The sequence below is a fragment of the Vigna unguiculata genome, chromosome 9, assembly GCF_037176805.1.
Source record: "Vigna unguiculata cultivar grain cowpea cultivar isolate G323 ecotype 2 chromosome 9, ASM3717680v1, whole genome shotgun sequence".
Lineage (NCBI taxonomy): Eukaryota > Viridiplantae > Streptophyta > Magnoliopsida > Fabales > Fabaceae > Vigna > Vigna unguiculata.
The window spans coordinates 5,480,095-5,622,807 of NC_140800.1; the positions used below are offsets into that span (position 1 = coordinate 5,480,095).

A 142,713-nucleotide genomic window follows, 5' to 3' on the forward strand; every position below is an offset into this window, starting at 1 on the left:
TTGTGCTGAAATTATTATGAAACTGTTCTGAAAATTTGTTGATTTTCAAATGTGGGAATGTTGTAAAAACAACCAAATTTAAAAAAAAAAAAGAGCATTTTGACGTCTGGTGGTGCTCTGACAGATGTTATTTAACGTCTGAGCTTACCATGACCGACGTTATTTAACGTCTATCAAAGCCCAACAGAAGTCAAATTGCTATGTTTTTTGGCTCCATTTAGTGCGAAAATTGATGTCTGCTGCTTTTAGTCCCGACGTTGGATAACATCGGACCCCTATTGCCCCGATGTTAAGTGACGTTGTTCTTTTTTCTGACATTATTTTGACGTCACCCTGTACGACGTCGGTGTTTGAACAGACGTTAAAAATCAAAAATATCGGACGTTAAAAGACTTTTTTGTGTTAATGGAATGACTTGGTAATGTCTTGTTTGCAAAAAGAATTGCCATGAATTAAGTGCAAAGGGTAGAAATTTCTCAATTATTTGCATTGGTTTTGACTTAAAATACACTTATTTATTAGTTGAGCAGGAAATGAAGACATTTTGACTATAAGAAATCAAATACGCAACAAGTTGGATAAAACTTGAACGTTTGTATAATTCTCTCCCTACTTCACTTTAAATGTTAATTTATTATGTGTGTAGGGAAATATTATAAGGAAAAAGTTAGTTTGACATTACTCTTCACAAATAACTCCTGCTTAGACACCGGTTTTTCTTAATAAAATATTATTATCTAAATAAAATATTAATTTATTTGACTCTAGGCTTAAATTAACACCCTTCTTAGATAATTTAAGATTTTACTAATTCATCTTATTCATTAATCTTTTTATCAGTTGTATTAACTTCTTTTGTGAATATAGTACAATTAAAATGTGCCCGACTGTTATGGCCTATATGTTTGTGCCAACATGATATTGTCATGATACTGTTCTGGGTTGATGACAACATTTGAATCATATGGCACATAATTATAATTAAACAACAATTACTTTTTTATTAATAATATTATTTTTAATATAGGATAATCGGTAAAGCTGTCAAAATGGATTAAAATTCGCGAGTCAACTTGGCTCATCACGGGTTTGAACTGGGTTGGGTTGAAATTCTTTTACCAATTTTAATACGGGTTGATTTTGACACGATCTAGAACCTGGTTCACCCGAGTTGAACCCATGGTGAGTCAAGGCTCACAAACTCGCAGATAAAAGGGTCACACAAGTGTTTTTTATTAAGTTGAGTTTTACATTTGAGTCATGTTAGGTTGTTTTTTTTAGCCAAAACATAAATAATTTGTATTTTTTATTTATTTTAGTTTGTATTTAGATTGTATTAAAGTTTATTTAGATTTTAATTAGAATTATAATTTAGTTTTAACTGAAAAAATATAAAAAAAAATTGTATTTTTTTAATTAAGTGAATTTGTGAGCCAACTTGTTTAACCTGTCAAGCCGTGAGTTCGATTTTTTTTTTTCACTAAAAAGTGAGCTGACTTTGATTGATTCACTAAATTATCAATTCGTAGTAGATCGAGTCGAGTCGAGCTGGATTATCTGTTTTGACAACTAAAAAAAATGGAATAGAACTGATAATGAATGATTTAACTCATTTCATAAAAAAAATAGTGCTTCATCATTATTTCTTAGATTTCACTTATTTTTTATTTTATTTTTTCGAATAAGATTTCTATGGTAAAAAGTCAACGTGGTTTTAATAGCAAATGAAAGCATTATCATTATTATACTTCAGTCCCATTATTTTCTTTCTTTAATTTTTTTCAACAAGATATTCCGGAATATGATTCTATCAGTATCACAGTGACACACATATGTGGAAAAAACCCAACTCTGAAATATTGCACCAAAGTGTGATATTATTAAAGTGTTATGAAACTGCAACAACAACCCCACAAAGAGAAATCAAAGATACTGAAATCGAGTTTCAGAAAACAATGGTTACGTGCACATTCAACCCACAATACAAATTAGTATAAACTTATAAAATGTTTACACACTTTCAGATCACTCAAACAATGTTACACACTATCATAAAATCGTCCTTTTCTTATAATAAGATTCTTTTATACATTACAAATACATTTTTTAAATACTTTTATTAAAATATATAATCTATTTCCATAAATAAATTAATTTATCGAAGACCAAATAATTATTTCAAATAAAGAAATGTTTGGTTTAAAAGTAAGAATATACTTTAAATTGAGGGAGTGTATTCATAAAATAAATACAACGTTACACTTTAAACACGTAAATAATAAATGAGTTTTTAAGACAATTTATTTAAAGGAGTCTTATTCTTTTTTCAAATCTATTAACTGAATTAAACATTAATTAATTTAAAGATTAATTTTAAAAGTTAATATTTCATTAAAAACCATAATCAATTTACAGTTTCAATAACTATTTTGTAATATATTATCTAAGTTTTCAAAGGATAAAAAGACCTTGATCAAACCAGGCAATCAAGGAATTAATCACTAATTAAGTTTATTATTATTATTTTAAGGATTCTGTTAAGGATACCGTTTAAGGATAACATGTGTTGAATTTTACGAAAATTATAATTAACTGTAATATTAAATAAATCTTGACCTAATCATTATTAATCTAATTTTCTTTATTTAAAAGATAAAAATACTCATAAATAATATATAACTCTAATTAATAATTTATTTAATCACATTTATAAAATTGTAAAAAATAATTAAATAATAAAATAACTATATTTTAATATTGTTAAGAATTAAAATATAACCAAACGTAAAAAAATTATTTAAAGTAATGACAAAATATATTATTAAGAAATGACAAAATTATAAATTTTAAATATTTATTTTTCTAAAAAATGAAAGATTGTATCTTTCAACTATTTCGAACTTTCATCGAAAAACTCTTGAAGTGTAAGAAATATATATTTTTTGTTGTATTTGAATAGAGATTTTAAAAATTCCAAAATAGTTATTTTGTCAAATAAATATTGTTTAGAAATTTTAAAAAACATTTTTATCTTTACAAAATTTTATACATAAATTTATATTATTTTAATTAATAAAATTAATTATTTCAGTTTTTAATATAAAAAAAATGATAAAATTAAACATTATGACAGTAGTTAAAGTTCTCCTTATTTTAAATGATTTAAAATGGTTGACAAATAAGAAAGGCAGGTCGGGAAAGCAAAGACCAAGTCTTCCATTTATACAAACGTAACTATTCCATTAATATTTACCAAATAACTATAACACATTTGGAAAAATCTCGGGACCAAACCCAATGTTAGTTACATCATTATTCATATACCGGTAGAAATGTAATAAGGAGAATCACACTTCTCAATGTTTGGGTTGAGATACTAAATGAAAATAAGAACTTCATCCATTATGATTGATCGAGTCATTACAGATAAAGAATGGTTTAACAAATAATTCATATTAAGAAGTAAATTTTAAAATTAATTCATATTAAATAATTTAATTCCATAATAAGATAATGTTATTTATGTATTATGAAATTTATATCTCTCCAACAAATTTAATGTAGTTTCAATCACATGTCTAACAGAATGGTTTTCTACTTGGTTGAACAAATGGGTTGGTAGGACTTGTATAAATTCTTAGCTGTACGAGAATGACAAAGGAATCAGTCCTTTGAGGTTGTTGTGGTTTGAGAAAGGAGAATTGAGGAGATGGCAGGTGGGTCTTTCACAACTGGTGCTGTGACCAAGGAGAGAGCAGAACAGTATAAGGGAAGAGTCACCCCTTATGTCATCGTCGCTTGCATTGTTGCTGCCACTGGGGGTTCTCTCTTTGGCTATGATATTGGGATTTCAGGTTCTTCCATAATCCATACTTTCATGCTTTCTTATTTTCTGTGTTCAGGTTCTTTCACAATCCCTACTCTGAATGAAATTCAGATGAGTTTTGGTTATTGTTTATGCCTAATAGTGCTGTTACAACTTGTTCTGAAGAAAACTCTTACAACATAGGTGTTGAACTGTGAATTGTGAATTGCATGTCTGACAAGAGATTCTGCTCTATAAAATTCATGGTGTGAAAATTTTGGTGTGTTCTGTGTACAATCTTGACCCTCTTTCTGTGTTTCCAGAAGATTTGATTCCCAATCAGAAAAGGTTCCTGGTACTGCATGTGGTTTTCTGTCTTTCCAAAACCTCAAATACAGATTCCTTAGCTCTAGTGATAAAGACATTAAGTTATACCCAAATTCCCTTCTTATTGGCCAATTCTTGTTGAGATAACATGTTCTGTGAATAAAGTTCTATCTACTGTTTTAACAGAGTAGTTGTGGCTCCTCAGTTCCAAATTCAGATTCTTATTATGTCCATCATTGAAAAGAAAAAAAAAACCCACTTAATTTTAAACTTTCTTTGAACATATCATTCTCATTACATCTCTTACGCTTGTTAACAGAGATAGTTATCCTCATATGTGCTAATGAAGTTAATTATTTACACTTCATGGACAAAGGGCTATTTTTTTAAGGTTTTGAATCCGACTTAAGTAAATTCCCTCTAATCAACTTGGATTAGTCATGGTTGAACATGTCATTTGCAAAATTGCAATACCAAAGTCCCCAAAAAAAAGATGAAAATCTGAACTGTCTTGAATGCACTGTACCAAACACTGGATCTCGATAAACTACTTTCTTCATGTATAGGTTGTGTGGATGCCTTAGTGCCTTGGAATCATTTCCAACCTCGTTAACGTTTATATTTACAAAATGTGAACAACTCCATTTTGTTTGGGGAAAAGTTTTCTTTCTTATATTCTGTCATCACTTTTAGATTATAAAAAGTGTCACTTTGTTCTTTACTTTGTCTGCTATTTTCAAAAGTTTAATTAAGAAACAGTGGAAAAAGAAAAAACAAACCATAAAATATGTATTCTTTTACTATTGAAATGAAAAGTAAAAAGAAAATATTTTTATCAAATGAAATGATCACCAAAACAAACTAATCCAAAACCTTAAGCATCGTTTTTATGGGTCATTTTCTTTATATGTCTTTTAACTTTTTTCATTTCTACAGTGTAAGACTTACCTTATGAAACCCATATTTTAAAATATGCTCAAGAACACAGATTGGATTATTCTTGTGCTTGAGAACTCATGTTGTGAGGAATAGAAAATGGGGGAACTTAAAATTGCTACCGTGTTGTTAGATAATAATAAACAGTACCTAGATTATCTTAGAGGATCTTTCTTGATCTGTATCCTTAACTTTATGTTTTAGTCTAATCATTAGTGTAATTGAGCATGTAGTAGTAATACTAGTAAACTGCGTGATTGCTCATAAATAAGAGCATTAAGTTAAGGTAATGCAGAACATATATTGTAGTTTATTACTGTTACCCATCTCTCTCAGTTTCTTTTGCCTCAGAACCTTTGAAGTTGAGAAATTTTCTGATGCATGTTTTATGGTTAATAGGTGGTGTTACATCCATGGATGACTTCCTTAAAGAGTTCTTCCCTGCAGTGTACAGACAGAAATTGCATGCACATGAAAATAACTACTGCAAGTACGACAATCAGGGTCTTGCTGCATTTACCTCTTCTCTGTACATTGCTGGTTTAATTGCATCCTTGATGGCATCTCCTGTGACAAGAAAGTATGGTCGTCGAGCAAGTATCATAGGTGGTGGTATCAGTTTTCTGATTGGATCAGCCCTCAATGCTTCAGCTGTGAACCTCATAATGCTGATATTAGGCCGGGTCATGCTTGGTTTTGGCATTGGATTTGGAAATCAGGTAGTACCGTATTTCTTAAATCTATGACCAATCCTTATTCAGGAACAGACTTTTGTTTTCTTAGGTGAAATAAGTTAGGATCTTTATGCGAAAGGAGAAACCAACTTTTTTCCCTGGTTTAAAAAGCCAAGCTTTTGATTACCCCCAACAAGTATCCAATGCTTTGAAAGGTGTGAGTGTTAAGAACATTAAGTTAAATGTTGGAATGTGTTCATAAAATTCACATGGTAAAAGTTAGTAATGTGATTGAAAGAGTCTATGAAAGAATCTGTGTAGAGAAGATGATCCAGTTATAATTTGAAAGTTGAAAACTTGTCTTCGTGGTTATTGTTTTGAAGGCTATTCCGCTTTATTTGTCAGAGATGGCACCAACACACCTTCGAGGTGGTCTGAACATGTTGTTTCAAGTTGCAACCACTCTGGGGATTTTCACAGCTAACATGGTGAATTATGGAACACAAAAGATCAAGCCTTGGGGTTGGAGGCTGTCTCTGGGCTTGGCCGCAGTACCAGCTCTTTTGATGACAGTGGGAGGGATATTTCTTCCCGACACTCCAAACAGCTTAATCGAACGAGGATTGATGGAGAAAGGAAGGAAGCTGCTAGAAAGAATCAGAGGAACCAACGAGGTTGATGCTGAGTTCCAAGACATGGTTGATGCAAGCGAGTTGGCAAACTCAATAAAGCATCCATTTCGTAACATCCTTGAAAGAAGGTACAGACCAGAGTTGGTGATGGCAATATTCATGCCCACCTTTCAGATTCTCACTGGCATAAACTCCATTCTCTTCTATGCTCCGGTGTTGTTTCAAAGCATGGGATTTGGAGGAGATGCTTCACTCATCTCTTCAGCCTTGACCGGTGGAGTTCTTGCTGGTTCAACATTCATTTCCATAGCAACAGTGGATAAATTGGGCAGGAGAGTTCTTCTTGTCAGTGGCGGAGCACAAATGATCACATGCCAGGTTAGAAAAACTGTCTCGTAAAAATTCTAATCATGTTTAGTATATCCATGTTACAAATATTTCAGATTTTAAGACAAAAGTGTAAAAAGTGTGTAAAGTGATATTTATCATGCAAATGCTATCCAATTACACTTTAGAACTACAAAGTGGTTGTTTATCATGAAATGTTTAGTATCTTACTTCCACTCTTGTTATGAGCAGGTTATAGTGGCCATTATTTTAGGGGTGAAGTTTGGAGCAGACCAAGAACTGTCAAAAGGGTTTTCAATTTTGGTGGTTGTGGTGATTTGTCTGTTTGTTGTTGCTTTTGGGTGGTCATGGGGTCCACTTGGGTGGACAGTGCCTAGTGAGATATTTCCATTGGAAATCAGGTCAGCAGGGCAAGGGATCACAGTTGCAGTAAATCTTCTGTTCACTTTCATAATTGCACAGGCCTTTCTTGCTCTTCTCTGCTCATTCAAGTTTGGGATCTTCCTCTTCTTTGCTGGGTGGATTACCATCATGACCATTTTTGTTTATCTGTTCCTACCTGAAACCAAGGGGATTCCCATTGAAGAGATGTCTTTTATGTGGAGGAAGCACTGGTTTTGGAAAAGGATATGCGTCGACTGATTCATGTTAAACGTTGAACAGGATTCATGTTAGAATGTTTATCAATAAAAATTATGATTTACTAAGGAGGTCTCTTGTCTGTTCAAAATGAAAATAGTGGATAAACAATTAAGTAGATATTATTACACCACAGAAGAATCTCTGATACAAAAAGTTTAAAGGTCCTGCACACAAATCTGAAATAGTTTTACACTACCCTTTAATCAGGATGTTAGAGTAGATCGTAATATGGGTAACTCTTAACCATTTCCACTCTATTTAAAATAAGATGAAGTTAAAAAAAATAAAAAGATAAATAAGGTATTTATATAATATATAGGCTAAAATTCCTAATTTTCGTTTCGATGGTTTCCTTGTTTTTCTTTTTCCTTTAATTAAGTCTTCTTTTTTAAACAATTTAATTATGTCATTTTCATAAAAAATGATCATTATTTTTTACATGTCACATGTAGTATTTTTTATTTTTTTTAGTTTTTCTTGCAACATGTCAAATAATGATTATGCAACGTGGTAATGTTAATGTCACATATTTACTCTTATGTGTCAATGTCACGTATCACGTACTATGTGACTGTGTCTTATATTGAATTGAGTTTTTATATTTGTAATTTTGACTTAAAGTAAATTCTAATTATTTTTTAAGATGAAACAATGTTGTCCATTTTAATAATAAAACTATATTAGTAATTAAGATTAATTACAATTTATATATACATAACAAAAGAATTTATATATAAAATCATTCACTTAAATGTTCAAATTAATTTTATTTTTTAATTTACATTTTAATAAATACCTATTTTAAAGATATAAAGTTCTTAAAATACTAAAACATGTAGAGTGACACTTGCAATTTTATTTTTTAATATTTGAAATAATTTAAAAAACTTTATTTCCCTTTGTTTAAAAATTGTATTTGAAATAATTTAAAAAATTGTACATTCCTCTAACTAAAGAATTGTACTTTGAAATAATCTAAAAAAAATTATTTTCTTTCGTTTAAAAAACTGTATTTCAAATATTAAAATTTTAATATTACAAGTGTAGATTTACATTTACATTTTTAATATTTAAAAAATTTATATATTTTAAATAAGAATTTTTTTATTAAAATAAAAAATATAAAAAAAAATAGTTTCAATATTTAGGTGGAGTTATTTGATATATAAATTCTAAAAAAATATTTTAGTGTATATATATATATATATATATATATATAATATATATACATTGTAATAGGATTAATTATTAATTTGCTCACATCTTGGAGGAATAACATTGTTTCATCTAAACAAAAATTGAGATTCAATTGAATCAAAATTTTAAACACAAAAATTAAATTAAATACAAAATACTGCCATATAATACTGAAATTGACACGTGGCATCGACATTACCACATGACATAAGAATGCCTTAAAACTTGTTCAACAAACTTTAAAAAATAAAAAAAATAATAAAAATATTACAAAATAACATATGACATGTACAAAACACCAATTTCTACACATTTGTATATTTAAGGGGTTTACTCTATATATTTTTTATACCACTTTTATATATGTTTAGAAAGTTGATTCTATATTTTTGCACATACTTATCTTTCGTACTTTTACAAAGTTAATTATTTATATTTATACATTTGGTTTTCTAAACCTATAAATCATTTTTCACATTAATTATATTTAAAACTTAATTTATAAACTTAAAAATATTTAATATTTCTTTTCTCAACCTCTAATCTCTCTTAATAAACACACAAATAAACACAAACATATATTTAGATCCAATTTTATAACTAGTTAAGAAACAAAAATAATAAATTATTTATTTAATTGAAATGTTTTCTCTTTATTTCAAAAGTACTAAATATATTTCTTTTTAAAATAATTATCAATTAATTTTTTCAAAACAACCCTCCCATTTTTTTAAAGAGTCAACGCCGATATAATTTAGAAATATCATATATCACGTGATAAATCTTTTAAAAATAAAAATTAATTAAAAAAAATATAGAAAGAAAATTATTGGTTAAATTCAATTTTTTAATCACTATTCCTACAGAATTATATATATATATATATATATATATATATATAATTATATTATTTTACTATTTTAAATATTATTCTTCCATAATTATGCATATTTTGATAATTAAATTATTAAAAATACACATGTATTTTAGTTTATTTTAATTATCTAATTTATTGCTGAAACAATAAATTGAGTTGGAGTGAATTAAAAAAATATATAGAAAAGTTAACTTATTCTGGAAATGTTTTTATTCCATTGATAGAGTTATTGAAACTGGAATAAGGCCGGTAAATCAACCCTAGTGATTTGGTATATATACATGACATTAGCACCATTAGACTCAGTTTTTTCTTTTCTTGAAGAAACGGTTTGGTTTCTTGATTTTGCAAATATGGGAACTTCTCTTCTTCTGCGCTCCCACGATTGTCTTCGAGGCCGCGATGCTTTGTCCCTTAATTCATCTTCCATTAGATCACAAGAAAACCCTAATCCCAACCCCATGCCGTACGAGACTCGCCGCCGGAGGCTCTACGTCGGTGATCACTCCGGGATGGTGGTGAAGGCCCACGATACAAACCTCGTCATGGGCCAAGTCAAGATCCTCAAGAGAGGCGAGAAGCTGAGCCCCGTGAACACTCGTTCCAGCGATGATGGTTTTGATCTGGATTTGGGATCCACGAACCGGTTGGGTCCGGATCCGAGTTCTGTTCCGGTTCCGGGGTTCCTCGCTCTGAGACGGTGATGATGGATTGATTGATCGTATTGTTAGATTTCGGCGTCGATTGAGTGCACGTGAGACCTCACTTGGATGGTTTGATCGTTTGATCTGATTGCATGGTCTCGACCAGCGAATGATCTGATTTATCTTTTTCAAGAGCATGATGATCCTTGGGTGCAAGCGAATGAAGATAACATCGAAGGCGAAAGGGGAATACTTCCGGTCCGCGAGGCTTTATTAGGTCACCGTTGGAGACAAGAAAATAGGTTATCCTATTGTAAATTCCCTTAAGTGTTATTGAAGTATACCACATTAATCTAGTAAGGTGTCCGCGTGTGTTTTAGTGTTGTGTTGTGTTTTGTGTCTTGGATTTGTCTAGTTCTGAAACTTGATAGAATAAAAATTCTGGTATTGGTGACTTCATGATTGAATTGAACTTGCAATGTTGATTGGATGCAAATTGGTGATTTCTTTGGGTTGTTTAATAGTTACTTTAATGAAAATAAAAACTGGTAATAAAATAGACAATAAGTGAAATAAGTTAGTCTTAGGAGCACCTGGTGAGGTGTCAAGTATAGATGTAACAAGAAAAGCCTTTCATGTGTTCCATTCCATCACAAGTTCATCATATCTGACTCAAAGGTGTGTCGCCAATAAATCAATCATTGTCTGAATCAAACGCCAGTCGCAGGTAACATCTGAATATGCAAACAAGCGTGATGAGCCTCCAGAACCCGACCGTAGCATTCACAACGCCGCCGAACTACGCGGCGAGACTCTCCAACCTACTGAGCCTGAGCGGCTACACTCCCCTGTGGTGCCCCACGCTCCTGATCCAACCCCTTCCCTCCACCCTCGCCCCCTTCCTATCCCCTCACTCCCTCCGCACCGTCTCTGCCATCGCCTTCACTTCCCGAACCGCAATCCAAGCCCTCCTCCAAGCTGCCACCTCTCTCTCTCATCCTCCGCTCCCTCCAGAGGGCCCCACCTTCACCCTCGCCGCTCTCGGCAAAGACGCCGACCTCATCGACGCCCAATTCCTCTCCGCATTCTGCACCAACTCCAACCGACTCTGCGTCCTGGTGCCGCCCACCGCCACGCCCACCGCCCTGGCGGCGGCCCTCGGGGACGGACGCAGCCGGAGGGTGTTGTGTCCGGTCCCACGGGTCATCGGCGTGAATGAACCGCCGGTGGTGCCGGGTTTCCTCGAAGAGCTTCGGCGCGGCCGGTGGGTCCCTGTTCGAGTGGAGGCTTACGAGACGAGGTGGGCCGGTCCCCGGTGCGCGGAGGGCATTGTGACGGCGAGCGAGGAGGGAGGATTGGATGCGCTGGTGTTCACCAGTACTGCTGAGGTTGAGGGCCTGCTCCAGAGCTTGAAGGAGTTTGGGCTGGGCTTTGCGGACTTGAGGCGGAGGTGCCCAAGATTGGTTGTTGCAGCCCATGGGCCTGTTACTGCCGCTGGGGCCCAGAGGCTTGGAGTGGAGGTTGATGTGGTGAGTTCCAGGTTTGGTAGCTTTGAGGGAGTTATTGAAGTTCTTAATGTCACATTCTCAAGGTTTAGAGTTTAGATGTAAGAAATTCAAATTTGATTTTATTTAGCGTCATAATTAAAACACCATTTATTGGTATTAATCTGTTTTTATATTCCTTATTAAATTACTTGTAATCCTAAAAATGTTAACAAGTATATTCGCGTGGCATTCAGACGTCTCTATTGCATGGTGTAATGTGGTTTCACCTTTTTTTCTATCAAATAAAGGGTAGTATTTTTGCATCATGTACGAACGAAGAGATGCTTCACCGTTCAAATGTTTATTGGTGAAATTATGTATTCATTAAATCAATGTAAGAATAAATTTGGAATTAAACTATAATTTGTTATCATGAATTACAGATTACAAACTTAACTTTTTATAACGGTCAAATTCTTTTTTAGAAACTTAACGGTATAAAATGTGTTATTTTCTATTATGATACATAATGTTACACCTGTCATAAGAAGTAATTCTCTAATTTAACTTCAACCGGTCATAGAAAGTATTTTTAAAAATTCTGTATATTAAAATCAATTTTTAACGAGAGAATTCCAAATAAAATCATAATAATTTAATACATAAACAATTGTAAACTTTACTAAAAATTAATATATTCTACTATATACAAAATTATTAACTTTGCAAAGTTACCATTTCCTATATACAAAGTACCACCACAATCGACAATAACATGCAACTTCACCTATTTGATTACCAAAGTTATTCGGCAAATATTATTCATTAACCGAAGCACGAAGATATTTTGTTTAAACAATATAGTAGTGACTAGTAGCAAAATATAATGACAATAGATAAGAAGTAAGAGATTTAATAAAATAACATGGCGATAGAAGATGATGACACTCAACATTATGAATTCCATGTCAAATAAAAAATGTTTAATGAAGCAGAATGGGTGAGAGTGGGACAGAAATGTGTAGCACACTGAAACAATGAAAATATGTATTATACAAGCTGCAAACTCCTTTAATTACATACGTGCAAACTTGTTATCTAAAAGCAATTACTATGTTTTTCGAATGGTTTTGAACATGAAATTTTATTGCCCTTCTTTCCAACTTCTGCCATCATCTATATGCTTTAGCCCTGACAGATGCTTCACAACATCTTCCATTGATGGCTGTTCAGATGACCTGCTTCTGGTGCAAAACAAAGCAACCTCAAGAACCAGTTTAATCTCTTGCAATGAACTTCCGGAGTTTGCTTCATTCTCATTATAAATTTCTCTCAAGAGATCCTCCCATGGTTTGCTCTGTATACTGGTTCCTGCATTTCTCAACCTTCCGCCGCTTAAAATTTCCAGAATCATCTCCCCAAAATTGTAGATATCCATTCGCAGTTCTTCTTTTGTGGCAGCATCGTATTCTGTCACCAAGGGAAGGAACATAACTTAGTTTAATTTTCTTGCAATCACAACTAATTATCCTAAGTTGTATTGTACTACAGTTTAAGAAAATGTTATAAACAACAACAGTCTTGTTTATCATACCTGCTTCCCACTTGGTTATGGTGGGTGATGAGCCTTTGCTCAACCTCAAAACCTGTTTGAACCCAAATTCTGCCAAATGGGGTTCCATGTTTTCGTCAAATACAACGTTGCTGGGCTTCAAGTCTCCGTGGGGTATTGCTGGGTAACATTCATGGTGAAGAAAGCAGAGACCCCTTGCAATTCCAACAACTGTTCTGAATTTTGCTGCCCAATCCCATTTGATTTCCATTTTCTCAGCCAAATTCCCATTGGGCAAGTAATCATACAAAAGATAGACTAAATGCTGGTTGTGGCAAAACCCCAATAGTCTGATTAAATTCTTGTGCCTTGAATTTCCCAGTCTCGTTATGAATTCTGACACAACCTTGATGCTCCTAGTTTCCCATTCCATCTTCTTCACCAAAACTGTTATTCCTGTCGGAAGAACAACCTTTGTAACTGCTAGTGATGGTGATGTAACTTCTGTTGGTTTTGTTGCAGTGAGGCTCGTCAAGACATCATTTGCTGTGAATTGAGGGAGACCCACGAATGATACCATCTTCCATTGACTTTTTATCCCCCTTCTCAAATAAAGTACTCCAAAAGTTAGTCCCAGAAGAACTATTAGCAACCCTACAGAGAGTAGCACAATATGTGTAATCTTCCATGTGCCTTTTCTGCCCAATATTCCATCTGAATCAGAACATGATCTCAGGGGTGCTCCACATAGCTCTGAATTTCCGATAAATGCACTTTTTCCCATCAATTTGAATGTCTTTCCCGTGGGTATTGAACCGGAGATATTGTTAAAAGACACATTCAGAAGTTGCAAACTTGAAGAACTACCAAACTGGGCAGGTATGAGGCCATTGAAGTTGTTGTTTGATAGGTCCACCACAACAAGAACAGGAACACTTGCAAGCTCATCAGGTATATGACCTGTTAAGCTATTGTGGGATAGGTTGATTTTCTCAAGAGCTCGACATTTGGAAGCACTGTTTGGGATGACCCCAGATAAGTTATTGTTATCTAGATCAATAACTGAAATCGATTTGCAGGACTCAAATAGTGGAAGATCACCAGAAATACCACAAGAAGATGCTGAAAAGTTTTGAAGTTGGGGCAAAGACCACGTTTTTGCAGGGATGGTACCTCCTAATTGGAGATTATAAGAGACATTAAAATACTCCAGTTGAGTGGCTTGAGAAATATCCGAGGGAATGCCACCAACAAAGTTGTTCCTGGAGAGATCGACGTATAAGATATGAGGAAGATGGGTGAATTTCAAAGCGATTTCTCCTGAAAAAGAATTATCTTCTAGGCGAAGGCGAACGAGTGAAGAACAATTGGAGATTGATGAGAGATGACCTGTGAATTTGTTTGAAAACAGAATTAGCTTAAATAGTACTCCACTCACACAGATATCAGGTGGTATGCTTCCAACTAAACTGTTTGTGGAAGCATCCACCCACTTGAGTTTGGACTTCCTCCCTAAGCTCTGAGGAAGTGACCCAGAGAAGCGATTGTTCCAGATGAGAAGAGTTTCCAAGGATTGGAGTTGAGCAATTCCTTCAGGAACAATGCCACTCATGTCATTGTACATGAGACTGAGTAATCTTAGGTTCTTTAGCGCTGAGAAGCTTTCGGGAATGGAGCCTGAGAGGAAGTTATCAGAGAGATCTAAATCTGCGAGGGATTCAATGTTACTGAGCTCACTCGGCACTGTTCCTGTGAGCTGGTTTCTGAACAGGAAAAGTGATTGCAAACTGGTGAGGTTGGAGAGTTGCTTTGGTATATGACCTGATAGATTTGCTCCTGCTATGTCAAGATACTGAAGCTGACTCATGTTACCTAGTTCAGGTGGAATGAAACTCTGGTATAGGTTGTACCCAATCTCCATATGGGTCACTGTTTTGAGGTTACCCAGTTCTGGAGGTATACTTCCTGAAAGAGAATTTCCAGCAAGATGAAGAAACTGAAGGCTTTTGAAAGAACCATATTCAGAAGGAATTGAGTTTCTGAAGTAGCTCCCGGCAAGATTGAGAACTTTAAGGTTTGCCAACTCTGAAAATTCAGCAGGCAATGACCCTGAAAAACTGTTGCTAAAGGCATCAAGCACAACCAAATTTTGGAGCCTGGTAATTCCACCAGGGAAGGAACCAGAGAAGTTGTTTCTGCTGATATCCAAGCTTGTGAGGCTTGTGAGGTTGAAAATCTCCGGCGGAAGGTTCCCTGAGAAGAAATTGTAGCTGAGGTTGAGATTAGTGAGGTTTGTGAAGATGCTGAATTGCTTCCCTGAGAATACACCTCCGAGTTTCTTCATGGAAAGGTCTATAGAAGTTACAGTGGTTGAGTCATTGTCACACTTGACACCTGACCAAGAACACACATAGTATTTCCCAGTTAATTTTCCTGGTGAGGGTACCACCCAGTTGCTCAAGCTGTTATCATGATCTACAAGTTCATTTTTTAGGCTGAGGAGTGCTTCTGAGTAAGGGTCGATTGCTAGAACTGCTGATACCATGAAGGTAGCAAGAAGATTGATGTAGAAGCACTTGAAAATCTCCATTGGAACTTGCATAGCACAAGGGAGAGGGACAACTGTATGTACCCTAAGCAAAGGCAAAAGCAATGGTGTCAGAATAAAATAAAATAAGAGTGTTTTGTTTTGTTGCATTAGGAATGCATGGGGAATAGAGAAAGGAAACGACACTGTAGAAATGAGAGAGGAAAATTGATTAGTTGGTTCAAGAAAAATTATTATTGGGTTACTTTGGAGGAGCCAAAGGGACCCTTATGTGTTTATTTATGCGGATGGTGTTTGCCATTAGGGAATAAAGCCTTCAAATCTGAAATTATCTTTTTCTGACTTTTTCATTTTGGGGAATCCCATAGGTAAGAGACGTCATGGCTAATTCAAATGCTTTTATCTTTACTCTGTTCGGTGTGGGACATGGACTTGCATGCTCTTTTTCTGCTCCAAACAAACCCAAATTTCTTAATTCAGTAGTAGCATGGCCATATCTTGCATCACCAAGATGTGAAAAGAAAATTGTCATATTCTGTAGTACATGCTTAATCAATGGTTCCATTTTCTTTTTTATCTTGCTAAATTATTACTACCAGGTATGATGCATGGGTGTAAAAAGTTTAGTTAAAGTTTAGTTTAGATATGATTATGGTTTTCGTCATTAACTTGGACCATAGTGTCATGTAAATCACTTTAATTATAAACATCCATTTTTTTTTCACAATCTACAACCTTCAACAGGATAAAGAATAAAATTCTGTGTTCCGGGCAATTCAACATGATTGTTCTATTTTTTTTTTCTTGTTGGTTATATAACTTTTGTTTATAAATAAAATTAATTTTAGAGATTGTTATACACCTTTTAATAAAATATGTATAGTATAGTTTAAATTTAAGTAATAACAGATTTTATTTATAGTAAATTGTTTTTGCTAAAATAAATTTTAACAAAATAATAACAAACATGCACCGATGAAATGATGAATTGAAAACAAACACACATCCCACGAGAGTGTGTTGTGGTGTCAACAAATGCTCTGGAAAAGTACGGTTAATAAAAACCTTAATAATTAGTTGTATTATCATTTTATGGCAATAGAAATAAGAAATAAAAATAAAAGGTATATTTAGATAATTTTCTTAATGAAATAAAAAAATAAATTATTTTGTTTAAATACATTAGAATAAGTAAAAAAGTTTAATATTTTGAGAAATTATCCAGAAAATAGTCACTGCTGAAATGTTGCTTGGTGAAGAACTTTCTTAATGACATGACTGTAGCAGGTTTGTGATATAAACGAGTATCCTTTATTCCTTAGATTACGACACAAAACCATGGTTTGTGTCGAAGATTATCTTTTAGTTGAAATTCTTTTTTCATTGAGAAATCTTTTAGTTGAAGCTAAAGAATGATACATCGGAGTATTGAGACCTATTCTAAAATCTATTTTTCATATTCTGGAGCACCAGGGTCAAACCTTTAATTAAGATTACGTTATCATTAAATTTAAGAGTCAATAGTCAATAAATATTAACAGGAATTTAAGTGTGAGTTTAAGTCCTATATTGAGTAAAAATAAAAAAGTTGAACATCATATAAGAATAAAAACTCATAAATCCATTATTTTAAGATTTTGAATAAAAATTAGTGTCAATAACTTATATAGTTAAACTTAGATCTCATTAGTGTTGTATCTCTCCTGTAATCATCTATCATTTACAATTTAGTGATATGTCAATATCTTCTATCATTTACAATTTAGTGATATGTCAATATCTTGTGGAATTTAGACTTGTTTGTTATTGGTATTATATTTTCTCACCGAATCTTTGCCTGAAGAGCGCTTTATATTTTCTTTCAATGGTTTTTGTCATTTACTACAAAAAGAACAGCATATATAGACAACCTAAAATTATTGAATTGTGCATGAGAATTTCTGAAAAAATGACAGTGCCAACGGATGCAAACATACTTCATTGGTGCCTTTTCACGAGAGTCAGGACCCATCAGTATCTACTCTCACGTAGTTCTCGTGACTCACAGAAATATATAATGAATAATACATTTGCATGCTATTGTACTCTAATCATTTTCTGAATGCTAATTCTTAGATATTCATAGTAGAAACAGGAGATACCTACAATGGAGGACATGATTGTAATTTCATCTAATTTATTTCGCATTCAGAATAATTTGAATAGGCATCTGATAAAGACATTGTTAACATATAAAAAAAAATATTTTTTTATAATGAATAATGATGCTAAAATGCGGTGGGAAATTCTAACAAAATAATTTATTTGTAAGGAGAATTTGAAATACTTTACTTTAAATTGTGTTATTTGGATAAAAGATTTTAAAAGAAATTAAAATTTAAGAATTTATGAAATTAATTGAATTATTTTAAAAATATATAAACTTTTATATTTCATTTAAAAAGCAAGAATTTGGATTCTTCGTACCTATGTATATTTTTTTCACATTCTCCACAATTTGAATTTGGTGTGAGAATGTCAACATGACTAAGAATGAAATATTATTGAAATGACTAGTTGATTAATCTTTCTTTGTTGATACATAATTTATTTAAATTGTTATAATTATTTTTTTAAACTGCTGTTATTTCATATTTGATATTAACCAGGATTTTTCTGTATATCAAGATGTAACTTTCTTGAGGTGAACTAGATAATTTTTTTGTTAATATCTGGCATGATTGTTTTTTCTATTCTTATTGGTCATGATTTTTCTTCAAATGTCTGATTACATTTTTTTATAATTGACAAGAAAATTACTATTTTTTAATAATTTATTTTTAATATTTGTAAATGTTGAATAAAAAAGTTTTCAACTAACGTTACTTAATGGTAATTAATGTGTCTTATGAAAATTAAAAAATTAAAATTCAATACATTTAAATTGACTTATAAAAAAATATTTAAAATCAAAAAATTTTAAAATAATATTAATTTAAATTTAATATATTTAAAAGTCTTATAAATTTGAAAAGTTCTTGACCAAAAGCAAATTAAGTTGATTGAGTTACATCTACTACTTTGTGCACCTAAATTTTAGATTATGCCTAATTAAATCTTGTAATTAAATTCCTTAATCTATTCTATTTCTAATACTAGATTTAAAAACATTTTTGCACCTTAATGCACCATATATGTAGTCTACAAGGACAGGAACCTTTGAGTATAAATTTCATTTTTAATTTTATTGAACATTATGTTTATTGAAACATATATTTTATTAAATAAAATCAACCAATTCTTTTACTAAAAATTATTATTACATAACCCACTACATATCTATTTATGAAGGAATATATATATATATATATATATATATATATATATATATATATATATATATATATATATATATATATATATATATATATATATATATTCTCAATTTTAGATGTATAAGAAACTCTATCATAAAGTTCATACATATTTTATCAAAGAGTTATTCTACCTTAACTAACAAAGGGGGACATTCACTTTTAGGAATGTATTTATGTTAAACTTTTATTTAAAAAAGTTTTTTCAAATGTATAATCTGATGTTATCTTCTATTTATAAGTTTCAAGTATTTTCTTAAGAGTAACAAAATTAAAGTATTTTATAGTTTATTTTTCTTATTAATTTGATATTAGTAAGTATATAAATGTCTTTTCTTATTATATCCTTACTAATATCAAATCATTATTCTTCCTTTCTCAAATTCTCAACTTTTTCTCATCATATTTTAGACAAACTTTAAGAGTAAAGCATTCTCTTATGATGGTAACAAATAAAATAGTCATTAAAACAAATCCATGAGAAAGGATGACACTTATCCATGGAGTATTGATATATTGTTTTTGAAGATAAATAGATGAATCGGTATTCTTTTCACATATTAATATTTTTATGAATGCACTAGTTTTATGTTTTGTTGATCAACCTAACATTTATCATTAAACTTTTAATGTCATTATCATGAATAATATAGTCTTGTTAATATTGTGATTAATGATGAACAAAACTTGGATCATCTTACAAGGAAGAAGTCGAACGATTATTCTTTATATATGTAAGTAGAAATTTCATGAATAAATAAGAATTTGAAGCAATTTCTAGAATTTTACAATACACATTTTCAATTTATTTAACTAAATTGTCTCAACTTTCTCACCAAAACATCTTGGTTAGGGTGATTCAAATAATCCTTACATTGGTTATGTGACAATGCCAATTTTACCTATTGTGGCCCATAATAATTATGGTTGTAATCGTTTCTACAACAAAAGTCAATGTAAATTATAGTAGTTATTTTCATAAAATGTGGTAGTTTTAACTACCACAATTTACATTTATGACAGTTTCAAAAATTGTCACAATTCGTGTCGTCACAAAATATAATATGGCAGTTTCAAGTGAAGCGTCAACACAACCACCACATCTTAAATAAATTTCTTCATATTTCCTTCTACTACAAAAAGTAAATTTGCTAAAGATAATATTTATTTTGTATTTCATGACATATATTGTACTATCAAATCTTAAGTCACCAATGAAGACTTGATGCAAGCATTCATAAGTCACTAGTGCAAAAAGGAGTTTTCATGATGCCAAATAATGACGACGAGAAACAATGTCATCAAATGAAACTCGGTGGTGTATAGTAATTCTAACGAACTTTTTAACATCAGTTTGTTTACAACCGTCATTAAAAGTGGCAGAGAAATGACAACAGTTATTTTATCGTCGTTAACAATGGTACGGTGGAGAAACAACAACGATTCCCTACTTCAATTTTCGTTAAAAAGTTTGCGCAACTTTTCATATTCCATTTTTTCTTCTTGCAGCTAAATGCGTTATTTCTCTCTCTTAATTTTAACTTCTCTCTCGTTTGTAGCGTTATCCACCCTCCTCAGTGTTCACATTATTGTTGTCGCTCATTCAAATGTTGTTGCTCGTGTCATCGCCGCTATTGCCTCCAATTATGTTGTTGTTTGGATTCACATTCCCCACTACTACACGTTTTAGTCATGTCACCATTACTATGTGTTCTACTGTGTCACCGTCACCCCACTTTTGTCGTAAATAGTTCACGTCCCGCGCCATGCGAACGTGTACCTCCGCACCATGCGAAGCTTTGTTGCACCATATCGCACACTCTGCAACCTATGAGGCTTCGCCCCACACACTTCTCGTAACTCCCTCTCACCACATCGCACAATTGTACCTTTACCAGTGACCTTTTGCAGCATTAAACCTCTACGAGTGGTCCACATGAAACTCAATACATTCTTTGCAAATAATCCATGAAAAAATAAAGCAACCTCCGCACCTTAAACCTTCAATTTCTAACGACAGGTAGTATCTATAATTGTCTTCATTTCCAAAAATTTTAACAACGGTTCAGAATCATCATGAATTCTTGAATCTTTTAATAACGTCTAATATAATGATAGTTTAAATATTGTCCTTAAAAGCCTTATTTAACCATTGTTTAGCTTTCTTACTTTCTTAATTTAATATTTATCTCTACTTAGCATCCATTTGGTTGAAACTATAACTAGATAGACTACATTGTCTTCTAGATCTTGAAATGTCATTTTCATCGTAGATTTATGCTTTTTCTTTAAGTTATCATTTTACTTATGATTTTGTTTCTGTTCATTCGCATAATATAGATATAAGAAAAAATAAAATAAACAAGAATAATAAGGAGGAGGCTTAGATCGTTTAACAAAGAAATCATTAACTAACTATCTCATCTTGAAAAAAATTTCACATGTCACTTTCTATATATACATATATATATTAAAATGTAATAATGAAAGATTGAATTGTTCTTTTAGAGAATATTGACACTTATCATATCAGTCAAAAACCTTCAAAGGACTTAATTTTAAAAATCTCCTATTTGAAAATTTTCTGAATACTCTTATATTAATTGATCTAATAGCACATTACATTTAGATCTCAATAACATAGTACATGTACCGGGAGCACAGATTTTTTTTTTTAATAAATACTCAACACCATTAAATTATACTAAAAAAAACTATACAAATAGATTTATGATAAGTACATATATTTTGAAAAGATTTTCAAAGGATGAGCTTTTATGATTAAAATCCTACAACAACATTTCAAGGGATGTAGCAGATGGAGAATTGTTCTACTAGTCTACTTTCTACCTAAACTTCAAGTCTTACCTACCTTTCTATGAGCAAAAATAGAATTACTTTTCATTTCCTGTTAAATTCCCCTTAATATTTTCCCCTGATTGGATGAAAAGTGAACATGCCATGACTTGGTGATTTGAATAAAAGAAAAAGTGTAAGAATAATAACACACATGAGAGAAGAAAAGAAGAGAATTTGATGAAAATTCCCATAAGAGAAACTGTGTAAAAGAGAGGCATAATAGTAAGTGATCGTGTGGCCTAGGGTTGCACAATTACACACCTTTTAAGAAAGAAGAAAAGTAGGATTCAGTTGGACTAGATTCCCACTAGGGTCAAAAGTGTTGCATCTGATTTGGTGCCCCTTTCGTTTATCAAATCTCGTAAGTTTTCAGAAAAAGTTTAGATAATTGCGAGATTTTTAGCCTTTTTTTTTTCTTCATAATAAAGTGATGATGAATAATAATCTTATACAACAAGCCAATACAAAGCATCTACTGTAACAACGTTAACTGCAATTAGGTGGCTTTAGGATCATCAATTATTAGCAACGTTAACCTCAATTAGGTCACTTTTAGGATGTTCAATTTCTCATAAAGTCCTGATAATGCCACTTTCTGTAGAAAAAAAAACAACAATAAACAGTAACAAGTTTTAAACATTATGAACGTTGTCTAATTCCTTTTTAAGAACTCTAAAAAGAACTCTGCTAAGAAAAAGCTTATACCTTGTAGAGAATAGTTACAATTATATCATAGATTTAAGCATTTTATACAAAATTTCACTTAAACGCAAAGGTTGCTAAAAGTACTGTTAAACTAATTTCTAAATTTTACAATTAATTACATATTATTACTTAAACATTATTTCATTTAATTTCACTTATTAAAAGCATATATTTTTTTTCTTAAACAACGTTGCTCAGGTTTAAACAACCTTTTATAATCAAACGCATTGGAGATATTTGCTTTAATGACCAACCTTACCAAACGTGTCTTGCTTTTCTTAAAATTTTGTTTTTCTTAATAAGGAAGACTGGACTAATGTTAAGTGTTTGAACCTTGGAGTGAATCTCATTGAAAAAGAGTGGTAAATCTGATAACAGGTGAACCAAAAAATTAGAAAATAGTAAAGAAGAAGCAGAATGGAAACAACGGGGCAGTAAATTATGAAGGGGAGCAAGCTTGGATAACAGGGAGACACCCGGGAGAAAAGAAAAGGAAAAACCAAAATATGTATGCTGGTACAGAAAATTCATCACACTCATTTTTCATTTGAGTCTCGAGTGTAACTATAAACATTTGAACCATGTAAAAGAGACATGCTTAGAACATTTAATACTTTTAGCTCAACACCTCAAGCCCCCAAAGGCATAGCAGATTCAGGTTTCAAGCGGTTTAATCGGACAGTTCCAAGTAAGTACTCTGGCAGCTCTGATTCTTCTTTTGCCTGCCAACACCACATCACTAAGTATAAGAATTATGTTACAAGGTAGATGAATCATAGACCAAACAAATTGATGGGTTGTTTTTCTTAGAGATGTTCATTATGGAGACATTAAAAGTCTAACTTACATGAAATATTGACATCACTTTTAATCAAACTTTGAAATAATTGGTTTATGGATCTTTATTCTTATATAGTATCTAGGACATAGACTTACACTTGGATTATTTCCGACGTAAATCACATAATTGTACATTTTTTTTAACATCATGAGTCTAATTGAAAGGAGCATGGAAAAAAATTGATAGTTTGTCCATAATATTATGATCAAAAGGAACAAACCTCTATCAAAATTGCAAGGTCAACGACCAGGCTTGTGACATATCCCAGAACAAGGCCAATGACACTTCTAGCTACAGAAGATGATCCAATATCTACATCTATCTGCATAACACGGAAAACACTATCAAAGCATAATCTACCAAACAGATTATGACAATGCCAGAGAAGTTACAAATTATTGCACACAATTTCAACAGTACAGAATTGGGTTGAAATTTACAAAAGTACTACGAAGGTTGTTAAACACTAAACTTGTAATATAAACTCTGGGTCTATCGAGGGAAAAATTCATTGGAGAAACACACCACCAATAAAACCTGAGTCCAATTTAGGTCAGGTATCGATACCATCTTCAACCCAAAACTTTAAGATAATAGATTTATAGATCTTTATTTTTATAGTATTCAACTTTTTTATTTTTATCCAATATAAAACTTAGACTCACTTGCATTCCCAATGATAAAGGACAAAAACTTCAAAATATGTTGCATCATATTTGAGAACCAACAGAAACTAGACTTTTAACTTTTTACTTGCTACTTCAGCTTTACCTCAAAAAAATTATCTTGTTTAAAGTATTTACAAGTGACAGCTTTCCCCAGCAGGCAAGCTTTTGTTCCGACAGCTCGCTTGACCATCCAATATCCCTGTATTCAATCGAAAACCATTGGGTGGCTGATGCCATCAAGCATAAAATAAGAACATATCAAACATCATTGAGAATCACAAACCTCAACTATGCTTGGAATCAGTTTGAATCTTGTGTCACGAAACGCGTCATCTCCATCCAAAAACTTAGCCAATAGAGAATCTTTATTTACAGGTCTGTCAGATGCATAATATAAAACCAAGCTGTAGTTTGGTTTAGCTGGAACCTGAGATTGATGGCCAAAATAAAAATCTACCTTGATAAAGATCCATCACTATGAGCATAGAATAAATTTCCGGTCATGGTCCAACAGAAATTTATCAATTCTTTTATCAATAAATGTTAGTTGTTAGTAATATGTTAGTTATCAGCAAGCATGCAAATAATGATAATGATGACCAAAATAATAGTACAGTTTTCTGCTTCTTGATTGCTATACTGGTGTTTCTTATCATTTTCCCTGCATTTTCTTTTTCAGTACAGTTTCTCGTACTTGTTTTTTACTATATGAATTCTCTTAAAGACAGAATGTGCTACATACAAAGGTTGACCAACCAATTGGCTTTGCATGTTTATTAAACTTCACTTTTGATGTAAGATAGAGAATATCAATAATATCCTTACCTGTAGATTGAATACAAGGATAAATGGAAGACTTTTCCCAGCTTCTGTCTGCAATTTAGAAACTAAGGATTATGCAGTATATCGACTTTTATATAAAACAATTAAGAATGAGTTGATTCATGGTTTTGGAGAAAATCATCTCCGTAAATCAACATGTCTAATCCAAATTGATCATATTTTCTCCAACCTTAATTCCTAAGAATCAACAAGAATTTTAAAGTGAAAATCTTATAATATAAACTTTACCTGAACCAAATTTCTATGATGCAGTGCAATTCTGTCTGCAGCTTTGTCAACTTTTAACCAATCTACTGCTATGAGCTTCAGTAGAGGATCTCCTCCAGTTACCTGCATGAAAAATTTCATATCTGCGATGTTCAGCCAGAACACAAGGATATAATAGTATACAAAGCTCTTTCCCAGCATGTTACTTGTTCCATAGCCTAAAAGCCTAATAACTCACCTTAGAATTATCTTTGAGATAGTTCTTTCCTCTAATCATAAACCCTTCACCACTAGGACAAGTCCAACAGTCTGTATCCTTGTCATTCTCACCTCTGCGCAACGAGCCGTTCATACCACTCACATCAATTGTGATAGAACTTGCATCGAGATCTAATTCTTTGCTTGCATTTGGAGCTGCAACCAGAATCACAACATTTTAAACTAAAATTTTGAATGGTAAAAGAAAAGATTAAATATGTTTTCTGTCGCTTAAATTGTAGTGAAAATTGGAATTAGTCTATCTTGAAACTTTAAACTAATTTAGCCTTTCATCTTTAGAATTGTATGGATTTTATTTTTTTTAACTAAATTTTGCTAAGTTTATAAGTTTATTTGACTTGTGTTTCTCAGCTAACACGGGAAGTGAAGATGTGACGGTGTAAACAACTCAAATGTTATCGTGAACAAAATTAAGTTAAAAGAATTAAGTACACATATTTTAAAGTTAGGAACTAAATTGAGTCAAAATTTAAAAAAAAAATACTAATTTTAATTTTGACTTGAAGGTAAAGATAATGGAGCAAAATGATATTTAACCGATATTTAAATCGAGTGGCTAAGGTGACTTTAAGCCCTTTATCCCCCGCAAATAACAAGATACAATGCTAACCTGCACCTATCTTCAAAGCCATGTTTGACATGGCCCAAGAAACATTCTTTAACTTGACTTTGTGATCCTGAGAAATTGGGTAAGGATTAAATTATATAACATAACAGTCTGAAACTTTTCTTGTAATTGATACGCAGATTGAAGAAGGAAACCTGATCAGACCCTTTATCGTCATCAGTATCATCATCTGACGATATTGACTCGGCAGCGATTGCATCATAAAACTCATCTTGTATTTCTTGGTCTGCAAAGTCAGAACTGGTCAGAGAGGGATGGGAGCTATGTGAACGAACACCATGATGGAGCATTATTGGATTGGCTCCAATATATTCCTTTAGACCTGTCATTATTTAACATCACACCATTCAATACAACATGATGCAAGCAAGTAACTTTCTTAATTTCTTATCTGTTTCTACATTTGGTTGAAACTACAGAAGATGAAAAGAAAAAGTTGAATTTACTTGACCTGCGACTTGGCACAACAACGCATACGGGACGCTCTTCTCAAATTTTGTGCACTGTTGGCTGTTCTTCCACCGATACCAGGATGCTGAGTTTATTTCTAAAGTGTGGGACACTAAACATCTTGGTCTGTCAGATCCCATTGGTGTGTTTAAATTTCTGATTTCCCAGGTAGATGCTGCGCCCACAACAAAATACATTCAAAACCTTCATTGAATTCTCTCCAGGATTTTTTTTTTTCTTTCTCTGCATTGCCTCCAACATAACTTCATGGCCATTAAACTTAGAAATTAACTTCCTTTTATTATTGAATTTCTTGTTTTTGAAAAAATTTGAAAAAAGAAAATTATGGTAATAAACCATCTTACGATTAATTTTTGTACGTCGATATCCTGATCTTGGAGGCTTTTTTTTATGAATAGATGGAAATTGCAAGATAGCTGCATCAACAAAACATAAATTTGTGAGCACTAAAGTTTTGATAAGATGTGAGCATAAAAAACAAAGTAAAATGGATGTTATGCTTCTAGTAGAGAAACTTAAGCTTTAGGGAGTTATTCAGTAGAGAAATTTTCAACAGAAAAATTAAAGTGAAATAAAAATATTCTCACTGTATGTTCCATCTTGTGCCCGAAACCATTGCCTGGAGAAGATAAAATCCCGCTTTGAATGCCACCTGGAGAAGGCACAGCAGAGGAATTTAAAATTTGCTACGAATTCACAAATGCAAATACAATGGAACATGTTTAAAGTTTAATTAGTTAGTCACATTGATAGAGCATGTAAATCTTAGATAAAATATGCGTTTTAATACAATAAATATTGGAACATTTCTTTTTTAGTATAATAAGTAAAAAAAGAACATTCTTAATATAATAAGTTTAATTTTATTAGTTTCTTTTCCTTCAACTCCGTTAAGAATTCAGAAAATTGAATACATGGAAGTACTTTACCAAAATTCACATGTCTTTCTTACGTAAAAACTATTATTTATAATTATTATACATTTATTTTGTAAATTTAAAATATTATTTAGCGTTTGTGGAAGAAGAAAAAACATTGTGATCAAGGACGGAATAAAAAAAAGTTGATAGTACTTTAGGACATGATAAGACTATCATGTTAGTTTACCCAACCTTGTTTATTATTTCTAAATTTATGCTCTTTTGTTTTCAATCTCATATCACAGAATATGCTCCTATTCCAGTGGCCAGGACTTCCTTCACTTATCAAATTTCTTGGTGCATCCCATAAAAACTCCGGATTTGTTTTAATGTGCTCCGGAAAAGGAATTCCGGAATGATAAGATGTAGGGATATGGTGCAGGAAGTAATAGCCATTTCTGGTGCTTACATTGTACCGTTACCGCTTTTACTCATTAGGGCTTTCTTGTATACAACATTAAAATGGGGTGTTTCTTCCAGTATCCCATCACAGCTTCTGGAAATTTTTATCTAGAAAAAAGGTGGGATGAGTATCTTTTAAAAAAATTTCGGAATTGGTCCACTGTGTTCCGGAAGGCAAAATCTGGTTTTAAGGGATGCATGAAGAAATTTGACAGGAAGAAACACCCCATTAGGTCTGATCCATATTTGTTTATCTACTCACTGCGATGTTGTGGTTTGTAGTATTGTTGTGTATGTAATTATATCATTGTCAATTGAAACCATTCTCCGTCAATTTAGTCTCTTATTTCAAAACTTCACCTAGCATTTTCTTTTGAAGATCTTCGTGATCTTGATTAGATTTTGGGTATTGAAGTTAAAAATCAATTAGACTTATCTCACTCAAAGCATATACATTTGAAATCTTCCATCTTAGCCTAGTATTGATGTAGCCAAACCTATCTCTTCTCCCATGATTGGTGGCTACAAATTATCCAAAGATGGCTGAGATTCCCTTGATGCCACTCAAAAAAGGTCTGTGGCTGGTGCTTTTCAAAATGCATAAATCACTGGGTCTCGAATTAGCTACTCTGTAAATGATGTTTATTACTTAATGTGCTATCTTATGGTGCATCATCGCGAAGGTATCAAACCCATTTTATAGTGACTATTTTTACCTCCATGTCCTTCATGATTTTCACAACCTTCTCTTCCACAATAGAACACCATTGTAAAGGACTTAGCAATCTCAATTTCCACCCTTTGACAAGGTAGAAAAAGATGAGTCAACTTTTAAGGTTTTTTTTTCTTAGGAAGGACCTTTTGACTAGTCAAAAATTTACCACAAATGCATTCAAAGATTAAATTCAAACAAAAAAACAAAATAACACCATATGCAACTAGTCAAACTTCCCTCAAATAAATCAATTACTTCATGTAATAAAATTGAATTATGATGAACCGAATTATAATTGAATTATTATGCTTGAATTACTACAATCCTATGTAAAAAGAGTTACTTTTTGACTATTAACTATAATTTTTTTTATCTAGTGGTCAACGATGAATCCGAAGCTTTTTCAATTTTGTTTTAATGGATTAAGCTTGAGTGACATGAATAAATATGATTGAAATTGTGATAGTTCTCACAATGCATTGCAATTGAAATCATGGTTACGAAATATTTTTAAGACTTTAGCCACACCGGCAACATGTGATGATGGATAAGTGAGGCTTATGCACATGTGAAACTAAGGTTGAATGAGGCGTTGTAACTGTGGAAAAGGAATTAGGTTGAACATAGTCAAACCCAAAACTATAGACACCAAAGCAGGTTAGGTAATTGTGTTGTGTGTATAACACACACCATTGTATTTGTTTTTACAAAAGTGAGGCACGATAATATAACATAATAAATACTAATCAAGTCCAAATGACATCATGTACATGTAATTGAACTAACTTAAGCATTTTTCTTCATGTGTTAAATGTTCTACATCTAGTAAATTGTACATGGTGAAACATTATTGTGTCGCCAATTCAATTATGTGATTCACCTAGCTAACATCGTATAATGGGATGACACTATTGTTGTTGTTATGTTATTATTTACTGAGTTACTAAGTATGCACTAATTATTGGATGAAATAAGAACTTAATATGATCATATCCTTTTCTATTTTTTGTCTATTGGCTTATCCTATACATTCTTATCTTGACCAACAAATGATCCTTCAAAGTTCTGAAAATGTTAAGATCCATTGATTACCGAGTTAGATACTTAGGATCATATGTTCCATAAACAACATCATAATGTCCATCATAAGTCTCTACCAACTCCAAGTCACCCATCAACATATCCCACCTGAAAAAGAGTAATTATAGGAAAGAATAAGTTACCCAATATGTTATCAAGACTCTAAACATTTTTTATATGTAACTTACTCATATCTTTTCTGTCGCTCAGTGTTTAAAAACACTTCAAACACACTGTCTGCAGGCGCATCAATAACACCAACAGACTTAACCAGAGCGCCCTTACCACTCTACACAACATATAAAAAGAATGTCAAAGAAATTTCAAAGACAGAAGAAATATATTTGGCACAAAAATAAGCATGCATTCAATTTTTACGTAATATAGGTATTGTGCTTTTATAACTTTTTCTTTTAGAGCAACATACATGAATTCAAAGCTAATTTAGCTTTGAAGATATACGGTGAGAATCAATTTACCCTTAAGTCCAAAAATCTTATATGCATATATATACATACCTTGTGATCGGAAACATCCTCAAAGATTCTAATGCCTGAAACCACAAAGAAAAACATCTAGAATGATAAGGATAGATCCAACTATAAGTTTTTCAATTATGACCAATGAAAGCAGGAATTGCAAGTAAAAAACATATATGAGCAAGAACATTATTTATGTTTAATAATCTGAAAGGCAGATGAAACCCAAAGGAAATGCCCTGTAGAGCACTTCTTAGAGAAAAGATAAATTTCAAATAGAGAGATATCTATTTTATTCTACTTGTTCCATTCAAAACAAAATACATAAATGGGTCAATCAGTTCATGCATGATCCAAGAGAACATTTGTAGACAAGTCTAAGAAGAGGATTATTGTTCAAGAAAAATGGAAAGTTAAATATGGAAGTGTATAATGATGAGAAGGTTTATTTAGGATTTGTTACTGATAGGAGGTTTTTTTCTTTAAGGATTTTATCCTCAACTATTTCTACTTCTCTAGTTTCCTTTTCTCTACAATAAGTATCTTCTTATATCAAAAAGCAAATACAACCTTTACATATATATGATAGAAATGAGCATTTGTTAAGTTTAATAAGAATTAGGAAAAAGGTACTGAAGGAACAAATATTGATGTGCATTGACTGCAAAATTGTGTATGGTAGAAGAAACGTACCAGACATAGTACGAACACATTTCCATTGATGTATATCAAATACATCTCCAGTTTCCCCTTCAAAGCCATCTGAATTACCAAAAAACTTTGACGATAGACGTAAGAGTGTCTCTGGGCCTTTAAAATGAAAGAGCAAAAGTAATATTAATTAATATACAAAGAGATATATATATATATATATATATATATATATATATATATATATATATATAACTAGCTCAACAAACATATAATTCAGAAACAAATGAGATTCCTGAAAAAGGTAAAAATGATAATTCAGATTCACATTTTCACAATTATCTCCCTGCACATTTTTTGTTCATATCAATAATGTAAGCTTATCTCTACTTTCATAATAGGAAACAAACCATCAAACTACCAAAATACAAAAACAATAGATTAGGTAACCCAATCTATAACATATGATTGCATAGTATAATGATTTGTCTAAGTTAAAAATCTATTAGCATGTTAAGACCAAAAAGCCCCCTAATGAATTTATAGATTAAACATTTTGAATAATTTTACCTTGGCCAATTTTTTTAAGCTTCTTCAACCCAGAGGCATATCGTTTCATTTTATGTCGATTTCCTTGTAGATCGATCCTTACATACGAATAAGAGAAGTGATATGTTAGTTTACGGTAAGTTATCCAACAAATGGATGGATCAATTTTTTTGGTAATAGATATATGGATTTAGATCGTTTTCAACTTAAGGAAAGAATGTGCTCAAATATTCCATGTCAATTTTTTTATTGTTTTTTAGACTCGATATTGTAAATTGTTGACCTTCACTAGTTGTTTTAAGATAATGTTCAAATATAAAAAGGTTTTAATTGTTAATTTAGATATTTAGTAATGATGTTCATGTATAATTCTGCATAACACATATATTTGTGTTGTAATATCTATTATAGAGATTATAGGTGTTACTGTGTCTAGTGTCAGTGTTAAAGTCAGAGTACTTGCTTCACAAATTATAGAGATTGTTCAACCAATGCTAATCTATCATAAATTTGCTACAGTGAGTTCCGAGCGAAGTGAAAAAAAAACATACACATACTCCATTTCGTGCATTAGTTTATCTTTGCTATCACTTTCTGTTAATAGATCATGCTCTGCCTGCAAAAGAGGTTATGTTAAAAAAATTCAAATAACCATATCATGCTAAATATAGGGATAGTTTTGCGACATCCCAATTCTTCTAGCTAGGCAAAACAAATATTCCTATATTCTTTATATATAATGAAAGCCTAAGTTGTTCAAAATTTCTATTAGATAACCCATAGTTGTTCAAGTATAATTAGGAAGAGAAATGTTTGCATATAAATAAGAAAAGTGTTGCAAATAGAATTAAATATCCTAGCATATTTAGAGTATATTTGTATTAATGTGGATAAATTTTTTTTTTCCTACTTTCCCTTTATGTTTAAGCACTCAAATGCTAACTATTAAGGACGAAGAATCAAGCAGTTAAGTTATTCATTGAGCATCTCATGCTACTCCATGTAGAACTTAGACACCCTATAATACCCAAGTTCGTGTCTCTTTCTTTTATTTCAATAAAATACTCATTGTTTCTTAGTATTATTATATCGAAAAAAAAGTTCATATTTCGCATTGTTACGCTGCAAGGTCCATAAATTTCATATCATAAGCTTTGATCGAAATCACTTGCCCCATAAGCAAACGTTCTATAAAAAGCAGGCCTAGTTGTGTAACAATTTAACACTAGTAATATACTAAACAAATAATTTACATTCACTACAGGAAAACTTACTGTTATTTTCACATACCTGTTGCCTGGCATGAAGAAACGCTTCCATCCATCTCTGGGCTTCCTCAGCTGTGGCACAAGCAATCTTGACAAAAATTTATGTAAAAAACTCACTTCTATACTGAATAAAAAAAAAAGAAAAAAAGAAACACAGAGCACCCATGATAGAAAAGGGTTCATTCAATTTCAAACAAATAAGTTATTTAGTACAGACACTCGGGTATTTGTTAGATTAAGAGACTATCACTGAAACTAATCAAAAACTTAAACAATTTTTTATTGTAGAAATCTAGTTTGAAGCATTTTGGTGCCACCTTATTACGGATGGTAACAAATAAGGAAAATACTAGATGAGCATAACTTTTGTAATTATGTACTCTCTATCATTTAAAAATACTATCTTATAAACAACATAAACCAATGAGAGAAAAGAAACTAAAAGTAATTTTTTTTTTTATAGAAAGTATTACTTCTAAAAATCACCACTATAATGAAGCAATACAAAAGCATAAAGTATATAATATATTTATTGATGTTAGAAAAAAAAAAGTTTTGTATGGGATGCACAAATATAAAATCAATAATAAATTATTTTCAAACAAGAAATCCCAAATTATTGAAAACACAAATTAACTTCCAAAAGAAAGAATAACAACAAGAGGCTTTAGTTAGATTCTTAATCAACTAAACAAAATCCATTAGTTAATTTACTCTTAAAAAATGTTAATTTATAAGCCAAGAGCATTTCACATCAAAAACTAAGCAAATACTGAGATTGAGAAAAGAGAAGGGAACTTGTATAAACTGAAAGTAATATTGCATATCTTACATGAAGTACATGTGTTGATATTTATACAGATGTAATAACTTGCTTTGCAAGCTTTGTTGACTAGGCTATAAATGACTAGTTGAAAACTCAGCATAATTGAGTTCGGTTAGTTAGTTACAAATGTTAGACTACACTACAACAGTAACATAACACTAGCATGTACATCATTCCACCTTGTTACGTATAAAATTTTCTTTTTAAACTTAGTACTGCGAGTAGGAACAAACATTAAGAAGATACCATAAATTCTTTATGAAGTGTTACACCAACTAAAAACATGTATATGACACAGCTTTCTATCAACAATCATTTAAAAAAAACAGCTCAGAATAATTATAACTTACTTCTCCTTTTCTACCCTCCTCTTGTCGACTGTAGAATCGTACTACATAAAGATCCTGGAGAAGGAAATAAAACATATTTAGTTAGGTGCCATCAACTGTACAAGGAGATGACACGCATATAAAAAGCTAGTTGTAACTTTCATCTTGTACTAGAAGAGTATATACCATCTACTAAATGCAAAATCAGCAAATTTGGTAAATACAAGAAATTAAAACATTAGCTTTTTACCCCATTGTTGACCTTCCGACATCCTAGATCCTCCACCACTAGCGTGGCACCTATGACTCCCTGTCGGATGGGTTTCTGCACAAAGGATAAAGTTTTAATGTGGTATACCTAAGCAATACAAAAGCTACAAATGAAATATTACTGAACAAAAGAAAAACAGTATGCTCACTAGTGATTACAACTCACATTAAATAAGGGAAACCCTAAAAGTATTCAAACATTGCGACTGAAAATTTACACTTAGGAACTGAAAGATGTCACTTGTATCATCCACAAAATTTCGTCTACATGAATTGTTCTCCAAAGAGACAAACTAGTTAATTAGCAAGCTGACAACTTCAATAAGGTTAATCAATCACTCGATAGAGTAGAGACTTTCGGTATGATAAATATCTGTTCAGAAAACATTTCTAGATAACACAACTATCATATTTCACATACCAAACTCCACATTTTCACAACAATTATTCAACAAACTGAAGAGAAATAGAATGAATACATTTTCTAACACACTCTTTATATTATTAAATGTTTTTAAAAAAACAGAAATAGTTATATATGTAGAAAATCATCAAACAAGATTAAAATCCCACTAAAATTGATCAAGTCAGTACATTTTAACTAGTAAAAAAGTATTTTCCAAATCAAAACTTATATTGGCATTGCTTATATTTAAAATTAGTAAGCTCCACACAAATGCATATAAACACATATATATGTATGAGAATTTGAGCCTAAAATATATAAATCAAATTAAATGCACTAATATACATATTTATCGTAACCCTGTTTTCAATTAGTGCAGGTAAACAAACTATTAACCTGACATGGATTGAGCGTTCAAAATCCTTTTTTATTAAACTACACATAGAAAGTGATGATATTGTTATATGGGTTGGGATTAAGAAATGGTGGAAATTAAGATGAGATAAAAATGATAATTGGGAAATGAAGTGAAATGAAATGGGGGAAAAGGAGAAAAAGAAAGAGGGAAGGAGAAGAGAGATACAATGTCAGGGTTCTGGTGAGGGTCACGCTTGTACATGGCAACGCACTTGCCTCTGACCAAGAGGAATCGGAGGTGGCAGTACTCGCGGCCAACGGAATTGACGCCAATGTGATAAACCCAACCAAAGTATTGGAATATTCCTTTGTCTTCGCCGCGCTCAGAGCCTTCTCCGCTCGACGACGCCGCCTCCATCTTCTTCTTCTTCGTTGTTGCGCTGCGTTACGCGAGAGTCAATTGAACGAGATCACATTGCAATGGAACCAAATGCACCCTCTTCGCCTTATTTTTTTCTCCCAAACGCTTGGTTCTTGTCCAGCCTTCTCTAATATACGTTCCCTGTTTGCACACGTAGATCTATCACCTGGGTCCCACTTCTTTTCTCTTCTCTTTCTTTCTTTTTCATCAACTTTTTATTTTTATTTTTATTTTTTCTTCTCGCTATTTTTGTGTTTTCTTTTCCCTTCTCAACCAAATTTAGACCCTTTTCATCAACCACAGAGCGCGAAATTTCGGAACTACCCTTGTCACCCTCTATCAAATTATCTACCAATATTATGAAAAACAAAACAAAACAACGAAAAAGAAAATTGTTTTTCTCTATTTTAATGGAATAGGGAACTAATAAAGAAATAATTTGTTCACAACTCACTTTTCCTTTTTATGTAGTAATATGAAATTGAAAGATTGATAAAATATTATTCTTAAAATCAATATGATAATCGAGTAAAAACGAGTTTTACTATCTCATCTTATGTTTTTAAGTAAAAATTCATCAAATTCTCATTCTTATATTAATAAGTATAAGACTTTGTCTCATCTTTATTTCTATCGTACAGTATAACGAGTATAATAACTATTTTTTTAAGGTTTTAATATTAATTATTAATTTTAATAAAAAGAATAAAAATCACTACTAAAAAATATAATATTATAAAAATTGTAGTTTTTTTACTGTCAAAGATTTTTAAAAAAATTACAATTACATAAATTTCAAATTAAAGAACTAAACAGTATAAAAAAAAGTGAAATAATTATATAAAATATTATACATAATTATAAATAAATTTTCATTACAATACAAATATTTATTATTTTAACAAACTATAATAATGTTTACAAAGTTTAAAAATAGTTTTTAAAACATCATAAATAATTAAAAATTGAAGTTTAAAAATATTTTAAATATTTTTTTAAATTTTAGTTAAATATATTTTTTATATAATAATAAATAATATAATATTTCACTTAAACAAAATCGTATAGAGAAAAAATATTAAATTAACAATAATTTAAATTTAGACGTGTATATATTTTATCTTTTGAATTTCAATATTAATTTATATTGAATAGTGATAAAAAAATTTAAGACCAGATAAAAATTTAATAATTTCTTTCAAATATTAAATTAGGTAAACCGTAAAAGGACAATGAAATTTATTTTAACAAAACAAATATTTTTCAAATTAGATAAAAATCAAAGATAATAGAGAATAAAAAAATACTACTTAGTTAAGAAAGAATTTACGCGATTGGACATTTTAATTTTAGAATCAAACATTTTTATGTAAAAAAATATTTATATATATATATATATATATATAGATTAGAAAAGAAAAAAATAATGGACGAGACCTAAAAATGTAAAATGTGCAAAATCGACTATATTATATTCGTTGTTCCTAAATGTGGGTAGATGTTACACTGATCATGCGATTAACCCATGTCAAATGTGCAGATAGAACGTATTATTACATCAGCTTACTATGCAAACCGATGTAATTGCTTTTTAATTGACTTTTAGATAAGTTGTTTTACAAGACACCTTGAAATCACTCTTCTTTTTATTATTATTTGACATTATCTTTTAATATTATTTATTTTCTATTTCTTTTAAAAATATAAAAATTAATTTTTGTCAATATTATTTTATTCTTATACAAATGGTTAAATAATTGCCAAATAGTTTACCAACAATTTTTTTCCTTTTTATAACAATAAATGTAATATCCTTTCAAAATTCATCCACAAATTTTTTGTCTTTTCAAAAACCTTCACTTTTTGTGTTTTAATTTGGATTAAATATGTTTTTGGTTCCTCAAGTTTCAGTGAAAACTGGAATTAGTCGTTTTTCAAAACTTTTGATCAATTTAGTCCTTCATTTTTCGAAATATGTGGATTTAGTCTTTTTAACCAGATTTTGTTAAATTTATCTGATGTTCCAAACATATTTTATGATACAATTTGAATTGTTTATATCGTTCGACCTATTCTCGCTTTAATGCTAAGTCAAATATTATCATAAAATGCGTTTGAAACTTTAAATAAGTTTAACAAAATTTGATTAAAAGGACTAAATCTACGTATTTCTAAAGATGAAAGACTAAATTGGTCAAAAGTTTCAAAAAAAAACTAATTCCAAAATTCACTGAAACTTAAAGAACCAAACATATATTTAACCCTTTTAACTTTATAGGCACCTTCATTTTCGTTCTGTCTGAAACTTCTCTCTTCTGCCAAGCCACTACTATGTCGCAAGAACCAAGTGAATTTTCACGAGTTCTCCTCTCTTCAGTTGTGTTGCATGTCTACAGTGGCGACACCACATTTCACATCCAAAGACATTGTAGCACCACCACCACACATGCGAATGTCAGTTCCTTAAGTCATCTATATTTTATATCGTTATAGTCCATAGTGTGTTCACGAACCGTCATCGTATTGTTTACAATAAAATCATTGTTGTAGCATATACTTATATTTAGATATTTATATATTTATATATTTTAATTTTGTATACATATTGGAAAATACTATCTATATTTGAAATGTTGTATTATTTTGAGAAGATATTTTTTTATCGAATTAGTTTAATTTTTCTTATTAATTATGGTTAATTTACATAGCTCTATGACAAATTTAATGTACTTACGTAAACACCGCTGTTTAAAAATAATTTTAGTATTTATTAAACTAGACCAAAAGTGAATTTTAATTTTTCCCAATTTGGTATAAATGGTTGTTATATAATTGAAATTGCACATTGACATACACATAATCACATTCTTCTATATAAAAAATATTGACACGTTGCTTTAATCACTCGGATAGTACCCATTTTAGTATAAGTATGTGAATCTGGTATCCGCTTTTAAAAAAATGTCAATTGTATCTCAATTTTTGAAAAAGTGTTTCAATTAGGTCTCTTTCATATGGAGTTGACTAACGTCGTTAGTCAACGTGCCACGTGTCAGTATGTGGTTTATTTTAATTTTTTTATTTTTTTTTTAATTTTTTTAAATTTTTCGAAAATAAAATAAAAATGTCATGTGTCAGGTCCCTGTATGTGACACATGGCATTGCAAGTATTATGTGACATTGTAATGCCACGTGTCAGTGTCACTATCAGATGTCATTGTGTTGATTTCGATTTAGTCCCCACATATGTCTTTTTGTTTCAATTTAGTATCTACTTATGTGTATCTGATTCAATCTTGACATAATTTTTTTTAATAATTAAAATACATTTTTTATAAAATTAAAAGTAATTAAGTATAAAATTTTTACAAAAATTAAGTATTTGATATTTATATTAAAATTTAGTGGTAAAAGTCATTTTATTAAGTCATTTTTAGTAAAAAAAAATTAGTATAACATTCAGATAAATAGAAATTTTGGTTTAAAATTAGTAAGAGATAATATTGTTCTATTTTGGAAAAAAAAATAATTAACAAAACACGAGTACTTAATAAAAAAGTAATTAATAAAGTAATGTGTTAAAAAGTCATTTTTAATAAAAAATAGATATAATTACTGATTTGATACCCCAACATTTTTGTTAAGTTCAATTTGGTACATAAACTTTTGGTTTGTTCAATTTAGTACTCTAATTTTCTAAAGAGATTCAATTTGGTCATTTTCGTTAAGTTGGAGTTAACACCGTGTCCGTACAGGACACGTGTCAAGCCATCAAATTTCTTAATTTTTTTTTCAAACAGAATTATTTTTTTTATAAAAAATTTAAAAACTGCCACATGTCACTTTATCATCGTGCCACGCGGTAGCTTACAATCATGACACGTGGCAATGTAATAGTTGTTTTCAATTTAGTATCCCAATTTAAATTTTTGGTTCAATTTAGTACCCAATTTTTTAAAACGATCCAATTTCGTCATCTCCCATTTGAGACCAAATTAGTAAATAAGCTTAATTACAACCTATATATACATGTTACAATAATTTTTTCTAATATATACATCAAATCATTTAACCTAAATACTTAAATTATTTTATTTTTTACATTTTAACCTTTGTAATTTTTTACACTTGTAAGAAATAAAATAATTTGAATATTTAGGTATAATGATTTGATGTATAAATTCAAAACAATTATTTTAACATGTATATATAAGTTATAATTAAACTTAGTTACTAATTTGGTTTCAAATTAGAAAGGACGAAATTGGATCATTTTAAAAAGTTGGGGTACTAAATTGAACCAAAAAATTAAATTGGGGTACTAAATTGAAAACAACTATTACCACTGTCACGTGTCATGATTGTAAGCTGCCACGTGGCACGATGATAAATTGACACGTGGCAGTTTTAATTTTTTTTGAAAAAAAAAATTAAAAAAATTAAAAAAATTAAAAATTTAATGGCTTGACACTTGTCCTGTAAGGACACGGTGTTAACTCCAACTTAACAGAGAGGACCAAATTGAATCTCTTTAGAAAATTGGGTACTAAATTGAACAAACCAAAAGCTTGGGTACCAAATTGAACTTAACGAAAAAATTTGGGTACCAAATCAGTAATTATACCTAAAAAATATTAGTAAAACATTTATACAAATGATAAATTTGGTCTAAAAAATTGAGAGAAACAATATAAATATTAGTACTTAATTTTGTAAAAATATTTATACTTAATTAGTTTTAATCTTATAAAAAATGGATTATAAAAATATTTTACTTATTAAAAAAAATTGGATAAAATTGAATCAGATAGACATAAGTAGGCACTAAATTGAAACAAAAAGGGACTAACTCGAAATCAACACAATGACATCTGATAGTGACATTGACAGTGCCACGTGTCACACACAGGGACTTGACACGTAACATTTTATTTTTATTTTTTTTCAAAAATTTTTTAAAAATTAAAAAATTAAAAAAAAAATCAAAAAAATCACAGGTTGACATGTGGTACGTTGACTAACGGCGTTAGTCAATCCCATCTGAAAGGGACCTAATTGAAGCATTTTTTTCAAAAATTAACATGCACTTGACATTTTTTTAAAAGCAGATATTCATATCAAAGTAGATATCATCCGAGTAATTAAACCTTACATGTTACACATATTCTTAGGAACAATTAAATAATATATACATATTACATCTATTGTCCTAGTTGATTTGCATATACACATATTATATCAACTTTTATTATAAGTAATGTAATATTTATCAATATTAAATTGATGTAAAAACTATCAAACTTAATATATATGTGGTATCCACATCGATTTAAAAACAAATGTAAATAATCATAAATAATCGATGTAAAATATTATTTTTTTAATAGTTAAAAATTGTGATAAGAGAAAAAATTATGAATGATAATTTTAACTTTAGTTTTCTATAATTCGAAATGTTTTGTAAAAAATAAAATGTTTTAATGATTGTTAGTTGCCAGTTTCATTCAAATATAAAAAATTAAACAGAAAACAACATAGCTCAAATCATTTTGAACTGTTGAAAATACAAGTTAAAACGTAAAATACTAAGAACTGTTATTTAATAAAAAAAAATCATAAAATTGACTAAACAGGAAAATAAGATTGTACATTATGTTGTGATTTGTGTCTATTATTGTAGAGGAAGAACATTTTGCTTTTGACGGTGAATCTAAACCTGTACCAAGAAATTGAAAAAGAAATATATATTAGAACTTACAAGTTACATAATACATAAATTAAGCAAAAAAAATTATCAAAACAGCACAAAATTAAATGCATATATAAAATTATTATATAGTTGAGAAAAATACAGAAAAAAAATATCAATTTCAGGTTTGAGCAAAACGTTCAGTCACAATTAGCCCCTTATAATAACAATAAAGATGCTTATTTTACATTAAAATCAAAATAAAATAAGTTTATAGAAATAATAATAAGTATATTTTAAGATAATAATAAATTAGTTACTTTACTTTAACAATTTATATTAATTAATTAATTACTAAATTTTATTAAACATGACTTTTCCTATTGTAAAACAATTCACTCTTGTTTTTAATACATGATAATATATATATATATATATATATATATATATATATATATATATATATATATATATATATATATATATATATATATATATATATATATACATGTGTGTGTATTCGATGATTTTTCAGTATAACCACCATTATATATATTTATGAACCACCATTATAACTTAAACTTTAATATAATGTGAGATTTTTCGGTATTTTATTTTCAATAGTTATAAGTAAAATTGATTTGTACGAACAAAGTTTTGACAAACTTTTACCATAAACATACCTACTTTTATTTTCTCGTCCAAACAACGAGTTAATTGATTCCAAGTATGACGAAATATAATATTGAAATCGGCAACGAAATCATCGTTCCAAATATAACCCTGCGAATTTTGAGAATTCTCATAAGAATATGTTAATTTGTTGTATTCACAAGACAGAAAAATAGTTTTCTAACCAATTATAAATTTAAAACATATATAAACGCACTTACGCAGTGCTTGTAATGTCTGTGTGGAGATTGTACTCTCGGGAAAACACAAAGGTGATAATAGATGGGGAAAGAGCAGCCTGCAAAATTGAAAATGATGAAATAAATAATTATATGGAAAATTGAAATCTGGAAAAATAGAGTTTGTCATTTTCTCTTTAATAATTTGATAATTGAATGGTTAAAAGTATCACATCAATTACTAATTACTGATAACATTAATTGACAATATATAAAAGAAAAAAATTATTTGACAAACCAATATTAATAAATTTAATTAGACTCAAAATTCATTTATTACCGGAATATTATAGTTATAAGTTACAATCTATACTAAAAAAATTGTTGGATTTAATTTTTTACTCGTTATCAAATTATTTATTAATATTTAGTTTTACTTTTAAGATAATATGTCTCACCTTAAAGTATATACATAAATCGACATTTTACGATGAAATTATAATTCACTTTTTAATATAAGTTCTTAATATAAATGATAAAGTTGGATGAGTTGGTAAAAGAGATAATTATTTTTAAAATATAAAGTTATTATTGGATTTCACTTACTTGAATAATGGTAATACGTAAAAGAAGTCCTCGGATACCAATGGCTATGGCTGTTACAGCAATTACTGCTGGGCCAACAACGAATCGGGCCACCATAGATACTGTTGCCCAAGTGTTTCCACAAGCCACCAGTTTGGGTTGTAATGCCATGTATAAACCTATATATATATATATATATATATATATATATATATATATATATATATATATATATATATATATATATATATATATATATATATATATATATATATATACCATTAGTCACAGAAAATCGCAAATGTTAACAACTAATCTTAAGATATTTGTTAAGAATTTATAAATATAACTTTTACGTAGGGATACATAAAATATTTTTTTTAATATGTTACTGATAATTTCTTTACTCTAACCTGATTATAAGATAATAAAAGCTATGCATACAGAGAGATAATAAATGAATATAACAATGTTGAAGACTATACCTATACTGAACATGGCCATTCCTGTCCCAGTTTTGGACAATATTAAAATGGAACCATCTATTATCAAAGGAATCTTTATATTCCACCTGGAAATGAACACAACAACATTTACATAAACAAAAAAAATATTAATAATAATAATAATAATAATAAATTTGTTGAAAATACCTAAATGATATGAGAGACCATAGGAGTCCACTAACACAAGAGTAGGAATTAGGGTTTCTGATTAGATTCCTCCAAACCATGGTGAGAATGAGCCTTGTCATGACACTAGTGCGTAGCATTTGCTGCTTTTTATTGTATGCACCTCCTTCTTCAATTTTCACCACTTTCGGATCCTCGCTTAAAGTGTGTTCAACCTTTTTGTTTTCGATTGGTTTAATATGACTCATCATCACAATTGACTCATCTTTCACTGTATATAAAATGAGATAGTTAACAAGATAGAAAGTAATAAAAAAAATTACTACATCTTTACTCCAAATTCTTTTGGACTTTTGTCATTGATATTTTAAAATTCTAGATTTACTATTTATCATTTGTCTTCATTACAAAAGTATAATTGATGCGAGTAACATAATGATCATTTTTTGTTAATATAATTGAGGATTAAAAGTAATAGAAAAGTAATTTGTTCGCAACTCATTTTTCTTTTTTAAGAAGTCGTATGAAATGGAAAAAGAGATGAAAAATCATTTTTTGAAATTAAAAGTAATTAAAGATGACAATTGAGGAGAGGAGTTTTATTATCCCATCATCTTTTAAGTAAATATTCATTCATTCATATATAAGGTATATATTTCTTTTTCATCTCCCTCGGATAATTTTATAAAAAAATTAAAAACATAACAAAAAATTATAATACAATCAAATATTCGATATATTCTCATTTTTTAAATATTAGATATTTAGAAATAAATTATAATGTTGTAAGTTTTAACTTAAAATATCAAATAACAATTAGATAAAAATAAAAAATTAAATAAAATATTACAAAATTACACAAATTTCATGAGCATCGCAACTTATTATTTTACAAACACTAATGAAATAAAGTTGACAGATTAAAAAATATTTTAAATGTTTTTTAATTTCTTTTATTTATACTATAATAAAATATATTTTTTATATACTAATAAAAATTATAATATATTACTTAAACTATTTATATAGAAAAAATATATTAAATTAACAAATCGTACTTAAATATAAATCTTTCATATTTTAATTTTCAATTTATTTTAGATGATGATGAAAAAAAATTAACATTAAATTATTATATTACAGTAAATTAAACGTTTTTACACAATTGTTTCGGTAAAATTTAACTTGAGATAATAAATTAGAAAATAAAAATAATATATACAAAATTATAAGAATAATATTTTGTATGATAAAAAAAAGATAAATATTAAAAAAAAATATGTTCAAATGTATATCATAAAAATTATTTGATATGCCACTTTACGAATCACACAGAAACAAAATAGTTGGTTGATTTGGACGGACACATAAAGATGTTAATAATAAGATTATTTAACAAATTTTTCTTAACATTGACAAACTACCAAATTCAGATAAAAAAGGTATTATTCTATTACTTTATTTTAATTAAAAAAAATAAAAAATTAATCTATTTTAATTCTATTTATAGAAAATTTGTCAAATGTCAAAAATTTTCCAAATGTTAGTATGTAAAAGACAAAAGCATTTTTTTTTATAGAAAAAAGTTATGTCGAATTAATTACTAATAAACATCAATAAATATTTTAAGAAAAAAGAAATAAATGAACTTGTTTTCATAAATCAAGTATTAATTAATTTATAAAAACTATTGTATAATTTTATTTTTTTAATATCAAGCTATAACACACAGAGAAGAAAATAAACCTTGGTTAGGAATAGTGTGGTTCCACGTTTTCTCGTCGTTGATCTTGGACATTCCTCTTCCAAAACCCTGGTCTCGAAGATCACGTGTGGTGTTAAAACTCAAAGATCTTTGCATGGACAAAACCTGTGTTCCACGGCCACCATTTGACGTTGAACACTTACAACACGTGTAGAAGGAAGGGCTCTTCACCACCACATGAACCTCTCCGTTTTCTCCCATTTCCGCTTCAGTTTGCAGCGCCTCGTTGTCGCCGAGCGAGAGAACATCGGAGTCAACGGTGAAGGAGACGACGGAGCCAGCGTTCTGAGGGAACTGCATCGAAAAAATAAGGCTTCTGGCACCTCTGTATTCGTACAAGAACAGCATGAGAGTGAACCAGACCACACCCTGCATGATGAAAATGTGACTCATGAGGCTGGCCGACGAGTCTCCGTACATGGCCGTCAGAAGCGGCGCACCCACGACCACCGTGTTGGGCAGCGTAGAGAGTGAGAAGAGGGTGATGGTCCAGTCGATGCTGCCAAATTTGGTGAAGAGAGACCATAGAGAAAGAGCACCCAGAATCACCAATTTCTGAAGCGTGTCTGCGGCTATGAATCTGAAGTTCATGGTGTAAGGGTTGTTGGTAGCTAGGAAATAGAAGTTAAGGAAAGGAACGGCGAAAAATGCGACGAAGCGGTTTATGCCGGAGCTCTGTTCCGGCGTGATGATCTTCCACCACTGGACGGAGCCATAGGCTAGAATTATGGGCACGCATAGCGGCACAATAGCTGACAAAGTGTTGTATATATCTTGGCCGTTTATCATCGTTGCAGTAGTTAAGAAGAGATGAAGAATGACAGTGAAAAGAAATTGCAGAATGATGGTATTTATCAGGAGCTAACATATTGCGTGAAGGAGGAAGAAATGGTATTTGGTGACAGTGACACGAAATTTCAATGTGACTGCAATATTTATTACCATTAAATAGCATATTGCTTCCCAGAAGTGATCAAAAGCAGCGCTTCATTATTATTTTTTTCAACTTGTGGTTTGTATAAAAAAATTCATATCAAATTCATTCATACATACTTTACTTATAAAATACATAAAGTATTTTTTAGGTGAATTATATTGATACCGAGTGGATTAAAAGATCCTATACATACATTTTCTTTTTGTTTTTTATATATATATTTTTCTTTTCCTCCATCATCGCTCCCTTCAACCCAATCACCACTGGTCTTTCTCCATCCAAAACGACGATGGCACCGCATATCCAGAATCCTTACTAGCTGAAGCGTAGTTGACGTCGACGCCACCATGTTTCCTCTGTAAGTAACCAGTGAGGTTTCTCCCCAAATCTCCTCCAACGCTTTATAGACATGTTCACTTTTTTTTATGATAATAAAAAGTAATAAAACTGTTGTTATTTATAAGGTTTAATAAAATTTGTTATTTACAAATTTTAATTGAATCTTAACTTCTAAATTATCTTAATTAAGTCTTATCTTTACATGTCACCTTTCAACTTGTGATTTTTTAATTTTTTAATTTTTTTAACTTTTTTTTAATTTTCAATTATTTTTTACTTTTTTTTCTTAAAAAAAATAGGTTACACATGTTAAAATAGAATTTTGTCATGTCTGAGTTTGTAATTTTTTTTTTAATTTAAAAAAAAATGTCACGTGTCAAATTATAATTCTGCCCTATGTCAATTGTTTATGTAAAGAATTTCGATTTGGTCCATATATTTGTTATTTTGTCTCAATTTAGTCTTAATTCTTTTTTAAACTGGGTTAATTTGAACTTTTCCAAATTGAGATTAAATTTAACTTTTATATAAATATTATAATTATTTTTTTTATTATAATAGATATTTTTTATTAAAACAAAATTTTAAATAAAGTTCAATGCAAAATTTAAATTCAAATAAATTTAATTTAGTTAAAAATATCTATTATAACAAAAAAATAATTATAATATTTATATAAAAGTTAAACTTTGTCTCAATTTGGAAGAGATGAAATTACTCCGGTTTAAAAATAAATTAGGACTAAATTGAGACAAAATAACAAATACAAGGACTAAATCGAAATTTTTCACATAAACAATTGACACATGGCAAAATTATAATTTGACACGCTGCAGTTTTTTTTAAATTTAAAAAAAAAATACAAGCTGACATGTGGAAAACTCCTATTTTGACACGTGTCAACTATTTTTCTGAAGAAAAAAAATTTAAAAAAAATTTAAAAATCAAAAAAACAATGAATTGACACGTGGCACAAAGTTAACTTCATCAATGATGCCCTAACGGAAATGAGGAAATTAGAACAAATTTTCAAGGATCCAATTTAGATAATTTAGAAGTTGAGGACCCAATTGAGATTTTGTAACGAAAACGGAAAATTATATGTGATTAAACCTATTTATAATTATAAAACTAAATTTAAATGATTTTAGGTAATTTTTAATTTGTTTGTAAATAATGTTTTTATTATAAGATAGTGAAAACACATGTACGTATTTTTTTATAATAAAAATAATAATAAAATAGTTAGATTTAAAAAATTGACGAATAGACAAAAAAACGATTAAATTTAAAAGACATATAAAATTGATAAAATAGTTATTTTAATTTAAAAAAAAATACTAACTATTATGTTTTGTGTATCGTAAATATTTGCTTAAGTTTTTGCTCATTTAAGTCCGCATCTCACCTAAATTCGCTTTGAAAAGGAAAAATCCTCGGATCAATAATTTTGTGACTTTATTTTTTGAAAAAATCACATAATTATCTATATATACTAATGTGTATATATAAATATATAAATAAATATATATATATATAGAGAGAGAAAGTATATGAATAAAATAAAATAATATATATATAGAGAGAGAGAAAAAAAAAAGTAAATGAATAAAATAAAATAACAAGTTAGAGAAAAAGTATATGAATAAAATAAAATTATATATATATATATATATATATATATATATATATATATATATACTAGTGTAAACACAGGCGCTATCGCGCCTGTGTGTACGCATTTTTTGAATTATATTAATAATTGATGATATTGTAATGTTATTAATTTAATAAACAAAATAAAAGTATATTTATAAAAAATAAAATAAAATGTACGGAGAAAATAAGAGAAAAATAACTGTTGATGAATAGTAAGAGAAAAAAAGAAAAAAGAGATAAGTAAATAATTTTATAAAAACTTGTAAAAATAACCGTTAATTTTTAAAAATTTAATAAATAATTAAATTATAAAGGGTAAAGTTGGAATTATGAAATGTGGACACAGGGAATCCCCTTTATATATAGTTATAGATATATATATAGAGAGAGAGAAAAAAAGTAAATGAATAAAATAAAATAACAAGTTCTTCCAATAACGTATCTTTTATATTTATCATATATCTTATATCTCTCATACTATCAAAATCACTAAAAATTCTCAACACTCATAATATTCCATACTCTAATTATATGATCTTAATATTTCATATTATAATATGACTCTTAAAATTTTATAAGTTCACATTTTAGTTAAATCCATATTAAACTCTCAAAATCAAAATGCAAACTTAAACGAATATTTACTGTATGTCTTTGGTGGATTGGTGATATAACAAAGAAAACTAATTATTTTGTTTTGTCACTCTTACTTCTAAGTAGTTTTATTAAAGTGTATATAAATTTATTAAACAAAGGAAATGTTTTTTTTTATCGAATAATAGTATGAAAAATTACATTACTTTTACGTAGAGATTTTTTCTTGTAATATTTTATATTAATAATTATAATAGTATTATCAGCCATTAAATCTTGAAATGGTATTTTATCAGTTTACTGGTGTGTCAAAATTTAAAAATATTGTTTCAGAAGTTTAAATTAGTTGACTTTTATTTTTTATATACCTAAATTTTAAGTTTTGTCTTCTACTTTCCATTGTCATTTATATTCGATGTATATTTTTGTTTAACATTTTATTTGATCTCTAATCTAACCGTGTTTTTGTTCTAAAATTAATAATATCATAATTTATTTTAATCTTATTAACCATAACTGGAGACCGCTGCACAATGTATTAATGATATTAATTACAATTGTTTGGGAAGAACTTAGTAGAAATATATGCATTTATTGAACAATTTCTTACCTTATTACAATTTATGTTGCCTAACTCATTTCATTCAAAGCACTGTTAAGAAGAAAAACCTACCATACATACATTTCCACCAATTAGTTTTATGTGATCAGATACCTTCAGACCGAACTACTTCGACAATTTTACCATCAATTGTAAGAATTGTTAGTAAAACAATTATGGTGTGTTTGGATGAAACAATGGTGATTAATTTATTTGGAGAATTTGAAATTCTTTGTCATGAAATGTTTTGTTTTGTTTGGATAGAGAAATTAAAAAGCATTTAAAATGCATGCATTTTTTTGAAGTATTTCAATTAGTTAAATTAGAAAAAAATCAAATATCTTTAAAGAAGGTGGAATTTGAAATTCTTCTCACTCAACCCCACAACCATGACAGGTTGGGCTGGCCATACGATCCAGACAGATTGGACTGACTTGACGACACAAACGGGTCGAGCAGGCCCAACAACCAAGACGGGTTGGACGGGCCCAATGACCTAGACGGACTGGGTGACCTGATGACACATACGGGTCGTTGTCGAGCTGGCCCAACGACCCAAACGGACCAAGTTGGCCCGGCGACATAAACGGGTCGACATGTCCGATGACCCAAATGGGACTAACGACCTAGACGAGTCGGGTGGACTCAAAGATAGAGACGGGACAAACTGACCTGATAGCCAATACGACGAGTCAGTGGGTCCGATGACCCACACGAGTTTGGCGGGCCATTTGACCTAGAGGTGTCATGCGTGCCTGATGACCTAGATGTGTCGAGCAGGCCCAATGACTTGACCGACCCGTTGACCCGACAAGCCTAACCAACCCGATGACCTAGTCAAGCCCAACTGGCCCGACCTAATCATAAGAAATTCAATTATATTTTTCAAATAAGAAATTGAAATATAAAGTATTTTAATTTCTTGATCCAAACAAGTTATTTAGAAAATGAAGAGAATTTAATTGCAAGCAATTCAAATACAAACTTATGAGCATTGTTGAAATGCTCCATCTAAACACAAGGTTAAGGTAAATAAAAATAGTTCATAACGTAATGTTTGTTTATAGTTATAAAGTTCTTTAATATATGTTGTGCAAATTTTTATTTTCAATTTTCAAATAAATACTCATATACTTTGACAATTTTTATTTTTATATTAGACATCGATACGAATTTTAACATCGCAGATATAGTGACAGTTAAAAATTCAATAATTATTTATCATCATTTGCAAATTTATTAAAAAAACAAAAAATAAAATAGTATAAAATATGATTCAAATTCATGATAAAATTTATACTTTATGAGACATGATTTAATATAAATTAATTTTGTGTATAAAGGAAATTTATTTATGATTCAAAGTTTTATCTTTTTTATCTTAAAATTCCTAGAGAAAAAATTGCTAACAAGACATGATACTTTTGCATTATTAGTGCAGAAATTAGTGATAAGTAAGAGTGAAAGGAATTAAAAGAACTTGTGAGATGTTGGCATTTGATCTCAAATTAACTTAAATGAGGGAGAGAGTAACACTAACCATATTTAGAAATTTTAGGGTCAATTTTCATATACCACTTTTAATTCCAATGTTGTAAAATTTATCTTGTATACATAAATATGTTTTTCATGTTTAATTGCAGCCATAGGTTTCCTTCTGTATGTGCCGTATAGAAGACGTATGGTATTTCATAAATATAAAAGAAGAAAATTATTTTTTGACAAATTTTTGTTAACAAATTTTTGACAATTATATATGTGACAGCATCTTAATAGATCAAAGAAATGTTTAATGTAAAAAAAGTTTGGATAATAATACTTTAACCCATTTTTTTATCCACTTTTAACTCATCATTCTCATCACCTTTAGATCATCACATCATATTACTACAAAAAATTAAAATAGATGATCTAAGGGTGAATAGAGTGGTGGACCACAAATAGATCAAATGTGGGTTAAAATATTATTTTTCAAAAAGTTTAGTGTTAAAAAACTAACTTTCGTCAAAAAAAAAATTTTGTCATAGTATCGTAATATAAAGTATCATAATATAAAATGATCTCAAGACCAATAATTTAACACTAACTTTCGTCAAAAAAAAAAATTTGTCACAGTATCGTAATATAAAGTATCATAATATAAAATGATCTCAAGACCAATAATTTACTACGTAGGTTTTAGGGGTTAAATTTTTATTATTCAACCTACGTGTTATTAATTAATGTTTCAATGTTAATTTTGTGACCTTTAAACATTTTATATATAATTTTTGTTTTAATATTAAAGTTGTTAACATAAATATTTAATTTTTTTATAAGCATATAATTGATTTATTTTAATATTTTGAAAATAACTACATAAGATCACCTTATTGTTGATTACTATTTTTTTAAGTCTAGTTAGTCATTTTTATATTAAACCTGAAAAAAGTTAGAAAATATTATAAATGTTTATATATATATATATATATATATATATATATATATATATATATATATATATATATTATTTTAAAATACTCTTACTTGTGTAAATCTTTTGATAGATAGTAACATATTATATGAATGGAGGCTTTCTTTTATATACAAGGTTAAAAAAATATGGCCAAAACAAACGAATTAACATGGTTTTAAAACGATAATTTAAAGTTTTTCGCACTTTTATGAAAAATTAATTCTAGAACATCACATTTGTCGTTACTAAAATGATTTTTATTCGAAATAATTTAGAATTCATCACATATTAACCATCTCACAAACATTACTTATACATTTCATACTATTGCTTGGGAAAATGACTCTTAAAAAGTTATTTCTTCTTTTATCCACATAATTTCCTTGAGAAATTTCATATAGCGTGACTAACAAAAAAAAAAATTTGATGTCATATACTTTCAACCTTTGATGTGTATCCAAAGTTGGATGTTATATGGAGTGACGTCAAAGTTAACTTTTGAAAAAATGCATGACATCACTTAACGTTAATGGGATAGAGGTCTAGTGTCCCTCAATGTTGAAGGATGAGGGACAAGACGTCCAATTTCATGCGACGTCTTTTGACATCTAGCAGTGCAATACCAAACATCAAAATCATAGATTTTTTGTTTTAATTTTAGTTATATTTACAATTTTTCCACACCTAAAAACTAGAAAAATTCTATAAACAGATCATACATATATCTAGCACAGTTGTGGATGTACAGTTATATCTAATAACACTAAAGTTGTCTAAACTATTACAATTAAAACCAAACTAAAAGTTGCATCATCAAAGTGTTGTCCAACAAAGTTGAAAACAAAAAAATTCTTAATGTTGGTCGTGACGTATTTAATTAAGACAACGAACACAAAAACAAAAATATGTCTCGTTAACAAAGATTGCGTGTCCTTGAGCATAATGCAAAAACTCCATCAATCTCAAACTTTTTACTCTCACAAAGTAAGACCCTACCCTTTTGGAAAAAAATATTTTTCATAATTTGCTAACACGTATAAAAAGAAGTCAAACATAATAAATTTGACAAAATTTCGACCACATTTCACATTGATCTCTGAAGTACACGAAATAAAAGTGATCACGCATAATCACAATCAAGTATGCATCCAGAAAACAACATAAAATTGCCTCAATCGAAATTTTATCAAATTTATGCATAAAACTCAATATACACGTTATAGTCAATTATGAAAAATAATTTTTTCAAACTGTCCGATCAAACAATTCAATATTTAATACAAATGATTAAAAATTTAATCATTTATACTAAATCTCAAACGAGAACTAAGATTCGGTCAGTGTTATGCACTAAAATTATAATAATCTTCATATATAAAATAACAATGCAACAATAATATTAAACAATCAAATAAAAATATAATTATTTCAACATGCAAGATCTAATAATAAATATAAATTTCATTTCAAATTTTTCAAAATTTTCAAAATTTTCAAATATCATGAAATTTCAAACAAAAAGAAAAATGCCAAAAAAAAAAACAATACACTCATACATGAACAAGAGCCAAAGTGCAAACAGAATGAAATGAAAAACTAACCTTGTAGCAAAAACAAGGATGTAGTTGGAGGAGGGTGGCCTTATACGGTCGTCGGCACCGGTAAACGGAAACTTGGTGGAATGGGTATGAAAACGTTGCATTTACATGAAATGAAGACGAAAACGAAAATCAATCGGTTCAAAATGCTTAAATCAATGTACAAACGAAAACCCAACAAGTTTAATGGTGGAAAACGAAGTCAAACTCACTTGCGAAGGTCGTCGTCACCGGTGAGGATGAAGGAGAAGCTCATGGGAATGAACAATGGACACTTTCTAGTTTGCGGGGACGACTTAAAATGCATTATGACGTCAGAGCTCCCTTGGACCGAAGTTAAGTGACGTCAGGGCTTCTCTAACTCGATGTCCTTTGCAAAATAAAGTCTAGGCTTTTATGGGCCGAATTTAAGTAACGTCAGGACTTCTCTGAATCGATGCAAAATTTGTCAATTTATTTACGAAAATGTTATCGGTCATTTTTTATGTTAGACTTCTTTTGAATAGATGATAAATGGATGACATTATAAGCCAATTTTTGTGTCGGTGTTGAAAAAGTTTAAAATGTCTATTTTACATTTTTAATTATCAAGATTGAAAATAAATTTTTAATTATTCTAAATAAATTATTAATTCTGAAAATGTATTTTAAATTGTATAATCTGTAGTGTACATTTTGTAATCTAAAGATACATTACAGATTTTTAAATTGCAAAATTAAAAAAAATGTAAAAATGATATAATTCAAAATATATTTTCAAATTACACAATAAAAATCTATAACCCATAACTAATTTAGATTTTCTCTACATGAAAATAGGTGAATAAAGTGTGTTTTTTTAGGAGTATGAGATGTGGAGATTGTGAAAATTACATCTTATTTTCTTCCCCTTCATTATCCTCATCTCTTTAAAGGATCGTTATTAATGGTGTGTTTATTTTCACTTCTTTACTATTCATAGGGATGGATTTCTGAGTAATTTCGTGTTCTTGATTTGCTGAATGTGGCAGTAAAGGAATCTACAATGAAAAGTTGAAAGAATAATTATTGCTGAATGCAGCAGGTAGTCATTTTTATATTAAACCTAAAAAGAATAATTATTGCTCTTGATTTATATAGGATGTTTTTAGTGAACTACCCTATAATTTTCTCTTAAAAATTTGTTTGCAAGACATGAATGTTCTTTTGGTGGTGGTGGCTGGTCTTTTTAATGGTTTAATTTGGACTCGATTAGGTGCTGATAAAGTGTGAGGTGTGGAGTAAATAATAATAATAATAATAATAATAATAATAATAATAATTAATAATAATCATAATAATAATTATTAATAATCAATAACATTAATAATAAGGAAAAAAATTGATTTTATTTACTTATTAATTTTTTTAACCTTCAAATTTTTTGAAAGAAACTATCTGAATTTTACCTCCAAATTTCTTAAAAAAATAACACAAATTAAGTTTTAAATTTACTAAAACACACTCTAACAAACGATCGGTGTAATTATACACTATCCTAACCTTGTGTTTGGATGGAGCATTTCAACAATGTTTAGAAATTAAAATGCTTTGTATTTAAATTGTTTGTAATTAAATTCCATTCATTTTTGAAATAATTTGTTTGAATAAGGAAATTAAAATACCTTACATTTGAATTTCTTGTTTGGAAAAAAAATTTGAATTTCTTATGAGATAAAATTTAACTTTAACAATATTTATTTTACACTTAATTATGTTTTGAGTTCATGATAAATTTGGAAACATGCTCGACAACCCAGATGGGTCGGGCAGACCCAACTACGCAACCAGATTGGTTAGACCCGACGACCCACCCGAGCTAGACCGACTGGAAAGCCCAGATAGGTTGGGTGGCCCGATGATCTAGAGGCCTAATGGCCCATACTACACGATTGTGCCGTCAAATTCGTCAATATGGCCCGATCCAACCCGTCTAAGTCATTGACCCAATGCTCCAGACAGGTCTGATGACCCGAACGGGTCCGACAACCTGGACGGGCTCGAAGACATGGACGAGCCTAACGAGCCCGACAATCCGGACGGGGCCGAATACCAAGACTGGTTCGACGACCCAGACAGGCCCATACACCCAGATGGGCCCGAAGACCTGGGGGGTCCGACGACTAGAATGGGCCCGAGGACCCGGACGGACCTGACAACCTGGATGAGCCCAACGACTTGGACATGCCCGACGACTCGAGCAGGCCCGACGACCTAGACGGGCTCGAGACTCGAACGACCCGACAACTCGTACGGGCTCATTCAAACCGTTAGGTCCATCCGGGTTGTTAGGACCCTTTGGATAGTCTAGCTCGTACAAGTCGTCGGGCCCGTTTGGATCGTCGAGACTGTTGGGGTCATCGGGCCCGTCCGGGTCATCGTTCCCGTCCGAGTCGTCGAGCCTGTCTGGGTCGTCGGGCATGTCCGCGTTGTCCCCCACTTTCGGGTCGTCGGGCACATCTGAGTCGTCGGGTCCAATGATTTGGAAGGGCCAGTTTGGGTCGTCGGGCTCGTTTGGGTCGTTGGGTCCGTCTGGGTCGTCGGGCTCGTTCGAGTTGCCTTGTTCGTCTAGGTCAGGCCCGTTCGGGTCATCGGGCTCGTCTGGTTCGTCGGGCCCGTTTGGGTCGTCGGGTCCACTCGGGTCATCGGGTCTGTCCGGGTCGTCGGGTCTGTCCGGGTCGTCGGGTCTGTCCGGGTCGTCGGGCATGTTTGGGTCGTCGAGCCCGTTCTGAGAATAAATTGTCTGGGTCATCGGGCTCGTCTGTTTCATCAGGCCCGTCTTGGTCGTCGGGCATGTCCGGGTCATCGGGCCCATTCGTGTCGTCAGGCCTGTCCGGGTCGTCAGGCAGTCCGGGTTGTCGGGCCTGTCCGGGTCGTCAGGCCTGTCCGGGTCGTCGGGCCTGTCCGGGTCGTCGGGCCCGTCCGGGTCGTTGGGCATGTCCGGGTCGTCGGGCATGTCTGGGTCGTTGGGCCCGTCCGGGTTGTTGGGCACGTCTGGGTCATCGGGTCCGTTCGGGTCGTCGGGCACGTTCGGGTCGTTGAGTACGTCCGAGTTGTCGTGTCCGTTCGGATCGTCTAGGATGTGAGGTTGAGTGAGAAGAATTTCAAATTCCACCTATTTTGAGAATATTTGAATTTCTACTAATTTAGCTATTTGAAATCCTTCAAAAAAATTCTTGCATTTGAAATGCTTTTTAATTTCTCTATCCAAACAAAGTATTTCATTATAAAGAAATCCAAATTCTTCAAAAAAATGAATTACTTCATTAAAATACTCTATCCAAACACACTCTAAATCTGTTGGAACATAAAAGTTAAATAATTTGAAAACATTTTTTTTTTCATTTATTTATTGATAAACCGGTTCTTCTTATAATCTTATCTTTTTTATTTCAAAAATGGAAGTGAAATGTTGAGTGCAGTTCATGCATATTGTTTAACCAATAGAATGGAAGTAGTTCCCATTGATGAGATATAATTTGTCATCATAATAAAAGGTTTGAAATCATCGCATTCATTAAAAGTAAATGAATATTACGTAGTACTAATTAAATTTAATAAAATTCAATTAAACAATATATACGTTTTAAGGAGAAGTTAACTGAAATTATAACAAGGCAAGACCTAAGGAACTATTATACAAGGATAACAAGCGAAGAAAAAAAAAACTATGATCAAGCTCAAATATATATATCTTTATCTTTTGCATTTTATTTCGATTTTTTTTATTTTAACATCCGATACAACACTTTTTGTTAAGAAATGCCATAACTTTTATTTAAATGAAATAGTAGCCATAACATTTTATTTTCTATAAGGATAAGTGAAACATATATTATAAAGAGGTCTAGAAATCTATAAGTGAAAGAAGGCCCAAAGAGGACTTATATATATGCAAAGGACAATTGGCGGCGGGTCTTCAATGGAGTTGACCCAAAAATTTGAGTCATTACATTACATCGTGGTGAAAAAATTACCTTCATTTAAAATAATTAAAATTTAGGTTTGATATAAAAGAATTAAATCACCGGTTGTATAAAAATTCAACCAAAATCCAATCCAGTATCATTAACCAAATAATTTTATGAGCTAATTGTATTTTTAGTCTTACACTTTCGGTTGGAAGTCCCACATTGATTAGAAATAAAACCATTTCATAGTACATAAGTGAGGTGCAAATCTTACTTTATAAGCTAGTTTTATGGAGTTGAATTAGACTTAAAGCTTATTTTTAGCATGGACCATCCACCCATTTCTTGTGGCATGAGAGAGTGTGTTGGAAATCTCACATCAACTAAAGATAAGATCAATTCGTAGTATATAATTTTTTTTAGATGTCGAACATGTAAACAAATTTCATAGTATATATTTATTCATTGTTTAAGTTTAAGGATTAAAATGTATCGAAGTTTCAAATAGAAACAAATTTCAATTTTTAATCAAAGTTCAAGGACTAAAAACATACTTAATCCTAATTTTATTGTCAATTTTGTGCATCATTCAAAACATTTACTTTTTTTCTAACTATATTCTCCATGTTACAATTTTAACACCCATTCCTTATATTAAGATTTCTTGAACAATCATGTATACTTTTATCACATAATAGAAGCATAGTTATACCAAATTATTTAACTTATCTTTTCTTTCATTTGTTGTTAATAAACTCAACCGAAGAAAGTTTATGGAGCATCAGAAAGATCGGACAATATTGAAGAGGCACAAAAGTTCTTAAAAACCCAACGTTCGAAGCCCCACAAAATAGAACAATCCCCCACCTTCATGAAAGATAAACTTGTTATACAAATATTTCCATTGTCAAAGATTAACTTTTTCATAGTTAAATTCTCTTTTATCGATATTCCACATGTTCCGGTAGAAGTTGGGAGTCTTAACGTTTGTTGACTTAAAGTTTATGATTACTTTTAGTTCAAAATCAATTATGTTCATTTGTGTTAATATTTTATTTATAAGTAAATTAATTACAAATTATTTTCATTTTCTAAAATTGGAGACTATTTTAATTATAAAATTCAAAATCAAAATATTACAAAAATATTAACCAAAAGATTAGAAATATAATAACAAAAAAATTTCAAAGATAATAATCAAAAGATTACAAAGAATCTCGATTCCAAATTTTGGCTTCTCCTTTTTAATCTGCCTTCAAACATGTCTTATGTTGGTAATTGTCAACTTGACTCATAGATGGCGTAGTTAATACTATAAAATTGTTAATTGGTCCTCAAAATTCATACCTTTTATCTTGTTTGACCCAAATCTTAACTTATTTTGCTTGGTTTGTCTTAAAACCTTCCAAGCTTGATAACGGTTAAATTAATCCATGGATGACCTCCTATGAAGCCCATAATATTGTTTAGTTGACCCAATTGATGTGTATTGGTGTGTCCTTCTGTTATTTGTTATTGCATACTTTATTGTCAAATCTTTAATAAGTTAGATTTAAGAGAAATTCGATCATAATTTGAAATGATCATCGACGACGTTACACCACCTATTGATCTCGATGAGATTCTAGTTGGTTGTCGTAAAAAAAAATTCTTCATCAAATTCAATAAATTAAGTTCTATTTAATTATATTTAGTGTTGATTCATGAAGTTTATAAAATAATTATTCTTCTATTTCAACATAACTTAAATATAAAAATAAAAGAATCACTAATTAGGAACTATAAGGTTGACTTAATAGTTAGAAAAGAGAATAAGAGAAGTTTAATTCAATTTTTCCACTAATATTTAGGAGTTAGAAAGTTGGTACAAGGATGTTTAAAGTGAAGATGAGAGAGATTTTGAATTTAACTTCGCCAATGATAACTTAAGGTTACAAACATGAATATATTTGACCCTGAACACCGTATCTCTAACTAGAATAAGAAAAAACTAAATATAAAAAAGTATATAACATATTTTCATCTTAACTATTTTAAATTATCTGTTTGTCTAATATTTATAATAATAATTTAATAATTTATTTATTTGTTTTTCACTTAACGGATATATATATATATATATATATATATATTAAATATTCAATGTATTAGATCAATCTTAATATCTTTTAAAATATGATGAATTGATATATTGATACATGTGAATACATCACTCACTTTGTTTTTCAATTTTATATTCCAAACACAGGAACAAAAGTATTAAATAAAAAATAAATATAAGAACATCATTGAATAAAAAAGGAATAAATGAAAAATAAAAGTTTTATTAAACTTAAATTAAAATAAAAAATATTTTTTCACATAAATTTTACTTACACTTTTGAGTTTATGAAAAAAAAGTCTACAAATTAAAATATACAAATTTATAATTATTTCATAATAGTTAATTTTACCAAACTCTTTTATACCAGACTATTTAATTATGAGCTAGTTTTTTAACACTTTTAAACTACTTTTTAAGATAATTTTAAGAAAGATGCTTAAGATATATGCAGTTTGGCCTTGCATTCGAATTGCGGAGACAACATGAAGAACCTCAACGTGTGGCCGAACCCTAGTGGCAGGTTTTCCCCGTTCCGTTCGACATCTCCAACACTCAGCGTTATCCGTTTCGTTCCTCCTTCTCCTTCTTCCGTTCGGTGTCATAGTTCTCTAACTCACCACACTTTCAGGTACATTTTCTTGCTTCAGTTATCTCTTTCATCAATAACCACACACATCCATTTCCCTTTGTGAACATATTGGGTTAAAATATTGACTTGTAATTAGAATTTCCTCAGGTGTGCAGTGCTCGGTGCAGGATTCGCTGGCCTCTCTGTTGTTTGGCATCTGTTGAAGGTAGCCACTACAGACTGCTTAAATTTAAAACTTGATAAGCTTATGTGATTGAGGTCTTGAAATTAAGAACTTTATCTTATACATATTCTATTTCTTGACTATGTAATATTTCAATAACTTCTCAGTTGTAAAAAAAAAAAATTAAAGTGAAAAAAGTTATAAAATGTGGGTCTTACCATTAGAATAAAACTATTAAATATAGTGTGAGTTGGTTAAAAATGGTATAACATGATGATAATGAGACTCATTTAGAATAAATTAAGACACCATATAATTTTCTTATAAGACACTTGCATTGTAGACGCATTAACATAACTTGGGACTTGTTTAAATAAAATTTTGATAATCACTTATGTGGTGAAAACGAAAAAAAGAAATTTTAAGTTTCTTTCTGATATTAGTTTTTCTAAAAGATAAATAGTTTTGTGAAACTTATTTTATTTTTCTTTCCTATATTCTTATGGGAGAGGAGCTCATGGAGTCATAATTGTCCGTCAGTGGCTGATTTTTATTTCATTTTTTTTTTGTTGAAATATAATTTGCAGCAAAGTCCTAAAGAGTTGAATCTGAGAGTTGATATATACGATGAAGTGGGCATTGGGGGTGGTGCTTCTGGAATTTCCGGAGGTCTTCTTCACCCTTATTCCCCAAAAGGTTTCTCATTTTATTCTCGAACTGTCTTACTGTGGAGTGTAGATACAGTGGATTGTTGTTTTCCATGGTTCTGCTGTGTTGTGATGTGGTGTCTGTGGAATCTTCTGATGGATGAATGGTAATGTAGTTAAGCTTCTCTGGGAGGGTGCAAATTGTTGGAAAGAGAGCATGGAGCTTTTGAGAGTTGCTGAAGAAGCTAGTGTCTCCAAAGATTACAGAACTGGAGAATCTGCTGAAGATATGGAAGCTTTTGTAGCTCATAAAAGGTTCTTTAGTTTTTTTTTTCCTTTCAGCAACTGAATATTGTACCACACCACTTCCCCAACTCTTTCAAAGTACTGTATTCTTCTTTTGAATATTTCATTCTGTTGTGTTGTTTTTATACATTTTGCTCTCTCCATTGGAATCTTAAGTTGATTTACACTGCTGATGATCAGCTGACTTCAGGGGCATCTTAAGACCGGCAACAGATATGAAGAACATGATCAAATTGAATGATGTAACCTCTCTGATTCAATACATTTCAGAAATATTGGTTTTTAGATCTGGGTTTCAGATATGAATGATGTAACCTTTATGTGATTAGAACGTCAAGACTTGTCTTCCTAGCTGCAGAGTACAAACACTTAACAATGTAGAGGCTCAAAGCCTTTTACCTGGTGTATGTTTACCATTCAACACGGCTTTCTATATGCCTGAAGCTTTAAATATCAATTCTCGCCACTATCTTCAGGTTTCGATCACTAGTGCAAAAATTTTCGTTATTTAATGTGTATGTCTTGCTTTTTTTTTTTTTTTTTTTTTTTTCCGTTTTACAAGTTTACTTTCATCCATTTTGATAATTCTATCAGGCACTTTTCCGAGGATGTGAAATTTTGGTGAAAGAATCATCAACTCTTGATTCTTCACAGAAACAGCTTAGTTTGCACAAAAGATCTGTTGATAGGCTTTCTGAGTTTGAAGGTAATAGTGCTTTGCTATTCTTATGGACTGTCGTAGTTTCATTCAGTGTGCTGCTCTTTGCTTGTTAACTTGACAGTTTTGCAATTCCTCTGTCTCCTTTTTGCTTTAGGTGAATGGTACATTTATATTTAGCATTTTTGTACAAGATGTAGCTTAATAAATAATGAGTCGTTTTAAATGATATTGGATTCAGGACATTCCAAAGATATTTACTTCAACTAAGTCAAACTATATGAATTGGTAGTTATGGACTCATTAGCTTTGACTATAATGTGTAAACTAGTCAGTACATAAGAAAAAAGGCTTAAAGGATAATTTTGTCTTAAATCTTTGTAAATGCTGAATCTCAAGTGCCTATAGCACGATAAAAGTCATGAAAGTTTAGGTAATCATTGGAATTTTTTTTTTTTTTTTTTTAATTTGGTAATCCATCATTCCTCAGCCAGGAGATTGTGGCATCTAAACTTACCCTTGTCCTTTCACTTGTGATTCTTTTATAATTTCAATGATTTTCTTACCAGTGGCTTTGAATCACTTTTGTTTGCTTATTTTTTGATAGCTTTATCTTGTAAGTCACGACTGATATCAATAAAAAAAAGGATGAAAATACATGGAAAAGAAGTGGAATAGAGTCTATGATATTAGTCATAGTGGAGAGTCTGAGGATACAAGGCACAACAAAGATATAAATATAAAAATATCACAATAGCATAAAGACTAAACTCATCTAAATTTATACATATAAACACATATACATACACACATACATACATAAATATAAAGTCCAACATATAAAGTCTCCCACTGTCTATGGCCTGTCTCAATAAACCTTCCGGATTAAGGATCCTGCACATAATCATTAGTGGAAGAAAACAAACCTGTGTAACCAAAGTCACATAGTTGACCAATAAAGACAATTCAAAGTGAGATTAGGAGCATAGTAAACATCTGAAAAGGATAAAGTAGATGTGGAGACAAATCCAATACCTACTAATGATATTGAGAGTCATCCGCATTCATAACAAATATAGGTGAGACAAAATTTAAGAACACAAAAGTCATAGGTTCAAAATGAGGCACCGAAATCAATGATCTATTAGGAAGGACAAATACGTGACGAATAAGAGGAAGACAAAAAAGACCTTTTAAGGATAAGAGAGACATAACGTATGACTGAATAGCAAGAAACTTTTGAAATTGTTCTACAAGATCAGCTAATGGAATGTAGAGACTCTTCCTTTTCACCAGCCATATTTAAATGTAAAATATGGCAATAGCATAAAAACTAAATTATCCAATAATAATGACCATAATTTTGGCAGAGCTTTTGATGGTTCAAAACTATGCTATAATATCTTTTATGTCTTAGGGGAATATGATGCAGTCATCGTATGCCTTGGCGCCAAGGTGAACATGCTCCCTGAGCTTTCTGGGAGGCTTCCTTTGAGGACATGTAGGGGTGTAATTGCACAACTGGAATTGCATGATGATATGAAGTAAGGTTTTAAAGTTCTATGTTGCAATGTTTTTGAGATTATTTGAATGTCATATCCCTTTTATTTGAGAATTTTCTGGCATTTTCTTTCAGAGGTTATCCCGAGAGGGCCCCCTCAATTTTATCAGATGCATGGATTGCCGTTCAGGGGCCTCATAGTCTGAATTTGGGCTCAACTTGGGAATGGAAATCGGTAAATTCATCACCAAATGTTTCGAGCGATGAAGCTTCAAAAGCACTTCAAGAGCTTTTGCCAAAGGCATCTACCATTTATCCGGGAATAAAGGATTGGGTTTTCACTGGAGCAAGAGCTGGTCTGAGGGCAATGCCTCCACTCACCACCCTTGGATCACTTCCACTTTTGGGTTGTATTAATGATATAATAGGCAGAAATCACACTTGTAAGTATTGGTTATTTGGAGGGCTAGGTTCAAGAGGATTGCTATACCATGCTTGGCTAGGTAATTTGATGGCACAAGCTGTGCTTTCCTTTAATGAGGAAGTAATTCCATCTGAGTTGAGATCTTGGAAATCCATTGAACCAAAATGTAGCGTTCTGCTCTAACAATGTTCAATTTAAAGGAGAAATTTTGCAGAGATTTGAATCTTGTTATATCAGTATGTGATTCACAAGAGTTCATGTTATATTCCGGAAGATTTGCTGGATAAATTTTTAAGACAGTGAATATTCACACTTCAGGAGATTTATTTTATTGTGTTACCATCAGTTTTTTAACAGGAAGATCCGTTATGGGAGAAAAAGAAGGCGAAAGTAAGTTAGAGACGAGTGAAAGCATATTCATTCATTCATCTTTTCTTTAAACTATATGATTACACCTTCACTAATGGCCTACGTTTGCTTATCTTTTCAACAAAACATGAATCGGCTGATTTTTCATCCATAGAATTATTTTTACGCTGTGTAGTATTGTTGGATGCTATCAATGTCAAAACCTTTCAACTTCACAACCGATCCCATTTCTTCCTTGGGGTGTCTAGCTCTCTCAATCTGCAAAATTTTATAACATCAAATCAACATTACACTGTGTTGTAACCAACAGCCGAAGCATCACCACCAAATGTTAACTAACAGTAGGAAAAAAAAATTCAAACTTTGACCCTCTTTTCAGACAAAAAATTTGACAACCCATTTTAATAATATAATACTATATATTAATGTTTTAAATTAAGAATAAAAAATATAACTAACATATTAATATTTTGGGTTTCAAAGAGGTATTTCTTTTGGGTGTTAATGCATCATTCTATTAAAGTTAAGTTTATGAAAGTTGACCTTGCTGCCTCGGAAGGTATTTGTGACTGGTAAGCAATTCCAGGGACTTGAAGACCGTGCATTGCTAGTTGGGCCACGGCCCATTGGGCTTCCCTTTTCGCCAATACCGTAATTCTTCTTGTTTATGATACACATTGATTGATGGTTGAGCAAAAAGAGAAGAAAGTTTACTCTATACAACAATTTTCAAAAACTAGTTTTTAGAGAATGACAATAGGATGATTTTTTTTAATTTAATTTCACTATTTTAAATATTTTTAATCTGGTGTTATTTTCCTTAGAAGTTACTTAGTATAGTCTTTTTTTTTATAAATTGATATTAACAATTATAGCATGTCATATGAATAACGAATAATATATTTTCGATCAAAGTTGATTTCTTAATAGAATAATACATAGTATGAATCACGAATGGCAAATATCATTCATAAATTTATTGAACGATTACATTAGCTATTGTTAAAAATAAAATTATACTAAATCAATAACATTTAAAATAATGAAACAAAATTAAAAAAAAATTATAGACAAATAAAACTATTAAACCAAAATTACAAAAATAAAAATAAAAGTGTTTTAAAAAAATATTGTTAACAAATCACCAAAATAAAAAAAGAATATAAAGTTTTCAAACTAAATAGTGACATTTCTTTTAATCAACTTTAAACTAAACAGGAAAATTATACATTTTGGTAAAGAGGGAAACAAGAGGATATGGTATGAATTTTGGCAAGGAGAAGAAGATGAAAGAAAAAGACAGAGAAAGAGATAAAGGTGGTAAGTAGCATGCGATAGAAAGTGAATATAAAAATAAGAAGAAAAGAAAGGTAAGAATAGATGATATAAGAGAGTTATGAAGTGAATGAAGCAAAAGAACAGACAGAGATGGGTTGGGTTTTCCGAAATATAAAATAATGTTTATTAAGATGTTGTTCTGGATAAAAAAATGAGGTTGACATGTCACCATTGAAGTGGAGAACCTGATGCATTACAGGTTTTTCTCCGAAAAAATGTCATAAATGAAAAAACAAAAAAATAGAGAATGAGGTAATGATGCAATACTTGTGCTAAGGCTTGTCTGGGAGCGTGGTGTCGCAAGCACTGCCTAGCCCCATGCGGATGAGAAATTTGAGGATGTCAAGAGGAATGTAGGTGATGATACTGTAGATCCAGATTACTCCAGCCCATTCCCACCCAATTCCATGGATTTTCGCAAAGTCCCAATGTGCATACACAGCAATCGCAGAGGCCACCTAATTCAGTTCAACTCTTTCCTTGTTAAAACCACTTCCATTTCATCGTTCAAAACTCAAACACACAAAAAAAAAGTTTTGCAGAAAGAAACTAACCAGTTGGGCACAAATGAATGCAACAATGAGCATCACGCCAGGACACTCGAGATATGACCAGCCCCTTGATCTGGTCACAAAGATGAGTGCCTGACTAATGATGCTCACTTGAAGGTAGAGAGCAGAGTTAAGCTGCTCCTCACTTTCTGCAATTGGACTCACTTTAAAGACATCCTGAAAGAACAGAAAACACACTGATATGATATATGGTTATAATTATGGAGATGGAAGTGGAAGTGTTACTTACGGTGAAGAAATGAGTGTCATGAACAAGGTAGAAGAAGACTGCGGTCATGATGGCCATGTATGCTCCAAGAACGATTCCGGTGGCAAAGATTTCGTTGAGTTTCCATGAATCAGGCAAAGGAGATGGTTTGACCCTGTCTTTTGATATGGTCATGATGGTTCCGTCGTTCAAGATGGCTATGATGAGAACCATGAAGGGAGCGAAGTCGAACTTCCATATTAAAGCAACAAGCAAGAACCCAAACACAACGCGGATTGTGATGGAAACAGCGTAGATTGTGTAGTTCTTCATCCTCTGGAAAATGGCCCTGCTTGTCAACACAGCACACACAATCACACTGAGTCCAGGTTCGGTCAGAACAATATCAGAGGCACTCCTTGCTGCGTCAGTTGCATCATCCACCGCAATGCCGATATCTGCTTTCTTCAGTGCTGGTGCATCGTTCACACCATCTCCGGTCATGCCACAAATGTGCTTTCTGTCCTGCAACCTCTTTACAATCTCGTACTTGTGCTCTGCACATATCAATGCAAAGATTAAATTCTTTAAATTCTGGTTGCAAAATCATTGTTTTATGAAGTCTACCAATAATCATCTATGATTGTATTTGCCTTCCAACTGTTTGAGAAAAATGGCTGCTGCATAACGATAATTTAGAAGCTCGGTACAATGTTAAGTCCTTACCAGGGAAGACTCCGGCAAATCCGTCAGCCTTCTCAATGAGATCATCAACTGTGATTGTAGAAAGGGATCCATCCGTGGAATCACCACCAAGGAGGGAAGATGAAGGGTACATGTTGGTGCCCATTCCAAGTCTGCGAGCGGTTTCTTTGCCAATGGCAAGTTGGTCTCCGGTGATCATTTTAACATTCACTCCAAGTTCAATAGCCCGACGAATGGTCTCAGCACTATCATGCCTTGGAGGATCAAAGAGAGGTAGGAGACCCAAAAACTCCCATGCATCTCCAGCACTCTCCTTCGTCTTCTCTGGAATACTCTGCCAACAATTATAGTGCACTTCATTTGTTATAAGAATAAATCCTAAACTCTAAACCAAATTTTATGAACTAATAACCGAGATTCTATCCTCACATAAAAAAGGTTAATCAGATTCGGTTACTGTTTTGTGAAGATTGATGGAAACTGTATAATAATATTTATCTTTTCATGTTTACACCTTCACTCACCTGGCGAGCAACACCCAAGGAACGCAGACCCCGATCAGCATATTCATCAATAACCTTGTGTGCCCTTTTCAGGGTCTCTCCTTTAAGGCCACAAAGTTCAATGATCTGATACACATAAATGAGTAATCAGATGACATTGTAATTTTAAGAACAAATATTGTACTGCAATTCACATATGCAGAGTCTTACTTGCTCAGGAGCACCTTTGCTGCTTCTGTGCCAGTCACCATTGCCGTCAATGAAGGTAATAGCAGTGCGCTTGTCCACAGGATTAAAAGGCAAGAAATGCACCTCGGTGATTCCTGCTCTTGCCTGAGATGTCAAAACAGAACCCAATTACAATGTTAAGCCACTTAGTTTGCTTTCATTTCATGTTAACATAAAAAAGAGTGTGAATCATAATACCTCCTTAGGGTCACTTAACATTCCCACAATCGATGAATCAATGGCATCCTGGTTTTCAGTTCTGGAAGCTCTGGCTGCATGTAGGACAAGGGTGTCCTTGTCCATGCCCTTGGGGAACACCTATATTGCAAGCAATATTGTTGTTATATAAGCACAAGATACCTCTGGTCTTCAACCATTGAGCGCAGGAATAAGAAAAGAAAAGCATGCATCTCAGAAAATTTGAGTATGAAACTTGGCAATGATTGGTATTATCTAGTGACTAACCTCAATCAAGTTCTTGTCCACAGTAAGCTTATTGAGGGTGAGAGTTCCAGTTTTGTCACTGCAGAGAACATCCATCCCTGCCATTTCTTCAATGGCTGTCATTCTCTTGGTGATGGCTCCTTGTTCGGACAAACGGTGAGACCCAATTGCCATGGTCACTGACAAGACAGTAGGCATGGCAATTGGGATACCACCAATGAGAAGCACCAATAAGTTATCAATTCCATCTCTATAAGACCTATGCTGGATGGGGTACATCACAATGATCTCTATCACCATGCCCACAGCAATTGAGCAGATACAAAAGTTACCAATAGATGTCAACACCTAATTCAAGCAATTACATCAAATCCTAAATATTAGTCCAAATTTGGATCATGCTCAAAGATGAACTCGTTCTTTAGATCTTAAGCTTAAAGATATGATATGATACCTGTTGAAAGTGACCGACATTGTTGGTGCTGTCTACAAGATGAGCAGCCTTGCCAAAGAAGGTGTTGATACCGGTGGCAATGACAACAGCTTCAATTTCACCTTGTTTGCAGGTGGAACCAGAGAAGACTCCATCACCAGGGTTCCTTGTGACTGGCAAGGATTCACCAGTGAGAGCAGCTTGGTCAATTTTGAGAGGATCTCCCTCCAAGAGACGGGCATCAGCAGGGACAATATCTCCCAACTTGATGCTAATCACATCTCCAGGTACCAAAATTGATGCATCTTCTTCTCCCCATTTTCCATTCCTCAACACCTACACAACAATGATGAATGCTTGCTTCTGAATCTAATTCAACCTTACAAACAAATGTGCTGTTACCTTGGTTTTGGGTGCAAGACCAGCCATCAAAGCAGCTGCAGCATTGCCTGCATTGTTTTCCTCGATGAAACTGATGGTTGAGTTCACGATAAGTAAAACTACAATACCAGTGAAATCTTGCCAATCCGGTGGCTTGCCCTGTCACATTTAACAGTTTTTGTTGGAGAATACAAAGCACAGACACATGAATGCATAGTTTTCATTTTCCAAAATTGACTACAGAAGAGAATAAACTCCAGAGAATTGTTATTACCCCTCCATTGGCCAACACAATGGCCATGATAGCTGCACACTCCATAACCCATGATAGAGGATTCCACATGAAACCCAAAAACTTTAGGACCTTGCACTCCTTTTTCTCTTCTAATTTATTGTAGCCAAAAATCTGGAGCCTCTTCTCTCCTTCTGCAGATGTTAGACCCTGTCTGGTACATTTCAGCTGCACAAAGACCTCTTCAACCGGAATCTTTTCCTACAGTGACAAGGAAAAGGAAGAGCAATTAATACAAACAAAACAAAGTGTGATGTGTCTGTTATCATGGTAGTGAGTTATTATTATACTCACAAGATCAACATTCTTCTTGAGATCCTCAAACGAGATATCAGAGGCCATGATGAAAGAAAGAAAGCCTTTTAAACAAAATTGGCTTCTTTCTTTCTTATTTAATTTTTTTTTTTAATTTTTTATCTGTCTTCTTTAGCCGCTCTCAGTCCCCTATCTAGCTAGCCATAGGCAGGTAGAAAGAAACTGTGAACGAAGAAGCCAGACAGAACAAAAGAGAGATGCTTTAAATATATATGTAAGCTACCCCAAGGTGAGACAGCAACCGTTGCCATGGTTTCCCTTTCCTTTTATACTGTAATGTCCCAGACACAACACACAGGTACTTGTGATTCTCCGTGTAATGCTACAATCCTTCACCATTTGCATGCACGTGTTACTCCGACTTTGTTTCTCATCAGTTCCTTGCTTCTTGTGGCTCACCAGTATTCTCGATATTCTTAGGCTCTTCAAAATTTCGACATCACTAACCATCTCATATTCACCCAAAATTTTGGAAGAAACGCCACATTTTTCTAATACGTGTAATTCGGACATGGCTTTCATCTCACCGTTAACTAAAATCTTTGTTTCATGCATATTCATTCATTTTTTATTCCCCAATCACTATTGCCTTATTTGTTGTAAAGATCACAAATTTTGTTGGAATCACGAAAATATATATATATATATATATATATATATATATATATATATATATATATATATATATATATATATATATATATATAATTTTATAGAAAAAGTATTACGACTCTCTAAAGCCATAGTCTCTGGTTACATCAAGTTTTACTTGAGCTAATGTAACCATAAACTCTTAGAAAGTCATGTTTGCTTCCTGAAAGATGTTAGAATGAGCTTTCTCCCAACTACTGAAACTCAATCATACAAATAATTACTGTATGCTCTCTCATGTGTTCATTTTGGAATAAAATGTAAAATTCAATGCAAACAACTTAATGAAAATTAGGAATCGTATTATAATTTTATATAAAAGGATATACATGCTAATTCAGATAAAATTAATGTTATAAATATCAAATAATAATAACAACATTCTTTTAAATACATTTTTTACAAATTCTTACTTATTATTAAATGGTGTTATATTAGTTGTTTGCTAATTTAATTATCCTATATGATTTACGATTCAAATTTGTTGTGTATCAAGATTTGAATAAATTATTTAAATTTCAATATGACTTTAATTTATAGGAATATTATTATGAGTAACATATTGAGAATATTTATGATAAAAAAGAATAAGGTCAAAGAAGAGTTGAATATCATTACTAGTAATATTTGAATAATTTATTATTTATGGACATCTTACACTATCTAGAATTATATAAGTTTCACAACACATTACACTAATTCAAATAGAAGTTAACTATTAAGATTATTAACTTTTTTTCATACCTCATGCCGGATTTAAGTCTAAGAAGATAAATGCATTTTGTGTGATTGGGAGTTGAGAAAAAAGAAAGTTATATCCCTTTGAATAATGCTTCTAGCATTGTTGCAAAAGGTTTTGAAAGGTAAGTTTATTTTGTAAAATTTGTTGACTTGTGATGGTGAGCCTTTTAATGTTTATTGTTGTGAACACAATTTAAATTTGACTCTCTAAGAAGGATTGATATGCTTAGTGATGCTTTAGATCGAATTAAGAAGAATACTAAATATGCTATAAGTTTTGAGAGTAGAATGACTAAAAATCTAAACGATGCTTTCAACAAACAAATGGAGACATTGATGCATGAAGTTAGTTGTGTCTAAATGTTTCTTTAAATGTTTCTTCAAGGTGGAAGTTTATTTATTTAATGTTTTAAAGTGTTTTCAAAAATCCATGAGTTTATGGAAATTTACATGTACTTTATGAAGTTACAAGTATATTCCTTTTTGAGGAAAGAATAAAAACGAGTAGAAAAGATTAGTATTTTTGGTTGAGTCCATAAACACATTGTTTGATGAATTCAACTATTTATATGCTTGATCAAATACATTTAAAGATCTATTGAAGACACTTGAAGAATTACTTTGAATCTTGAAGGTGTAAAGTGTTTTTATTTAATTTAGAATGGATAAAATGATGATCGTAAATTTTATATACCTTAATTTGATGTAGTAATGATTTTAGTAAGCTTTCTCGAATAACAATTTTTTTTTCTTGATAGTAAAGATCATTCTAATTCACTAAAATGTGTTTTTAATCAAGTAAAATATTCTTAGTTAGATTGGTAGGACTCCAAGAAACATTTTAATTAATTAAAGTATCAAATTAATAAATAAAAAAATAACTTTAAGTAATTATGATCTTCATATATTAATCTATTAAAATCACTTAATATCAAGTTTATGCTTTGATCTTCATATTTTAATCATTTAAATAGAGCTTTTAATCAATTAAAAAACTATTTAATGTTTCGTTCGTCCTTTAAATTCTTCCTTTATAAAATTTTAATCTATTAAAACTTTGAATAATTCTTTTAGGACGTTATTTTAGTCCATTAAAAAAAATAATTGAGTAAAATACTCAAACTTCGATCCTACATATTTCTGTATCTTCACGACCAAAAGAGATACACTAATCAATTAACATTTTTTAATAGTTTTCTTTAAGCAGAACATGATCAATATTCTTATTAAAGAACTTGAAGGATCTTACTAATAATTTTCACTATCTTCCTCTTTATTTTCATTCTTTTCAACTCTCAAATCCATACCTTGGGCCAAAATTCAAGTCAATTTTTTTCCAATGGAAATGAATCTTTCCATTCTCATGACAACCGAATATGGAGAGCATACAATAAGAATCTTCAACAACTTTAGATGAAAAAAAAAATGTAAAACATTACCCGAAACATGTCTAACTGTTTAAATAAACTACTGCATATCTTTCTTTCTTTGTTTAACTGGAAATATCTATCCAAAGGTTTTACCCACACAGAGCATACATCTCCAAAGTATAAATTCCATCCATCACCATTCAAGAATTCCAGAAAATTAAATTTCGAAATATGAAAGAAAAAGATACAGCAGAAAACATCGAAAGCAAAAAACAGAAAACTAAAGTTTCACATTAACAGCAAGAAATACCAAAAAGAACACAAAAACTAGGGTTGTGGAAACACTCTACAATGACCCCTCTGTGTGACCACATGACCAAAGCTACATCATTCCCACATCCCCGCAACATTCTAGAAAACAAAACTAGGAATCTCGAGTCGCAGGTTTACATCGACCTTAAAATCCAAGTTTAGTGCGGCGCCAGTGCCTGCGCTTAGCATTGTACCTGGCCAGACACAATCACAAAAACTTGGTGAGAGAAAGTCACAAAACTTCTAGAACAAGTTAATGATTGAGGTTGTTGAAACCTGATGGTGTTATCGGTCCTCATGCGGATCCAGTAAGGGATGGGTCTGTTCTGCCTCATCTTCTTCGCTAGCTTCTTCTTGATCCTGAAAGTTTTGTGGGAAGGCTACAAAAAATTCCGGCACATGTCAGCATGAAAGATTGTTGCAATTAGCATAAACAGAAAAGACTGAGATTCTTTCTCACCATTTTCTCTGCCGATTGTCGACCACGCTGCGCAGTAAAACCAGGTTCCACAGCTTCTGAGCCAAACCCTGGTTCTTGAAGCAACTAAAACACAAATTGGACCGGGTTCTGTGATTTTGTTGCTCGAAGCCCACTAATTGGGCTAAAATAAACCCATTATTGACATCGGGAACTTAATAAAGAATTGAGAAGGCAGTTGCTTCATGTAATTTTTTATTTTCCATATACACCTCCCTTCCCCTATTAGTTATTTTTATATTTTATTGAGATTAAGTTTTATGCTCTTCATAAATTTTGTTATTTTCAATTAGTTCTTACAAAAATAGTTATGAAGGTCTATTAAATATTTTAAATTTTTATATTTTAATTGAGAATATTTATTATTTATTGTTGTTATATGTTATTTTATATTTTTTTGTTATAATTTTACTAATTTATGATTTTATTATTTTATGATGATTTTATAATTTTATTAAATTTATAAATTTATTTGTTTTATTAATTTTTTTTATTTTACAAAGTTATAATTGTATAATTTATAACTTTTCTTTTCCTTTAATAGTCGATATAAATAAATCCCCAATCACGCTACATGACAAGAAAAAATTTCAACCACCTCTTTATCTTAGAACCGTAAAGAAGATTGAGAAAAGATTCAGGTGCCTTCAACGACGTCATTGCAAAAGTCAATCACAAGAAAAATCGTGGATGAATAATGTGATTTTCTTTATGGTGTGAAAAATTATGTAAAAGAATTGAACACATTGTCCGTCAAAAAAATAGAGGCGAGTTATGATATTAAGCTTGTTGGTTTGTATAAAAAAAATAAATTTATATTTGTGTAGATCGGTTATTTTCCTTCTAAACTTCTGTATGAATGTTCCAAATTCTTGTATGACTAAAAAAAATAAATATTATGTATTTTTGAATGTGCTAAAATTTGGAGAATACATCGTGTACATCAAAGTACGAATATGAATATGATTAAAATGTTGAAAAATCAATTTATCATTCAACTCTCCAAAATCTTTGCTAAATTTTGTGAAGTTGTTAAAGTTTTCCAATTTGTTAAACATTGAAAACTTTATGATAAGAATTTTTTTAAACAAAAAGAAAACGGGTTAACCCACACTTATACAGGACGAACCAGACTTTTCGATCTATGTTGAAAATGTGAAACAGACCAATTTAACCCACATTTTGTAAGCCAAGTGCAAACCCAACCTTAACAGGTAAGACCAGTAGTCTATATTGTCACCTCTAATTAAGGTGTTGAAACAAAACTCGAAAGCTACAAAGCAATAACAATTTAGTTATCACCTACTCTTTAGGAAATGATTATTTAATGGTTTTAACAGATGCCATTGTCTTTAAACAATTTTAAGTAACACTTTTACGAATGTGATATATTCTTCAAAGTTGCATCTTTAGACAACACTTGTAATAATTTAAAAAGGCAGTTTATTTGTTTAGAGTACATTTATAACAAGAAAAGTTCCTAAACCATTAAACCTCTATTTATTCTTGTTGTATTAAAGATAACATGAGTAAAATTCATAATATTTAGAAATGTAATTAAATGTACAATCACCATAATAAATATGTGAAAAATATAATTATGCAATTAAAAATATTAAAAACAAACTTAATATCACCTGGTACACTTCCAAATATATATATATATATATATATATATATATATATTAATTAGTTATTACATTATCTATTTTAAACTAACTATATTATTAAATCAGACTATCAATTTTTATAATATGATATAACTATTGTTACTACTAATAAAATTTTCTAAAATAATTTTAAATAAAATATGCCATTTAATTGTTGATTATAAAGTTATTTAAAATTAATTAATAAAAAAATTTGGAATTTCGTAAAATTTGATGAAATAAATTTTTTTCATAATAAAATATGACATATTTTGTGATATTTTTAATTATAAAAATGTTATAAATAATGATAACTTTTTGTTACAATTTTCAACACAAAAAATAAAACTAAATGAAAGGAAGAATATAAAAAGATGATATTTTTTCTACCAAATATTGTTAAGTTTATTTAACGTTTGAAACACATTTTTCGAGTTAATATTAAAGTAGAAAGGTGTCAAATGATGTAAATAACTCTAATATTATCATACCACGTGTTTGAAACATCAATTAAACTTACCAAAATTTAGATCAAAAGATTAAATTCATATATTTTTAAAAATTTAGGGACTAAATTTGATAAAAATTTTAAAAAAGACTAATTACAATTTTCGCCTAAGATACAAAAACATATTTAACCCATATAAATATAACTATTATTTAAATTATTTAGGGTTGTAGCAAAAGCTTTGCTTGAGATGTTTTTTTACTGGTTAAATTTATAATTTTAAACATCACCAATGTTTATACCTCTAAGTTACATAGTAAGAATTTGAACAATAGAACTGGCCGGGTGAAATCTTTGATACAATATTTCGAACTAAGAGCTATGAACAAAGAACAAGACTGAAGGAAGAAAATGATTCTCATTGATTACCACTTTTACTCAAAGAGGTACTCGTACAGAAAGATTCGTTACCATAAACTTCATCTTTTATCAGGCCTTCTCTTTATCGAAATGTAATCAAACCTAAAATTTATGATATCCAGAGTAAACTTTTGCAGCGAAAGAGACTTAAGTATTGTAAATTAGTAACATTCATATATAGTATCACATTAATTTTCTCCATCAAAAAGGTCAGCAATGAATTTTGTTGGTCCATTCTTGCACAGTTGATGCTGTTCGATCTGTGCAATCTTTTCATAGTCATCTTTTGACAGCGCCCAATCAAATATTTCAATATTTTGCTTCATTCTTTCCTTATTATAGCTCTTAACTGCAACAGTGACTCCTACCTCATACAACCATCTAAGAGATACCTATCATCATAGAGGACCACGTTAAACATTTGTTCACGATAAGCATAGTACTAATATCTACGTTTCACTTTGCAGAAAAATGAAGCTGAAGTATGAAATCTTTACCTGAGCAAAAGATTTGCCATGAGCTTCTGCAATTTCCTTGAGCAATTCATTATCCACAACATAATTGGAACCCCACAAGGCCCCTGGTGCCCCTAGAGGAGAGTATGCAGTTATGATTATTCCTTTGGCTTGACAATATTCTCGCAGCTTTTTTTGTTGCCAAGTAAGATTCATCTCAACCTGTTTGATGAAAGTAACCAAAAGGGGTTATCATTTTGAAAACTAGAAACGTATCTCTGATAGAACTTATAGCTTACTTGATTGACAGAAGGAGGAATAGTAGCAAAAGAGAGCAGGTTTTCGAGTTTATGACAACTGAAATTGCTGACTCCAATGAATTTTGTAAGGCCTTGCTTTTGACATTCCTCCATTGCTTTCCACACACCCTTTAAGTCAAATGATGTCAGGGCTTCTTCAGGATAAAGAATTTCCCAAGTTCCAGGATTCACAGAAATAGGCCAGTGAATCAAATAAAGATCCACATATTCCAACTTCAGAGACCTGCATTAGTTTGTATAATATATTACTATTCTAACCAAAGGTAATTTATGAATTGACGAATTTTGCACTTACTGAAGAGTTTTGTGGATAGCAGGAAGAACAAGATGAGGAAAATTATCAGCGCACCAGAGTTTGGAAGTGATGAAGAGTTCATCTCTGGAGACTATGAGGCCAAGTTGAAGTGCTTCAGCTATGGCTTCTCCGAGGGGTTGTTCAGAGCCATATATTGAAGCAGTATCGAAGTGTCTGTAACCTAGTTTGATAGCTTCTAACACTGCCTCTTTGGTGTCAATGGTGGTAGATGTTGAAGCAGTGCCAAATCCAATCACAGGCATTTTCTGATGGTTCGAAGAAGATTGGAGCACCACATGAGGGATGTTTGATGAAGACATGTTTTTCTGTGACACAGTGCAATTCGTGAAAGTGTGGTTAGATGAATTGTATATCCTATGGAGGACAAGGAACCTTGCATCTCCTTTTATAGTCACGGACTTAATTTCAATAATTGGAGAGTAATTATGTCATTGCACTTGTCAGAGTTTAAATTAGTTGATTCTCAATTAAATCACCTAAATTACATTTCAAACCCTTTCCCCTTTTCATCTTGCCAACGTCGACATAAAATATTTAAATCAAAAATTAATTTATATTAATTTATAATAGCCACGTAGGATGACAACTCCGGGAGTAAAATAAGTTGTCAAAACTTGAGAGTTAACTTATCATTTTTCTTAAATTGTGGGATGAGTAATATTTGGTTATTTTACATGTTGGTATAGAAAGGGGGTATAAGATTATGTATATAAGGATTATACGTATAGGCTACAAAATTTAACCCTTCCAAATAGTGTCGTGTAATTTACGTTACGTAGTTATCAATATAAAATGGCTAAAGATATTTTATTATAGTCAGCAATGACTTTAAAAGCATTTCAAAGTGGTTTTCTTTCTTCAGAACAAAGATTATGACAGATATGTAGCAAGAAATGATAAATATGTCACATATAAGTGTATATTATTAAGATTATTGTGACAATAAAATGAATATATTGATTAGAATTAGAGATAAAAAAAAACACGGAATATTTTGGAGGTGTCAATTTCAATAGGATAACTTTAGAAGTACTAAAAATTCATTTAATCGCATGTAAATAGAATTTATAGCAGTAAAATGAAATTAACCCAATAAGCTTTGAATTTTCTTTTTAATGTTGATGAGATAATATGATAAGCACAGCGTCTAGTTTTCTACACCATATATATCTATGGAAAAACTCATTAATTTTCTGCGAGTGTCAATTTCATGTTAAAGTATTAGGTAATGGAAACTTATGAAAAAGAATCGCATCTTGGAAAGTAATTTTGTGATGGAGTGGAAGTAGTCCTATCAAATTTACTATTATATTTCTTGTCGCTTTCCAAAGGAAGACACAAAAGTGTTGATAGAACTAAAAAATCCTTCTTATCGGTTAGTGGTGGCAATGCAAACAGGATGTTAGGGTGAGTTGGGAACAAATTTGCCAGCCAAATGTAGTGGTAGGGTTGGGTTCTAAAATTTAAAATTTGTAGTATTTATTTATTAAACTTATATAATAAATAATTAACCTATATTTTTTATTTTGGTTCAATTCAGTCTCAATCTTTAATGGAGAAATTTTGTCTTTTTTCAAATTAAGACCAAATTTAATTTGTATATAAGTATTGTATAATTCTTATTAAAATATTTCTAATTATGGATTAGAGTTGATTTAAAATTAAAATAAAAATATTAAAAGCAGAGACCAACACCATTAATTTAAAATTTGAAGAGGTTAAAAGTCACAAACTATTTAATACTTTATATGATTTTTAGGTTAAAAATTAGTTAAATAATCTAAAATAAAATCAGATAATATTTTTATAAAAATTAAATTTATTCTCATTTTAAAAAGGGATAAAATTTTTCAATTAAAAAAAAATGACTACATTAAATAAAAATAACGAATGTTGAAATGAAATTAAATATAAGATAGTGGTGTCATTGACGCTGTTATGTGACTTTGCTATTACATATGGCATGATGCTAAAATATGAACTAAAACATGACATACTTTTCACTATCTGGTGTTAGAAACAGAAGAAAATATATAAAATTCATTAACTAATATATATATATATATATATATATATATATATATATATTTCATTCTCATTTTTCAGAAATACTCGATAAAGTTATTCATAACATCGATCCTTCGGTGGCCTCACGTAGTAGCGTGACCCAGTGGCCATTTACCACCCTTCGGTATGAACTGCAATACAGATTAGATTCCAAACCACCATGGAAGCCCCTGGTTCCACTCAACCACCATTGTTTTCTGTTGAGTAAGCAAAGCCAATACTTTTTCTTTTAAGTGGATTGCACGCATTAGGTTAGAATGTAGCACCTAGTACAAACCTTAAAAGGTTTATTTTTGTGACCTGTAATTAAATTTGTAATACATAAGAAGTACATATATTTGGATGATAAAAAAAAAATGGATTAGTAAAATTTAAAAAATTGTACGAAAAATAATACGCATCTTCTCATTTATCTGTTTATTATGCCCCACTTATTTTTCTATGTGATTTGGTTTATTTATTATGCTCCACTTATTTTTGTGACTTGCAATCAAATTTATGGTATATAAGGAGTACATCCCTTTGAATGATATAAAAACATATTGATTAGTAAAATTTAAAAAGTTGTACGCCGGCTACCCCAACTTCTTGTTATATGATTTAGATGAATAGCCAGAGGAAGCGAGAATCTCATTCTACGTAGTCGTGAGCCAATCACTTATGGTTGTTTTGATATTGATTATTGAGCAAGGCCCGACCTGACTTAGGTTGTGACCCTTCCTATTGAAAGGGACAAAAAGTCGAAGAGAGTCGTTTACACTTAGTGAGTAGGACTTGTGGTCCTATTTCCCAGTAGCTTGAGTCGGGAAGACCCCTTGGGACTGGATGAATGACTCATACGACATTCTTAAGAACCTGAATTTTTATATGAAATGTGGCTTGACCTATTAGTGCAGGTTATCCGATCTAATGAGAAAAGGTTCGAAAGGTGTCGTGCGTTAGCAGCTATCCTATCCACATAATTTTTTCAATGTGTCCCACTTATTTGCCTAATTTGTTTTACCTATTTTTCTCTTATAGCCAGCCACCTAGTACAAAACTTAAAGGTTGATTTTTGTGACTTGTAATCAAATTTGTGGTACATAAGAAGTACATCTCTTCAGATGATAAAAAAAAGATTGATTAGTAAAATTTAAAAAATTGTATGCAAAGTAACAAACTACTTTCCATATATTTGTTCAATGTGCCCCACTCATTTGCCTATCTGGTTTGACCTATTTTTTTCTTCAAGCCAGCCACCTAGTGCATGCAATAAGGGTTGAATTTTGTGACTTGTAATCAAATTTGTGGTACATCAGAATGACATCCCTATGGAGAATAAAAAGAGATCGATTAATAAAATTTAAAAAATTATACGAAAAGTAATACGCATCTTCCCACCTATTTGTTTATTAGCCACACTTATTTGTCTTTCTGGTTTGGCCTATATTTTTCTTCAAGCCAGCCACCTAGTGCAAACAATAAGAGTTATTTTTGTAATTTGTAATCAAATTTGTAGTACATAAGAATGACATCCCTTTGGAGCATAAAAAAAAGATTGATTAATAAAATTTTAAAAATTGTACGAAAAGTAATACGCATCTCCCCACTTATTTGTTTATTATGCCCCACTCATTTGTCTATCTGGTTTGACCTATTTTTCTCTTCAAACTAACCACCTAGTGCATATAATAATGGTTGATTTGTGTAACTTATAATCAAATTTGTGGTACATAAGAAGGACATTTGTTTGTAATCAACTCTAGTTTTGGCGCTCGAGCCACAAAGGTTTTATTTCAGATCCTTCCATATTGCCTTTGTCAAGGCTTAAGCCCCACATTTTGGGATCGAGCTATAAAAGTTACATTCTATATCCTTCTAAAGGTGGCTGCTTGAGATTTCCTCCTCATGAGAGTTTTCTTTTATGGCCTAAGCCTCATGCTCTCATGCTTAAGCTTCTGATATAACTTCTTTGGAAATGAGCCTTCATGGCTTAGCCTCAAGTTTAGTGTTTGAGGTTTCTCTTTACAATGGGTTTGCTTTATGGCTTGAGCCTCAATTCTGCGACTCAGCTGCATCAATCACAATTTGCCTAGAATTGAATGATTTTAATCCAATTTCTCTAGTTTTCAACTTTAACTTTGTGCTGATGCTTAAAAGTGTAAAACAAACTAAACACTACAACATTTTGTAGTTTAGATCATACTAAATTAGACAACGGCTAAATAAATGTGGTCTAAACATATAATAAACAATATTTTTATAAATGTTGTATAAATATCATGAAAACCCATGATTATAGAACTGTTGCTTTAAACTATCTACACAAAACCAGTAAAAATGTGGTCTAAAAATATTGGTTAGATCTAAAATCAACTTGAAAAATTGTTGTCTATTATGAGGGTTTTAAACAATGATTTTAAAAATATTATCGTACTAAAAATCGTTATCTATTACCTATAACTACACTCACTTATATCACGCTTAAAAAACTGTGGTCTAATCTTTAAATCATGATTTTTATAATTTTGATCATAATTTTTTATATCGTTGTGTAAAGTGACGTAGTGAAATATGGTTCGTCTATCACCTCGTGATGTGATCTCGCTGACATCCAAACTCATCAGGCATGTTTATGGCCTTGTGAGGCAGCGCCTTCATGAATTGAATGAAACATGCAATCTAACTTCATATTTTTCGTTGTAGCTCCTGATCGAGTTCAAAAATAACCTCTTAAAGTTTCTCAACGGACACCTCGATTCCTAGTGAGTGTTACCCCAAACTTCTATTCAAAATGGAGTTCAATTTTGATTCTTGAAAATTATAAACTTTATAGCAAATTTACTCTTTCAATTCTAAAGTTATATTTGTCAAACTTTCTGAGTGAAAATTAAAGTTACTTTTTGAAAAATATTATTTAAGTTTGTAAAGTAAATTTTGGATGAGTTTAACAATTGTTCCTAAGAGTACTTTAGTATTTATTTTTATTTTATAGCACATGCTTTCGTATACTATTTTTATTTTATAGCTCATGCTTTCGTATACTAGTATTTCTATATTCTTTTTTTGTGTTATGTTTGTACAACGTTTTGAATTTATTCTATTAAAAATAAAGTTTGAACTAGTTAAAAATAATTTTAATTATGATCATATTCCATATAATTTCAATAATACCCATTTGATATGTATACCTATGAGTGTAAGAAAAAAAAATGGTGATCATTATGGTATATTCATGTTGCATTGCGAAAAAAAAAAAACTATCGTTATTTTATTGTTGTTATATATAAGATATACTAAATTATTTAAATAATGTATAATTGATATTAAAAAATTATAATTTAAATATATTAATATGAATGCATGTAAAGGATGACTAAAATTTCTATAATTCCTAACTAATTAATATTAATTATATTGTAATATTCACATTAGATATCTACATTTAAATTAGCGTAAATAAAATATAAAGATAACAAACATAAATTAGTTTATTTATTATAAAGAGGTAATGAGAAATTAAAAAAGTTAATATTAGTCTCACCCAATTAAACTTTTAAAGCTACTTCTTGTCATTTATAAATTGTAAAACTAATAATTTTCTTGGAATATATGAAAATCATATTTTATTAAACCTAAAACTTAAGATGAAAGGAAAGTTCATAGCAAAGTAAATCATGTGTCTTGATCAACATTCATATCATTGCGATAATTTTCTTCATCCCAAATTTCTTCTGGACCCATCTTGAATATCTTACTCTGCTTGATTTCATCAATTTTTTCATAGTCATCTTTTGTCAATGACCAATCAAATATTTCCAAATTTTGCTTCATTCTCTCCTTGCTGTAGCTCTTAACCACAATAGTTACCCCTAGTTCATACAACCATCTAAGAGATACCTAATACATCACAAAGAACTAGGTTAGGGTTGGCACAAACACAAATATATACAAACTTGTCAATGTGATATATTTTTGTTCTTTTGGGTTTAAATTGTATAAAGAAATAAAGTTGAATATACCATATCAAAAAATCATTGTTTTAAGATTTTTATTGAAAGTAGTGTGAATCTCTTATACAAGTTAGATTTCTATGACATTTATATAATCTCTTCCCTACAAGGATAAATATTGAAAGCAAAATGCTTAACTACATCATATTATTTTGTTTTTATGTTTCATCATGTTGGGTCGATGAAAATAACATGCTTTGAAAAGTCTCACATCGCCTAGGATAACTAGGGGTGAGTGTTAGTGATTATATAATGGGATCTAACTTTATTATGTTCTTTGTCCCAAAATTTGTATTTGACTCTTCTTATTTCTTATACTCTTATAATAAAGTGTTGTCTCGAAATTTGTATTTGATTCTTCTTATTTCTTATACTCTTATAATAAGAGTGTTGTGAGGTTTGAATTAAATTATTACTTTGAAAAATATCAAAGATATGGAAGAGTTGTTTATGTATTTTTCTTTTGTGTTTATTTTATTTTTCTATTAATAAAGTAATTCTCAAAGAATTTTTCCCAACAACTTTATATAATTTGTACGTACTCTATATATTAACCACATTAATAAACAAAGTTTAAGATAGAAGAATTTTGTATTGTTTAGTATATTATCGAATTATATAAGGAACTGATTGTAATATGTATTAAGGAATGAGATATTATACATAATATTCAATTGTTATTTATAAAAGAAATATATTTATGATGACTTTAATATAAGCGAGATAAAATGATATCTGAAAAAGAAAATCAATTAGAGTGCTTTATTGAAAAATAATAATATTATGATTGAAACATAAACAATAAGAGACAAGATGAGGATATCCGACTAATATATAAATTTCTTATAAATATACTAAAAATTATACAAGATCGAGGTAAGATATATTGAATGTTCTAGTTAAAGTTTTAGAAGAGACTTAAATTAGTTCTAGCCAAAACATGTTATTGTTCACATAGGTGTAAAAGATATACTATGATCTTTATCATGTTAACAAAGTTACAACGTTATCTATGTATTTTATTTCATTAGTGTCACTAAAAGATTTTATCACCATACTCACTAAGTAAATCCTTAAAGGGTAATGTGTTACACCTCTACAATAATTATCATTGATAGGTTTTAGTCTCGATACTACAAAAAAGACATTTTATTTTACATAAGTTATTTATGAATATGAGAGCCAAGGTCACGAGTTCGACTCCTGGTAGACAATTGTTAAGGGAGACATTGTTGGGGATTGCACAATTGTCCCGTGACGGAGACCAAGTGGGCTAAGTCACAATCCAAGAGTGAGATTCCTAGTTAGACAATAGCTGAGGGAGAGATTGTTGTAGATGGCATGGAAATTCTTAGGACACTTCAAACTTGTATTTGACTATTTTTATTCTTATTTTTTATATCTTTCAATAAGAGTTTTGTGAGGTTTTAGTTAAATTATTATTTTGGAGGATGTAGATGTACTTGGGGTTAGAGAACATGGAAGAATTGTCTATATATTTTCTTGTATTTATTTTATTAATAAAGTGATTTTCTGATGGATTTTTCCAACACATCAAAATATGAACTATATACTTGTATGTTTCGCCATTGAAATTTGACATCTGAGAGGTTGAGAAAGGAATTTGAAGTAAAAGTTGTTACCTGAGCAACAGATTTGCCATGAGCTTCTCCAATTTGATTGAGCAATTCATTGCCCATGACTCCATTGGAACCCCAAAAGCTTCCTGATCCCAAAGGACTATACGCAGTTACAACTATACCCTTCTTTTCGCAGAATTCTCTCAACTTCTTTTGTTGCCAAGTAGGATTCAATTCAATCTGTTTCATCATATTAAACCCAAAATTCAATTCATTTTTATATAAATTAAAAGATTAAAAGACAGAAAATGGTAAATAAAAATTAGTTTATTTAAATTTTAAATTCCATATAAATTTATATATTTATAATCAAGGTATGATTGTGAAAACATGATTATAAATTTATGCGCTTACTTGATTGACAGAAGGAGGAATAGTAGCAAAAGAGAGCAGGTTTTCAAGTTTATGACAACTGAAATTGCTAACTCCGATGAATTTTGTAAGGCCTTGCTTTTGACACTCCTCCATTGCTTGCCACACGCCTTTTAAGTCAAATGATGTTAGGGTCTCTTCAGGAAAAGGAAATTCCGAAGTTCCAGGATTCACAGAAATGGGCCAGTGAATCAAATAAAGATCCAGATATTCCAACTTCAGACACCTGCATTAGTTTTGGGCTCCGCACAACAAAGTTGCTTCAGTATGTGATAGAGATTATGTAAATAATACATTTTTCAAATCCTCTCATAATATTTTTTTTTAATTTCAAAATTATAAGAAGTAATCTTTAAAAAAAGTAAGATAAAAAAGTAATTTTCCATAAATTGGTGAAACTAACTCAATTTTATAAAATCAGCTTATAATTAAGTATTGATTTTTAAGTGAGTATTCACTAAAATTCCACATCAATAATATGAAGAAGATAGTGGTAGAAAACATTATAAAAATAAATTGTTTTTGGAGTTGTCACCATAATTCAATATTCAATATGTCTCTTGAGTGCATAGGGAACTTAGGTAGTTATGTATCATGACAAAGGTTTACGACTTTTGCAGAAAAGCTGCACAAAAAATTGTATGAAGGTTTATAATTTTGTTAGAAAAAGTTGTATAACGATTTACAGTTTTTGTCAGAAAAATTACTTTTTTGTTAAGTATTGCTGAATGTAGGCCTTGGGTTGTCTCTTAGATTTCATGTATGCTTTAACAAACTTAAAGTAAGGTTTGTATCTACTTATATAATATAAAATTGTCTTGTCTTACAAGTTAATGAGATCTCCAACACACCAATTTATGTTTAGACATCTAGAATGTGTGATTATATATTATTAGATGATCTGATAAATGGAACGATATATCCAACAAATAACAAGTTTCGTTAAGATAGACTTTGAAATCTACAAGATTCTGATGGAGTTTAATGCAAATGCATGTACATGTAATCGACAAATTCTGCACTTACTTGAGCGTTTTGTGGATGGCAGGAAGAACAAGATGAGGAAAGTTATCGGTGCACCAGAGTTTGGAAGTGATGAAGAGTTCATCTCTGGAAGCTATGAGGCCAAGTTGAAGTGCTTCAGCTATGGCTTCTCCAAGAGGTTGCTCAGAGCCGTATATTGTAGCAGTATCAAAGTGTCTGTAACCTGATTTGATAGCTTCTAACACTGCCTTTTTGGTGTCAATGGTGGAAGATATTGAAGCAGTGCCAAATCCAATCAGAGGCATTTTCTGATGGGTGGAAGAAGATTGGAGCACCACATAAGGGATGTTTGATGAAGACATTTTCTTTTTGCCACAATGTAATTCGTCAAAATGTGTTTAGATGAGGAACCTTGGAGCTCCTTTTATAGACATACTTAATTTCAATAATTGAAAACTACTTATGTCATTGCACATGTCAGAGTTTTAATAAGTTGATTCTCAATTAAATCATTATCTTAAATTGTGGGTTGAGTAATATTTGGTTATTTATAGAAAGGATTATACGTATAGGCTACAAAATTTAACCCTTCTAAATAGTGTCGTGCAATTTACGTTACTAGTTATCAGTATAAAATAACTAATGATATTTTCTTTCTTCAAAACAAAGATTATGACAGATATAAACTAATGGTTTTAATAATATGTTAATCCTAATAATGTCACATACCAACATCCATGTTATATAGTATATATTGTCAAAATTACTGTGAGAATAAAATGAATATGTTTATTAAATATCAGAGATAAAGAAACACGGAATATTCTCTGGAGGTGTCAATTTCAATAGGATAACTTTAGAAGTACCGAAAATCCATTTAACCATGTAAATATATATAAGTTATAGCAGTAAAAGGAAATTACCCTAATAAGCTTTGATTTTTTTTTTCCTTGTTTAAAAGTAAACTTTCAAACTGTTCAATTTTAATGTTGATGAGATAATATGATAATCACGTCCTCTAATTTTCTACACCATTCATTTTCTGCGAAACTGCGAGTGTGAATTTGATGTTAAAGTAGTAGGCAATGGAAACCTATGAAAAAGACTCGCAATCTAGGAAATTAAGTTTGTGATGTGAAGTGGAAGTAGTCCTATCAAGTTTACTATATTATACTTCTCTTCACTTTCCAAAGGAAGTCACAAAAATGTTGATAGAACTAAAAAATCCTTCTTATCGATTAGTGGTGGAAAATGGAAACAGGATTGTTTGGGTGAGTAGGGGACAAATTTGTCTGCCAAATGTAGTGGAGGGTTGGGTTCTAAAATTTAAAATTTGCAGTACTTACAAAAAATGTTGATAGAACTCAAAAATCCTTCTTATCATTAGTGGTGGTGGAAATGCAAACAGGATTGTTTGGGTGAGTTGGGGATAAATTTGTCGGCCAAATGTAGTGGAGGTTTGGATTCTAAAATTTAAAATTTGCAGTACTTATTTATTAAACTTATATAATACAATCTGATAATTAATGTATTAACAACTAAATACAAGAATTTTATTGTAATTAAAAAAGAATAAAAACATAATTTAGTAGAAATGACTATTCAGAATAGGTCAATAGGTCATCAGCAGGTCGGCAATAAAAAGTGTGGGACAAGTGTCAACGATGGATAAGATGGATTGATATATATAAACTTAAATCCTTAAAATCTAATAACAAAACATAACATGTTGTGTGAGTTTCTTTTAAGTGTGACAATCTTTTGTCTTCATCCTTATATGATGCTCAACTCTCTCATTTTTACTCAATGTGAGACTTAAACTGACACTTTAATTCCCAACTGATAAAAACAAGTTAAACTAAGACAAATTAAATAACCAATCAAGTAAATGTTCTTGACTTCCCTCTTCTTGCCAAAGATTTATATAATTCAAGCATCATTGATAAATTATTCAATTATGCATGATTAGAAATATCAATAATAAGATACCGAAGTTGAAATTTTAAACTAATCTTTTCTTGTTCACTAAAGTCCAAAGGATAAATTTTTTTCACAACAGTGTATATATCTACGATGTCAAAAGCTTCTAAGCATTGTCAATGTCAAAAGCTTTATAACCAATCATCGTCAAGAATTAAAAAATAAACTATCATAATTAAAATTAGATCATGACAAAGAGCATAACAATTAATTTTTCTCGTGTGTTCATAAAAAGATACTATAAACAAAATATTATACTATAAAAATAATATTTCAATATCAAGTAGGACATCAAAGAGTTACATTTTTTTAAGAATGAAAAACATATGATAAGTAAGAGAAAAAAGAAGTTTGCTTTCAATTTTTTTTTCTTCAAAAAACAAAAGAGAGCAAATGACAGAATGGGAAGTGAACACAAATTAAGTAATTCAAGATATAAGTAAAGAGAAAATAAAAAAAAATTAATAATTTTATTTTTTGTTATATTTAATTTTATGTTTTACTATTCATTAACATTAAATGACATTTATAAAAGAAATAAAAATTTATTTAATTTTAATTTTCATAAACATCTGTCATTGAGTCCAACGAGATTATTTTTAATAAGGTAATATAATTTTTACCGTCATTACAATTTCTATTTTTTTATTTTTGTTTGAGGTTTCGTTTCTCCGAATACTATTTATTTTAAGAAATGGACTTATAAAATTTATTATTTATTCAATTTAATTAAATAAAAATATAGATTATTAAAATTTCACACTTTAGTATTTTACATCCTATAAATAGATAAGAAAATTACAAAATAAATAATTCTTTATGTGGTTCGGCCTACATGCTATTGGGTCAAATGTAATTTGGAGTGCATTAAAAAAATTAGTCCACATTTTTTATGATGGACAAGTTTTTGTTGGCAAAATGAGGAGTAGATCAAAGATGACAAATAAGTCAAATTAGGGTGGACAGTCATTCATTGTGATTCCTAATTTAAAATGTAATATAACATATTTTAATATAATAATTAGGACAAAAAATTGTTAAATTAAACTAATAATCAATAAAATAAAGAAAATTGGGATGTCAAATTTATCAATAAGAGTTCATGCATATATAAGGTATACATGCTATTATGATTATTATTTTCATGTATTATGTCTAGGGATGACAACTGGGTGCGGAGGGGATGGGTTTCACTGTTTTATACCCATCCTCAAAGAAAAAAAAATCATCATCATTTCCCGTACTCAAACAAACTGGGTATCAAGTTCTTGTTTCATTTCCCATCCTCACCAAGTAACAGGAATATACTTGTCCCCGTACTCACTTACTTACCGTTTCAATATTAATTAATTATTTTTATAAAATAATAAAATATTTAATATTAAAAGGAGGGTATTCTATTTTCTTTAATATCAAATATTTATAAAGAAATTATAATTGTATACTTTTCAAATTATAATATCAAATAAAATTTCATGAGAACCAAAATATTTATTAAATTTGCAAACATTAATGTTATCTAGTTGATAAAATTTTTTTTTTTTTAAATTATAGAAGGAAAACGAATATCTAAATTTAAAAATATTTTAAATGTATGTTAATTCAAATTTTTAAATTAATGAAATTTTTTTTGTACACTAATAAAAATTATAATAAATCACTTGATCAAAATCACACAAAAAACAAATATTAAACTAAGAATAATTGAAATTTAACATAAATATTTAATTTTTTATACTTCAACATATGTTGGATAGCGATTAAAAAAAGCATAGCAATTACATTAAATAATTATATTATATAATATTTATTTAGACAACTATAGTGATAAAACCTCACATACGAGTTAGAAAATAAAATAATTATATAAAAAATATTAAAACAGTATTTTACATGATAAAAATATACAACAAATAAAAATATGAAAAAAAATTATCAAATGAAAATAATTTTATAGACCATTAAATAAAATCGTACAAAAAAAATAAATGTATAGTTAAAGTTATGATAAGATGAAAAAAATCTTAGGAATCTAAAAAAATCAAACATTAACTTAGTCAAACAGTTGAGAAATAATAAAATTTGTTTTAGCAAAACAAAATAATTTTTAAAATGAAACAAAAATTAATAATTATAAATAAAGAATATAAATTTTTTATATTACTTAATAAATGAAATATTTATGTTATTAAACACTTAAATTAATAATGTTAAACACTCTCGTGTAAAAAAAAATAAAATAAATAAAAATATTAAAAAATAGTATTAATTAATTAAATTAATTAATATTACTTTGATTATATTATATTAGCTATCTACATGAAATTGACTTGTCATATAGTGGTCGAGTTTAATATCCTTATCAGAGCGTAAATAAAATATAAAGATAACAAATATAAATTAGTTTAACTTATTATAAAGAGGTGATAAGAATTCCAAGTTGAAAAAAATTAGTATTAGTCATACCCAATTAGACTTTTAAAGATAATTCATGTTATTTTTAAAATTGTGAAACAATGCAAGATAGTGTAACTAATAACTTTTATTAGATTCATGTAGCAAATGATTGAACGTATGATTTTCTTGTAGTAAAATCATATTTTATTAAACCTAAAACTTATGATGAAAGGGAAGTTCATAGCAAAGTAAAGCAGGTGTTTCTACTAAGAAGTTTGATGCCTCTATCTTTTAACCTCTTATTGTTAATAATTATCATTTGAGGTTAAATATATTCGTTAATAATTAATAAAATATTTATTATCAAAATTACTAAGCATATCCTAACATATGTATGTATTTAATGATACGTTAAACGTGATATATAATTAATATTACTATTTATTGTATTTAATATTTAAATTTAATGTCATAAATAATAGTATTTGAAAAAAATTAAATTAATAAACATTGAATTTTACAAAAAAAATTTAATCTCAATAATCGTTAATGCAATTTTATTATATTTAGAGGACAAATCCCATAAGTGTAGTATGATTGTAATTGTTTTATTTGATGAACACAAAAAAATTAAAAAATAATAAAATAATTTGAACGTTTTGTATGTTTCTTTTTTTTTAATGTTTTTCTTTCATTCCCATGTTGCTAAAAATTAAAATATAATTAATCATAAGAAAAAAACTTAAATTACTAAAGAAAGCAAAAACTAATCAAGGTAATTTAGTTAAATGGAAGAGGCTCATCTAAGTAAAAGGAAGACCTCATTCTACTACATCAAGATAATTGTATTTGTTGTCATTTGATGTATTAGACAAACTTGAACTTGAGAGTTAGAGTGTTTACATGCACAACCTCGTTCGACTTGAGAAGGACGAATATCTAATAATCACGATCTAGAGTGTGTTGTTGGAGTTAGAAAAACTTGGAATTGAAGTCTTCACATAATATGCTCGAATCGGTAAGAACATCAACTAATGGTACACAGAATGATGGACTTAATTCAAAATATTTACTTTATTAGTTACCTAATTTGAAAAAGAAAATTATCAAGTATTGAACGTGAAAATCCATCATCATTTCTTCTGGTTGCTTGTTACTATTTTCTACTTGCTTCGTCGTCACCTCCTTCTCTCGAACATGTGATATTATTGGCAACTACACTCATCATGCCTTTTTTATGGACAGATCTTTTAATCAATTGAATGAAACATTTATTCTATTAAAAAATGACTAAAATTTCTATAATTCCTAATTAATTAATATTAATATTATATATATATATATATATTTATTTATTATGTTGAGTCTTTCGAAAGAGGATTATCGGAAAGATACAACACTAATGAGTGTGAGTCCAATCTACGTATAAATGATTGACACCACTTTTAATCCAAAATTTTAAGGCAATATATGACTCACTTACCTGACCCATTATCCTTGTGTGAGGTTCAACTCTCTCATTCTTATTCAATGTAAGACTTAAATTCACATTTAGATTCTCAATCATATATAGTGATTCAATTTAATATATAGCCTTATTATAGTGTAAATAAAATATAAAGATAGCAAACATAAATTAGTTTAACTTATTATAGAGGTGATGAGAAATTAAAAAAGTTAATATTATTATCATCCAATTAGACTTTTAAACTACTTCTTGTCATTTATAAATTGTAAAACAAAATAAGACAATCCAACTAATAATTTTTATTTCATTCATGTTGCAAATGATAAAAGATATGATTTTCTTGGGATGCATGAAAATCATATTTTATTAAACCTAAAACTTAAGATGAAAGGAAAGTTCATAGCAAAGTAAATGAGGTGTTTTGAATAACATTCATAGTATTGTTAATTTTCTTCATCCCAAATATCTTCTGGTCCAATGCTGAATATCCTACTCTGCTTGATTTCATCAATTTTTTCATAGTCATCTTTGGTCAATGACCAATCAAATATTTCCAAATTTTGCTTCATTCTCTCATTGTTGTAGCTCTTAACCACAGCAGTTACCCCTAACTCATACAACCATCTAAGAGATACCTAATAAACCACAAATAACTAGGTTAGTCTCGACACAAACATAGATATATATTCATACTTTTGAAGTAAAAATTGTTACCTGAGCAACAGATTTGCCATGAGCTTCTGCAATTTGTCTGAGCAATTCATTGTCCATGACTCCATTGGAACCCCAAAAGCTTCCTGATCCCAAAGGACTATACGCAGTTACAACTATACCCTTCTTTTCGCAGAATTCTCTCAACTTCTTTTGTTGCCAAGTAGGATTCAACTCAATCTGTTTCATCATATTAAACCCAAAAATCAATTCATTTTTATATAAATTAAAAGATTAAAAGACAGAAAATGGTATAATAAAAATTACTTTATTTAAATTTTAAATTCCATATAAATTTATATATTTATAATCAAGGTATGATTGTGAAAACATGATTATAAATTTATGCGCTTACTTGATTGACAGAAGGAGGAATAGTAGCAAAAGAGAGCAGATTTTCAAGTTTATGACAACTGAAATTGCTAACTCCAATCAATTTTGTAAGGCCTTGCTTTTGACACTCCTCCATTGCTTGCCACACGCCCTTTGAGTCAAATGATGATAGGGCCTCTTCAGGAAAAGGAAATCCCCATATTCCAGGATTCACAGAAATGGGCCAGTGAATCAAATAAAGATCTACATATTCCAACTTCATACACCTGATCCGTAAAAATTAATTAGAAATCAACGAGATTTGAGTCCAAACATATAAGATATTGACACTATTTTTAACCTAAAATCTTAAGATAATAAATTTGTGGATCATTATCTACTTTCTTATTTTTATTTAATGTGAAACTTAGACTCACTTAAATTCCTAAAACTTATAAACTTAGGTTCGTGACTTATATCATAATATACACAGAATTGTAGAACATACTTAAAGTGAGTGTGTAGAGTGGTTTTCATCCAGGGGTTATGCAAATGCATGTACACATGTAATCGACGAATTGTGCACTTACTGAAGCGTTTTTTGGAGGGCAGGAAGAACAAGATGAGGAAAGTTATCAGTGCACCAGAGTTTGGAAGTGATGAAGAGTTCATCTCTGGAAGCTATGAGGCCAAGTTGAAGTGCTTCAGCTATGGCTTCTCCAAGGGGTTGCTCAGAGCCATATATTGCAGCAGTATCAAAGTGTCTGTAACCTGATTTGATAGCTTCTAACACTGCCTCTTTGGTGTCAATGGTGGAAGATGTTGAAGCAGTGCCAAATCCAATCACAGGCATTTTCTGATGGTTGGAAGAAGATTGAAGCACCAAATGAGGGATGTTTGATGAAGACATGTTCTTTCTGTCACACTGCAATTCGTCAAAATGTGTTAGATGAGTTGCATATCCAGTGGAGGACAAGGAAACTATACGTCTGTTTTTATAGCTGCATAAATGCTTAATGAAAAATAAATAAAATTTAATTAAAGAATAGATTGTTTTAAAATTTGTTTATTTTTAATTGAATCTATTAAATTTTCTAAACAATAATATTTTTTGGATCATTAATATTGTGTAAAAGATAATTTATTTTTACTTTCTAAACAAAACATTTTTTAACAAAAAAATATTTATATCTTAGAAAAGATAACCCTCAACTTTTTAAGACTCCCTGATATTAAGAAATATGTCAATTTAGGAAACAATTTTTTCCAAATCGATTTTGAGTATGAGTTAGTTTTAAGTTCATTTATCATTATAATTCTAAAATTTATTTTAACAAGATTTATTAAACTTACCATGTCACTCATTATTAGACCGTAAACTAATAAATATTTAGTCTCACGTACACATATTCATGTCTAAGTGTGACGGGTTATTGTAGGTCATATATCGACTAAAGATAAGATTAACTTTTAATATATAAGTAAGAACATTATGGTATCAAAGTCTATCTTTTAAACTCTTTGTCTTAATAATTATTATGATTTAATTAGTCAGATGGTATTCACTCTCATTCAGATGTGTCATTTTGGTGTTCGCTTTTAAAAAAAGTGTCAATCGAGAGTCAACTTTTGAAAAAGTGACTCAATTAAGTCTGGTGGTGGATCTTAACCAACATTGTTGGGGAAGCCAAAATAATACATCCAAAATTTATACATTTAATTATTGTCACTAATACATTTAATTATTGTCAAAGAAAATTCGATGATAATAAAATCACACTTAAAATTCAATTATGAAAAAACACAAAGTATAATACTTTTTCTATGTTCATAAAACAAAAAATTAATATACAAAAGGCTCATTAAATAAATTATTAAACTAATATTTCACTATCAAATGAGACAAGAGATAATTACCTTCTTCTTTATTTCTTCGGAGATAGAAGATAATAGCTAAGAGATGAGAGCAAAAATAATAGATCTTTTTCTCTTCAGAAATAAAAGAAAATAGGTGAGAATGAGCGATGAGAACAATATGTCAGAAACTCAAACATATAATGAACCACAATTAAAATTCGGTAATAAAAAAATAACACGGAGTACAATACTTTTTCTTCTATGTTCATAAAATAAAAAATTAATATAAAAGAGATTCATTAAATAAATTATTAAACTTACAATTCACTATCAATTGAAACGAAAGAATTACCTTCTTCCTTTCTTCCTCGAGAATGGGAGAGAACAGAGGAGAAATAAGAGCAGAAAAAAGTAGATTTTTTTGTTCTCTTCAAAAACAAAAGAAAACATGTGAAAATGAGAGATGAAAACAATTTATAAAAAACTCAAGCCATAATAGAAAAAAAATAATTAAAAATATATTGATAAATCTTTTTATTTTTTATTATGTTTAATTTTATATTTTATTATTTATTAATATTAATTATTATGTTTATAAAAGAAATAAAATATTTGATTTAATCATCATATATTTCTTAATATCTATAATAAAATATTTGATTTAATCATCATTAATTTGTAATATATCTTTTAATATTTATATATATAATATATACAGAAATTCAAAATACCAATAATATAAAAAAAATCAATTTCTTTCGGGGAGGGGGGCATGGCCCCCTATTTTAACTTTATTCATAACTTTTACCATTAAATTCTAATATAAATATCAATACTTTATTGTGTAAGTCATTTTAAATATCAATATCATTAACGGAATTAATCATTTTTTTTAAAGCGACCTAATTGAGGCATATTTTAAAAAATTGGAAATTAATTGACATCTTTTTAAAATCTGGTACCACACTGATACATCCAAATAATTAGAATTGGTATCATACGACTAATTAAACCTAATTATTATTTCAAGTTATTAAGATGTATCATCATGATTCATCAAATCATATTTATAAATTATAAATACATTTATTAATAATTAATAATATATTTATTATCAAAATTACTATACATCATAAAACATATGGACGTATTTAGTGATACTAACGTAATATATAATTAATGCTACTACTTATTGTATTTAATGTTTAAATTTAATGTCATTAATAATAATGCTTGAAAAAATAAATAATTTTATTTGGATTATTTAATGTATAAGTTTAAGACTATATTAGTTTGCATGCAATACTATAGAAGTATCAACGAATTTATAAAATCAATTATAAATTTTTGGTTTAAGTCTTTAAAAAAATATTTATTTATATTTTTTCTCAAATATTATAGTTTCTTTGAATTCTTCCTTGAAATATTTTTAAATTCTTTTTATTTATCATAATCTATCTTTCTCATTATATGATTACGTGTATTATTATAAGTAACAAAAATCACTTAATGCCTATTTTGCTGATTTTTTAACACTCCTAATCTGACATATTTATTCATCTAGAATGTGAACAATAAAATCAACTAATTTTACATTGGAGTGTCAAAGTGACTCACTCCAATTCCTACGGGTTGGGTTGGTTCCTAAAAAGGAGTCATCTAACTCACTTTTTTGTGAGCAAATAATTTTGTAATTTAGATTAGGAGTGACAAAACGAGTTAATTTGATCTGTTTTGGTCCGTCCCACCTTTGGTTCATAAATGGATTGGATAAAATTGGTCTGTCATTAAAAAACGGGTTGGACATTGCTACTTGTCTCACCTTGGCACTGACCCGTCACCTTTTTTTTATTTTAGTTTTTTTTTAATTTTCTTTTAACTTTTTAAAATTTTTGTTTGTAATTTTTTTATATATAAATATGTTCACATAATATAGAAATTTATTATTTTTAATTATTTTTAATTTTTAAACAAAAAAAAAAGATTGTCAGGACAGGCTAGACGGGTCGGGCCATAATGAGTTGGCAGGTTGGAAACTCCAACTCATACTACCTTTTCTTGACCCACTTGAAGATATTTTATTCTTTCAATTTATTATTTTATATATTTATTATAGTACAATGAAAGTAGATTGATTTCACTCCTTATTTCAAAGCAATACAATCAAAAGTGTTCACTTATTTTACCAAATATTACTATAAATATAGTAATTAAAAATTAAAGTGTCAATTAGCAAATAAATAAATTAAACATCCAAAATATTCAAACATTACTGAACAACATTATAGTATTTAAAAAGATTAAATAGTAAATCTACACAAATTAAAAATAGTAAATAATTATTAAAAAACTTGTGAAGATAATAAAAAAAGCTAATAAAGGATTGTTGTTAGTGGGATGCAAATCAACTCACCTTCAACCTGGTTCGAACTCATATAACCTCCGGGTTAAGTGAGTCATATCCAATTTGACCGACATTAAAAACTCTAAATTTTTTCAAACTCAACCAAGTTCAAACTCATAGTGAATTAGGTTGGCTCGTGAGTTAAAATGAAATTTGTCATCTCTCCGTACATAAAAGTGTGTTCTTAAACCAAAATATTTAATTTATAAGTTGCTTGTAAAAGAAATTTATCAAGTAGTTAAAGTGAAAATCCACCATATTTTAAGAACCTTAAACATATTTAAGAATTAATGTGATTAATGTAGTATTTACATAAAGTTAATGTGCAAAGTTTCTAAAATACTAAATACATCCTAGAAAAAATTTATATAGATCCCTCCAGCATTTGAATATACTTTTCGCATCTCTAAAGATTAAACATAATTTGATAGCTTTCAAAAATTTATGTACGTGTTTAGAGTTATTTTGTAATTTGGTTTCTTAGAAGATTTATTTTTTCCTACTTTTGTTATCGACTCTATTGAGTTCTTATGTTTTCTAAATAAATTCAACGTGGTTCCATTTGTGAACGAATAAAAGATATAACATCTAATTATCATTACAAATGGAGGATATAACATCGTTTGAAGTCATAACCTTCATTATTTGTTTTTTTATGGAGTATACAAGATGAATTGGCACAACAATAACAAACATCTCTTACTTATACTATTATTGGAGGAATATTAATTAACTTTCTAGATAAACAAAATGTGCAATCACGCAATGAGAAATTTTACTCTTATGGCCAACGTTAGAAACTACATTAAAAATTATTTCCTGATTATCTAGAAAACATCTTACCAAACCTAATGCAATATCATACTTTATGAATTTGATTTTAAAATGAACTTGTTACAAGGTTATATATATATATATATATATATATATATATATATATATATATATATATATATATATATATATATATATATATTATGCTCATTAAATTTGAATTTTGGTTTTTAAAAATTATAAATTTTATTGCAAATCTACTCTTTGAACTCTAAACTATATTTGTCAAACTTCGTTTTTGTTAAAATTAAAGTAATTTACTGAAAAAGAATATTTAAGTTTGTAAAGTAAATTCCGGATGATTTTAATAATTGTTAGAAGTGACATATAGTATTTATAATTAGAATGATAGTTTTAAAATTATTATCATACGTGGAATCTTTTATAGATGTAAACAAAATGTTAAAAGAATTTGTTAAGAATGTAATTGTTTCCTGATGGAAGTGAAAAGTGATAGAAAATAATGTTTATTATAATTATCATGGAATTCTTTGAGACTTTTGATAAAGAAAAAAAAAACGAATTAAAAAATATTTTACTTCTGAGGGATTCGTGTACATCTTCTCAAAAGAATATTGAATTTCACGATATCAAGAACATAAATAACATGACAAACATAGAAAGAAAAACCAAAAGAATCTTCTTTGTTTCGATAACTACCGAAATATCAATCAACTTGCTACTTTGCTAGCTATATACAAGGTAAATTTTAGTCTTTAAATTTGGATTAAAAATTGAAATTTAACTTTATTTAAAATTTTAATATATTTTTATCTTCAAATTTTAAGAAATAAATGAATATAATTCTTTAATTTAATAATAAGGTTGAATGTATTTTTTATTTTTTAACTTTTAGTGAATTTTGAAATTAGTTCATTTTAAAACTTTGGACCAATTTAGTCATTTATCTTTCGAAATACATATATATAGTCCTTTTAATCACATTTTGTTAAGTTTATTTGACATTTCAAACGTAAATTTAACAAAATTTAATTAAAAGAACTAAATCTACGTATTTCAAAAAATGAAAGACTAAATAGATTCAAAATAAAGCTTTGAAATAAACTAATTTCAAAATCCACTAAAAATTAAGGGACCAAAAACATATTTAACCTTTAATAATATTAACTTTAATTTTTTGATACTTAATAATCTGTGTTTATAACTCTCCACTGTCAACACAATTCAAGTGATCTAATTACTATATTTGCCCGTACTTATATAAGGTCATGAGTTTAAATTAAGAAATTGACAAATTTTCACATCCTAATGTTAAATTACATTAATGTGGACTAAAAAACACATAATTCAAAAAAAAATTATTGAGAAAATATAAAGAATTAAGAATCGGAATCCATATATCTTCACCTTCGCGTAAACATATTAAAATCACTCAAACCACAAGTAAATCAAAAATCACAAACTGTAATTATAGTCCAAGTTTTAGAGGGCCACTCATCATTCCAGACAAGAGTAACAAGCAGCAGCATGAGAAAGATAGAGTGCAAGATTAAGCTGAACTATCTAGCAACATAAATCACTATGTCAACAAAATTAAGTAAATCGAAACAACTGAAATAAAATAAAATAAAATTTAACCCCTAATGGAACACTTTTCCAGAGAAACTCGGCACCTGATTAGCTAACCGGAAAATAATATCCGTAGCTTTATGGTTTGACTTTTCCCTCATTAAACATATGAAAAGTCTCAATCAAAAATAAAATTTTACAGCTCAAGAAAAATGCCTGACAAATCCACTTCATAACATAAATACAAAATTGTTTTACTCAAAAAGTGAGGATGTAGGGTAATTTAAGTAGCAAAGGAAGACAGGTTCGTCCAGTTACAGAATCATTTTGACTCACTTGAGCAGACTCTGACAGGCCTCAATATCAGATGTTTGTAAATCCAACACTGATTGTCCGGATGCAGCAGATTTAATGGTCCCTACCGCACTGTCAAATATTGCTCTCTGGAACATGTCATCTTCCACCTTCTTCAGAATCTCTCTCACCACCTTAAAATCTAATCCCCCAATCAAAATTAGTTTCCCAATTATCACACCAAAATTACTAGGTGCTTTAGGTAAATCTATGCCAATATCATCCAGCAGAGAACCGAATAACAAAAAGCCGGCCTCAATATCTATAGCAGTAAGAATCTTCTTAATGTATAGATACTCCATGAGATTGGCTACAGGTTCAACACATGGTGGACTTTTATCAAGTGCAAGATTAATGGCTTCCTTAACAACCTCAGGGTGATAAGAAGGAGATTTCAGTTCCTCCACACACTGTAATGCCTCTTCCAAAATTCGAACACTGAAATATTCTTCTAGAAGAGAGATAGTTCTGCGGCGAAGATCATTGGTATTCAATCCACCGGCAGGTGCTTGTGGCTTCTCAGAGGACACAGGAACAGGAGCAACTGTTCTATCATGTGAAGAGAGCTGAGGTGTTGTCTCATGGGCCAAACTGATGTTTGCCGGTGGAGCAGAAACTGTAGCAGCTCCATGTACTAGGGCACTATTTCTTCCACTTATAGTCCCACTACTCCCTTGAGGTAGCAATTTTGAATTAAGGACTGTGGTCTTGGAAAGTAAAGGGCTGCTGGATCCAGCAGCTTGAACACCTGAGAAGTCTCCTCTTGGCATAGATCTAGTCTTAGGCATCTCCCAGTTGTTATTATCAAATCCAGGCATCCCAGGCATCTTCCTGGCCCCTGGCATTCCAGGCATCAAACCCCCTGTACCGGGTCGGGCAATAGGGAAGCCCCCAGGGCCGAAATTTCCTTGAACACCGCCACGGTTATTTCTCATACTTGCAGTGGCACCTGGTCGCAAACCAAGATTCTTTTCTGCCTCTGAATGAATTTCAGTAATGGTTTTGGCTTTGATCTACACATGTCAGCATTAAAACTTAATAACAAAGCACTCAACTTAAGGATCTTGTGTCACAGAATATAACAATCTATAAAAAGTTACCTCTTCCCGTCTAGGCACCCATTTATTGGAACGTAACTCTAGAACATCCCGAATCATGAACCTAATCCGGGGTATAAGTTGAAGATTTGAGCTCAATTCTTTCAATCGATTAAAGTAAATATCATTTATACGCCGCGATTTAGGACTCTCATCAAGCTGCTTGCCAATAGTGTTGAAAAACTGACATATGGCTTCAACATTTTCCTCGACGGGACAAGACATGCTGTCTTGGGGTCCTAAAAGCTCCTACTCAAAGTAAAAAGCATACTAATAAGTGAATATTACTAAACTGACAGGCATTTTATATGACAGTAGACATCTGAAGTCCTACAAACCTGAACAATGTGATGGACAATCCTTTCAGGGACCATCTTCTGCTTCAATAGCTCACCAATTAAACGGATATTTCCAAGCGTCCGAAGCTTGAGCAGTCTTTCCTTGTCCATATGGTCCGTCTCCTGCTCAGGGGCAGCCATCCTTTTTAGGTCTACACCTTCAAATGCCTCCTGGCAATTATTCAATAATACTCGCTTAAAGGTGATTTCCTTCCCATCAGGTTCCCCAGATGGGAATGGAGGCAGTTTTTCATTCAGATCATAACACAGCTGAGCATACATTGGGCAAAATGTTGGTTCAAGAACAGCCTTGTCAAAAATAAGTGAAATGACATCCTGCACTCACAAAGCAAAGTGAGTAAATTTAGAACAAGAATGTGAACAGAAAAGTTTGACAACAGCAATTTATTAGTGACAACCTTCAAGATGTCAGCAGAGGTAATGCCAGAATCAATTAACTGACCCTTCAGGACATCAAATTTCTCAGGAGTTAACTTATTCAGTATTCTGCATAAAATAAGACAACAGCATAAAAATATCAGGAACCATCCAATTAAAAATGAGTATAAATAGATGGGACTCGCATCTAACTGTAATTTACTAATCCAAAAACTATTACCCTTTCACAGTCTTTAAGACACGATCCTTTTCAGATAGACTTCCCCTTCTGGCTGACCAAGGAACCTCAGCCTTAGCAAGTGTAGGAGTAGGTCCTCCCTGAATAAATAGACAATAGATGAGAAATAATACATAGTCATCATGTCAATCTAATAGGTAAACAGTAAAACAACAATGATATTAAGCAAAACTCCTAGTAAGAGCATGTGACAAATACTCTTAATCTATTAACCAAGAAACTCTGATAAGTCCCGCAGCACAACTCACTCATCATGAATTACTAGTCTAAGGGGAACAGGTGAGACTTCAAAATAATAACATACAAAAAACATTTACTACAAAATAAAACTAATGCTAATTCTTTAATTGCAGTTCAGCGCAATATCTTCTGATAGTTGTAATTTTTACAAAACAACCCAACTAATGTTCACTTCGATCCATACTATCACATGCTTCTTCAACTGACTTGCATGGTCTGCAGCCAACTAAAAGAAACACACTACAACGACAAAATTAAAGTGGCACTTACGCACGGATAAAAGCAAATAAAGCTACATTGTAACCAACAAATTAAGAAAAGAAAAGCCAGAAAATTTATTTACTAAGACAACAGCCTATCATGTAAGTTAGCTGCTTAGTGGTGATGATTGCAACACATGTCCAATTCGATCAAGATGCATAGCATTACAGGTTCGCATATATAAAAACTACAAAACAAAAATATAATCATGCAAATATTGGGCACAGGCTCATCAGGGAAAACGTAAAAAATATTTTATGATAAAATATATATCAAGTAAAAATAAATGTAAGTATAGAAATCTCTCCTTTAGAAAAAAAATCTCATCTCATATTTATTTCTTTTACTGTGAGGGAAAAAAAATAGGTAAGGCAGTTGCGTAGCATTCTCCATTGAACTGATTTATTTCTTCCAATGCTTACCCCTTGGGTAGAAGATATCTGTGTCCTTGCAAACTGGGAATTAAGATGGTATTGGTGATTAATCTGACTACTGTTATCTCTGAGGTTTTCCCAAGACTTCTCATCTTGACTAGCAGGAAGTTGTCCAGAACGACCTCGCCAATCACGATTGTCTAACTCAGAATGCCGGTTTGGTAGTTGATGAGGAAGCTGCACAATATTACATAACATAAATTGCAAAAAATGAATACAGATAGATTCATAAAAAGATGATAATTAATTGCAACAGTCAAAAGAACAAATGTATCAGTAGTACAAGTATCAGTATGACATTCTAATTACAGAAGTCTTGTCATCAAATGATACAAACAAGTATGTTTTCCACTAAAAATAATCAACCCAAATCTTTATTGATCAATTTACCAAATAGGATGGAAGATGACTTATGGTTCTAAGCACAACTATCAATATAATTAAGGCAGAGAAGATAGTTACATTGCTTTCAGCTCGGCCGCCCCAACTTTGATTTTCACCAAAAAGTTCAGCTACTATATCTTGCTTAATTTTCAGAATATCATCAAGGACTTCAACAGCCTATGAATAAAAATTTCAACAGATAGATAACAGTTAAAACATAAGTATTAGTTTAGATGCTTACATGAGTCACAAAATAATACTGAACTATGACCTTCAGAAAAATAATACTGAGTCACGAAATCAAAAGGATTAGTTTAGATGCTTAATGGACCAAAACATTTACCTTGTGAAGCTGTAAAAGCTGATCTCTGGTATATTGCACGCGCTCACGAACCTCAAAACGTGAATCTCCAGTCTATATATATAACGAAAACCAGTAAGATACAGATCTATATGCAAGGCCCAAACTGAAACTGAAACCATGTCCTTACAACCAACAAATACCTCAAGGGCAAGAAAAATGAAATAGACATAAAACCATCGCAATTATTTTCCATTCGAGTCCTTTACAAAATCTATGGTGAAGAAAATGGTCATACATGAACCAGCATAAACGAAACTCAATGATGAACTAACATTTGGTAAGACAAAATCGTTTCCCTTTCCAACCATTCATTCATTAGAAGCAAATATACTGACAACACAACACCTCAATTACTACGTTGTGTGGAATAGCATCTCTCAGGCATAAGATGCGTGTCAAACATTAAAATAATCTCAAAACTTCCTTGACGAAAAGGCAATGAACCAACATGCCTAGCAACATTATGCTGAGACAGTCGATTTTGTTAATAAGTCGCGTAGTCAGAGGCAGCTCTTGCAAACTGTTTCTCTGCTTGAAATTAGGGAACCAGAATAAAAATTCTCAAACTTCCTTACTGCTACGGCATTGCCTGTTAGATGGAACCCCATTAGTGTTGAGATTCACTAAACAACAGCCGTAAAACCAAACCCTAGTTCCAAAGACAAACGAGCAGGAATGTGTGTGGGTCCTTTATGGGCAATCCAAAACTCAAGAAAGCCCACCTAAAACCCACACGTTACTTTCTGTCCATATTTACAGCAAGAACCCATAACTGAGTGCTCCCACCAAGAATCAGGACATTCCAACTTCACCTTCTCCCTTAATACCCTAAACTTCGATTCTATAACCCTACATATAAAATGATATTAGAAGTAACAACAACAACGACAGTTGGGTATGTGTAACGAGATCCGAACAAAAGGTTCTTGAGAAATGGGAAAAGTGAGTGGAGAGAAGAGAAAGGTCTGACCTTGAGAGAGAAGGACTCATGGGGGCGCGAGAGAGGGAGATCGGCGGAGGGAGGGAAAGGGGAGGAGGATGAGGTGGAGAGAGGAAAAAGCCTGCTTCCGCCGCCACGACCACCGCCAGGCCTCAAGCTTAGAACAATTTGATCACCCTGATGCATATCACTACTCAGTGCTACAGATAAGAGAGTTTTGATCGGTGGTGTTTTGTTTCTTCTCTCTCTCTTCTTCTGCGCAGCGCCAACCAGAAGAGAAAGAGAAACAGTGCGGGCGACGAGAAACAAATAAAACCCTTAAACCACACTACAGTGCCCGCTACAGGTTTAATTACTCCATGGTAGGTTTAAAAAACAATTTTTTTAAATACAGACGTTAAAAAAAATTCCATGAAATCAAAATATGTAACTAAAATTATAAATAACCAGTCATGTCCTATCATAACAAAAATAGTGAAATTATAATTATAAAAGTATATATAAATATTTTTCATCATTTAATTATTATTATTTATTTTATAAATAATATTTATTTAACTTTAAAACAAATGATTAAATTTATAAAAAAAAAATCGAAAAACAGTTAAATTTAAAAAAATATATCACATGAAGAGTAGAACTGGAAAAATTGTAAACTGAATCATCTTATATATAATAGTATATGTTATAAAACTAAATATAAATCATTTTTATTTATTTTATAAGTATTTTTATTATTAAAAAATAGTAAAATTTAACAAAACAGTTAAATTAAAAATAGTTAAACTTAAAAAAACCATAAAATTAAAAAATAATTATTTTAATTTGAAAAAAAAATCTAAAAAAAAATTAAAAGGCATATATCCACATCAAGAAGGAAAATCCATTTATATATAAGTATAAAATAGATACAATTCCAATAAAAGAATTCAAAGATCCCTGTCTATAATCTCAACAAATATCAAATGGTTTACCATCTATAACTCCAGCAATTACATTCTAATTTAGTATCTTATAATTTGAAATAAATGGAGCGAATTGTTAGTAATTTCTTCCGTGTGATAAATGTTTTTCAATTGTTAGTAATTTTTTCTTACTAAACTCGTTTACAATTGTTTCTTATAAAAACAAATAACATACAAATAAATATAAATATCAAAAACAATTATAAAATATGTAATCGGTTATGACTTATCATTCTTATCCAAGTCAGACCCAACGATAGATATGTTCTTAGAGTTCAACTTGTTGATCATATTATTTATGCGTCAACATTGAGTGACTTGTCAGTCCTTAAAGTTGTGAGTCTATCGACAACGTTGAGGAGACACACACAAGGAGTAAGGGGTGTCCATCATCGGTCGACAAAGACAGCTTAGTAAGTGCCCCTTAAATTAAGATAAACAAGTCAGTAATCAAATTTAAAAAACAAATTAACTTCGATAAGTTGGTAATTAATGACTTCCATCTCACATTTATTACAGCATTAACTACTTAGACCGACCGAACACCTACTCGCTTAAGCATTGGAGCATACTGACTTAAACATCAGAACTTTATTGACACAGGTATTCTGATCGAGCGAACTATCGAATGGGGGAAAGGAGACCGAATGAAGATTAGGAAGACAGACTAAGTGTTTAAGTAGACTATAGTAATGTATATAAATAACTTTTTACTCTCAAATTTATGAAAGTCATTCGAAATTTTAAAGTTGTTTGTGTTTACAAATGAGTATTTTTAGTGTTGGGGCTTTGAACAAACTTGAAGACCTACTTTTAAGTTTAAATATAGTTTTTTTTTTTTGTATTTTGGGGTTTATTAGAACTCAAATTTGTATAAATGAGTTTGTTATTTTGTTTTTGCAAAAATGGGTCAAATCGTTAGGGAAGAGGACGATATTGAAGGTGAAGTCGTCATTCTCAAGACCGATTTCTTTATTTTTTTTTTTTTGGTAAAAGGGTGATGTCATCCTCTGTAAGGACGGTTTGTTCTATTAGAAAAAATGAAGTCATCCTCATATATAACGACTTCATTTTTTCATTTTCAATTTCTTTTATAATTTTATAACTAACAAAATTTGTAAAAAAAAATAATTATAAATTCAAAAAAATGATAACTGATAAATTAAAAAAAAAAAGACAAATTACGAAAATTAAAAAAAAATCAAAACTGAAAAATAAAAAAATAATCAAAATCGTTAAATTAAAAAAAGTAAAAAAATCTAAAATATTTAAAAAAGAAAATAATGAAAAGTGAAAATTTTGAAAAAAAATAATAATTAAAACTGAAAAGTTCGAAAAAAAAATGAAAAGTGAAGTCATGTTATAGGACCACTTCACTTTTCAATTAAACAAAAGTCGTCCTCCTCCGTAATGACTTGACCCAATTTTATAAAAAAAAAATACCAGCGGACCTTATTTTATAATTTTCTAATTAATGGAAGTCTGAAATACAAAAAAGTCCTTAAATATATGTAAATAGAGGGTTTTGTTACCTAAGTATTACGTGAATCTTCTGGCCACCTAAGTGTCTTCCACTAATTAAAACGCAAGATATATCAAATTTTATATGAAGAATAGTCACTACTTAAACATCTTAATGAGATTAACGTAGTGAGCAATAATATAAAGTAAATGAGCTTATCATTAAACATTTTAGAAATTAATACTTAAGAAAATAATAAATAAATCATATCTCAGTTACTTTTTATCGAGAAACTGGGATGAAATCAATTTTGTAAAAAGTTAAATTAACTATATAATTGAACTTGTTGGATTGAGGAAGAGTAAATTACGTGAAGAAAAAAAGTAGTGAAATCAATATCTGACAACACATTTGTCATTTCACATTTCTTTATCTTTATGTTTATTCATATTTTTGAGTCCCTTTAAATATTTTAGGTCTCATTTTCCAAGTCCAAGACTTCATTGTTGCAAAGGTATTAAGGTGTATGTGGGTTTGTTTTAAGGCATCACTTATATGTGGGTTTGTTTTAAGGCATCACTTAGTACACCAAATTTTATAATCTAACAAATCTTTGTTAGAACGAAAGAAAAAGTATACACAAAAAATGTTTGATAAAAAACAATTAAAATATAATTTATATTGATTTATTAAAAATTTGTGTAATATATATAATACAATATCTCATATATAAAGAAAAAAAATAGAATCTAATATATTATCATAATATAAGAATATTTGATAATAATAAAAAAATCAAATATATAATATCTCTGTTAATAAAATTAAAATACCAATCTTGACTTATAAAGTTAAAACTTAAGAGGAAAGTAACACATTTTTATTCAATCTAATAACATTGATTATGACAAGAATATCATAAAGAATGGGAAAGAAGAGAAAAGGGAAGAAAAAATCATTTAACTGAAAAAGCAACAAGTACAAAACAAAAGAAAAAACCTCATTTTCTCGAGTCGTTAAGAGCTTGAAAAGATTATGAAAATTGTGTGGAGAATGAGAGGAGAACAACTCTACTCTTTTTTTATCTATCTTTCTCGCATTTTGAGCAAAGTGAAGAAGAAAGAGATAAGAGTAAAGAGGGACAGGGTACATTTATAAAATACTTGAGATCTTAAGTGTCTTAGAGATTTGTGTCTTTTCGACTTAAAAAGATCCAAGTTGACTTGAGTAAGAATTCACCTACTTTTTACCAAAGTTGTATAATCACTCATATTTTAATTTTCTTGATTTATCGTACACCATTGGATGTAAATCTTTATGAATTATATTTCTTTACATTAGAATTTCTGTACTTAGGATTAATTGTTTTGTGATAATTAGAATTAACTTAGAGCACTATAAGTTTGATTATAAAGATAGATTCCAATCTCATCAAAAGGGGAATATGTATGCTCTGGCTAAAACACAATAATTTATCAAGAGAATTTAGCAAGAACATAACCAATCAAACATGTTAAAACTCAGTGGCAAGGCACAATTACAATAATGGAAGCAGATTCTGGAAACGTGAGCACGTTTTTAAAGTGCGCACAATTGAATATGCCAGTAGAAAGATGTTGTAAAACGGGAACAAAAAACAAATAATAATAAAGTAACAAAATGAAGGTTTGAATGGAAGTACTGTGAACACTAATTGTTGAAGTGAGTTCAGAAAAGTAAGAGTATTTTTCTGGGTACAGATCAATCGCGGAAGATGTTTAGGGTGAGCAACAATCTGGTTGGGGTGCTGAATTTGCTGGCTTTCCTTCTCTCGATTCCCATTCTAGTGACGGGCGTGTGGCTGAGCAAGCAAGCGAACACGGAGTGCGAATGGTGGCTGGAAAGAACCTTAATTGTGTTGGGCGTTTTCCTTTTGGTGGTGTCTCTGGCAGGACTTGTCGGCGCATGTTGTCGTGTCTCGTGTCTCCTATGGCTCTACCTCTTCGTCATGTTCCTGCTCATACTCCTTGTTCTTTGCTTCACCGTCTTCGCCTTCGTTGTCACCAACAAGGGTGCCGGTCAAGTCCTTTCCAACCGAGGCTACAAGGAGTACAGGCTCGGTGACTACTCCAACTGGTTTCAGAACAGAGTCAACAACGCTCACACATGGAAACGAATTCGGAGCTGTCTCCGATCTTCAAAACTCTGCTCCCAATTTCAAACCCAATTCGCCAACGACACTCTGCAACAGTTCTACGCTGAGAACTTGTCTTCGCTTCAGGTATTCTATTCCGCATTTCGTTTTTTTCTTTTTCGAATTTCTCTATTTCTTCGACTTCTTCGATGCAAAGCCAACTCAAATAATGTCCTTTTAATTTGTTATAAAGCCTCTTGAATTTGTTTATTTCCACTTCTGGAGAAAGTGTTTCTTCGTCTGCTCTATCTTGTGAGCATGAGGTGTTTGTGTAATTTTATAAGTGAGTTTCTTTTGAAAGAGTTGGTATATTTTGTGTTGTCTTTCTTCTATTCTTCTTTTGTAATCCTCTTTGGAGTTCTTTTCACCAAATTTTAAAGGCTGCATGGAGGCTTGTGCTGTTGGAGTAAAAGGTAGGTTGCTTTTTATTTCTCTTCAGCTGCACTTGTGTTGCAAGCAGTAATCTTCAGTTCCTTGCAGCATTTAGATAAGGTTTTCCTTTTTTTCCATTTATGATTTATTTAGTTTTCTTCATAAAAGCTTTTGAACTTTTTCTGAACGATGTTTAGGGTACCTCTACCCTTCTTTCACCTGATCTTTCTCTTTCAGTCTCTTTTCCATCAGAAATTTCACTTTTTTTGTTTCTACATATGTTCTTGGTATGACTTCAAAAACTTTAGGTCTCATGGTTTTGCACATGTTGTTTGTGGTTCAGTCCGGGTGTTGCAAGCCATCAGACAGCTGCAACTTTGAGTACCAGGGTCCATCTGTCTGGAACAAGGTTGAAAGTGCAAATTATTCCAACCCTGACTGTAATGCTTGGGACAATGATCCCAATGTTCTGTGTTTCAATTGCCAAACTTGCAAGGCTGGGTTCCTGCAGAGCCTTAAGACTGACTGGAAGAAGGTCACAACAGTGAATGTCATATTCCTCGTGTTTCTCATCATTGTCTACTCTGTTGGTTGCTGTGCATTCCGGAATAACTTGAGAGATAATTGGAAGCACTAGATGCAGCCATGTACGTTAGAAGCATTTCATTTTTCTGGATTCTGTGATTAGGTATGTTTTTTTGTCTAGTTAGTTTCTTCATCTAAGCTCTCAGCCATGGTTTGTTTACTATCTAAAACATTTTGTCTACTGTGTTGTTATTGAAGTGGAGTTAAAGTTCCTTTTCCTGTTGAATAAGATGATTCATGATTTCTTGGTAAGGTGTGCGGATAAGGATATTTGTTTTGAGAACGTGTCGAGAATGAGTGCAATGGGTGTGCCACTCGTTTTATCTCCTTTTCCTGGTTTATCATTACTCATCAAAATGTGGGGGCATGTTAAGATTATAGATATACATTGTTTTGACTCGGTTCACGGGTGTGACATCTTAGCCTTTTTCACAACGTGGAATTGAAAAGAAACAAAATGCTTTTAGGGTGAGTGCGTCAATGCTTGCCTCTGTCACCATTATTCCTGTCGCCACTCAGCTACCTCTTTCTGTGCTAGAATATGGAATCGTAAAAAAGTTGAACTTTTCAAACAGTGAAATGAGATGCTACTTTACTTTCTCTTTCTGGTTTTCAGATGATTGGAATGGATATTTTCTGTCTACTTTCACGTTTATACTTTTTGTAATGATATAGAAAAAATGAAAAGCTATACTATACACTCTTACCTTACAGGAAATATTTCATCACGACACAAAAAGAGAAAGTTGAACATCATCAAACATTACATTCATGTTTCATATTATCAAATTTTGCATCGTTATGTTCTTTCATATTCACCTTCCTAGAATAGGCATTATATGGCATACATGTTTCACAAGATACAATTCTTTTTTCTTAAAATAAAAGTTACCCCATGTGGTTTTTCTTTCCAAACAATGCAAAGTGGGGGTGCGTGCTAGAAAAGAATATAACATCTATCATAGTTTTGTTACAACTGGACCGGATTAATCCATTCTAACCAGTTTAACTAGAAATTAAGTCAATGTGTAATCTAAACTTTTAAAAATTTGGATTTCATTGTACCGAGACCAAACCGGAGAAAACTAACGGGTTAAAAGGTTCAACGGGTTAGCTCAACAAACATGCTCTTCTTTTTTTTCTTTTTTTTTGTGGTGATTGATTTTGTTAAGATACCTGTAGTTACTAATATTTTGTTTGTTATTGTTGAACTCCAATATCATGTGTTAGATTTTTTTTTTCTTTCGTATATGACTTCTTTTTTTATATATGTTACGACTTGTAATACTTTTAAGCGAAGTTCAAATTTTAATTTTGAAAATTTATCTATATTTTTTTTTTTTATAAACCGTGCTTCGTATATTGTATTATATTAAAAAAATAGAACAGCAGTATTTGATTAAAACCGATTCAACCTTTATTTAACCTTTGAAATGTGATCCCATGCTTTTACATTGATATGATAGTACAGGGGTGATTGCAGGTTGGATTAAATAGGATTTGTGAAAACACATTGTTTAACTCACTAAAAAAGTTGGGTTAAGTAAATGGTAAACTCAATCCAACTCAATTCAGTAGTTGAGGCAAACTTCTGAAGAAGTTTTTTTTTTTTTTTTTTAAAGTTGTAATTTTTAAGTACCAATCCAATTTAAAAAAAAAAATTACAACGTGTACAAAAATTAACTTTAGTATATTTCATGACAAGTTTTTCAAAACAACTTCAAGATATGAAAAAATAAAATACAACACAATTTATCTAAACTAACAAGTTATGAACATATCTAATTTCATTTGTTTCTTATCAACATCCCTATTAAGATTCTCATAACAACCATCCAAATGTTTAATCAAGTTAATGTTTCCTTACGTACCATTAACCTTATACAACTTGTCATAATACTTACAAATTACTCGAGAAATGATTACCTAGTTGAGTAATTTTTTTTATCAAAAATATTGGTAAAATCATGCTCATTTTTTACAATATCGATCATTTATCATCCACACAAATAAATAAATAAATAAATAAATATATATATATATATATATATATATATATATATATATATATATATATATATTCACTACCTAAACTAAATTTAGTGTTGTATTAGATAGTCTTTAATTTGATTTATGAATCATAGTATAGGACATTACTCTAAACTACTCAGATATTCATTCATTTAATAAGTATTTTCTTAGACTCCAACCTGATGCTTGTAATGTACCAAACTCTGACATTTCAAACATTTATACTTATGCGTTAACATGATTTCAATTTATTGCAAGAAAGCATAAAACTACTTTTAAACCAATATAGAATTTGACATATTCAAAGATTATGTAGCATCGACTATTAAGATAACTCTTATTTGTCTTAACAAATAATTTATACACAATCCAAAAATATATAAAAAAAATAGGACACATATTTTTCATGTATCTAACTTTATTGAATTAAAAAATAATAATTTCCTTTTTATTATATATATTTCTTTAAATTATAAAAACAGGATATTTGAAATAATACAAAATAAAGAGTAAATAAAATAAAAGTTGAAGCAAGAATTCTAAATAAACAATTATATATAATTTTTGTTATCACTGGAGAATAAATAAAATAAAAAAGTATAAATGAATGGAAAATAAAAAACAACAATATGTTATTAATTAATAATAAAAGCATGAAATCTGAAAGTAAAATAAATAATAAATATGTAAATGAATAAAAAGAAAAATACAAAACTAAAAACGAAATAAACAAAAATATAAATTAAAACATTGATAAATCAAATAAAAATATATAATGTAATAAAGATAACTAATACATAACTAGAAAAATTAAATAACAAGTTTTGATCTGATTTATCAGTGGTACGCCAAAATTGAAACCAGATAGCCCTAACTAAGTGGGCTAAGCTGACACACGAATCTAACGAAGATGGCCCGTTGTGAGTAAATGAGTTAACCCACAGCAATGAACCGGAAGTTTTGACTTATGTGAACGTGTCATTTCTTTCAAATTACTTTATTATTTTTTAATTTTCGTATTTTAATATACATAATTTAGAAGTACGTTTAGTTACATAAATATTTTTCAGAATTTTGATTATTTAATAAATATTTCTAATTAAATAAATTAAATCATTATTATATTTACAAAGAAAATTATTACATTACAAATACTAATTACAACTTAATTTATAAGAATTAAACAATTTAAATTACACCAGCATTTCATATTCACATTCTCTAAGTACTATAATACATAAAATTAATATTTTTAAACTATTTTTATTTTATTTTTCAATTTACAAAAGTAGACTACCTAATTGTCCGTTATAAGAAAATGCTTCAATGAATCAATTTTAGTGATCACAAATTGTTAGTCATGATCAATATTTATACCAATTTACAAAAATAGTCACTATTATAAATAAAAAATTATAATTGGTCACTAATTAATTAGAGACTAATTTAAAAATCAACAATTCCTTTGATAACAGAAACCTAGATAACTAATGTTTAGTGACTAATTCCTTTGGTAGTTAAAATCTTGAGAGCTAAATTTAAAAATCAATTTATAGACATAATAATGACTATTTTAGTAACCAATAACTTTTTATTTTGTAAATTGATATTTAAATTTGTCATTACATATATTGATAACTTTTAATCATTAAAATTAGTTGTTAATAAATATTTTTTTTAATGTTCTATCCAACTCATATTTGGTTCATCGATTTAAAAAAAAAAGATAAAATAAATTACAGCGGACTAACGGTTTGAAAACACTTCCATATGATATAAGAATCAAGAAAAAAAAAAGTAATGATGTTTTAACATGTAAAAAAAAAAAGTTCCATTCATCTAATAGTACCTTTAACTGTCATTTACTTTTTTTCTTCCTTTACAAATATGGAAATTCACTTTTTATATTTATTTTTATAATATATTGTGAAATGAATATAACATTGGTCAAACTATTATTAAAAGAAAAATGAACCTAACGTGGTGGTTACAGTGGAATCAAAACTTTTTTCTTTTTGTATTATTTAGAATTGCCCTAGTCGGCTATTTATTACGCAGGGTTTTAATGAACTCCGCAAAAGACAGTGTTTTCGTGTAAGGAAAGGAAAAGCCAAAGGTATAATATTCCCTAACCTAAAAAGGGCAAAAACAAAAACAGATGCATTGATTCTAGCCTCACTACTGCTTTCGTTTTCCATTTTCCTTTATTGAAGAATCAACACACGCTTTTAATTCAGCTTTCTTAGGTCTCCTTCATTTCTCGCCATGCAATGAACCCTAAATCTCAAAATCAAATTCATTGCACATTTGAAAGCAACCCAGAAGATAAGTACCATTTCAAATTTCAAACTTTTCATGGGACCACACTTTGAAAACATTTATCACTGTTCTTTGCTTTATTTTCTCCTTAGTCAACTCAACTCAACCGATTTGTCTCGCACTTAGCCAGCACAGTCATGAGACATATTAAATTCATTCCGACTCCATGCTCATCATATACATGCTAATTATAATTAGATTAAATATTTTTGTAATTCTTACATTTGTACGGGAAATTTAAAATAAATGTTAGTTTTATTCTTTGATAGAGATATTACTTATATCTTCTTCTGCTTTCTCTTCTAACTGTTTAAGCCTTTTTGTTGTATCTATTTATGTTTGTGTATAAATCCTGTTTTGGCTTTCCTTTTGTACGAGTTCATTCACTTCAATGATAATGAAGTTTTTCTCTCTTAGGTATTTTGTCATACATTAATATGGTATTAGATTGAAATCCCCTTCTATATTTCTCTCATGGTTGTTCCTTCTTGATTTCTAACCATCCACCTTTTTTCTATCTTAGAGAAAGTCCCGTTCTAATTCTCGTTATTCCATTTCTTTTGGAACAACAATTTTCAACAATGGAAGCATGATATGCTCGTTGCTCTTGAAACCAAGAACAAAGAAACATTTTTTGTTTCTATGTCAAAGAAGATCAAGTTGCTGCTTTTGATGATGTCCAACTGCTATGAAAGATGTGTTTAGAATTAGACCAAAGTAGAACACATGCAGAATCATCTTAACCTGTACATAATCTATTATGAATCAATATAGCGAAAAAATTTGAAAGAAATATGAAAAACTGAAAAACTAATCAATTAGATTAATATTCTAATAAATTAGAGAGCTAATATATTAGGATAATAATAGAATCGATTAAAATTATCAAAACATGTATTTGATCATTTCTAGAAAATATTAAGAGAGAGTGTTCTTGAAACATAATGTAGGAAACAACTAGTGTAGAAAACAACTGAAATTCATCAAGATTCTTCAATAGTGGAGTTAACCACATGGATATTGGTTTAGCAAGATGAAGGGAATTGCCTAAACTCTGATTACTGTTGAACTCTACAAAAATTTGTCCAAAACAAGTTGTAAGAAATATAGCAACAAGCCAAAAATAGTTTCAATATTGCAATAACATTGGTAAGAGAATTAAGCGAAAAATTAGAGTTTCAATATTGCATGAGACTAGTAAGTGCGTAAGAATCTAACATGTGACACTGATGTAAGAAATGCTATACAAGTTTATTATAATATTATATTCAAAACTCTATTCAAACCAATTTTAAACGATAATTTATCAAATCCAATAACACTCAAAGTTCAAACATCCAAATAAATTCTCAACCAATCACAACCTTTGTCTGAAAACCAAAATCTATTACTAAATCAAAATGATCATAAATAATTTACTTTATATGCAATATTTTATTCTAAAGAAATCTAACTCAAACATAAACTTACTCTACATTTAAACATAATATAATTTCATTACATGCAAAAACAAGTTGAGAATCAAAATAAGAGTCTTTAGATCCCATGCTTTAAAAAAATTGTTTATAATATTATATTGTCATTTGTAACTCTTTTTGAAGTATCCCAGTTGTGAAAACATTTGTTTTGCATCTCAAAGTTTTATGATATTCATCTTCTCTATGGTTTCTTGTAATTTTGTTTACTTAAACTTGGATTTTTGTTTAACAAGGTTACATCATTATGATTTTGTATTTTATTTTATTTGATATTATCTTTGACTTACTTGTATGATTATCAACTATTTTTGTAGTGTTATTTCGAAAATTTACATATCTTTTGTCATGGTATCAATGGAGTCGACAGAAAACTATGTATATCAGGTTTTGCTTTTCTTTCTTAAACAATATTATTTATTAATAATAATTATATAAAAATTAAAGAGAAACTCAATAAATAGAACTATTTAAAAAAAAAGTTGAATATGGTAATAAATTATTAATTTACCAAAAACAAAAGTCATACCTATTCATTCGTTTCTCTTCATTTCACACTTTACTTTCTCTTTTAAAACATTTCTGAAAAATCAACACAAATCATTCAAATAAAATAAACATCATTTTTACAAATCATCTCAAATAAATTCTGACCAATAATAAATTATTTAAACAATGCATTATACACATATTATGTATTTATAAAAATTTGTCTCCAAAGTATTGAATAAACAGTTAATTGTTTTTTTATTTTCGAAATACATTTAAGGAGATTTAGAGGTAGAAATATGGTTGTTTGGATTACAAAAATTTTGATAAGAAACGAAAGAAAATAAGATAAAAATCTGTGAAAGTTAATAAATGATGAGATAGATTTAATGGATGAAAAATATTATGATTAAAAAATTTGATTGATTACAAATTTATCATTGATCATGAAAATAATGTCCACATGAAAAAAATTGAGCTTAAAATGGTAAATTTATTTTGACGGACATATGTTTTCTCTGTAATCTTCTCATTTCACCGAAGATTAATATTCTCTTCCTCTCGCAAATCAGTAATTGTATTTTTCTGCTATTCCCGCATGTCCGCGTGGAAATAAACAGAACGTACAAGATAAAATCAAATCAACTTTTTATTGTTTTTATTTTAAATAAAGATAATAATATTTTAACCAAATTTTTTTATCTACTTTTAATTTGTCATTTCAATTAATATTAAATTATCATATTATATTATTAAAAAAATTAAAATAAATAATTTAATAAGATTAAAATAATAAATTAAAAGTAAATAAAAAGGATAAATTAAAATATTATTATCTTTTAAATAAACTCTTTGAGAAAAAAATTAAAACTAATAAATTTTGGATGGAAATTATTATCATGTGGAAACATTTTTAGAAAAACGGGTTTTAAGATAAAAAGTGATAAAGAAAAAGTATATTTATGTTCACTCTCTCTATATATAATACTATTAAAGGAAAACATCGATTCTTCTTAAGTATATTTTCTACATTTCTTGTCAAATTATATTACGAAACGATATAATCTATCCATGGTACGAAAAATGTCACATTAGCCTTATTAACTCCCTTAACACAACGTATACAAAATTTGAAATGTTTTTATTAAATACAATAGATAATTAAACTCGAGAATAAAGAACTAATAAACATTTTTAGAACATTTTCAATATTTTAAAAAATATTTTATTATATGTATAGTTTTTGGAAGGTATAAAATCTATAGTTTATTTTTAATATAATGAATACTATATTTTAATATACTTTTTCTTTTATTTTTCAAATATTTAAAAATCATCAAGATCCCATTAAAAACTTATTTAAGAATATTATAACTGCAAAATCCAAAGCAATATTATACCAAGGACTGTAAAGAAAACCTTAACTAGAGAGTATGAAAAATTTTGTCATCTTGAAATTTGAGAAGAAAAAAAATTAACGATTGAGCAAAAACATTGTATAATTTACAAAAATAAAAGAACTAATGTTAACAATCCAAGTCCGTAATTTGATTAAATTACAAATTTATTTTTTCTTCTTATTTTATGTGCGATAAAACATCTTAATATATTATTTAAAAATTTCATTATTTGTATAAATATTTGTGTACAGAATACATATAAATCATTAAGAAAAAAATGAAAAAAAATTGTATAAGTTGATATGACAAATAAAAATATAATTTTAAATAAAAAAAATTCCTATAAACCGTTAAAATCATGTTCATATTTTTTATCATTTAAAATTTACTCTCGAAGAAAAAAGTTATATTGAAAATAATTTTATCTAAACCAAAAAGATATTGTTTCTATAGAGAACGCGTAGAAATATATTCTAAAATGCGATGTTTTTAAAAACTTAAACAAAGTTTCATAAGGGCATTCATTTATTTTTCATTAGAATCAGAATTTCATTCTAATAATCTATATTAAATTTTGCTAGCAGCCTTTTAAATTATGTGTCTGGAAAAAATAAGATTTTAATGCTAATCGAATAATAGTTTTAATAGTACATTTGCATCTAATTTGTAAGTAAAAGAAAAAAAAAATCTAAAAACAATTAAAAAAAAAAACAGCTGATACGATGAAAGAAGATAGAGAAGAAAGTGGCTGGAAAACACGTGCCTAGTATTGTGTTTGAATAGGTAAGGCACATGCTTAGGTGGTTGGTTGGGTTGGTTTGGACTGGTATTAGAATGAGAGGGTGTATGTGGATGTACGGAGAATGTCCGGTTTCAGGGAATGATTCATTGCACTACACCAATTTGTACCAATTTTAAACTTCTTTGCACCTTCTTTTCTTTTCTACAATCTCCACCACACCTATCTTTCTTCTTTCTCCCTTTCAAAATCATTTCTTCACAACACGTATATATTACATTGCACACATCCCCCTCACAACACAAACACCATTCCCTGCATTGGATTCTCCCAAAGATTCTTCCTTCTTCACATTTCATCGTTTTTGCCCTGCGCTGTGGGGTTGCTGCTGCTCTCAAATGCTCTTGATCCTTTTCTTGGCCACTGTTCTTGTTGCTGCTGCTCTTCTTCTTTCTGGGTCTGCGGATTTTCAACTGCTCCCATTCCTGTTCTTGTGCCTGTGGATTTGCCTTCCCTACTCAGCATGCCCACCCTTGTCAATTATAGTGGTAAGTCTTGCAAGTTGCAATATGTGTACTCTTTGATCGTTTTGGTACTGTTTTGCAAGGCTTAATTTTCTTACATGTAATGTTTATTTGGCTCTTGGAAGTACTGTTTTTGATGGAATGTGTTTTACAGGTGATGATGAACTCTATTCTGGAGCTTCCTTTTATCAAAAAAATCTCATTGATTTGGGTCGCGTGTGTACTTTGGGTTCAAGTGTGGATGGGTACTACTGCAGCCCTAAGAAACGAGCTCGCATCAATGCCCCGGATGTTTTTGAAACTCCACGCCTCAGGAAAGATCAAAAGCCTACCATTGAAGTTCTTCCAAATGAATGTCTTTTTGAGATTTTCAGACGGCTCTCTAGTGGCAAAGAGAGGAGCTCTTGTTCCTGTGTATCTAAGCGGTGGCTCATGCTTATGAGCAGTATCTGCAGAGCTGAAATTTACAAGTCTGAGAATTTCACTGAGGGATCTGCTTCCTGTGATGTTGAAATGGCCTCGGTGGATGAGGATCTGGTTATCGAAGATGATGGGTTCTTGTCGCGGTGTTTGGAAGGGAAAAAGGCAACTGATGTGAGACTTGCAGCAATTGCAGTCGGAACTAGTGCCCGTGGAGGACTGGGAAAACTGTGTATCAGAGGAAGCAATTCTGCTCGCGGTGTCACAGATGTAGGTATCTCAGCAGTTGCTCATGGTTGCCCTTCTCTTAGATCATTGTCTCTGTGGAATGTTTCTTCTGTCGGGGATGAGGGTCTTTCCGAGATAGCAAAAGGGTGCCATATGTTGGAGAAGCTTGACATCTGCCAGGCTTCCTCCATTAGCAACAAAAGTCTAATTGCAATAGCTAAGGGCTGCCCCAATTTGACAACCTTAAATATCGAATCGTGTCCTGAGATTGGAAACGAGGGGTTGCAAGCTATAGCAAGGTCTTGCCCCAAGTTAAAGTGCATCTCTATCAAGGATTGTCCTCTTGTTGGGGATCATGGAGTATCAAGTCTATTATCATCAGCCAATAACCTTTCAAGGGTGAAGCTTCAGGATTTAAACATCACAGATTTCTCTCTGGCTGTCATTGGCCATTACGGAAAGGCAATTGTGAATTTAGTGCTCTCGAGTCTTCAAAATGTCAGTGAAAGGGGGTTTTGGGTCATGGGTGTTGCTCAAGGTCTGCAGAAGCTTATGTCACTTACAGTTTCTTCATGTCGAGGGGTAACAGATGCAAGCATCGAAGCCATAGGTAGAGGTTGCATCAACCTGAAGCAGATGTTTCTGCGCAGGTGTTGTTTAGTGTCTGATAATGGCTTGGTAGCATTTACCAAAGCTGCAAGGTCTCTTGAGAGCCTGCAGTTGGAGGAGTGTAACAGCATCACCCAGTTTGGGATTATTGGTGCTCTTTCAAACATCAAAACAACATTGAAGTATCTCACCCTTGTTAAGTGTAAGGGAATTAAAGACATAGATGTGGAAGTATCAATGTTTTCTCCCTGTGAGTCTCTCCAACATTTATCCATTCGTAATTGCCCAGGTGTTGGAAATGCTAGCCTCACTATGGTTGGGAAATTGTGTCCCAAACTTCAGCGCGTTGATCTGACTGGACTTTATGGTGTTACTGATGCTGGCCTTCTTCCTCTTCTGCATAATTCTGAGTCTGGGTTTGTCAAGGTGAACCTTGCTGGCTGCGGCAATTTGTCAGACAACATAGTTGCAGAATTGGCCAGGCTACACGGTGGAACACTTGAATTGCTAAATCTTGATGGATGCAGAAAGATTACCGATGCAAGCTTGGTTGCAATTGCAGATAACTGCGTTCTGCTTAAGGATCTAGACATGTCAAAGTGTGCAATCACTGATGCTGGAATAGCTGTTCTTTCTAATGCCAATCGCCTTACTCTGCAAGTGCTTTCTTTATCAAACTGTTCTGGTGTAACATGCAAGAGTGGACCTTCCCTAACAAATTTAGGGCAGACCCTGGTTGGGTTGAATCTTCAGAATTGCAGTTCAATTGGCTGCAACACGGTTGAGCTGCTAGTGGAGAACTTGTGGAGATGTGACATTCTGGCTTAATCATGATCTGAACCAATTCATTTGTCATAGTTGTTTTCCAGGGAACTTTGGTAGACCCTTTCTTTTCAGCCCTTTTTTCAAGCATTTTCCGTGCAGAAATGCTTGTTACAACCCTTTTGGCCTAGCTACTAGAGGCCACTTCATTTATGCTATGGTTCCCTGAGAATGCGTTTACTATGTCCTGGTTGGTTGATGGCTGTCACTGGAAATAGATAGTGTACATTGTATATGTTAAACTCTCTTTTTGTCTTGCTGGTTGTTTCGTACTAAGATGTTTTAGCTTAGATATATTCACACTTAAACCCACTTTATCATTACAATTTTTTAATTGAAAAAAAATGATACTTGCTTTCCACTTATAATCCATGATTATATATTTTGTTATTTATCATAATATACTTTTTCGTTAACTTTGCATAATTTTAGAGTTAAATATATTGTTCAAACCACATATATATTCATTTTTCACTATCAATACAATAACAAAAAATGGACTCAGTACAATTTTGTTTGAGTTTTAATCACACCTTAATCGTCAATTATAGTTTACTAAACATTTAACTAAGTTCATGCGAGTAAAGCTTAGACAAAATTATACTTTGGTATTAAGACTAATAGTTAGTTTTGCAATTGCACTAAAGACAAAATTGAGAATACCTATTTTATGGAAGCATATATTAAACAAACAAATCATTAGTATTTATACCTCACAATATCCAAAGCAATGTTTAGTACCACAGTATGGAAGTATGCATCGTTTAGAGCATCATGTAATTCACCTCCTTCAATTTGGTGCAATCAAAATATGATTAAAAAAATGATGAGAGTTCATCTTGTGAATTTTAGAAGCAAAGCATTATGATTCAACTTACTTAAGAAAGTCGGATGAAAATCTACATAGGACATTAAAATAACTAACTTATCTAGACTTGAAGGTTCACATCATTAGATTCAATGAGAAATAAGCAAATATGGATTCATTATAACACAATAAAAGAACACAAAATAATCTAAGATAACAAAAATGAATAATGTGAGATGCAGGAAATTCATAAAGTTTAATAATTAATATAGTATAAGAAATGAGGGGTTGAGACTACCATAAGAGAGTTCTTTGATAAATCTTAGACAAGAAACAATGTTAACCTAAGTGGTTTAGAGCATTTGCTTATGTTGAGGGGACTTGGGTTCAAGTCTTGAGTAAGTCATTAGTAGATTTATTTAATTTTGTTTTATTTTGCAATTATATCGTGAACGTAAGGGGAGCTGCACTATTTGTCTTAATTTTGAGATAATTATTTCTATGCATGTATGAGATTGGTATGTGTTTTATTCCCTTTGCAAGCACAATTTCAAGAAGTTCTTACGTCGAGCATATGCCGATGGTTTTAATTTTTTTTGGTAGGACTTTCAGGCTTGCGGAATATAAAAAAAAAATTACATATTTTTTTTTTACAGATCATGCTTCATTAATAGAAAGTTGTTGTTTTGATTGTTTTATAAGAGGTTATTATTGGTGTCTTTGTGGTAGTATATATTTATTTATATACTCTCTAATTTTTGTGTGTATTGATGTTATATGATATTAAGTACTATTACTTTATCTAGATCAAAAGAACAAAAATATACATGAACAATGGCAAAACTATAAAATATATAAATGGAGGTTAGGTCATTCAGAACTTTGGTAATGTCCGTGAATTATTTTGGTGGTGGCATTCAAACTATGGCCTTGACATTATTATTGTAATTGTGTTTTAGTTCTTATGATAGTATGAAGAATAATAGCAGTTGCGGTTAGTGATTTTTGTATCATGTCTTGGTTTTGGGAATAAAGCAGAAGGTTGTGGTTCAAAATTGTTTACTTAAATTTTTTTTTTCTTTTTTTTTTCTTCTGTAGTATAATGATTGTATTATTCATAGAAGATTATATGACTATAATTTCTTTTAATTAATTTATGGTGAGAGGTGTGTAGTCATGATATGATTAGTTACTCATGATGTATTAGGAAAGTGTAAATATATAATCTTCCATCTGGGACAATTTCTTTCGTATCGATTATAGAAAAAGCATGAAACGTGGAATCAAAATCTTGGATGATAAAGATTATTTAAAATTTTTTTAGGTGCAATTTAGGGAGAAATTTGTGGAGAGAATTAGAGCTTATTTAGCGATCAACAATAACCAAATATATTAAAAGCTACTGGAAGTATTTCATTGGGATAGATAATATGATAATGATTATATTTGATACAGTTTTATAGAGTTAAGAGCACGGGAAAATTTTAGTGGGTAAGCACATGAGTTTGGAGTTTAGGGTTGCATAAATTTTGTAGGGATGTATCAAATTTAAATGGTGCAATTCTTTTTTTTGGGGTTGAATTATGAATTCTTTTGTTGACGGTTGGTTTGCATAAGTGTGATTAAATTGTAAAACATGAATGAAATATACGGTGAAGTGTGTGGGAAGTGGTGCAAGTTTATTTAAAAAAAATAAATAAATAAAATTAAAACTAAAAGGGATTTTTTTTATTATATAATTTGTTGAATGTGTTGCGATAACCGAATATATTTATTAATGACTTAGTGGCAACTTGAGTCTTTTACGTAACCAAAAACTATCATATGGATCAATGATGCTATCTAGTTGGATATATGGTACCAAGTTGCGGTACAATTTTGTTCTTAATAGGGATGAATTGATTACTAAAAATAGTGAGTGAAAATGTGTTGGCATGAGTTGTATGCAACTTTATTAGGCGAATGGAAAATGCTAAACAGGAGTATTAAAAATAAAGATTCAGGTGTGAGTGTCCATTTATTTGGAAAATTTCGTTAAAGTTGAGGTTAGTTATGTATTGTGATGCGAGCCTTTCTTTTTGTCCTTAACAGTAACATATGGCATATGAAGTGGTGCCATCATGAGAAATAGATGACATAGCCTTTAAATCTATTTCTATATGTAAGGGTTATGTTAGAGACATTATAATTTTAGGTTTTATATAGACTTGAAAAGAAAAATTGTTAGGTTGTAAACGTAGTTTTAAATCATATATTTAAGATAATGCATGCAGTGGCAACTGCGCTTATAGTGTGTTATGCATTATGCATGTATTATTGTGAGGGTCTTGGTCTGGGATATGCTGGATTAGTTACGAGCGGGGAGGTTCGTAACGGAGATTTGAGATGCGTGATTGATGCGGGCGGGGAGGTCCGTATCTTTTGTACTCTTGTGTGGGGATACGAGCGGGTAGGTTCGTATGTTCCGTGCTCACACTTGAGGCTACTATGAGCGGGGAGGTTCATAGTAGGTGTTCACGCATGTTGGACTACGAGCGGGCAGGTTCGTAGAGTTGGACTACGGGCGGGGAGGTCCGTAGAGTTGGACCACGAGCGGGTAGGTTCGTGGGAGCATGATAATCCCTAAGGACCAAGGTTGTGAATGGATCTTTCTCATATATGTTATGAGATTGGGGTATAATGTTATAAAAAGGTCAATAAACTAAAATTGACTAAGTTAGATTGGGTGAGGGTCAATTCTTATTATCTTATTATTTGTATAATTTTTCTTTCTCAGCTCACCCTTGCTTATTTGTGTGTTTGTGTTTGGCGATGATCACGTGACTTGTTACGTGGGAGCAGACGTGAATTTAGGTGATCATGGTGATGCTTAGCAACAGAGCGGGGCTACCGATGGGAGATTTTTTTTATGCTATGCTTTCCTACCTTTTGTAATAGACATTATGATGTTTTATCCATTATGAACTTGTAATAAAGATGAGACAATACGAATGGATTATAGCGAGACAAGTTTGAAATTTCCCGCGCTTGGGAATTTATTGTAATGTTTGATTTTCTTAAAGTATATTTTGTGAAAAATCAGTTTTATCTAGTAATATCCATCTGGGGTGTTACAAATAAGGAACATGAAATAAATGGAACAAAGGATGAAAAGACAAGAAAGGGGAGGGAAAGAAGATAAGTCACGTTACTTGAGATACTAAATCACCCAAGATAAGTGGTGGTGCCGGCATTTAAACCTTAGTTCAAGATGAGATTAAGAGAAGCTTAAGAACATGGGAGAATAGATTCTTTCAGCTCCCTTTAGAAATGGTTGAACATAATAACATTACTCTAAAAAAAATTTCAACCCTTCTACAAGTGATGGTGAGGCCTTTTTAAAAAGGCAATGGGAAGGGCCTCCTAGCAAAATTACAAAGATGGGGAGGGCCATCTAAAAAAAAGGTAAGGACTACCTAACAAAATTCAAAAATATCTTTTAGACAATTTTAATGAGGGAGTGAAAAAATATTTTTTACTCTTTACAAAATTGTCATAGTGCATTATCTTTCTTTACTAATATAATATAAAGATCAACTCAGGTCAGTCCATGAAGAACCAGTGCACTAAATCCATTGATTTGTTGAAATATACTATATTTTTATAAGTAAGAATAAAAAGCATTAACAAAGGGTAGAATAATTAAAAAACAATTAACACCATGAAATACAAATTGTGAAACTAGAAAACAAAAATGCAACTAAACCAGAATTGTGCGATGAAGTGTGTAACGATGAAAGGAAGGTGCAATGGAAATTGAAAATACAACGGTTAAGAAATAAAAACAAGTACTATGTAATCAACTTAATGAGATCATAATTGCAACGTAAAAACATAATTTAACCAAAAAGAGAAATGTGTAATAGAGAATAAAATAGGTACTACTTTCACTAAAATTGGGAAAGTGAAAATGCAAAGATTGGAATGTAAAGGACAACATATATAGAATGAAATGCATTATCAAACTAAAGAGTAAAAGTAGATATAAAAAGAAAAACATCAACAAAATAGCAAGTGCTCCAACCCACTGCTCAAAAACAGTGTAGAGTCGGTGGATGAAATAGTAGTTCAGAAAAGCAAAGATTAACATTGGATTGGAGTTTATTGTGCAAAGTTTACAAATCTATCCAAAATCTAAAGTATAATTAAGTTTTTTTTATTAATTGATATTATATTAAACGACCATTTGATACCAAAATAATATATTATAAATAATAGGTTTAAATTTTGTTTAATATAATCCTTAAGTAATAATTTGAGAATAGAATATTTATAGATAAATATATTTAAACTCCATTGATTTAAATTTAAATCAAATTATTTATTTATAGATAAATACATTTAGTAAAGGTGATTAAGTATTACTAGCGTAGATACAAGCACTATCACGTCTGTTTGTACGCACACTTTATATATATATATATATATATATATATATATATATATATATATATATATATATGATATTATATTAGTAAGTGATGATATTGTAATGTTATTAAGTTAATATATAAAATAAAATTATATTTATTAAAAATAAATGAAATATATTAGAAAAGATGATAAAATAATGATTGATAAATAAAAAAAAAGAAAAGAAACAGAGAGATAAAAGATTTTATAAAAAAAATGATAAAAATATAATTAATTTTCAAAAATTTAATAAAAAATTATATTTTAAAAAATAAAATTTGAAATTTAAAATGTAAACATAAAAGAAAAAATCTTTATATAGTGCTTTTTATATATATATATATATATATATATTAAAAAGATCGTCGATTTGGAATTGAGGTGGAAAACAAAAGACACATGTGCAAGACTTTCGTATACATACGTATCGGCTACAGTATTTGCCTTTACCTTTGCTTTTCGCATTTAACTTTTACACAGTTGCCGATTCAGCCACTCTCATGGCCTCTGAACAAATAACGGCGTCGGCGCCTGAGGAGAGAGGCGTCGGAGGCAAGCTCCGAAAACCAGCAACGAGAAAGTCGCTTCCTAGCCCTTACGCACGTCCGCCGGAGGCCACGCGCCAACGTTGGATTTCGAAGCTCGTCGATCCTGCCTTGCGCCTACTCGCCGGCGGAGCCACTCGTCTTCTCCCTTCCATATTTTCCTCCGCGCCTTGTCCTTCTCCTGTCCTTTGCCCAACCTCTGCGGCTGAAGATCAAGGTTACATTCCTTTATTTTTTTTTTCTGTATTTCTTTCCTTTGATCTTTTGTTCTGTTTTGTTATTTGTTTTACATTCTTGATTGATTTGTTTCTGTTTCTGTATTAGCATGTGGCAACAGGCGTAACTATTTGAATATGGTTATGTTTCTTTGCCAATAGTTTAAAATTAATCAAAGAACGAAATGTAAGCATGGACGTTCGTAGTGATTATAGTCGATTTAAATGGTAGGTTTGGTTTGCTCCAGAGTTGTTGCGTATATATGTTACGGTTACTAGAAGCTGCAAATTCTGCTATTCTTTACCTCGACAGATAGACGTTGTTTGATGTGGAATGATAGAGTTTGAATTTAGAATTGTTAATTTGTTAGTCGTATTGTAGTTCTATCTCTCCATTGTTCAACCCTTAAAACTATATCGGTCTTGTTTTAATTTTAGTGGCAAAAAGGGTACGAAACACACTTAAATCACTTAAAAAGCTATACTAGTTAATAAACTCAAGGAGCAGTCGCCCCAAAATAGTTGTAGGGGAATGCTAAAAAATAAAGAAAAATTCCTATTATTAAAAGCATATTCATTATGAAAAACAAACAGAGAGAAGAAAGAGAGACGGGTCTTTTAACTCACTGAAGATTGGTTGGGAAACTCACTGGAAACTGGTGGATTAGCACCAGAGAATGAAGAACCAACTTGTGGATATGTGAAACCTCACTGGAAAGTCGTCTGTGAGCAGCTGTAACAAGACAAGAACAGAACACACCGAGTTGCAGATGCTAGGGCAAGGAAAACAGAGAGGGACGAGAAGCGAGCAAGAATGAACACTAAATGCGTTAGATTTATAGGCTGGGAGCTCTACAAGTTTGCCCCTTAAAAACCTCCTGACTGATCATACTGGTTTTAGGTACAAACTTAACTTCAAGCATTTTCTTGCTGTAGTTACTCTGATTTTGGCTGCAGTGTGTGCTGCATCAAAGCCGTCAACTGCCCTTGGAGGAGTGGTTGGTGTCTCTCCTATGAACTCTGACATTGCAAAGCTATAGTTCTCATCTAATAACCATGCTTAAAGTAAAGTGTAAGATGGTTGAATTAATAAGAGAATTGAATGTTTAATGTTTATCTCTATTGTTTTCACCAAAAGGATTGTTGAGTTGTGAGTTGCTTTATTCACAATACAACATTTTAAGAAAATGTGTGTGTGTGTGTGTGTGTGTCTATATATATATATATATATATATATATATCTTGCAAGTGTTGTTGCTTTAATTTTATTATTGTGTAGAGAGGTGGGTGAAAGAATTAAAACACTGGCAAGTGCCCTATAGTGGCCTCAATGCAGCAAACGGAATGCACTCTTCTTACTATACATGGGACTGTTTGGTTCTGTTCATAGGAGGGAGGTGGTAGGGGTTTTAACAATTGATATACTTTTTTATACTTATAACTTTAAATTCCAAAGCATTGATGGTTATATTTTAGTCATTATACTTGAATTGTTTCAATATTGGAGGAGAGCAGAAATTAGACTAGGAGGAATTTTTCTAATTTCTGCTTTCCTCCTAAAAATTAAACTATCCAACTGTCCTGCCTTCGATTTCCCTTTAACCAATTACTGTGTAAGTGTCGATATCTGCGAAGCTACTAAGCTACTTAAAGTGTACTTTCTCATTTCGTCCAAACATTTTTTTTTTATTGGAGTGACATTTATTGGAGCTCAATATTTATTATTAGAGGTACATTGTTGTTTTTGCTAATCTCAGTTACTTAATGTTTAGTAAATGTTTAAAGTTCTGGAGATTGGTGAGTGGGTATCTATTATCTCATTCATCTTTTGGACATGTTAATGACAAAGTAAAATCTGGTGTTTGTATTTTAGCAACAGGAAGGGCTTTATTTGAGCATTTAAAATGCTTGGAAAAGAACTTAATGGATTAAGGGTGTCAAAGAGGACATAGGTTGCATATTTCTTTCCAGATGGCCTTTGGATGATTCAAGATTGTGAGTAGTTAGGAGCATGATAAGACTTGCGTTTTTTAATCTTAAGATTGTGGATTCTGTGTTCCTTTTTTAGTTAGTTATTTTACAAGAGTTTTAGATATGCAGAAAATTACCACCATTTTGTACTACAGTTAATTTTGTTTTAGTATTTTTTGTAGTTCCCTGTATAGCTGTAAAGGCTTTCTCCTCTGATTGTAAAATCAGAGAAGATTGACTAATGGTCACAAATTTTTCCTCTCATGTATTCTATACTATACTTTTCTCTTTTCTCCTTTTCATAACTTCGTATTTGAAATTTGACAATTGAGTAATAATATCTTGAAAGAAATTATTCTCTAGTTCCCGTGAACCTCCTAAATTTCCAATTTCCCAAGCATATTATCCTTCATTATGTTTATGTCTATATTTAGGTTCTATCTTATACTTGGTCACTGTAAATCATCTTATACTTGATAAGTGTTGAATATTTATTTGCTTCTCCTTGTGCTTTCAGCTTGTCGACACAATGAGTCCTTTTAATGGGAATTAATTCTTCTGCCTATTCTTCTTATCTGTTTCATATATAATTTTCTGATTAATCTAGAATATGGGATTCACTTAACTTTCTGATAAACTTTTTTCACTGTCAATAGGTATATGGAAAACTGGTGACAGTCATGGAGATGGTTCACACAGAAGTGATATACATGTAAGAAACGTTTACACGCTTCTCTGAAACTAGGAAAAATATGCTTCTAATTTTTAGGAGATTTACCCGGTCTGTCTAGAAATTTTATGAAGTTCAGCCAGAAAAAATTACCAACCAAAACTATATACTTTGTTGCTTAGATATTTTTTAAATCCTAATACTATATAAAGCTAAAGAAGTTGAAGTTATTACATGAAAAGTTCTAAAATACTATATAACCTTTGGTTTCTGTAAACAAGCAAAAGGAACTGAAACCAAATTGTAATTCAAAAACTCATCTTTACCATTTATAATCTGTGTTCATTTTAAATACTCTTTTTTATATGTCCTTGTATGTAGGTAATCATTTTTCTTTTTCTCTACATCATAGACCTTAGATTTGTTTATATGAATCTCTTTTCAATTAAAATGATTAAACAATTTTGTTCGTCTCAACTATTTCTGAACTGAGTGCCACTGCTCATAATGTTGGTTTTGTATCTTAAATATCCATCTTGTAGTAGTCATTTGCCTTGCGCAAATTTATTTTCTGCATATTGCTTAGCTGCATTCTCCAACCCTTTTCTTGTTCTGTATAATCTAGTGGAGTAGGGTGTTACTGCATTTTATTCCTTTTTATCACCTCCATATTTTTATTGTTGATTATGGTTATTCTTTTGAAGCTTTTGGCATCCAAATCATCTGAAATGGTCAGTTCTGATGACAACAGTGGTAAACTGAAAAGCAATTTAGATTTGACTGTTTCCAGACAACATGAAAAAGTAGAGAAATCTGATAAAGATGGGTTTTCTGATATTGAGCAGTTGGTCAAAGGGAAGAAATTCTCTAGGTACATTAGTTTAATTTTAAAAATTAAATTTCTTTTTCATTGCTTGAATTACTCGCTCCTTATTTCTACTGTGAAAGTTATTCATGTTGCACTTCAAATTATTTGTCCCAATATCCTGTACCTTTATTTTCATCATTCTTCAACAGTAATTTTTTGTTTGGCTGTTGAAGTAAAAAACTTTCATCGTTACCATTTTTTAGTTAATTAATTAATTTATATTTCTCTTTACATTTGATATGGGAAAGTCAGAGAGAACCAAAACATGCCACATTTGGATACTGTTATGATGCATCGGTATGTTATTAGCAAACATGTCTCCTATTTGGTGAAGCTAGGGATTATTAAGCATTTTGGGCCGATGAGTTAGGATTAAAATTGTTACTAAAATTCTCTCATAAATATATATATATATATATATATTATTTTGCTTAAAGGTAATATAATTAGACAAAAAATTCTTTGTTTTTCTTTTTCACTTCTTGGTTACTAGTAGAAGTGGAGGTTTAATTTGCACTTTTTAATTGAGCAGAGACTGTAGAATATTGTAAAATGCTTATAAATAGTAATAAACATTAATTAGAAGGTTACATGGTAATCTTTCATTCGATCCTAGTTTTTTTCTAAACAAAAGAATATTTAATTAAAAAAAGGGAAATTTACCCTTGCATCCTTTCCCTTCCAAGCTTACCCTTAGTGAAGAAAGTTTTTTTTTTTCTGTATTCCATGGACTATGGATGTAACATGCCTAACAATCGTTAATCTCCTCATGTAGAGATGAATTTGATCGTTTAGTGGCAGTGATAAATTCAAGGGTAATGGACCTTTCTAATGTTGAACAAGGTAAGGAAAATACAAGTTTGACTTCTAGCAAAGATGCTGAGCTCGGGCCTCCAAATGTTTCAAATGAGCAAAGGCATGAAGTGTCAGCTGGAGCTATATGGCAAACCTCAACACCTCTTGTTGTGTCAAAAGTGAGTAGTGCAACTTGTTTAAATCATTCACTTTTTCTTCTAGATTATGATCAATCTCTTTTTCTTATACTTGAAATCTGTTTAGCAATGAATTGTGTCTTGAAAATCCAGACAAGGTTCTATATATTGAAATCAACATTAACCACAAAGTGATATAGTCCTAATCAAATAAGATAAAGAATCCCATGAATGATCCTATTGGGTCCTATTAAGGATGACAAAAAAGGTTTGTGCATGCAGATATCCATGAATAAAATTTGGAATGAATACAAAATAGATTTCATGGGTAATGCGTATTTTATTACCCTCTTGTTAGCTGGTATCATGGTATCTATTCCTACGTGTAAGTTACCTGTTAATATGTTAAAGCCTTAAATATGTTTTTAGTCCTCTAAATTGGAGACTCCAATTTTTTTGTTATGCAGTTAAAAAGTTTCAAATTTTAGCCCTTGGATATTGCAAAATGCTAATTTTAGTCTTTGGGATTAGATGACGTTAGTGATGTTGATGATGTCGCAAATTGTGGTCTACTCAGCATTTGCTATGTAGATTTAATTGAGTGACAGTTTTTTGAAAAATCAAACTTATGTTTTTAGTTTTCCAAATTAAGGACACAGTTTCTTTTGGTCTTCCAAATAAAGATTTTCATTTTTTGGTCATTTGATTTTCTGAAATTCTTGAGGCTAGACGACATTAATGATGTTCCTTTTTTGCCATCATTATTCAAATTCTCAGTCAATCTATGCAAACACCTTGCAACATTACACTTACAACCTATTCAGCTAATGTATGAATGCTTATTTATGAGGGTTACTCTTTCCATATAGTCTTCATCTCCATCAGTGTTGTATCTTTCTGGTACTGCTCTAGGGATGGAGGAAATATCAATAACAAAACTTGTATTTCATTTCTCTAATTCTGATCCAGTTCCGCTATGGAATTTGTTTGAGACAAATTGAAATTTTTTCCTAAACATTTGCATGCATAGTTCTTTAAATTTCTGTTTCAAAAGTGAATATGGAGTTTTACTGTTACCTAAATATTGAATCATCTTAGAATGTATTTGGATTTTATAGCATGCCTTTTTGGGTCAGGCATAATTTTACTTTTCTAAGATAGTCAAATTAACAATTCTCCAGGTTCAGGATGAAATTGGTGCTTCGCCAATAGAGATTGCTAGAGCTTATATGAATTCTCGTGTATCAGAGGCAGGTCCCAGTTCCAAGAACACGATTCATGTTGTTGAAAACAAGGTGTTGCATGGTGTTGAAGGTGCAATAAAACCGTATGATCCAGCATCATCAAAGAAATCCTCAACATGTTGGCCAGGTGCTGTGGTGCAGGATGCTTACATAACACCACAAAGTCAGAGAAGATATGGACTTCATAATTTCCCCCGTACTCCTTATTCTAGAACTCTTTTGACAAAGTCCAAATCAAAGGTACTTTGTTTTTTGTTTTCTTATATTTCAATTCTTCTAGTTGAATCCCTAGTTGTAATATATTTTTTTCTCTGTTTTTTTCACTAGTTCATTCACATGCAAGGAGAAAACAACCACATTTCATCAACTCCCATCTTTCAATCAAAGACTGCTATGTATCTACAGGTACCTTTCACTATAGTGATCCTTTCATGATTGCATATCACTTGTAATTTGTAGTATGTCAACTCTCTTTACAGTCTGTAAATCACTGAAAGTGTAAATCACTCTCTTGATGCTTCTGTGTCCTGTGATATTTTTTTATGTTCTGCTGTATCCATGTACCTGTTCTTGTTCAGTACTTTAAGATATTGTAGAATTGTATATGTTCAGAATGTATTGTGTGGCTAATGCAGACCACACAATACTATTGAATATAATCAATAAAATAAAGACACCTAATAATTAGGAATCAATCAGACTAATTTTCGAGGTTATGTAATGGTTGATTCCCTAGCAATCTATAACATTTGATTATATTCTAACACTTCCCCTCAAGCTGGAGCATATATGTCATATGCACTAAGCTTGTTACAAATGTACTCAATCCGAGGGCCTCTAAGGGATTTGGTGAATACGTCAACCAATTGATTGTTAGAGTTGACAAAATTAGTTGTGATTTCTCCAAATAGGACCTTTTTTCCAATAAAGTGACAATCAATTTCAATGTGTTTGGTTCTTTCATGGAAGACCGGGTTTGATGCAATGTGAAGTGCAGCTTGATTGTCACAAATAAGCTTTGTTTCATGAATGTTCCCTATTTTTAGTTCTAGTAATAGTTACCTAAGCCACGTAAGCTCACAAGTGGTTGCTACCATAGCACGCTATTTTGCTTCTTTACTAGATCTGACAACTATATTTTGCTTCTTGCTTCTGCATGAGATAAGGTTTCCTCCGATAAGAACATAGTACCCAAAAGTATATTTCCTATCTGATGGTGATCTTGCCCAATCCGCATCAAAGTAACAAGTGTTCTTAGTACTGTCTTTGTCTTCATACAATAATCCTTGTCCTGGAGCCTTTTTATGTATCGAAGAATACGTGTCACAACATCCTAATGGCTATCATAAGGAGCATTTAGAAATTGGCTTACAACACTAACGGCGAAAGTGATGTCAGGTCTGGTCATGGTGAGATGGTTGAGTCTGCCTACCAGATGACAATATCTTTCCGGGTCTTTCAATGGCTCCCCCTGACCCGAAAGAAGCTTGATATTGGGATCCATAGGAGTATCTCAAGGACGATAGTCAAGCATAGTAGTTTCAGTAAGAATGTCCAAGGCATACTTACATTGATTAATGAAAATTCCAGAAGCTGATTGAACAACATCAATGCCTAAGAAATATTTTAGAGGGCCCAAATCTTTAGTATGAAATTGTTGTGAAAGGTGCTCTTTGAGTTATCGAATTCTAGTCTCATCATCACCCGTTATGAGAGTGTCATCAACATAAACCAGGTAAATGCACTTGCCAAAAGAGGAATGGAAGTAGAAGACAAAATGATCAGCCTCACACCTGGTTATGCCAAACTAAATTAAGACAGAACTGAAATGACCAACCCCGAGGAGATTGCTTTAAACAATAGAGAGACATTGAAGCTTACAAACAAGTTGAGAATCGTTGGGAGCAAGAAAACCAAGGGATTGATCCATATAAACTTCTTCCTACAATTCACCATTTAAGAATGCATTTTTAATATTTGGCCGATGAAAAGGCCAATGATGAATACTAGAACACAAGTTATTTTGGCCACAAGGTAAAAGGTAACCCCATAATCTAGACCAAAAATTTGTGCATATCCTTTGGCAACCAAGCCAGATTTTAATCGATCAATATGACCATCGGTCCAATTTTCACTATATACACCCAACGATAGCCAACAATTTGCTTTCCAGGAGGTAAAGGAACAAGGTCCCACGTGCCATTTGAATGTATGGTTGCCATCTCCTCTACCATTGCCTAACGCCAGGCAGGATCATGCTTCACCTATAGTCTTAGGAATAGACACAAGATCCAAAAAAGAAACAAAGGAGAAATAGGATGGAGGCAAACAATCATAATTAATGATAAAGCATAGAGAGGGTAAGATTAGAAGAAGGGCGTGTTTGACCAATGCCATGAACTTTTATTTGAGATCCGTTTGCCATGGTAACGGAGGGTAAAGAATCCAAATAAGTCAGTTGGGAGAAAAAGGACTTGTTACCAGACATATGATCAGAGGCACTGGAGTCAAGAATCCAAGGTCCAAGGGAGGAGAACTTAGAAATACAGCTATAGAATTACCGAACTGAGCAACGATGGCAACATGTTGTGTAGGTTGCATGGCTGCCTTGTATTGGAGAAACTCATTATAGGCATCAACTGAAATTGAAACCTCATCGATGGTTTTGGAGAATTGACCTAGGCAATATTAGTTGCCTTTGTACGACATTTTGCCTTAGTATGGCCATACCATTGACAAAATTGCAACGAGGGCTTTTACCACGATATCCACCATGACTTGAGTGTGAGCCTTCAGAAGCCATGGGAAAAGTACCTGAACAGTGAGCAAAATGCAATCAAAGATAGGCACGTGAGACAGACATGCTGAGAAGAGATTGTACATGAGGGCGCATGCAGTGGCGCATCGGAACGATGAGAGTAGTGCGATGGTTGCTGGAGGAAGACGGTCTTAATCATAGTGGGAATCGGAGGAAAAAGAAGCTCGGTGACAAAGCAAAGGGGAGGCAGTTTACCTCAATATGTTTCATCCTATTTTGAAAGACAAGATGGGAGGCAATGTGTAGTGCTTTTTGGTTGTCCCATATAGGTTGCATTTGGGATTTTATTTTTTAAATTTAGGCTCTTAGAGGAGTCTTTTTAGCCATATGAGCTCCCAAATGACTTATAGAATTGTATATGTTCTGAATGTATTGTGTGTATAATGTAGACCACACAATATGTATTTATACTATTCAATATAATCAATTACAATAAAGACACCTAATAATTAGAATCAATTATCCTAATTTACGAGATTATGTAACGGTTGATTTTCTAGAAATCTGTAATTGGGGATTTTATTCTAGCACTTCCCCTCAAGTTGGAGCATATATGTCATATGCACCAAGCTTGCTACAAATGTACTCAATCTGAGGGCCTATAAGGGACTTGGCTATGATACCATATAAAATTGTATATGTTCTGAATGTATAATGCAGACCACACAATATGTATTTATACTATTGAATAAAATCAATTACAATAAAGATACCTAATAATTAGGAATCAATCATCCTAATTTACGAGATTATGTAACGGTTGATTTCCTTGAAATCTGTAACAACGGATCATAGTCTAACATGACTAATGCGGGTGCCTTGTATTTTGCTTTTTACTTTTCCATGCTATTAAGTTACCTCCAACTAGAACAAAGTACCTTGAAGTGGAGCCTTTATCGCTTGGTGACCTGCCCAATGAACATCATAATACTGAAACAATATGAGTATCTCCATTATCTTCATATACAAGGCCTTTGCCAAGAACAGTTTTAACATACTTTAGGATCCGTACAATTTCATCCTTGTTGTCTTGACAATAGTTTTAGAATTGAATTACTATGTTCATTGCAATGGCAATGGTAGCACGAGCCACATAAGTCATGTTTATAGTCGATGTTGAATTTCTAACTAATCAAATGATATCTTTAACAATTTTACAAAAAATTATTTATTTCTTTTTTCACATTTTACTATCTATTTGTAACAATAATTTTTTTTATTATACTAGCCAAATTTCCAAATCTTTGCTTTTGTAACTTTTATGTTCTAATTTAGAATGGCCATAGAAGTATTGCATTATTCTTTTGCATTCTATTTTACCCTGTTTTGTAGAAGTTGTTTGACACTAAATTCTTAATCTATGGTTGAGCTTATTTTATTTTTTAATTTTCTGTCATTTGAATTATATCTCTGAAATTTCTTCTCTGGATTTTTTTTTTAAACTAGGATTTTTTTTCTTTCGTTTGGCTCGTAATTTAATTATGTTAAACACAGGATAAATCTAAAGCTGGAGCATCAGAAAGTGGATATGGATCTGTAGGACCTATTCGTCGGACTAGGCATAGGGTTGGTGCACAATCTTCTTCAAGAAAACCAGTTTATTCATCTCTGAATGGTCCTTCACAGAGAGAAAGTTTTGGTGTTGATAGTTTCACTCCTGTTGCAAAGAGCATAGAAACTATTGGGACAGGCTCCACTCCTAAGCCACTGGGCTTTCCAGTGGGTGTTCCAACAGTACACATGCATTCCAGTTTAATGGCTAAGAAAATATTAGACCATATTGATAGAAACATTCCCACACCTAAAGAGAAAATTGCTGAGCTGAAGCAGGCACCAAAATGGAGGAACTCTGAATCTTCTACTGAGTTCCGTACTATCTTTTCAAATGAAGATAATGGTTTGCATAAATTAAATGATTTTAGCCCTCAAAAATCTGATGGGCTTGAAGGAAAGAAATCTACTTTATTGATTGAAGGCCAGGGAAATTACCACGCGCGTACGCAACTGAAGGATAGTACTGATAAATCTATCGAAGTTAGAAAAGAAGAAACTTTGGTGCCTGATGTGAATGCTTATAATAGCAGCAACTCCGGACTTGGAAATGATGTAAGCACTACAACTTTTTTTTTCTCTAATTATATATTGGCTGTAAGAGATTTTTCTGTCTAACTATCCAAATTTGTGTTGATAATCTTATTGAAAAATGTGAGAGGGGGTAGGAGGGTCCAATGCTGAGGTGGGTTCGAAATGCGAGAAAATGATGCATATGATTTGTTAGTGGAGTGATGTGAGGGTACATTAGTTATTGGTTGCTAATAATGAGAACCAAGTGTACTGATGTGCTAACTTTGCAGGATGCTACAAAAATGACTCTCCCAAGGGGAGGCCATCCTTATGGTGTAAATCAAGAAAAGCAGGCTCCCACTAACCCTGCCAGCATTAAACCAGTTTTGCCTCCTATTGCTATTGAGAAGCCCGAATCAAGATGGACAATAGCATCCGATAATGGCTCTGGATTTACCTTTCCTGTTTCAACTTCCTCTTCTGTATTCTCTGAGCCACCAACTCCATCCATCATGCCTTTGTTTTCTGCTGGGGATCAGCACCAATTAAAAGAAGGATCCACTGAACTGTCTTATAGTTTTGGTTTGAAAAAGTGTCCGGCCATAGTTTTTTGCTTCCCTTCCACAAGCAATACTGCTGTTCAGAATGAAACTGGAGACCTCAAGTTTAACTTTGGCTCAACAAAGAAGACAAATTTATCATTCAGCTTTGAAAACAACGCTGTCCGCTGCTAAATATAACGGCAAAGCTTCCAAAATATATTTCTATTCTTTTTGCTTTAATTCTGACTGTAGAGTACTTTTGCTTCTTTTGTTCTTGATGGGAAAATGAGTAAAATGAAAGCCGTTTTGAAACGGAAATTGTGTGGTTTATGCAGTCGTTTCCTCAGTCTTGTGTACTTTTTTTCCGTCCTTATTTCACTGTCAACTTAATGGAATGCTAGGACATTTTGGCTATCTGATATCCCTATAATTTTAGAGGCTTGTTTTCACAGGTCATACAAATCTGGACCTGCACGCAATTGTTATCAACAGTCTTGAGTTTTCACTAGGAAACTAAAGCCATAAATGGCGTTCCCGAATCTTGGGTTAGAAGTGGTGATGCAACGCCCAAAAATATTTAATAAATAATATAATTTTACACACACACGCACATCATTTGGATGGGAATGTCATAAATTATTTTTGCTATTACGGATATATTTAATAGTAGTAGTAATAAACATGATTAATTATTTTTGGATTCACAATTGCTAATCTATATGTATCTCAATAGTTATTTAAGTAGGATGTACCTTCCGAAAATATGAAAACTTAAAGAAACAAAAATAGTTTTACTATTCTAGCTTCCAATACTACAAATTTGATGTAATGTAATTTAACTAGATTGAGATGCCTTTGTGGTCTCGTCATGCCCATCTCTAGAAGATAGTCGTAAAGGTGATTCTGATCCTTACTACTAATTCCATATCCACAATACAATTGAATAGACGAGCAATTAACAAAACTCATAATCACATATAATCAATTTTTTTAGTAACGAAGTCTTTACCATAACATGCTTAATAACAAATGATGAAGATTCTTGGTTGTGGTATAGAAAGACTGCACACGCCATGCATCAGTTAAGTAAATTGATTTCTAAAGGCTTAGTAAATGTTTACCACTTATGTTTGAAAAAACATAGAATATGTGAAATTTGTTAAAAGGAAAACAAACAAACGATTCTTTTAATATGAAAATATGTTTTTTCTTCAAAGGATGAGACAATTTAACATAGTAATTTATTTATTTGAAGAATTTAAAATTCTTTAAAGGAAAGTTATATTTTGGATGAGGAAATTAAAATGAAATTGGAATTGAAGAATTTTAATAAGGTATTTCAAATAACCAAAATAATACAATTTACAATTCACTCAAAAAAAGAAGAAAATTGAAATTTTCCAAGTTGTGGAATTACTCAATGGTTAGGACAAGAAAAAGTTTACAGGTCCAAAAAATCGAGTTTACAGAACCAAGCTATTTCAGGTCGAAGGTTGAGCTCGATCGGCTCGGGTGGAAGGTTGAGCTAGATTGGTCCAGGCTAAAGGTCAAGTCGGTCCGGCTCGGGCCAAAGGTCAAACTAGACCGAGTCGGGCTGAAGGTCGAACTAGTACGAAGGTCGAGTCAAGTTGGGTCGGTTTAAATGTCAAGTTAGGTTGGATCAGGACAAAGGTCGAGTTGAGGCGGGTTAAGCTGAATGTTGAGTCGGATCATACCGAGCCGAATGTCGAGTCAGACCAAGTCAAAGGTCAAGCCGGGTCAAAGGTCGACTTGAACCAAAATCAAGATAAGTTTTACTACATTGTAGATCAAATTAAGTTAAGTTAGATTCAAAGATAGAGTTGAGTTCGTCATAAAATAGAAATTAAATTGTTTTATCCAAACTAATTATTTTAAAAAATAAATAAATAAATTACGAGTAATTCAATTATTATATATTTTAATTTCTTGTAATTGTTTGAAATTTTTCGTCCAATCACAAATTAAAATTTATACGTATATGCTTGTTTGAACCTTCCAAAACCATGAGTGTTGGTGAAAATTTTATATGGACTCATGCTTTACTTCTATTGCCTCCCATCACAGTTTTCAATTCTTATGTCATTAACAATTCATGTACGAAAGACCCAATGTCACCACCACTTTTCTCACCATGTTGTATACACACTTCTTCAGAGAAATATAAAATAATATCGTAAAATTTATAAGTTTAACAAAAGCTTTCATAGCTCAGTTGGTTAGAGCACCCGTTTAGTAAGCGGGAGGTCTTGAGTTCGACTCTCAATGAAAGCAATTTTGCATTTTTTAAGTTTCTTTTCTTGTTTTCATTTGGCATTTATGTTATGCAGGATATGTCAATTACGTAATTGCCACTATTTGATAACCCTCACGTTTCGTTTAGCCCATTCATGGACTGGATACTCTACTTTTAATTTAATAAACTAAAATTAATTTTTTTTAACTTGAATTATAAAAGTTAATATTTTTATTTCTTAATCATACTATTAAATTATGAGATAAATTCGTCTTAAGACTTGAACAAAATGTGAAGTACAAAACATGAAAATCAAGCAGATTTGAAAGATCTCGAGACAAACTTCAGAGAGGTGAACTTGAGAAAGATCTACTACTCCACAAAGCCTTGGGTCGATAAAAGTTTGAAGAAATTAGTAAAGCCGTTATTGGATGAAAGAAATGAAGAAGCAATTATAATTATTGATTAAATTTAAAAAAATGTGGCACATTGAATAGAGTTAAGAGATTTCAACACAGAATAAAAGTTATAGAAGTTTTATTTTTTAAATGTTAATGTTGTGTAAAAACTTTATAAATAGAACATTATATGCACTTCAAAAAGGAATAATACTTCTACAAAATTTGCAATTAAAAAAAAAAAACCGACGTATGGAATGATTTGCCTTGCAACGTATTTCTTTCTCTTTGCTTCTTTCATTTAACACAGTAATTATATGTTTAAATCAAATATTTACACCATTTTAGAAATATTTATTTAATGTTGAAAAAAAAAATACAATTATGGGATGAAAGTGTGAAAAACTGCTAACTATTAAGAATCCATTTCTCACTTTAAACAATTTTAATAATCTATTTTTCATATCTAAATCATTGAGGTAGAGAAAGTGAAAGATAACTTGAGCACCCAAAAGGAGAACTAATCTTAAACTTTGCTTGTTAGTTAAAATATAATTATGTTTTCCAAACATGATAATCTCTCCAACTACTTTAGCTTTCACGTAAGTAATCAATATTAGAAAAACAGTATAAAGTACCTTTATCCAACAATAATGTGATTTTTTCCGTTGCATTTTGAAACAAGTGGATGGATCACATATCCAGACAAAAAGTAAAAGGAGTACGAAGAATCTAAGTTAAAGCATTTCACGTCATTTGTTTTGTTTTCTATTGACATTCTTTTTTAAGTTAATGTAATATTATTCTCATTAATATTTACTCTACATTTATTATCAGAAATATTCCTTTAATATTATTAAACGTAATTTAAAAGGTCTTAATCAAAATTTCTTTACTAAATATATATTAGTATTTCATGAATAGGGTACCAATTAGATAAACACCAATCATAAAATAAGAAAGAATCTGAGTCTTAACACCATAAATACGTTTAAGGAAATTGTTCTATGAATATTTTAAGATAAAAGTAAAATCAGTGTTCTTACAATTGAAAAAAAGTTTATACACAAATTAAAAATAAGACTTTGATGAAAATGATAATAACTCTTATGCAAAAGAAAAATATTAATTTTAATGTTTGTTTAGAAGTTTTGTCGAAACGCGCATAACTTGTATATTCGTGTTTTGAAGAATAGCTAGTTAGAGAAATTGGTATGACGCAAGTATAGGTTATAACTACTTCATGAACAAGAAGTGACGTAATGTTGTTTTTTGGGTTTGCTACGTTAACAAACATGGGAACATGGGTGTTGGTAACATTTTGCTGCTAATGCTGTCGTTGCTGACTTTTGGACTTAAAGACATACCTACACGTTACCATTTCCTACTCAATTCATAATGGATTAAGGGAATGACGGTGTATCACGTCACTTTGTACACTATATGAGTGTAGATTTTATTATAAGTCAGTAATATTGAATTAAATTTAAAATTCACATTTTAATATAATATTAAAGTTATGTTAAAACTTATACTAGTAAAATTAATATATTGTTTATTGAGTCTATCATTTCACTCGTTTTTGGGTCATTATCAAATTACCTTTTAATATCTAGTCTTATACTCGAAATATATATATGTTTTGAGGAGTGGATGTGTTGAAAGTCCTACATTAACTAAAAATAATGTTAATTTACAATATATAAGTGGATGCAAACCTTATTTAACAACTTAATTTTGATAAGGTTGAATTAGTTTAAAGTCCACTTCTTAAATGAATATCGAGAATTAAATACATTTAGGTATTCAAACATTTTTACTTTGGGAATCTAATAATTTTTCATTTTAAATTTGATAGTAAAAAAAAATTGTATATGGATTTATTAAAAAAAATATGTATCCATATTTGTAATATCACCCATGAAATAAGGAAAAAGTTAACTTAGACCAATCAGTCTAATATTCAGATCGTTGATCGGCCCAACTAATCGGATGTAAAGAAAACAATGACTACAATTAATTCTGGGATTAACATACTAAACAAGATTAAAAAATGATTGGGCCACCATTTGGCCAACATTAGGGTAAAAGCTCGTCCAAGCGCCTATAAATATGATGTGTAGGTCAGACATTTAATACATTTTGAATATGCTACACTTATTATACTTTTGATGTTTCAAAGACTTGATCTTGGCCTCCAATGTTTCAGTATATTTTGTCTTTACAAGCTTATGGCCAATCTGCCTGCCAATTACTAAGGCTCGTGACTGAAGCTCCGCAAACGCTTTCATCAATGAGGGAAGTGGAGATGAGCCAAAGATCTTAGCTTCAATGTGAGAAATAGTGATCTAATGCCATAAATTTTTTTGTCTTGGTTCCCATCAACTCATTATAAGCTTTATCTTTGTCTAATCAAGGATGCTTAGGAGAAACACATTAAGATGTGCCCATACCCTAAGACCTATTTTGTTTATTTTCTTCTCAGCAGTAGAAGGAGGTTGAGGACTCCCCGTCCCAGTTTGCACAGTCACCATGGCCAAGTTATCAATCGAAGGGTTAGAGACTCCAACTCC

General features: G+C 30.7%; 16 protein-coding genes and 2 non-coding genes across 23 annotated transcripts; 8 read left to right on the top strand and 10 right to left on the bottom strand.

The window, feature by feature from the left end:
* The first annotated feature begins 3,578 nt into the window (after positions 1-3,578).
* STP7 (sugar transporter protein 7) lies at positions 3,579-7,429 on the top strand. The gene is made up of 4 exons (XM_028086629.2): positions 3,579-3,854; positions 5,468-5,787; positions 6,126-6,752; positions 6,954-7,429. The coding sequence occupies exons 1-4, from the start codon at positions 3,710-3,712 to the stop codon at positions 7,362-7,364; spliced, it is 1,503 nt and encodes a 500-aa protein (XP_027942430.2). The 5' UTR covers positions 3,579-3,709; the 3' UTR covers positions 7,365-7,429.
* Positions 7,430-9,730: 2,301 nt separating this feature from the next.
* On the top strand, positions 9,731-10,549 carry LOC114195839 (uncharacterized). Its single transcript, XM_028086259.2, has one exon. It carries the CDS (start codon positions 9,792-9,794, stop codon positions 10,140-10,142), a length of 351 nt encoding a protein of 116 aa, XP_027942060.2. The 5' UTR covers positions 9,731-9,791; the 3' UTR covers positions 10,143-10,549.
* A 150-nt stretch (positions 10,550-10,699) lies between these two features.
* LOC114162815 (uncharacterized) lies at positions 10,700-11,895 on the top strand. The gene has a single exon (XM_028046793.2). It carries the CDS (start codon positions 10,823-10,825, stop codon positions 11,684-11,686), a length of 864 nt encoding a protein of 287 aa, XP_027902594.2. The 5' UTR covers positions 10,700-10,822; the 3' UTR covers positions 11,687-11,895.
* Positions 11,896-12,530: 635 nt separating this feature from the next.
* MOL1 (Leucine-rich repeat transmembrane protein kinase family protein) lies at positions 12,531-15,834 on the bottom strand. The gene is made up of 2 exons (XM_028048177.2): positions 13,164-15,834; positions 12,531-13,039 (listed from the first exon to the last, which is right to left on the bottom strand). The coding sequence occupies exons 1-2, from the start codon at positions 15,817-15,819 to the stop codon at positions 12,714-12,716; spliced, it is 2,982 nt and encodes a 993-aa protein (XP_027903978.2). The 5' UTR covers positions 15,820-15,834; the 3' UTR covers positions 12,531-12,713.
* Positions 15,835-23,004: 7,170 nt separating this feature from the next.
* On the bottom strand, positions 23,005-35,338 carry LOC114162854 (protein ENHANCED DISEASE RESISTANCE 2-like). 2 transcript variants are annotated; one of them, XM_085666180.1, is made up of 22 exons: positions 35,002-35,338; positions 33,993-34,067; positions 33,764-33,817; positions 32,610-32,675; positions 31,871-31,935; positions 31,341-31,417; positions 30,813-30,929; positions 30,159-30,193; positions 29,829-29,929; positions 29,653-29,748; positions 27,111-27,175; positions 26,868-26,939; positions 26,504-26,677; positions 26,187-26,374; positions 26,035-26,101; positions 25,384-25,559; positions 25,167-25,268; positions 24,921-24,968; positions 24,379-24,522; positions 24,199-24,294; positions 23,648-23,749; positions 23,005-23,308 (listed from the first exon to the last, which is right to left on the bottom strand). In XM_085666180.1, the coding sequence occupies exons 1-22, from the start codon at positions 35,191-35,193 to the stop codon at positions 23,216-23,218; spliced, it is 2,205 nt and encodes a 734-aa protein (XP_085522306.1). In that variant the 5' UTR covers positions 35,194-35,338; the 3' UTR covers positions 23,005-23,215. The 2 variants fall into 2 exon arrangements, with proteins under 2 accessions (XP_085522306.1, XP_027902636.2); XM_028046835.2 differs by having other exon boundaries at positions 31,877-31,935; positions 35,002-35,337.
* A 5,422-nt stretch (positions 35,339-40,760) lies between these two features.
* Positions 40,761-45,522, bottom strand: LOC114164782 (auxin efflux carrier component 2-like). Of its 2 annotated transcripts, none has more exons than XM_028049544.2 (7): positions 44,700-45,522; positions 42,975-43,224; positions 42,807-42,892; positions 42,343-42,500; positions 41,779-41,855; positions 41,573-41,668; positions 40,761-40,912 (listed from the first exon to the last, which is right to left on the bottom strand). In XM_028049544.2, exons 1-6 carry the CDS (start codon positions 45,505-45,507, stop codon positions 41,599-41,601), a joined length of 1,449 nt encoding a protein of 482 aa, XP_027905345.1. In that variant the 5' UTR covers positions 45,508-45,522; the 3' UTR covers positions 40,761-40,912; positions 41,573-41,598. The 2 variants fall into 2 exon arrangements, with proteins under 2 accessions (XP_027905345.1, XP_085523077.1); XM_085666951.1 differs by having other exon boundaries at positions 41,569-41,668.
* Positions 45,523-59,374: 13,852 nt separating this feature from the next.
* LOC114162101 (FAD-dependent oxidoreductase family protein) lies at positions 59,375-63,437 on the top strand. Its single transcript, XM_028045876.2, has 9 exons — positions 59,375-59,562; positions 59,671-59,728; positions 60,274-60,382; positions 60,510-60,648; positions 60,830-60,881; positions 60,969-61,115; positions 61,234-61,345; positions 62,715-62,841; positions 62,934-63,437. Exons 1-9 carry the CDS (start codon positions 59,417-59,419, stop codon positions 63,403-63,405), a joined length of 1,362 nt encoding a protein of 453 aa, XP_027901677.2. The 5' UTR covers positions 59,375-59,416; the 3' UTR covers positions 63,406-63,437.
* Positions 63,438-63,622: 185 nt separating this feature from the next.
* On the bottom strand, positions 63,623-69,238 carry LOC114163849 (ATPase 8, plasma membrane-type-like). 3 transcript variants are annotated; one of them, XR_014984690.1, is made up of 14 exons: positions 68,969-69,238; positions 68,657-68,875; positions 68,404-68,541; positions 68,023-68,337; positions 67,590-67,916; positions 67,323-67,442; positions 67,107-67,229; positions 66,918-67,022; positions 66,415-66,727; positions 65,731-66,245; positions 65,484-65,657; positions 65,197-65,387; positions 64,135-64,248; positions 63,623-63,849 (listed from the first exon to the last, which is right to left on the bottom strand). XR_014984690.1 is itself a non-coding variant. In XM_085667121.1 (13 exons), exons 1-12 carry the CDS (start codon positions 69,014-69,016, stop codon positions 65,202-65,204), a joined length of 2,583 nt encoding a protein of 860 aa, XP_085523247.1. In that variant the 5' UTR covers positions 69,017-69,238; the 3' UTR covers positions 63,623-63,849; positions 65,197-65,201. The 3 variants fall into 3 exon arrangements, 1 of the variants encoding a protein (XP_085523247.1); XR_003599431.2 differs by having other exon boundaries at positions 64,135-64,306; XM_085667121.1 differs by lacking the exon at positions 64,135-64,248.
* Positions 69,239-71,950: 2,712 nt separating this feature from the next.
* LOC114163851 (large ribosomal subunit protein eL39) lies at positions 71,951-72,680 on the bottom strand. Its single transcript, XM_028048210.2, has 3 exons — positions 72,524-72,680; positions 72,340-72,443; positions 71,951-72,257 (listed from the first exon to the last, which is right to left on the bottom strand). Exons 1-3 carry the CDS (start codon positions 72,524-72,526, stop codon positions 72,209-72,211), a joined length of 156 nt encoding a protein of 51 aa, XP_027904011.1. The 5' UTR covers positions 72,527-72,680; the 3' UTR covers positions 71,951-72,208.
* Positions 72,681-75,037: 2,357 nt separating this feature from the next.
* LOC114163850 (NAD(P)H-dependent 6'-deoxychalcone synthase-like) lies at positions 75,038-76,510 on the bottom strand. 2 transcript variants are annotated; one of them, XM_085667123.1, is made up of 4 exons: positions 76,183-76,510; positions 75,813-76,056; positions 75,556-75,735; positions 75,038-75,450 (listed from the first exon to the last, which is right to left on the bottom strand). In XM_085667123.1, exons 1-4 carry the CDS (start codon positions 76,446-76,448, stop codon positions 75,247-75,249), a joined length of 894 nt encoding a protein of 297 aa, XP_085523249.1. In that variant the 5' UTR covers positions 76,449-76,510; the 3' UTR covers positions 75,038-75,246. The 2 variants fall into 2 exon arrangements, with proteins under 2 accessions (XP_085523249.1, XP_027904010.2); XM_028048209.2 differs by having other exon boundaries at positions 76,129-76,510.
* Positions 76,511-81,804: 5,294 nt separating this feature from the next.
* Positions 81,805-85,608, bottom strand: LOC114162156 (NAD(P)H-dependent 6'-deoxychalcone synthase-like). Its single transcript, XM_028045948.2, has 4 exons — positions 85,247-85,608; positions 84,203-84,446; positions 83,852-84,028; positions 81,805-82,095 (listed from the first exon to the last, which is right to left on the bottom strand). Exons 1-4 carry the CDS (start codon positions 85,564-85,566, stop codon positions 81,871-81,873), a joined length of 966 nt encoding a protein of 321 aa, XP_027901749.2. The 5' UTR covers positions 85,567-85,608; the 3' UTR covers positions 81,805-81,870.
* Positions 85,609-91,340: 5,732 nt separating this feature from the next.
* On the bottom strand, positions 91,341-93,025 carry LOC114164472 (NAD(P)H-dependent 6'-deoxychalcone synthase-like). Its single transcript, XM_028049160.2, has 4 exons — positions 92,663-93,025; positions 92,116-92,359; positions 91,764-91,940; positions 91,341-91,684 (listed from the first exon to the last, which is right to left on the bottom strand). The coding sequence occupies exons 1-4, from the start codon at positions 92,980-92,982 to the stop codon at positions 91,493-91,495; spliced, it is 933 nt and encodes a 310-aa protein (XP_027904961.2). The 5' UTR covers positions 92,983-93,025; the 3' UTR covers positions 91,341-91,492.
* Positions 93,026-98,726: 5,701 nt separating this feature from the next.
* Positions 98,727-104,067, bottom strand: LOC114163332 (eukaryotic translation initiation factor-like). Its single transcript, XM_028047578.2, has 9 exons — positions 103,777-104,067; positions 102,786-102,857; positions 102,521-102,619; positions 102,047-102,235; positions 101,106-101,203; positions 100,906-100,993; positions 100,487-100,822; positions 100,152-100,397; positions 98,727-100,064 (listed from the first exon to the last, which is right to left on the bottom strand). Exons 1-9 carry the CDS (start codon positions 103,930-103,932, stop codon positions 99,030-99,032), a joined length of 2,319 nt encoding a protein of 772 aa, XP_027903379.2. The 5' UTR covers positions 103,933-104,067; the 3' UTR covers positions 98,727-99,029.
* Positions 103,480-103,583, bottom strand: LOC114164936 (small nucleolar RNA snoR103). Its single transcript, XR_003599670.1, has one exon. It is a non-coding gene; the product is annotated as a small nucleolar RNA snoR103 (small nucleolar RNA).
* A 3,657-nt stretch (positions 104,068-107,724) lies between the features above and the next one.
* On the top strand, positions 107,725-109,555 carry LOC114195997 (tetraspanin-7-like). The gene is made up of 2 exons (XM_028086467.2): positions 107,725-108,433; positions 109,062-109,555. The coding sequence occupies exons 1-2, from the start codon at positions 107,927-107,929 to the stop codon at positions 109,353-109,355; spliced, it is 801 nt and encodes a 266-aa protein (XP_027942268.1). The 5' UTR covers positions 107,725-107,926; the 3' UTR covers positions 109,356-109,555.
* Positions 109,556-117,863: 8,308 nt separating this feature from the next.
* On the top strand, positions 117,864-120,727 carry LOC114164602 (EIN3-binding F-box protein 1-like). Its single transcript, XM_028049328.2, has 2 exons — positions 117,864-118,304; positions 118,435-120,727. The coding sequence occupies exons 1-2, from the start codon at positions 118,280-118,282 to the stop codon at positions 120,363-120,365; spliced, it is 1,956 nt and encodes a 651-aa protein (XP_027905129.2). The 5' UTR covers positions 117,864-118,279; the 3' UTR covers positions 120,366-120,727.
* Positions 120,728-126,064: 5,337 nt separating this feature from the next.
* LOC114164120 (nucleoporin-like protein) lies at positions 126,065-137,800 on the top strand. The gene is made up of 8 exons (XM_028048648.2): positions 126,065-126,381; positions 129,007-129,062; positions 129,725-129,891; positions 130,664-130,862; positions 132,002-132,304; positions 132,392-132,469; positions 136,377-136,988; positions 137,237-137,800. The coding sequence occupies exons 1-8, from the start codon at positions 126,120-126,122 to the stop codon at positions 137,678-137,680; spliced, it is 2,121 nt and encodes a 706-aa protein (XP_027904449.2). The 5' UTR covers positions 126,065-126,119; the 3' UTR covers positions 137,681-137,800.
* Positions 137,801-139,706: 1,906 nt separating this feature from the next.
* On the top strand, positions 139,707-139,780 carry TRNAT-AGU (transfer RNA threonine (anticodon AGU)). The gene has a single exon. It is a non-coding gene; the product is annotated as a tRNA-Thr (tRNA).
* The last annotated feature ends 2,933 nt before the right edge of the window (positions 139,781-142,713 follow it).

Excerpts from the sequence above, each read along its gene's own strand:
- STP7 (XM_028086629.2), top strand. The coding sequence starts at position 3,710 with ATGGCAGGTGGGTCTTTCACAACTGGTGCTGTGACCAAGGAGAGAGCA. Across the intron at positions 5,788-6,125 it reads GCATTGGATTTGGAAATCAG|GCTATTCCGCTTTATTTGTC; the intron begins GTAGTACCGTAT and ends ATTGTTTTGAAG. Across the intron at positions 6,753-6,953 it reads CACAAATGATCACATGCCAG|GTTATAGTGGCCATTATTTT; the intron begins GTTAGAAAAACT and ends TGTTATGAGCAG.
- LOC114195839 (XM_028086259.2), top strand. The coding sequence starts at position 9,792 with ATGGGAACTTCTCTTCTTCTGCGCTCCCACGATTGTCTTCGAGGCCGC.
- LOC114162815 (XM_028046793.2), top strand. The coding sequence starts at position 10,823 with ATGCAAACAAGCGTGATGAGCCTCCAGAACCCGACCGTAGCATTCACA.
- MOL1 (XM_028048177.2), bottom strand. The coding sequence starts at position 15,819 with ATGCAACAAAACAAAACACTCTTATTTTATTTTATTCTGACACCATTG. Across the intron at positions 13,040-13,163 it reads CATAACCAAGTGGGAAGCAG|AATACGATGCTGCCACAAAA; the intron begins GTATGATAAACA and ends CCTTGGTGACAG.
- LOC114162854 (XM_085666180.1), bottom strand. The coding sequence starts at position 35,193 with ATGGAGGCGGCGTCGTCGAGCGGAGAAGGCTCTGAGCGCGGCGAAGAC. Across the intron at positions 31,418-31,870 it reads ATGCACGAAATGGAGTATGT|GATCGATCTACAAGGAAATC; the intron begins GTATGTTTTTTT and ends TTCGTATGTAAG. Across the intron at positions 29,930-30,158 it reads AGGATGTTTCCGATCACAAG|AGTGGTAAGGGCGCTCTGGT; the intron begins GTATGTATATAT and ends TATGTTGTGTAG.
- LOC114164782 (XM_028049544.2), bottom strand. The coding sequence starts at position 45,507 with ATGATAAACGGCCAAGATATATACAACACTTTGTCAGCTATTGTGCCG. Across the intron at positions 43,225-44,699 it reads CCACACTATTCCTAACCAAG|TGAAAGATGAGTCAATTGTG; the intron begins GTTTATTTTCTT and ends TTTTATATACAG. Across the intron at positions 41,669-41,778 it reads ACAGACATTACAAGCACTGC|GGTTATATTTGGAACGATGA; the intron begins GTAAGTGCGTTT and ends CAAAATTCGCAG.
- LOC114162101 (XM_028045876.2), top strand. The coding sequence starts at position 59,417 with ATGAAGAACCTCAACGTGTGGCCGAACCCTAGTGGCAGGTTTTCCCCG. Across the intron at positions 59,563-59,670 it reads CTAACTCACCACACTTTCAG|GTGTGCAGTGCTCGGTGCAG; the intron begins GTACATTTTCTT and ends GAATTTCCTCAG. Across the intron at positions 59,729-60,273 it reads TTGTTTGGCATCTGTTGAAG|CAAAGTCCTAAAGAGTTGAA; the intron begins GTAGCCACTACA and ends TATAATTTGCAG.
- LOC114163849 (XM_085667121.1), bottom strand. The coding sequence starts at position 69,016 with ATGGCCTCTGATATCTCGTTTGAGGATCTCAAGAAGAATGTTGATCTT. Across the intron at positions 66,728-66,917 it reads CCTTGGGTGTTGCTCGCCAG|AGTATTCCAGAGAAGACGAA; the intron begins GTGAGTGAAGGT and ends AATTGTTGGCAG. Across the intron at positions 65,388-65,483 it reads CATTCATTTGTGCCCAACTG|GTGGCCTCTGCGATTGCTGT; the intron begins GTTAGTTTCTTT and ends GAACTGAATTAG.
- LOC114163851 (XM_028048210.2), bottom strand. Across the intron at positions 72,258-72,339 it reads AGGACCGATAACACCATCAG|GTACAATGCTAAGCGCAGGC; the intron begins GTTTCAACAACC and ends GTGTCTGGCCAG.
- LOC114163850 (XM_028048209.2), bottom strand. The coding sequence starts at position 76,448 with ATGTCTTCATCAAACATCCCTCATGTGGTGCTCCAATCTTCTTCGAAC. Across the intron at positions 76,057-76,128 it reads GCTATCCACAAAACTCTTCA|GTCTCTGAAGTTGGAATATG; the intron begins GTAAGTGCAAAA and ends AAACTAATGCAG. Across the intron at positions 75,451-75,555 it reads ATGGCAAATCTTTTGCTCAG|GTATCTCTTAGATGGTTGTA; the intron begins GTAAAGATTTCA and ends CTATGATGATAG.
- LOC114162156 (XM_028045948.2), bottom strand. The coding sequence starts at position 85,566 with ATGTCTTCATCAAACATCCCTTATGTGGTGCTCCAATCTTCTTCCACC. Across the intron at positions 84,029-84,202 it reads TTCCTCCTTCTGTCAATCAA|ATTGAATTGAATCCTACTTG; the intron begins GTAAGCGCATAA and ends ATGATGAAACAG. Across the intron at positions 82,096-83,851 it reads ATGGCAAATCTGTTGCTCAG|GTATCTCTTAGATGGTTGTA; the intron begins GTAACAACTTTT and ends GTGATGTATTAG.
- LOC114164472 (XM_028049160.2), bottom strand. The coding sequence starts at position 92,982 with ATGTCTTCATCAAACATCCCTCATTTGGTGCTTCAATCTTCTTCCAAC. Across the intron at positions 92,360-92,662 it reads GCCCTCCAAAAAACGCTTCA|GTGTATGAAGTTGGAATATG; the intron begins GTAAGTGCACAA and ends TTTACGGATCAG. Across the intron at positions 91,685-91,763 it reads ATGGCAAATCTGTTGCTCAG|GTATCTCTTAGATGGTTGTA; the intron begins GTAACAATTTTT and ends GTGGTTTATTAG.
- LOC114163332 (XM_028047578.2), bottom strand. The coding sequence starts at position 103,932 with ATGCATCAGGGTGATCAAATTGTTCTAAGCTTGAGGCCTGGCGGTGGT. Across the intron at positions 100,994-101,105 it reads GTCTTAAAGACTGTGAAAGG|AATACTGAATAAGTTAACTC; the intron begins GTAATAGTTTTT and ends TATTTTATGCAG. Across the intron at positions 100,823-100,905 it reads CCTCTGCTGACATCTTGAAG|GATGTCATTTCACTTATTTT; the intron begins GTTGTCACTAAT and ends TTGTGAGTGCAG.
- LOC114195997 (XM_028086467.2), top strand. The coding sequence starts at position 107,927 with ATGTTTAGGGTGAGCAACAATCTGGTTGGGGTGCTGAATTTGCTGGCT. Across the intron at positions 108,434-109,061 it reads AGAACTTGTCTTCGCTTCAG|TCCGGGTGTTGCAAGCCATC; the intron begins GTATTCTATTCC and ends TTTGTGGTTCAG.
- LOC114164602 (XM_028049328.2), top strand. The coding sequence starts at position 118,280 with ATGCCCACCCTTGTCAATTATAGTG. Across the intron at positions 118,305-118,434 it reads CACCCTTGTCAATTATAGTG|GTGATGATGAACTCTATTCT; the intron begins GTAAGTCTTGCA and ends TGTGTTTTACAG.
- LOC114164120 (XM_028048648.2), top strand. The coding sequence starts at position 126,120 with ATGGCCTCTGAACAAATAACGGCGTCGGCGCCTGAGGAGAGAGGCGTC. Across the intron at positions 126,382-129,006 it reads CTCTGCGGCTGAAGATCAAG|GTATATGGAAAACTGGTGAC; the intron begins GTTACATTCCTT and ends CACTGTCAATAG. Across the intron at positions 132,470-136,376 it reads AGACTGCTATGTATCTACAG|GATAAATCTAAAGCTGGAGC; the intron begins GTACCTTTCACT and ends TGTTAAACACAG.